The sequence below is a fragment of the Danio rerio genome, chromosome 5, assembly GCF_052040795.2.
Source record: "Danio rerio strain M-AB ecotype USA chromosome 5, GRCz13ab, whole genome shotgun sequence".
Classification (NCBI taxonomy): Eukaryota; Metazoa; Chordata; class Actinopteri; order Cypriniformes; family Danionidae; genus Danio; species Danio rerio.
Genome location: NC_141025.1, coordinates 63,819,463 through 63,926,141, shown reverse-complemented (window position 1 = coordinate 63,926,141; position 106,679 = coordinate 63,819,463). Strand labels below are relative to the sequence as shown.

General features: G+C 34.9%; 3 protein-coding genes across 11 annotated transcripts; 1 reads left to right on the top strand and 2 right to left on the bottom strand.

The window, feature by feature from the left end:
- Positions 1 to 3,501: 3,501 nt before the first annotated feature.
- On the bottom strand, positions 3,502 to 26,446 carry wu:fi75a02. 4 transcript variants are annotated; one of them, XM_087254256.1, is made up of 9 exons: positions 26,120 to 26,446; positions 17,186 to 17,380; positions 15,332 to 15,643; positions 9,552 to 11,325; positions 9,380 to 9,436; positions 6,296 to 6,494; positions 6,077 to 6,210; positions 4,695 to 4,766; positions 3,502 to 4,610 (listed from the first exon to the last, which is right to left on the bottom strand). In XM_087254256.1, exons 2-9 carry the CDS (start codon positions 17,367 to 17,369, stop codon positions 4,340 to 4,342), a joined length of 3,003 nt encoding a protein of 1,000 aa, XP_087110382.1. In that variant the 5' UTR covers positions 17,370 to 17,380; positions 26,120 to 26,446; the 3' UTR covers positions 3,502 to 4,339. The 4 variants fall into 4 exon arrangements, with proteins under 4 accessions (XP_087110382.1, XP_087110384.1, XP_087110383.1 ...); XM_087254258.1 differs by having other exon boundaries at positions 17,186 to 17,350; XM_087254257.1 differs by lacking the exon at positions 9,380 to 9,436.
- Positions 26,447 to 33,845: 7,399 nt separating this feature from the next.
- LOC101882464 (uncharacterized) lies at positions 33,846 to 37,479 on the bottom strand. Its single transcript, XM_087254269.1, has 2 exons — positions 37,039 to 37,479; positions 33,846 to 35,826 (listed from the first exon to the last, which is right to left on the bottom strand). The coding sequence occupies exons 1-2, from the start codon at positions 37,463 to 37,465 to the stop codon at positions 34,808 to 34,810; spliced, it is 1,446 nt and encodes a 481-aa protein (XP_087110395.1). The 5' UTR covers positions 37,466 to 37,479; the 3' UTR covers positions 33,846 to 34,807.
- Positions 37,480 to 48,407: 10,928 nt separating this feature from the next.
- pisd (phosphatidylserine decarboxylase) lies at positions 48,408 to 104,189 on the top strand. Of its 6 annotated transcripts, none has more exons than XM_087251934.2 (10): positions 48,408 to 48,475; positions 48,955 to 49,013; positions 52,099 to 52,253; positions 66,498 to 66,767; positions 78,995 to 79,160; positions 86,658 to 86,894; positions 88,353 to 88,491; positions 93,322 to 93,471; positions 93,673 to 93,833; positions 102,889 to 104,189. In XM_087251934.2, exons 4-10 carry the CDS (start codon positions 66,706 to 66,708, stop codon positions 103,111 to 103,113), a joined length of 1,140 nt encoding a protein of 379 aa, XP_087108060.1. In that variant the 5' UTR covers positions 48,408 to 48,475; positions 48,955 to 49,013; positions 52,099 to 52,253; positions 66,498 to 66,705; the 3' UTR covers positions 103,114 to 104,189. The 6 variants fall into 6 exon arrangements, with proteins under 6 accessions (XP_087108060.1, XP_087108058.1, XP_087108059.1 ...); XM_087251932.2 differs by having other exon boundaries at positions 66,498 to 66,967; XM_087251933.2 differs by lacking the exon at positions 66,498 to 66,767.
- The last annotated feature ends 2,490 nt before the right edge of the window (positions 104,190 to 106,679 follow it).

The following is a 106,679-nucleotide window of genomic DNA, read 5'->3' as shown; positions in this document are numbered from 1 at the left end:
TTGGTTTTCCGTATTGGAAAGAGGTCAGATTTGTCATTTGTATTATTGATCATCAGTTGGCAGTGTTAACCCTTAATATAAGCCTGTGCAAAAAATAATAATAATAATAATAAAAAAAAACGTTTCTAGCTATATGGAGTATTACAGCAAAATATAGTGTGCATGCATAAATACACTTACTATGTTCCAAGAGCTGAGGCGCTTATTGTTTTATTTTCTCAAACATATCATGAAAAATGAACAAAGGTCCCTTACACTCTTACACACACTATAATCTATATTAAAGGTCAGCTTTTTTTTACAATAACTGATGATCAGCTATAAAAATAATAATAAAGAAAGTAAAAAAAGTAAAAACAATACAAATTGTACCTCTTTCCACAACAATAAGAATGCATGATTATATGGTGCTTTGGCTCAGAAAATGTCATTATATTGAATCCATGGGGAAAAACAGCCACAAACATAACAAATGGATGAGTGTATTTTCTGGTTAACAACTCTCTTTATTAGGACACTCCACTATTATGGCAAGTCTCGTCTCAGTAAACATTTGTTTCACCTTCACGTCCGCTCAGCTCATCTTCTTCCTTCAACCCCCACAGCCAACCACAGAACACCTCTTCCTCTCTCGCTCCCTGGGTCTCTCTATTGAACCATTTTTTATAATTGAGGGATTTCCATACAAGGACTCAAAAGGCGGGCGGTAATGTGGTTGTTAAACCTCACATTGCCACATGTTGAATGTGTAAAAAATTTCAAAGCATTTTCCCAAAATATGTCAAAATAAAATTTGTTACCAAAAATTATTCCATTTGCTAAAACGCAGAGAAATGTGTGTCCAAATTAGGCCTCAAACTCACCCCAGAGTAGTTGAAAACATCCCTAACGGCACACAAGGGTTAAAGAGTTTAAGCTGAAACTGTGGTCTATAAACATTCATAAAATCCAAGTCAATGGTTAGCAGCACTTTCAGAGTCCCCCAAAAAAATAGCCAAAACAAAAATAATACTTGTGGCTACTGACCATACCAGATCTTATGAGAACATAATCAGTCTAAGAACTACAGTGCACTGAGAAAGTATTCATAGCCCTTCCCTTTTTCCAAGTTTTATTATGTTACAGCCTTATTCCAAAATGGATTAATCTTATCTACTTCCTCATAATTCCACACACAATACCCCATAATGACAATGTGAACAAAGATTTTTTTTAATTGTTGCAAATTTATTAAAAATAAAAAAGCTGAAAAATCACATGTACATAAGAATTCATAGCCTTTGCTCAATACTTTGTTGATGCACCTTTGACAGCAATTACAGCCTCTTTTTCAATATGATGCCACAAGCTTGGCACACCTGTCTTTGGGAATTATTGCTCATTCCTCTTTGCAGTACCTCTCAAGCTCAGGTTGGATGAGAAGCGAAGGTGTACAGCCATTTTCAGATCTCTTCAGAGATGTTCAATTTGATTTAGGTCTGGGCTCTGTGACACTCAAGGACATTCACAGAGTTGTTGTGAAGCCACTTCATTGATATCTTGGCGGTGTCCTGCTGGAAGATGAACCGTCACCCCAGTCTGAGGTCAAGAGCACTCTGAAGCAGGTTTTCATTCAGGATGTCTCTGTACATTGCTGCATTCATCTTTCACGCTATCCTGACTAGTCTTCCGGTTTCTGCTGCTGAAAATCATCCCCACAGCATGCTGTCACCACCATGCTTCACTGTAGGGATGGTATTAGCCTGGTGATGAGCGCTGCCTGGTTTTCTCCAAATGTAACACCTGGCATTCACTCCAAAGCTTTCAATTTTAGTCTCATTAGACCAGAGAAGACTAGGCCTGATTGGTAAATTGCCGCACAGATGGTTGTCCTTCTGTTAGGCTCTCCTCTCTCCACAGTTGAATGCTGGAGCTCAGACAGAGTGACCATCGGGTTATTGATCACCTCCCTGACTAAGGCCCTTCTCCCCCGATGACTCAGCTTAGATGGCCGGTCAGCTCTAGGAAGAGTCCTGGTGGTTCCAAACATCTTCCACTTACGCATAATAGAGGCCACTGTGCTCACTGGAACTTTCAAAGCAGCAGAAATGTTTCGTAACCTTCCCCAACCTTGTGCCTCAAAACAGTCCTGTCTAGGAGGTCTACAGACAATTCCTTTGTCTTCATGCTTGGTTTGTGCTTCGACATGCACTGTCAAACCTGGGACCTTATATAGACAGGTGTATGCCTTTTCAAATCATGTCCAATCAACTGATTTTGCCGCAGGTGAACTTCAGTAAAGGTGCTGAAACATCTCAAGAATGATCAGTGGAAACAGGGGCTGTTTCTCAATTCCAAGAATGCAGAGAACGAACTTGCGTTCCTGTGAAGACCAGTCTTGCCAGGTGACCTCGGAAGAACGAACTCAGGAGATCACCAGGGCAGAAAATGCTTCCTGTGAGGAATGAGATGCATCGTTCTTCTCGATGGTCACATGACCTTCATGTGTTTTTAATAGAACATTATTTTAACATTGCAGCATTCATACAAGGATTTTTTGTTTTTCCCATTTTTAAAATATATACTGTGCATAAAAACAAATATACTCTGCACATTAGAAATAAAATTGATTTTTATATGAATTTCAGCAAACAAACACCCTTAATGTGTTTATTACTTTATTAAGATGTTCATGGTGATGTTTATATTCACCTTTTCATTTAGGGAAAGTCCTGAAGGAAATAAGGGAAATCTCTGAACTTTAATAATAAATCTAAATAAAACGCAGCGCTTTCCACCTCCAGTCGCAACGACTTCTGGGATTTCTAGAGCAAGTTCGGTGCTCAAGTCTCCATCAGTGCGTCCTCGATATCAAGAACACATCTGGGAAGTTTCATACGTCCTCTGTTCTTGCTGTCTTGAGTATTTGAACTGAACTTTGGCAGCTGATGATGACGACATTACAAGAGAACACGCAAGACCGCTGAAGAACGCATATTGAGAAACAGCCAGAATGTACCTGAGCTCAATTTAGAGCCCCACGGCAAAGGCTGTGAGTACTTCTGTACATGTGATTTTCAGCTTTTTTATTTTTAATAAATTTGCAACCATTTAAAAAAAAAAAATTCACATTGTCATTATCGTGTATTGTGAGTAGAATTTTGAGGAAATAAATTAATTTAATCCACCTTGGAATAAGGCTCTAACATAAAAAAAAAATGTGGAAAAAGTGAAGTACTATGAATACTTTCCGGATGCACTGTATGTTCAATTTCATGCACAAACCACCTCGTCAGAGCCACATTTAAGAATTTAGTGGAAACTAGTGTTCTTCTTTAGTGTTCAACTGAAGAAAAAAAAATGTGATAAAGCTATTTAACGTCCAAGTAATTTCTATTGTCAAACAGCTAAAGAAAAGGAAGAAATTTTCAACTTAACAGTCTAGCAACTACAAGAAAGAACGTTGAGGGAAAGCCAGTATTAAAACTACCTTATTCATGACGGGTCTGCAAGAACAACAAATGCAGAAACCAACTTTAATGTTTCTATAATGAAATACACATAGAAAAGACTTTTAAAAAGACTTCACAAGAATATAATTATCAAACACTGCACTATGCATAAAAGATTCCTTTAAATCAAAATAAAAACGTACAAATACTCTAGTCTGTCCTGTAAGGTTTTTGGCAGCAAATCCCTTTAGAGAAAGCTGTAGATCCATTTACTAGTTCAGATGGGCAAAATGGGTCTGTAAAAATATCCAAGCTGCCAATTTCACAGGTCATAAGTAGTCTAGGGTGAGCAAAAGACTAACCGTGATTATCCCACACTCATTTCTTTTGCCAGAAAATGATAATTAGAAATATGTTGGTTAAGAATTAGGTTGCAGCAGTCACATTTAAAGGAAAGGGAAAGTGCTTAGGTGAACGTCTACTATAATGTGCTTGCATTAATTGTACACGCGAGCACACAGACACACACACACTCACTCACTCACTCACTCACTCACACATACAGTCACTCACTCACTCACACACACACTCTCTCACACTCACTCTCACTCACACACACACACACACACACACACACACACACACACACACACACACACACACACACACACACACACACACACTCTTCAAATGTCTTTTGGGTCAGTGGACTTCAAACATTTGAAGTCTGTAAATGCTACATGATAAAGTGTTCTTTTTCTTCTATTGCTAATTACTCTGTGGACAGTGATGTGTACAGTTGAAGTTCTTCTCATGTTCAGGAAATAATATTAAACCAATATTTTTGGTAATTTGTTCATGAGAAGTGAAAAAAAAAACTTTTTTTTTTTTTTTTTTTAAATCAGGGCTTAAACCTCCAGGCCTTGGCTTGTAAAGTAGTCTTCCAGTTCTGTAAGCCTCTCGATAAGCATTATGTCCAAGTCAGCATCATCCTGTCTCCCTCTACGAGGTCTTCCTCGTGGCCCCTTCACACGCAGAGGGCCCAGGTTAGTTTTGGCCTTGCGTTTCCGAGGTTGTGTGAAATCTGGAAAGTCTAGTACTCGCTTCCGTTTCTGATGCCCGATGCACACCAGAGAGCCGTTCTTCTCTTTTGGTTCTTCAAATATGGTCTCCAAGCTTCTGTATAAATGCAAGTAAGACTGTTGTCTCCAGGAAAACACAGAACTAATTCATTATTGAATTTAAAAAAATGCAAAAACAAACCTGTTAGGGATTGGTGACTTGTAATTCTTGTTGGTATAAATCTCCTCCAAACTGAACTCCTTTTTCTTCAGCCTAACAAAATAAGGAGATTGACAATATTTAGTGTGTGTGTGTGTGTGTGTGTGTGTGTGTGTGTGTGTGTGTGTATATATATCTTCAAAATAAGATATTTGGGATGCCTGGTGGTCAATTCTTTCAATTTTAAAAAAAACAAACAAACAAAAAAAACTTTTAACTGGCAAACTAGCTTTCCAGTTTCATGGTCATTACAAGATGGTAGCTGAGTCCTAAATAAAATACTTAATGCACTATTCTACACCATTTTGTAGTATAAATAGTGTAAGTAGTGCGTTTACACTGAAAACTCTAAAAATACTAAGTTCACTTTAATTACCCAGATGATGCACTTATTCAACCGGTAAAATAAAGTGTGTAATGATGGATACTTTACGCACTCATTGACCGCAGGTTTGCTCATGCAGTGGAAGGGGCGGAGCTATCGGGGGCACATGTTGGGTAACCATTTATTTTGGTTGGTGAAAGCAAAATTCTCTTACAAGACTGATTATAGCGCCTTCCGATGTTGAATGTGGTTATACTTATGGCAGGTATTATTTGATAGTTTGGTCAAATTGGTTCTAAAATGGCTGAAACCCTCAAGAAGCATGCTGTCTACAGAAATTCAAAGAGCTTAGAATCACCAAGAGGTGACACTCAATAAAACATTCCATTGCAACAGCAGCGCCCAGGAACACCCCGTGATTCCACCATTTTGGAGTGAAAGCGATCGGCCGTTGATTGAATGTTATTGCTGTCGCGATGGCAAGCTTCACGGAACCGCAGAAGGCCATGGCGAGACCGCAGTAAAAACTTGCACGTCTTCTTCAACTTCAGCCAACATTCCAACATAAGCGCGCATGCTCTAACCAAATGAAAATGAAAGACGCGTCTCTAAAGCAACCTCTCGCGACACAACCTCTCCAATGCAGCGCCTCGCGATATTTGCAAACAAGTTATATGAATCATATTTACTATCATTTCACAGCAATAGAGGAACGCCGCCAAACGTAGCGAAGAGTAATGATTTTCTCCAATAGTTTACTTGAGTAAAAGTACACATTTTTAAATGTACTCAAAAAGTACAAGCTACCCAACATTTTTACTCAAGTCAATGTAATTAGTTTCTACCCATCACTGTGCGCAAGATGTAACTTAGTGTCCCTTTAAGTCACAAAAAGGATACATTTTAACTTGCGCACTGCTGGTGCAACTGACCCTGGATATCAAATAAGATGCCTTTTGCTAAACCCACATAAAATAATATAGCATTGCATATGTTCAAAAAAACTATTTATTCGTAAAAACTTGAGCAGTTGACTTACCTCTTTGGTTTGGGGAGTCCCATTGGAGTAAGGTTGTTATCTGGTTTGGGAACCGTCTTACGAATACGGATTTGGGAGACCCTTTTTGAACGCTGACCTCCTTGAGCTTCAGCATTAGCTTCGTAAAGTTCCACCTAGAAGCAAGATGATATCCGCGTCTAAATAAATTCATCAACTGCATTCGAATCATTTGCACACATGGTTGTTAAGTTAAAATACCTGGTTCATTTCTCTGGATACCCCCCTATTGTGCAAACCAGGGTATTTGACATTTGCACTGACGATAGCAAAAGTAGGCACGGATTCAGTGGAGGATACATCCAATCGTGCTGACTTGGGGCTGATGCTGTGTCGTGAGGGATGATCCAGAATCCTTTCTGGCGTGAGATGAATTTTTGACAGAAGACACACTGCCTTCCTACACAGTGCAGTAAAGAAGTAAAGCTTTCAGAAAGCAGCAGGTGATTGCAAATAGGACACTAGTCAACATCAACATGATTAGATGATCATGCTTAGAAGGGTAGATTACTGTGGTTTGTAAATACTGGATTGGCTTCATGCTTAAAATTGTAATGCTGGTGATTGAATGAACTCATTTGAATAGGCAGATTTGTTTTATTGGAAAATTTGTATTTGTCTATGATGATTTCTTTGTTGGCATAATACATAGGGCCTGTTTACACGTGGTCACTTAATGTTTTTTTTTTTTTTTTTAAATCGGATAGCTATCTGATTTGTGAAAAGAGTTCCATTTACTGTACATCTGACCACATAAATGCGTCTGCACTAAAACGAATATGATTCTGATCTTCAAATCCCACCGTAAATGCTAACTTATTTAGGTTACATTGACTAAAGCATGACATACACATGCTGTTTTATACGTGCATGTAATTATTCACATTTGTAAATGGTTTACATTGATTTACAGTGCATCTGGAAAGTTTTTATAGCGCTTCACTTTTTCCACACTTTATGTTAGAGTCTTATTCCAAAATGGATTGAATGAATTTATTTTCTTTTAATTCTACACACAATACCCCATAATGACAATGTGAAAAAATACTTTTTTAAAACTGTAGCAAATTTATTACAAATAAAAAACCTAAAAAAATTTTTTTAAAAATTAAAAAGATCACATGTACAGAAGTATTCACAGCCTTTGCCGTGAAGCTCTTAATTGAGCTCAGGTACATTCTGTTTCCACTGATCATTCTTGAGATGTTTCAGCGGCTTAATTGGAGTTCACCTGTGGTAAATTCAGTTGATTGGACATGATTTGAAAAGGCATACACCAGCCTATATAAGGTCCCAGAGTTGACAGTGGATGTCAAAGCACAAATCAAGCAAGAAGACAAAGGAATTGTCTGTAGACCTCCAAGACAGGATTGTCTCGAGGCACAAGGAAGGGCAAGGTTAAAAATTATGCTGCTCTGAAAGTTCCAGTGAGCACGGTGACCACCAGAACTCTTCCCAGAGCTGGCCGGCCATCTAAACTGAGTGATCGGGAGAAAATGGCCTTAGTCAGGGAGGTGATCAATAACCCGATGGTCACTCTGAGCTCCAGCGTTCTTCTGTGGAGAGAGGAGAACCTTACAGAAGGACAACCATCTGTGCAGCAATCCACCAATCAGGCCTGTATAGTAGATTGGCAAGACTGAAGCCACTTCCTGTCTAGAATTTGCCAAAGGCAATTCAGACCATAAGAAACAAAACTTCCTGGTCTGATTAGACTGAAATGAAACTCTTTGGAGTGAATGCCAGGTGTTACATTTGGAGAAAATCAGGCACCGCTCATTACCAGGTTAATACCATCCCTACAGTGAAGCATTGTGGTGCTGTGGGGATGATTTTCCAGGAACTAGAAGATTAGTCAGAATGGAGAGAAAGGTTTTCATTCAGGATGTCTTTGTACATTGCTGCAGAGTGCTCTTGACACACCGCCAGAATATCAATGGAGTGGCTTCACAACAACTTGGTGAATGTTCTTGAGTGGCACAGAGCCCAGACCTAAATCCTATTAAACATCTCTGAAGAGATCTGAAAATGGCTATACACTATCACTTTCCAACCAATCTGATAGAGCTTGAGAGATACTGCAAATAGAAATGGGAAATGGAAAATGGAAATGGAAAATTCCCAAAGACAGGTTTGCCAAACTTGTAGCATGATATCAAAAAGACTTAAGGCTGTAATTGCTGCCAAAGGTGCATCAACAAAGTACTGAGCAAAGGCTGTGAATACTTATGTACATGTGATTTTTCAGCTTTTTATTTTTAATAAATTAACAACAATTTCAAAAACTCTTTTTTCATATTGTCATCATGGGGTATTGTGTGTAGAATTAAGGAAATAAATTAATTTAATCCATTTTGGAATAAGGCTGTAAAAAAAGTGGAAAAAGTGAAGGGCTATGAATACTTTACGGATGCATTGTATGTATAACCTACTTTTTTTTTAAAAACCTGCAGTGCTTTTGTAAATAAACGAAACACTTTATTTTTCTATTATTTTTCCTCTATTTTCACAGAAATAGGCTACAGGTGTGCTGCTTCTCTGTTGTTAATGCTGCCATTTGATACTATTTTAACATTTTAGTTTATAATTTCAAGTCCAAAACTAAAATGAAACAAAAAAACAAAAATAAAAGAAAACGAAGATCTCAAATGGTCATCTGTGGAATTTCTGTTCTTCTAAGCTGTGGATAATGTCTTACTGGTCCATCTCTAAACAACTTACACTTGAATCTGCACAGCACTACAGGATTGTTGATTATCTTTACATAGTCTTTACTGTCCAGATAGTTTTAATGCCAAAAATAATTGAAAAATTCTTGCAATTTACAACAGGGTGGAATTTTAAGCATGGATCCCTTAAAATGTTTAGTGATCAGATAGCTTAAAGAAACAGTTCACACCAAAAAGTAAATCCACTCAATTTACTCACCCTCAAGTGGAACATGCAAACTCCACACAGAAATACCAACTGACCAAGCCAGGACTCAAACCAGCGACCTTCTTGCTGTGATGCAACAGTGCAAACCACTGAGCCACCATAACACTTTTTTTTTTTTTACATATGTAATTATTGACTTCCACAGTACAAAAATCAAATACTATGGAACTGAATGGCCGGAGGTTTCCAGCAATCTTTAAAATATTTTCTTTTGTGTTCAACGTAATGACAATCAAGCATGGGATGGTGAGTTCCAGTTCAAGTGGATGGTGAGTAAATAAATGACAATTTTCATTTTTGGGTGAACTATCACTTTCAATAACAAGAGATGCAGGGGGATATGCCCACCGTGCTGAAGCTCTTTTCCTGTTGCGTGTGACTTCTTGACTGGACCGTCGAGTATAGCTATCAATGAAAAAATTTAGATCAATACAAGTTGAATTAAGAAAGCAAATCATTTCTGATTATGTAAAATCAAACTTCATGCAAAACATTTGTAACTTCAAAAAGTTCAACTTACTGGTGGTCATTGTCTATGCCTGGTGGTGCTGTAAAGTCAACCAGAGGTCGAAAAGGATGACACCTGCACCGGCCCAAAATCTGACTCACAACCATGTGGATACCAGAATGAGACAGCTGCGTCAGAGGGAAGTTGAGCCGCCTGTGCCGAAACCACTTTCTGAAGGATGTTGGAGAAGATAAAGCTAGGACGGTACTAACACCTGCACCAGAAAAGCTCCATTTGCTCAGAGCAGACAAAGGAGGAGTGGTGGGTCGAAAAAGTTGAGATAAGCTAGGACAACACGCAGAGCCTTTATCCAGGTTAACAGGTAAATCATTTGAAGGACATGCTAGCATACCAGTTAACTGTGGCGAGAGAGGAAGTATGAAGTCATCAATAATTGGCTGGCGATGGTTAAATATCTCTGCTCCCTGCTCAAGAAATGACAGAGTTTCTCCAGCTTTAAGAGTGGGAAATCCAGAAAGGTGTTGTTTCTTTCCACCACAGTGTTTGAGCTTAGATCCAGCTCTGCTGTAACCAGTCCACCTGTTCAAGTCATTAGAAGTACAGCTACCCACCAAGCGAAGGGCAGTGTCCGAGAGTTGAGTTAACAGTTTGTTGGTACTGCTGTCTAAAACTGATTTGGAGGACCCATTTCTAGGGGCTGAGAGATGGGAACTGGTGCACGCTTGAAATGTTAGAAGAGAGCCAAAAGATTTTCTTTCACCTACATCTTTTACCAAATGGTTTGATAAGGTAAGTTCACAGTATGGCTGTACTGACATGTCAGACTCTTGACTAGGGGATTTTAATGGACGGTCCTTTGTGCTTGAAAACTGACAATCAATGCGCTGAGCCTTACGATCCAGCTTTGTGCTCTCTTCTGAAGCTCCAGCATTGGTTCCTGTTAGTTCATTCCTGCCCTGTTGTGACATTGGGACGTGATCAAAGTCTGAAGTACTCAGAGAGGTAGTAGTGGAGTGAAAACTGCCATTTATTTTGAACTTGTCCCAAATCTCTCCTTCTTTCTTACTGTGATTCTGAAAGGGATCTGAAGAAAGCTTGGGTTCATCATGGTTGGATTGTGCGACAAGCGGCTTAATGGGGAAAGAAAAACTAATTTCACTTAAAGATTGTTGTTGAATATGTTCGTCTTTGACTTTCGTCGAATTTCCCAATGTCACAGTCTTCCCAGATGTCGCTGAATTTTTTGGCTTGGACAAAAAATAAAGGGGATCTGAGTTTGACTTAGGAGGTGAAAGTTTCAGAATCTTAACGTAAGGCAACTTAAGCGGTTTCTGAACATGTAAACGTTGATTAATCAAAGTGTCTTCCTCTACCGGACTAGATTCCTCATTCTCCGCATCAGAGGACAGCACTTCCTGCTTACAAGAAGGTCCCTGGCTGTCATTGTCATCTGAGCTGCTAATCACAGTATCAACCAATAATGCAACTCTGTCCTTCTCAGCATCTACTTCCATCTCCAGGTCCTCAAAATCTGAAACGGGGGAGTATTTCCCCTGCAAACTATTGTCAGTTTGTCTTAAAGGGGACGTTTTTAGGATTTCACAAGATAATGAGCCACTGGCATTGAACTTTTGACCTTCACAGCTTAAGTCTTCAGGCTTGCGGGTAGGACTTTGGCTAGACCGAGAAGGAGTTGACATTGTCCATGAACAAATAGGGTCCTTTTTAGGTTCACATGACAGAGATCTATAAAGAGACTGTGGCCTAGACAGGCAGACATTTGAGAGTATGTCTTTGTTGTCTTTTGCCACTTCCCCATTCGATCCTGCAAGAACACAATAAAAAGTAAAGTTAAAATGTAATCCACAAACAACTCATTTTTGTTGACGTTTTAGCAAAATACTCCACATTTAGCCACCTGTGGTGCTTTTTTAGGTGCTAGTTGTTGTAAATTTGATTTGATTTGATTTCCTCATGCTATGGCAACAATTCTGCGACAGCTCTTACAAATGACCTGTTTTTGTTTGGTGTCTGACTTTAAAAGCAAAATATTCCCACATAACCGACTGCTGTTTTTCTTTGATATAAATTAGTCTGTGAATGCTTCTGAAGTGGCAGACGCCATCATCCCATTTGTCCGTTCTTTCCTGTTTGTTTGTTTTTTTGTGGGCATTCCGCATAGTTTGATTGCACAATTCTGATTGGACAGAACAAAAGTGTGCTCGCTCAATTAACTAGTAAGACTGTCACACATAGACGGCAGTCATGGATTTGCTCTGGGTGGGGGAAATTACATAATCTATATACATAATCTATATACATTTCATAATCGCAACCTCTTGCGATTCGATTTAGATTAATCGCACAGCCCTATTTGTGATCACTTACTAATGAGCACTTTCACATTTATCTCTTGAAAGGATTTCTCTTTCAGAATGATGGGCCAATCCACACATCAATAATTGTTCTCATTCACTAAACATGCATACGAACACATTTTTGTGTGAAATTTGCATACATTTTTTTTACAAATAAAGTTTCATCAAACATTTGGCTACACTTTATTTTAGGTGACGTAGGTACAATTTAACTAACTACTGAGTATCATTAATTACATGCACTTAATATATGGTTAGGGGAAGACTGTTGTTGATTGGATTTAGGGTTAGTTACATGTAATTATGCATAACTCCTTCTAATTACAATAGTAAGTGTATAGAACATGTTTAAATTTGTAAATTTAAGTGTTACCAAACATTTGTACAAATATGTATTCTAAATGTACAAGCAAATAACCAGTGCTCAAACTGAGGTTGGACATGAAAAAAAAGACAAAAAGCATCCCCTTAGTAAAATCGCCATCACCTTAAATTTAACAACAGTGTGCGTAAAGTAAAAACTGCTTATGCAAATTAAACATAAAAATGTTCTATTTATGGTAATTTATGACTTCTAAACAACGATTTACCAATTAAAAATTATTATAATGAGGCACCACGCACAAGCGCAATACAGTTAATTGAATCATTTTTCATGATTTTCAAAATGTCTAAGAGAGCTGCATTCTTTAAGAAGAGAACAGAAGGTATGATATTTAGTTGTTTAATATGTATGCTGTACCTGCCATGCATAACTGCACTTCAGAACAGTTTATGATGCGAGTTTAACTTAAGCTGTTCTATATTTACTGTAAAACACAGTTAACAGGGCTTGCTAACATTCAAGCTGTGGTCACACTAGACTTTTCTCCCCATAGACTTATATTCATACGCACACAAATGCGACAGACTGGATACGGAAACTCATGTGACACGTTTTGCAGTTCGCTGCATTGGGAAGTTCAAGCTTGGTGAACTCTGACCTGTGAAATCGCATCATGTAATTGCGTGAGATCAAGCGAAGATTAAAACATGACCTCTCTGGACAGAAATTTAAAACATGGACCAATCACTTGCTTTTTTTAATGCCTGAGGATCTTGTTTAATCCCGCCCCTTTTCACAGCGCCGTACGACAGAATTTCGCACGCACAAACTCTGTCTATGTATTTAGACCTATTTTGTTATCATTGTGTGTGTGTGTGTGTGTGTTGCTTCAGGACAACACTCATTCCATGATTAGAGGTAAGAGCTGCACGATTAATCGCAAAAATCGCAAAAAGATCCAATCCAGATCGCAACCTCAATTCCACCCCCTAGACCAGGGATCCCCAAACATGTTCCTGGAGTTCCTGTGTCCTGCAGATTTCAGCTTTAACCCTAATCAAACACACCTGAACAAGCTAATCAAGGTCTTACTACGTATACTTGAAACACCAAGGCAGGTGTATTGAGGTAAATTGGAGCTAAACCCTGCAGGGCACCGGACCTCCAGGAATGAGATTGGTGACCCCTGCCATAGACCACAAGTGTCAAATCAAGTTCCTGGAGAGCCGCAGCTCTGCACAGTTTAGTTCCAACCCTGCTTCAACACACTTGCCTGTAGGTTTCAAACAACACAGAATGACTCAATTAGTTTAATAAGGCGCGTTTAATTAGGATTGGAACTAAACTGTGTAGAGCTGCGGCCCTCCAGGAACTGGATATGACACCTGTGCCCTAGATGATCTTAATCCAGCATTTCTACGATTCTGCCAATCATATTTTCAAGGTCAGGAGAGAAGCAAAGACGGCTGCACAAGTTTTCACGTTGTTTTACATACATTGCTCAGTAACGTGGACACCTCTAAAAAGTGTCATTTACTGTATTTATATGGTATAATTCACCTAAAAATGTCATTTCTGTCTTCATGTAATGATGTATTTGCGGCTGCGAAATCACACGTGATGTAAGCTGACCATTATATCGCATTTTAGAGATATGATTGCAACAAGCGTTTTAATGTTTTTCTTTCATAGCCAATACACGGTGTTGTGCACTAGATAAGTGTTTAACAGTGTCAGTATAACTACTTTAGCCTATATAATGTTGAATATCATGCAAGAGGGAATCTGATAATGACAAACGTCTGATTTTACCAGTGGAAAAAAAATGGTTCAATAAAGTTGTCAATGACAGATTGCAAGCATATGTCGCAAACATAATAATTCTAATTAAGTCTATTCAAAATTGAGCATTTTAACTAACTCAATAGCCCACTCAATAATCTTTATTTTACATCTATAGAATCGAGAGAAAATCATGATCTTTATTTTAAGCAAAAAAAATGTGGTTCTCGTTTAGCCAGCAGCTCTATTAGTGGTCCGAACAATCACCTGATCTATCCTTATACAAGTGGGGGTTATTCTGTCTCACCTTGTGTTTGAAGACATGGCACACTTGGTACTGCTAGAAGACATTGCAGTGCATACTCTAAAGCACATCAAGAACTCTAAAGCACAGTCAAATTAGGGTCCTTTAGTTCCAACCCTAATTAAACACACCTGATCAAACTAATGGAGTCCTTCAGTTTTGTTTAAACCTACAGGTAAAGCTGCGGTCACACAGAGCTTTTCTTCCCATAGACTTTCATTTATGCGCATGCAAATGCGTCAGACCGGAAACGTGGGGTCATGCGTCAAGTTTTGCAGGGTCCTGCGGTGCAAAGTTCAAGCTTAGTGAACTCTGACCTGCGAAATCGCATCACTTGACAGCGTGAGACCAATCGAGGATCAAAACATGACCTCTCTGGACAGAAATTCAAAACATGGAGCAATTGCTCGCTTTTTTAAATGTCTAATAAGCTTGTTTACTCCCGTCCCTTTTCGCAGCGCCACACGACAGAATATCGCATTTTCAAACTGTAGTGTGACCGCAGCTTAAGTGTGTCGACGCAGGGTTAGAACTAGACTGTGCAGAGCTGCGGCCCTCCAGGAACTGACTTTGACACCTGTGCTCTAAAGAGAGAGTGCGTCTTTACAGAGCAAACAGTTATGTTTGCTTAAAGTGACTTGTCACTCTTGACATAAAGCCTTTATATGGAGCTGGTTTGGGCTTGTATTATGCAAATTACTAAAATTGTGCACAGAGATGCTCATTTAGAAGAGTCCAAATACACTAACAGAAGAACCAGTTTAAGAACAAGCTCATGTGTGTACAACTAGGCAAGTTTTCATGAGAAGTCCAAATGTGCGTATAAATGGGAAAAATGTATGAGACCATGACTAGAATTAGCAAGTAGGAAATCATGGTTTGATGTTGTAGCATACACTAACCGCCACTGGCTACATATCCCACATCAACTATGCTCATCACAGCATTTCTACCTCATAGGCCTTTAAAATATATGCAAAACTAAACCCAAATTTTAGAATATTTAAATTTAAGCAGCTATATGAATTATGTAAACATTTACCAAAACTGCAAGCTGATGAAACACTTGGAGTATTTGGACATCCAAAGGAGATGTCTCTACCCAATTGGCCAACTTTACTGTGCAGCTGGGCTAAACTGCGTGTGTGTGCGCTGCTTTGTGAACACAACTGGTCCATCCTCTTCTCCATAGCCTCCAGACGCTGAGCCAGAGGTCCGAAGGTATCAGTCAGCAGACGTTTCATGTCATTGTGATGGGAGACAAGAAATCGCTCCAAAACTCCAAGCTGCTCTCCTGATGGTCCAGCTGAAGGAGATAGAGGAGATGTCCATCGTGGATCTCTGAGCTTGCCCTCTGCAAAGGGATATTGATCAAAAACAGTGCTTTATAAGAGCGGCATCCTGACTAACAGACAACAGCAAACTTTGCAATAATTTTTTATAACCGCTTCTTTCACACCATATACACTCACAGGTCACTTTATTAGGTACACTTTACTAGTACCAGGTTGGACCTCCTTTTGCATTCAGAACTGCCTTAATCCTTTGTGGCACAGATTCAACAAGGTACTGGAAATATTCCTCAGTGATTTTGGTCCACATTTACATGATAGCATCATGCAGTTGCTGCAGACTTGTTGGATGTACATCCATTATGTGAATCTCCTGTTCCACCACATCCCAAAAGTGCTCTATTGGATTGAGAGCTGGTGACAGTGGAGGCCATTTGAGTAAAGTAAACTCATTAACATGTTAAAAAAAAAACAGTCTGGGATATTTTTTGCTTTAGGACACAGTGCCTTATCCTGCTGGAAGTAGTATCAGTATCAGAATATGGATAGTACACTGTGGTTATAATTAAATGGACATGGTCAGCAACAATACTCAGGTAGGCTGTGGCGTTGACACAATGCTTAATTGATGTTCACAGTACTGCCACTATCTGGATAATTTCGCTTTTTCAGACAATTCTTTGTAAAACCCTAGAGTTGTGAGAGTCGTGCGTGAAAATCCCAGTAGATCATCAGTTCCTGAAATACTCAGACCAGCCTGTTTGGCACCAAATACATGCCATGATCATAGTTCAAAGATTGGCTGATTAGAAATTTGCATTAACAAGCAGTTGGACAAGTGTACCTAATAAAGTGGCCGGTGAGTGTGCATTTGTGCACATTTGTCTGCAGTGCACACTTGTGCAGATTTTCAAAAACGATCACATGGATGTTACTGACAGCTAGATATTACATGAAATAAAGGAAGAAAAACTATGCAATTATTCCTTTTCTACTTGGTTATTCTGTTTTATATTGTATTCTGTCTCTTGTTATTACAAAATATTCTCTTCCTGTTAATATATAAAGCATTCTATAGAAGTCTTTTCCCACTACAAAAAAAATTTATATTATATAATATATATATTGGGACTTTTTCGTGCAATTGCAAGTTTCCATAAATCAATTCTGACTTTACTTCTCAGAATTGTAAGTTTATATCGCACAATTTTGACTTACCTCACATTTTCGAGTTTACATTTCACAATTCTAAGAAAGGTCAGAATTTCACATTTATATCACACAATTCTGAGACAGTCACAATAAACTCTTTATTTTTTATTCAGTGGCTGAAACAGGCTTCCATAGAATTTAATATATTTCAAGTAACTGTTTTTTTCCAGCAAGGATAAATTAATATGCTAAAATGTGAACATTTTTTACAATAAACTTGTATTTGAAATAAATTTTAGAATTCAAACAAATATTCAGTTGTTTTAACATAAATTAATGTCATACAGTTTCAAAAATCCTTATTCACATAGAAATATGTTAAGCACTATTCAACACTGATATTAAAAGATCCACCAAATCAGTATCTTTGAATTAATTCCAGATCATTGTACCTTTCCCAAAGTCTGAGGATTGTGGCTTGTCCCCAGACTCAAACTCCTCCCTGTGGGTTTCTTTGCATCCTATGGCCAGCTGTTCCTGGTACAGTGGAGAGTGAGGAGCAGGATGACACGGACCGGCTGCAGAGGCAGGAGCCTGCTCTGTCCCCTTTTGCTCAGCTGAAGGATTGGACAACATCTTTTAAGAGACTGATGGGAACAGAAATGAGATCAGTAATTATGTCAGATTAAATTGCATTAAAACATTAAAATTAGCATTACTACCGAGTCCGACCATTGATCATACCATATTCATGCAAAGTATCAAACGGACACTTTGGCAGTAAATGATTTGCATCTTTATGTACAAGGGTTTTACAATACCATATTACTTTGATATATATCATAGTACTAAAAGATTCTATTATTATTTAAGCAATTGCTCATTGATTAATGCTGGATATAATTTTTTATTTAATTTCCTCTTAATTAATGAAATATCATTTCCCATTCAAAGTTATAAAAAAAAAAGAAATTTTGGAATACAGTGTCTTGACTTAGGCCAGACTAGACTTTGCTGACCTAAACCCGAATAAAAATGTCATTATAAATAATTTATATCCCTATACATTCTTAAACAATAAAGTGCAAGTGAAATCAAAAATTTGCAATGTTTATTTTTCAGGTCATGGTGTTATACTTAAAATGAACTACTCATCCATGGAAGTTAATCCACTGGAAACAAAGTTTGTTTTGTAAACCCTCAATCAAACTCTGACAGTGGCTTCAACGTTCGGATTGTCGGTCCTTCTGTTGACGGCTTCCATTGAAACTGTATATCAATATTCTTAACCATGCCCCTCCTAGCAAAGTGATGCATAAAAGAATGCCCTGCTCACTACTCAATAATTCATTTAAGTTGGAAGTACCTCAACATACTGACATAAAGGTCTTAGCAACTTCTGGTGGACGCTGACTTTAAGAGGAACATTACAAATATTCATATTTCTTGGTAGGTTGTACTGCTTCAAAAACCCAGAAGAAGAAATAAGTTAAATAAAAATACTGAGCAGGCAATTTATTAAAAAGCTGAATTGAAAGTTTGTCAGCTGATCAAAGGTTTCAGACTGCAGCCTTAAAAAAAAACGTTACAAAAAATACGGCTTCCGTGTCATTGTACTTTAGGCAGCGTGGTGCAGTTGTTGCTGGAAGGGATACTGCTGCAGCCAGTAGTTAATGACAATTGTTAACATTATTTATTAAATTATGCATAAATGTTATTTTTTGCAAACATCTGCCCAAACCCCAACCCTCAAAGTAATGTAAAAACAGTAATTACACTGAGTATTATCTATATTATTTATTAAATTACCCATTAAATTGTTTTATTAGCGTCTACCCAACCCCAAACCTCAACCTACCCCTCACAGTAATGTAAAAAGATTACTGCTGTAAAGCTTCACAAAAATTATGCAATATCGATGCAAGTATCCGCAGCTTTATACCATCTAGACTTAACCGTGCCGCACACTACCCAGTGCTAGATTAGCATTGCCTTGAAAACCAGCTAATCAGCACATCCCACCTGCACCTCGTCAGCAGTAGGCATGGGCCGGTATAAGATTCTGACAGTATGATAACCTTGGATAAAAATATCATGGTTTCACGGGATTGTGATTATCTTTTTAAATGTCTGGGTAAAAAACAACATTATTTTTAGAAACATTTTAAATATTTTGGAACAATAAACATGTCAGGCTAAATAAATAAAATTAATCACAGATTTCTTTCCAATTTACAACGGCATCTTTGGATGTCTTTTCTGCTGGAGACACTGTTGTCCTCCAAAACAAACAAACAAAAAAAAAAACATAAAACTTAAAACTTACATATACTGTAGGAACAGTATAGCAAACAATTTTAAAACCTTGACTTTTCCAAGTCGCGATATTCCTTGAAAAAATTTTTTTATCCAATGCCTAGTCAGCACTTAAGGCCATTTACCAAGGCTGTATTCAAACAGGAAACAGGAAAAAGACTAGTTAAAGACTTGATCTACTGTGAAATTAGTAAAATCTGTTCTTCTTTAACCCAGATACCAACGTCTGATGACCGGCATCATAAGAGCATTGGTCCAATGTTTTTATAGATATTGAAAACAATCAAAAAGTAAAAACTCACTTTTAAATAATTTTTGTTTACTAAAAAAATAAAAACAAGTGTTTAAAAAAAAACTAGAAATGTATTGAAAATTAGAAAATTATCTAGGATCTAGAAAATTATCTAGAAAATCTAGAAAATTATAGCAAAAACATAGTTTTTAAAAACATCTTCATCTTTCTAAATGTATTTAATACTTAAGCCTACTTCATGTCTTTTAGAAGTAAATCTATTTACTTTGCGCTGCCAGGGGTTTGACCCATACGGTACTTTAGAGTCTGTGATGCCATTGCTTCGGTTCTCCTGCAGTCAGTCCTCGCTGATGCTCCCGCAATAAAAAAAAAAAAAAAAAATGGACATGACAGCAGCAGAGTGACAGCATTAAATACAGAGACTACAATGTTTTAATTTAACACATTTGTGCCCGGTATTGGGTTTTATTTCCCTATTAGTGATCACAATCGTGAACGGATTGTTCTTTTTTACACTATCTTCTAAGTGAACCGGTTGCAGTAGTTCACCTGATCAAACTGAATCATTTGAAATGATTCACATTTCCAATAAGCACTCTTATCCACAAACTACAGTTACAGTTATCAGAACAGTACTCTGAGATCAGATTTGAGAAGCGGTGAATCGATACTGCTGCGCATAGGTGATTCTGTGAACTGAACACAAACAGTTGAACAACTGCAGCACGGGTAATGTTGGTGATGTTTTAACTGACTAAAATTATGATTGCTGACTACATATTTTTGGTATGTTTAGTCCTAACATGAGGATTGTCACTAAAGATCCGGTTCGCGTTAAAGATCATAACTTCATCACTACTGTGCATCTAACTTCAGAAACAGGCTTGCAAACATATTTTACTTAAGGATGCTATCTTGTGGGCTGTTGTATTTAAATTTGAGGATGGGTAGATGGTAGTGGTAGATGATAGTGTTCATGTGTCCTAAATACGTTTAAAATAATTATTTTTGTTTGAGTTTATATTATACAATATTTGTTCTGATGATCTTGAATCTTGCAGCTAACAAATATCCTTATTTAGAAAAAACTAAAATACTGAAACTAATAATAACTAAACTAAAACTAAGCAATTTCAAAATATGGAAACTAATAAAAACTAGTAAATTTACCTCTAAAAACGAATTAAAACTAACTGAATTTGATTCAGTAAAAAGTCAAAATGAAATAAAATGAAAAATCCAAAACTATTATAACCTTGCACTGGTCTTGACTCATCTCTTTGTACAGAGAACCACCAGTGCATATCTAAAGTTCAACAGCACTCCTTTAGTAAACAGTATTCATTCACCTTTTTGCACTGTCCACCCACTGGGGATTATTGTTAGCACCTTTACCATCTTGTGTCCATATTTTCACTCTCTATGCAACAGCAGAGACACTGTCAGGATGGCAAAGGCAAAAAGGCTAGAACGTGGCAGGACTGTTGAGTTGCACTAGCAAGGCCTGTCACAATGCACCATCAATTGGAGTAAGACTGTCTTTTTAAGTTTTTTATGGGACAATAAAAAAACTATTTATAAACTGTACATCAGACACAGGATGATGCAGACTGCAGCTCAATAACCATAAGATGGCATCTGCTGAAGAAGGGCTTAAAGGGTAAGGGATAGTTCACCAAAAAGAAAATTTTCTCACCCTCAAGTGGTTTCAAACCTTTAGCGTTTTTTTATTCTCTTAAGCACGAAAGATATTTAGAAAAATGTTGGGATACTTCCACAGAAAAAAGAAACACTATGGAAGTCAATGGTTACAATGGTTTCTAGTGTTTTTTTTTAAATATTGTCTTTTTGTTTCACAGAAAAAAAAATTCAAAGGTTTGTGAGAAGTAAAGAGTGAATAAATTAATTTTTATTTGCTTTTTTTGGTGAACTACCTCTATAAAAAGTTTAAATTTACTCAGCCTCAAGTGGTTCCAAATCTTTATGGGTTTCTTCTGTTGGACAGAAGATATGTGGACGAAAGACGAAAACCTGTATCCATTGGCTTACATAGTAGAAAAATAACAAATATTAAAACTCAAAATTCCTTCTTTTGTGTTTAACAGAGGAAAGAAAATGTTTTTAAAACTTCACGTCTCCTCCCACACCTTCCTGTTTGGGATTTGCAAGGGTGCACCAAACATGACACTGAACACTGGTAGAAAGTTTTAATCTCATCTTGATGGCTTTCTACAAGGGCTGAACAATAATAAAAAAACTGACACTACAATATTTTGATCATATATTGCGTAAATTATACAAAATTGCTTATAACTCTATTTGGAAGGAATTTAAAATTCTACATTGACGTGGATTATTTAGATTTTCTTTCATGTTTTTTTCAGAGGTTGCCACAGTGGAACGAACTGCAAACTATTTCAGCATAAGTTTTACACAGTGGATGCCCTTCAAGATGCAACCCAGTACAGGGGAACAACCATACACACTCATTCACACATACTCATACACTGCAGCCAATTTAGTTTATTCAATTCACCTATACTGCTTGTCTTTAAACTGTGAAAAAAACCAGGGCACCTGGAGGAAACCCACGCAAACATGGGGAGAACATGCAAACTCTACACAGAAATGCCAACTGGCCCAGCCGAGGCTCAAACCAGCGGCCTACTTACTGTAATGAAGTACAGCAATTTACTTCAGCTTTACTTTATCAGCACAGCCACGTGTCAGAACAATTATAAAGGAAGACGCTTCAATCCCGGTTTGTGGACGTTAAATCGGGTATATTTTGTACATAAACATAACGGATATCCACACAGCAGTGGAGATTAAACGGTATCCTGTCACATATGCATGCAAAAACAGTGCAAAGCTAAGCGCGCTCTGTCTGTGTGTGTGTGTGTGTGTGTGTGTGTGTGTGTGTGTGTGTGTGTGTGTGTGTGTGTGTGTGTGTTCGTGAACCTTGTAATGATATTGTGTGACTCATCAATGCAACTCCACAACAAATACTCAATGGTAAAGTTCTTCCTGTAGTATTTCTCAAACGCTATACGTGAGATCTTCTTCCTTTAAGTCTGTCTGTTGTCTGACGCAGCCGAGGGAGAAGATTAAGGCACGCAGAAAGGCACGTAGAAACGGTAGGCGGGGAGGAATGGCTTTAAAGGCGCAGTACGACAAAACAGCCCCCTGGTGGAAAAATTTATAGAATATGATCTTGTAAAAGGTACACTGAAAAATCTGATGGGTGTTTTGAGCTGAAACTTTACATAAACATTCTAGAGACGCAAAATACTTATTAAACACATAGAGTAAATCTGGAAAAAAGGGCTAACCTAGGTGCCCTTTAAATCTCCGGTCCTTCAGGATTTGAATTAACCATTTTCTCTTTGGTGCACTGATTTTTTTTTTTAATTCAGAACATGAAACTAGAGTGTCATAGATTTCAAATGATGCCTTGTTTTTGATAAATGGTTGAATATTTGCAATAATATAAAGATAATAAATTCTACAGCCATGACCAGACAACCTGAATACAGGCCATTGCCAGTTAAGTGGTTCAACATATCTCAATGAAAACCTTTTACTATTTCTGACAAAATTTGAACTGTGGTATGTATTATTAGAATCCTAACTCGACGTTGCAGATCCTGCGATATGACTATTGCAGATTCGCACATTCCCATATTGATCCTGAAACTATATATTGTGCAGCCCTACTTCCAACGTTACTGGCAGGACAAGGAGATCAAACTAGAGATGTTTTCTGCACAGCACAGTGGAGAACTTATTCATCATTTCCCGGACATGCTGCTCTTAACTTTGGGCTCTCGTCTGTGTTGTAATTGACTTGGTCTTTCAACAGGACAATGCTGTAGTTCACAAAACCAGACTGACAAAGGACTTCTTCCAGGAGAATAATGTCACACTTTTGGACCATCCAGTGTTTTCCCATGATCTAAATCTAATTGAGGATGTTTGGGGATGGAGGACAAGAGATGTTTACAGAAACAGTTCTAGACCATGGATGCCCTTTGTGAAGCCATTTCACCAGTAGCATCAAACATGCCGGAACAATGTAAAACAGTAGCATCGAGCATGCCGGGACAAATGTTTGATGAACAAGAATGGTGGGGCTACTCACTATTCCTTTTTTAACCCATTTAAGCCCACCAGCAACTATAGTTACTGAAGTTCATAGTTGCCATTTTCCTTTAATAAGTCATTTTCAACATGTTAACCATGTCTTATTTCTCAATGACATGCAAGCAAACAACCAAATAAAAGATTTCAAGAAAGAAGAAAAGGACTTGATTCACTTTCTTTTACATGAAGCCTTCAACTTCCTACTCCTAATATCAGGATACAAAATAGTTGCAAACCCTTCCAAATAAAGCCCATTTTCATGACACAAAAAATATTTTTTTGTTCACAAATTATATATATAAACATAGTCATGAAGGTCTTCTAGATTCATCCAAACCAAACAAATCTTTCAAGAGATCTATAGTTTTTTTTGTGTACTTTGTCAAATGTTCAAGCGCAACTATATATATATATATATATATATATATATATATATATATATATATATACTTTACTTTTTGACTCTTGACTGTTTTTGTTATTTTTTCTTTGACTGCTGTAACTGCTGACTGCTGTAGTGTGGGACCCAATTGTCTCTACCATTGAGATTTGTGTAAAAAGACATTTAAACTGTTGAAATGTTTTTATATATTAATATTTGTATTAACTGCTATTTAAAATTAATTATTGCAATATTTGTCTTTTTGCCACACTGTCTGTTGGGGAAACTAGTGTGTGTTTAATCACTTCAAGACAAATGGATTATTTCATTGTGTTTTTATTTCATTAAATTATATGATAGATCATTTCTGGAGGGGGGGGGGGGTCCATATCAAACGGTTTTCTAATTTTTAATCATTATAAAGGTGTTTATGAAAATTAATTTATCTTTTGAAAGCAGTTGTTTTAAGTTAGAACGCCTAATGTTCTCCTCCTATACACCTAATCTCCTATTTTACATTGAAGGTTTCTTGCCATATATTTGCCCACCAGCAAATACAATTTCTTGAAAAAAAATCAAAAACCTGGAGAAACTAAATGCAAAACATGTTCCAATATTACACTATTAACAAGGTTTGTGTTGTTGTTGTTGTTTTGGTTTTCGCCTGTGATCTTTAAAATTTGATCAGCTGCTTGACTTTAAATTCAGTTGTCAATAAATTTATTTTTTTTGTCTCTTGCTCTTTTTTTTATTATTATTTTGCAGCAGTATTTAAAAAATGGTTATGACCCACCAGCAAAAAATGTGAATACTTTGTTGTAATGTTTGCCCCTGGTCTTAAAGCAACAGTTCCATTTTTTTTTTTAATTCTTCCATCATTTCCTCACCCTTAACTTGTCACAAACTTGTTTGAGTTTCTTTCTTCTGTTGGACACAAAAGATGATATTTTGAAAAAAGTTAGAAACCTAAAGCCATTAGAATCCATAATAGGAAAAACAACATAATAGGAGTTTCAAAGTTTCTTCTTTTTCTGTTTAAGGTTTGTGACAAGTGAAAGATGAGTAAATGATGACAACAGTTGGGTGATCTGTCCCATTGTACTGCTTCTCAGCTATACAATACGTGCTACTAACATCTTAAAATGTGTTTTGGAGTAAGAGCGAATATGAATATGTTTCCCTGTGTACTGTAAATAAAATTAATTCTTGATCATTAATGCATTTACGCGTTACATCAATGTACAGTTGCAATCAGGATTATGAAACCCCTTTGATTTTTTTTCTTTTTTAAATATTTCTCAAAAGATATATAACAGAGCAAAGAAATTTTCACTGTATGTCTGATCATATTTTTTCTTCTGGAGAAAGTCTTTTGTTTTACTTCGGCTAGAATGAAAGCAGTTTCTAATTTTTAAAAAAACATTTTAAGGTCAAAATTATTAGCCCCTTAACGCTTTATTTTTTTCGATAATCTACAGGACATACCATCATTATACAATAATGATGCCTAATTACCCTTACCTGCCTAGTTAACCTAAATACCCTAGTTTAACCTGTCACTTTAAGCTATATAGAAGTGTCTTGAAAAATATCTAGTCAAATAGTGTTTACTGCCATCATGGCACAGATAAAATAAATCAGTAAATAGGAGTTATTAAAACTATTATGTTTAAAAATGTGCTGACAAAATCTTCTCTTTGTTAAACAGAAATTGGAGGACGAAAAATACAGGGGGGCTAATAATTCTGATTGCAACTGTATATATTCATGTATTTACAATGTACAAATTATCTTAACAGTACAATTTTCGTACGTTGACACTGTTATATCACATGTTAATACGAGTATATTTTCAGTTTTCTGTGAATTTAGGAACCTGTCAGACGCCCATGTCAGCTGTTTCAGGCTACTGTAGTAATTCGCAACACGTGACTTTCATTCTGTCCGAAAAATTCGTTTGTAACGTTACTAAATACTACACACGTCACTTCACACACCTATATTGTTTCACTAAAAAACAGCGCAATACGAAAACACTCACATTAATGAAATTGAGCAGTATTCTTAGCAAACATAATACCAATAGCGTTAACCACGCGTTATTAGACCAGCGTTCGCGTTCAATTCACGAGAGGTAATTCGTGATCACTTTAAAGTACTTTTCATTTAACTTGTGAATAATGCGCAATGATGTTCATGAAAAGGCTTCTTATGCAGCTCAGGCTTCAGGAGGCCCTCAAAACGAATGCAAATTAATAAATAAAAAGTCAAACATGTTCAATAACACAGTACCTGTTCGCGGGTTTCAGTTTAGATTGATCAGTCCCAGCAAAACAACGTCTCCGGCGGTGAAAGTGTGCTGTTAAATCACTAATATTCCTCGATCCATCCTCATGATGATGCACAGGTCGGATGTGATTTCTTTAAGCCAGTAAAAGTCATTTCCGGCGACCCCACAGACCCATATTCAGATTAACAGAGAGATTTTCATTACAAACTGACCGCACAATAACCCAGTTTTTTGAAGACAACCTCCCCGCTTAACTATGCCATTAATTTAAGGCAGAGAGCGAACAAAATACACAATCGCCAGAATATTTGCTATTGAAAAGCAATGACGACTTCCGCCATGCGTGCTGCCGTAAAGCCTGTCGCGATTGGCTACTGCAAGAACTCAGGCTCATTTCTATTGGACTGTGTTTTGGCAACACTTTCATGATATTTGAAAGGCACATTAGACATTACATCTGTTTGTTTTGGACGGATCCTTAAATTTGGATGTTAGTCAGGTAAATAAACAATTGTTTAAAAATTAAAAGGATTAAGCAGTTATCTTAACTAGTCAAGAGGTAAATCAGAGATGAGCAGTAAAAACATCTAGATGTTGAACCATGTAGGCTATTTTTATAAGCAGTCTTTGCTGGCTTGGCAGTTGGTCTATAAACATTATTTTACACCCTATCTGTATTTTCTGTGTAATAATAGAGATGTCTTGTACAAAGGGAAGTCGTAATCATGGTATGACAATGGAATCTACAGTCAGTTAATTATTTCATGAACATGGATACCTTTTGTCATACTCGAAATTCCTTAAAAAATGTAAAGTTCCTGTAAAACCAAAAGACTATGCTGTTATTTTTGATCCAATACCAAGTAAAGTTGTATTAATAATAATAATAATAATAATAATAATAATACATTTTATTTGTAATGCGCTTTTCTTAAACTCAAAGCGCTAGAAGGCAAATTACTAACAATACAAGGCAAAAACAGCACAACGATAAAAAGATGCAATAAAACAATACAAGTATGAACCATAAGATAGAATAAAAAGTTTACAAATTGATCATCCTAAGTTAAAAGCAATGCTAAAAAGGTGAGTCTTAAGAAGTTTCTTAAAACAGCCCAGAGAGGCAGCATTCCTTATGCTGATGAGTAGTGCATTCCACAGCATAGAAGTACTGTATGAGCAATTACTGAGTGTGTAAGTCTGTATATTATCTGGACCAACAACAGCCTAAGAAAAGTGATGATGTTTTTTTATTGGTGATATTATAATTGTTAAAGATAAAAAGAAAGATAATAGTAATAGTTAGAAATGTATTAAAAAGGAATCATATACCATCTTCAAAAGTCTTCTGGTCTTCAAAATTTGGAAACATTGAGTGGAGGAAAGTATGGTTACTAACAAATACATTTTTTATAAGTAATGAAGACAGGAATCTTTTAAAATTTTACACGGAAAAAAGAGTTATTTGAACGGTTTGAAGTGAATAGAGTAAACCCTTGCGATTTTTGTGGTATTGTTAAAAAATCTGTTACTCATCTGTTTTTTTCAATGTGTATACTGAGGACTATTTTGGATTGATGTTTCTAACTAAATTTCAAAGACATTGTGTACACTAATACAAATTGGATTATATGATGTCATGTTTGCTTTAGTAGAAGATGGAATTGATTCATAAAGTACAACATATTTTATACAACTAATAATATTACTTGGAAAATACCATATTCATATCAAAAAATGGGCCAAAGCTAAGCCAATTTTTAAACATTTTATAAAGGAGATTAAACAATATGCTACGACACTATGTAACATTAGAAAAAGAAAAGCTAAAAAAAACATGAAGCATTATGTAAATTTCATTTTATTAAATAATTTTTATTATTATCTTACCTATTTTTTATGATATTTTCTGTTTTTGTAGGGTTCAGCCATTTGATAGTAAAAAGTTGCTTCCCTCTGAGTTTTATCTATATATTAAATATTATTAATTAAAAAATGTATGGTATTAATATACATGGGGTGTGACAGTGGGTATAGCACTGTCGCCTTACAGCAAGAGGATCGCTGGTTCGAGTCCCGACTGGGTTAGTTGGCATATCTGTGTGGAGTTCATTCATGTTCTCCCCATGTTCATGTGGGTTTCCTCCAGGTGCTCCGGTTTCCCCCACAAGTCCAAAGACATGCGCTTTAGTTGAATTGGGTAAATTTAATTGTCCGTAGTGTGTGTGTGTGTGTGTAAAGCTGCAGTCACACTAGAGTTTCTGTTGTGCGGCGCTGCGAAAAGGGGTGGGAATAAACAAAATTATTAGTCATTAAAAAAGTGAGCAATTGCTCCATGTTTTAAATTTCTGTCCAGAGAGGTCATGCTTTGATCCTCGGTTGGTCTCAAGTCAAGTGATGCGATTTCGCAGGTCAGAGTTCACCAAGCTTGAACTTTGAACCGCAACACCCTGCGAAACTTAACACATGACCCTGCGTTTCCGGTCTGACGCATTCGCAAGCGTATGAATACAAGTCTATGGGAGGAAAGGCCCAGTGTGACCGCAGCTTTACTGAGAGTGAATGGTTGTTTCTCGGTGATGGGTTGCAGCTGGAAGCACATCCGCATGTAAAACATATGTTGGATAAGTTGGCGGTTCATTCCACCAACTTATGGTATAACTGTTTTGGGGGATGAAATGTATAATATTTCATTCATTTATTTTATTTTCGGCTCAGTCCCTTTATTAATCAGGGGTCGCCACAGTAGAATGAACTGCTCAACTGGGAAACACTGCTTACTCTTGTTACCGGCGACAACAGCGATGGAAGGCTGTTATAATAGTTATTTTAAGGTTATAACAATGTAGTTATAACATTATAACAACGTAATTACATTGTTATAACATTATAAATATTATGTTAAAACATTGTAAGTACATTGTTTTAAAATATTCATTATAATATTATAACAATGTAATTATAATGGTATGGCATATAAAGTATATTGTTATAAATATAATGTTATAACAATAAAAATATAATGTAATAGCAAAATAATTACATTGTTACAACATTATAATGTCAAAACCATGTACTTACACTGTTAAAACATTGTAAGTACATTGTTTGAACATTGTAAGTACAATGTTATTACAAAGTAATTGTATTGTTATAACAATATTATAACAATTTAATTATAATGTTAAAACAGTATTGACAATATTGAAACAGTAATTATATTATAATGTTGTAATTACATTGTTATAACGTTGCAAGTAATAACATAGTATGTAGATTGTTATAACATAGTTATTATAATGTTATAACAATGCATTTATAACATCACAAAGTAATTACATTGCTATATTATTATAATTACTACATTAAAACATTGTAAGTACATTGTTATAACATTATATAATTGCATTACAACAATGCAAAGCAGTGTTAAAACAGTGTAATTACAATGTTATAACATAGTAAGTACGTTTCAACAATTTAATTACAATTTTACAACAGTAAATATAGTGTTATAACAATGTACTTATTTTGTTAAAAGTGTAGTTATGTTAAAACAGTAATAATGTTATAACATTGTAAGTACATTGTTAAAACATAGTAAGTATATTGTTATAACAGTAATTTTTAATTATAAGTATATTTACGTATAAATGCACAAATACTGTGCATGAAATATACAAAGAAACATTTACATTAATAAATTACATTAAAAAACATTGTAATTACATTGTTAAAACACCGTAATTATAATGTTATAGCAATCCAATTATAATAATATTGCAATGAAATTACAATGTACTTGCAATGTTAAAACCGTAATTAAAATGGTTAAAATACATTGTTAAAACATAGTAAGAAAAATTTTATTACATATTAATCATAATGTTATAACAATGTACTTACAATGTTAAAACCTTAATGATAATGTTAAAACATAATAAATATGTTATAACATTGTAATAACATTGGTAAAACGTAGTAAGTACATTGCTACTACAATTTAAGTACATTGTTAAAACAACGTAATTACAAAGTTATAACAATGTAATTACAATGTTATAACAAAGTAATTATAATGTAGTGACAGTGTAATTACATCCAAACTAAAAGTTTGTTATAACAAATTTACTGTGTATATTTACGCATAAATACACAAATACTGTACATAAAATTGTACATTGAAACATTTAGATTTATAACAACTATATTGGATGTAATGTAGTTACAATGTAATGACATAGTAAATACAATGTATCACAATTGCAATGTTATAACAGTAAATATAATGCTATAACAATGTATTTACAATGATAAAGCATAATTATAACGTTATAACATAGTAAAATACATTGTTATTACATAGTAATTATAATATTATAATGTAATTAGAACGGTTTAACAAAATTTTAGATTGTTATAAAATTGTTATAACATAACAATTATATTGTAATGACAATGCAATGAAATCTAAACATATCTACAAATTTGCTGCATAGTTACATATATATGCACAAATACTGTACACGAAATACACAAAGAAACATTTATAAAGTAAAACAAAAAAATTATTGTAATTACATTGTTATAACCCAGTTTTAACGTTATATTAATGTAATTACAATGTCATTACAATGTTATAACATTATAATTACTATGTTATAACATCGTAATTACATTATTGTTACATTAAACTTTTGGTCTGTATTGTATATTACTTAAAAAAAATCCTAATAAGAAAATACTTTCTAAACCTTTATTTAATGTTTAAAATGCAAATCCAATTAGATTTACTATATTTGGTAAACAAAGCAAGCCTCTCATATATCTACTAAAAGACAGAAGTATTACTTTACAAACTGCATTGTACATAAATCAGATGGTCATATGTCAAAAATGTTACTGTATGTAAAAACTGAATAAATATAGATGAACAAAGATTTACTCAAGTAAATAAACAGAATAAATAATGGGCTAAAAATTTGCTGAAAATCTGCGATTCCATGTGGGCCTACCTATTCCTTAGTTACAGCTGGATGTACAAATGCTTTGCGAAGATTTATTTCTCCTAGAGCTCAAATAGTACACATTAGATCAGATAATGGGACAAACTTCAACAGAGTGCCAACAGAGAATTAAAAAAGAGGCCATATCTGCATGGATTGACAAGCAAATTGGAATGGAGTTACTTCAAGTAGGGGTTCAAAAATAATCTAAAAAATAGCAATTATAACTATAACATAGTAAGTACATTGTTATAACATAGCTATTATATTGTTATGACAATGTAATTATAATATTATAGCAAAGTAAATACATTGTTATAACATTATAAATAGTTAAAACAACAGACTTGCATTTTTATAGCATTATGTTAGTACAGTGTTAAAACATAGTAAGTACAATGTTATTACAAAGTATATTGTTATAACAGTGTTATAACAATTTAATTATAATCCTATAACAATGTACTTACAATGTTAAAGCAGTAATTGTATTATAATGTTGTAATTACATTGCAAGTAAACTGTTATATAATAGTAAGTTTATTGTTATAACAATGTAATTATCACGTTATAACAAAGCAATTACATTGTTATAGCATTATAATTACTACATTAAAACATGTTGATTACAATGTTAACACTACAACAATGTAATGACAATGTTATAACATAGTAAGTACAATGTTATAACAACTTGACTACAATTTAACTTTAGTAAAAATGTTATAACAATGTACTTATATTTTTTTAAACTGTAGTTATGCTAAAACATAGTAATAAAGTTATAACATTGTAAGTACATTGTTAAAACATAGTAAGTACATTATTATAACATAGTAATTTGTAATTATAAGTATATTAACATATACATCCACAAATACTGTATATCAAATATACTAAGAAACATTTGCATTAATAAATTACAACATTAAAAACATTGCAATTACATTATTAAAACACAGTCATTATAATGGTATAGCAATGTATTTACAATGTTATAACAATGTATTTACAATGTTAAAACATTACAATTACACTGTTATGACATAGTAATTATAATGTTATAATATTAGAAGTACACTGTTATAACATAGTAAGTACATTGTTAAAACATGCTAGCTATGATATAACAATGTAATTACAATTTTAAAATGGTAATTAAGATGTTAAAACAGTAATTGTTAAAACATTGAAAGTACATTGTTATGACATAGCAAGTGCATTGTTATTTTTTATTATTATAAAAAATTTTGTTTTTTTTTTACAAAAAATCAAAACAGGTCGCACTACAACCATTATCTGCAGTCGCCTATATTATGAGGTCGCATATATTAATTTTCGGGCGCATATGCAATTTCACTAAATGCGGTGAAAATCCTACACGAGGTAAAAGTTTGGTTGTGGTGCTAACATGTTTACGCTCGGTGCTATAGTTAACTTAGTTCAATACGAACAAACTGAATAAACAAAGAGCACTGGACGCTCACTTACCAAATCTGTAGAGACAGGACAATCACCAGCAACTAGAGCCGCGTCGAAGACTACAAGCGAATCCGGATCTCAGCGTTTGCAGATGAGAACAGCTCTCAGGTAAACAATAATCCTCCTTAGACACGCAAGTTATTGTTGTTGAGCGTCGCGTACACTGTTAATCCACACGAGACTCTAAGCTCTCACAGAGAGAAAATGAAAACGAAACTTAACTGCAGCAAACTATAAAAGCAACACTTCACGCTTGTTTTGCCAACACAACGTGGCGTCTCTGTCGTCTAAACACGTTGACACTAATGAATATTAATGAAGTTGCACAATAGAGCGCGCTGATTGGTTTGAACCAAGCCTTACTCATGCATTAATGCATCATACTGTAAGACGTAATAAGACTCACTCTGGCACAGACGTCCAGTCTACACGCTGGAATACAAGCTATTATGTCATGACCGTGACGCAGCTTCAAAAATTCGTTTCAAACCGGAAGTATGAATTTGCTAGAAATAACGCAAAAACAACCAATTTACACTTTTTAGTGAAATATAGGTGTCCTAATAGTGTTTTTAGCAGTGTGGGACACATATACGACTGTCAACAGCTCAAAAAATGTGTTTTGGTGTTTCGTGACCCTTTAACGTTATAGACACACAGCTTTCTGATGCTACCTACTGAGTGCATCTAAGTTACAGAGAAATGCAAAGTTTTTTTTTCTTCTTCCATTCGTAGTGCCGTATCATACATTCCATTAAAGCTACACTGTTCCAGCAGTTCCTCGTATGCAATTTCTCGTTTTTCACAGGGGGCATGCATGAAATGTTCCTGACTGAAAGTGCCAAACGTCTATTTGTTTTGCCTCTATGAAAATCAGCGTGTGCCCAAACCTAAACTCACATTTTCATACAAAATCTTGCCTCCTTCCCTCCCCTGACCACTTTATCAGAGCTGGACACACCCACTTTCCTGACTTTTTCCAAACTAGAGGTGTGAAAACACCCTGCTAAAACAGGGTGGTTTTGTGGCCCTTTAACATTTTTTTTTACATTTAATAAATTCCACCTCGATGAACAGAATTTTCTTTAAAAAAAAAAAGTTTTTTATTAAAAAAAAAAACTGACCCCAACTGAACGGTAGCGTGTGTATATAGGGATGGGCAAAAATACATTGAAATGCATATTAACATACCAAATACCTCAATTTTACATGTATCAAAATAAACTACAGCAGCCATAAATGTATCAAAATAAAATGCTGTATTTTGAAAATACCACAAAATACTTTACAAGAGGGCAAGAAATTTATTCACAAAACCTTCCATCAATAGGCCTATTGGATCAATTCCTTCGCCATTAATCTGACTCAGTCAAGTAAACGTTTGACAGCAACAGCATTTCTCTGAGCAAGTTTAAGTCAGCTTTTCTGCCAACTTATTCACCTCTACTGTACATGAGGAGGTATTCATGAACCTGTATCTCTTTGATTTTAGTATAAATTTTGTACAAATATTATATAGAAAGTCCTGTCTGTTGGAGGTGCTGGAGGCCGATGTTACTGGCTGGTGAGCAGAAGGAGGTGTTGGCGGTTGATATTACTGATGCTGCATCCCAATTCGCATACTATCCGTCCTAAATAGTATTTGAACATAGAATTAGTATTAGTCCCAAATCTTAGTATGTTGAAGAGTAAGCCAAAATTTTCTAGAAGGTTTACTACTTCGGGTAAAAATTTAAGTGTAGAATCGTTCATACTTTAACCGCTGATGTTGTGCACTGGATGTGAATTTGATTGGAACTACAAACGTGGTTGAAAAGTGTAAATTAACTACAAACATGGTGGATGCGAGAGACCAAAAAATGGGTAGAGAAGCTTCGGTAAAGATGTTTGTATGACTGTTAATTAATATCTAGTGGTGAAAATATTTAAATTCCAAATATTTTAATGGCTGCTTCTCCAATAAGGTAGGAAATTAAATGTGAAAGAAATGTGGATGATGTGTGGATGATTGACACAGGGCTCATAACTAAGCAAAACCACGATCTGTTAACGAGGTAGTAGTATATCCCAAAGCTCGCATTTTATTCTGTTACACACTCAAAATTATATATTTTTCCTTCACACAAAAAAGTACATACTTTTACGGCGTAGTAGAAGTCTGCGAATTGGGATGAAGCAATCGTTTTCGCTCTTTCCAATATTTTATCTTTCCAATATTTTAAGATCTAAAGGTCCCTGATAATTTGCCATCATGCAACAACAAGACCACATCTGATTGACAGTGTCTGCTAAAGTGAGTGGAACAGGGGAATCCCAAATGTGGTACTCTTTAACTCGTCTGATTGCACGTTCAACAAGTATGCTGAGGCTGGCAATGGCCTGGATTCTCTCAGTTTCTGCACTGCTAAACTGATCACAGTGCTTGAAAGGGGGGATGATTAATTTTGCCTTAACATCCTCCAACAACTTCTGAATGAGGAAACCTTTATCTGCAATCACCTCGTCACCTGGTTCCAGTAAGCCCAAGATTCCTGACTGCTTTGTCAACTCCTTGTTTGAAATGGAGCTAGCGAACAGCTTTGATATAAATGTGATTGCACCACAGGGTGCCACCCCAATTAAACCCTTGAAGGTGGTATGGGGCTTGTAGGCTGAGAATGTTTCAGAGTGGAGGGTAATTGCCTCTGGGCACTCACATCTTAATTCTGTGCAGTCAATAATGACCCTCACATTTGGGCAGTCCCGCTGAAATTTCACAGGCATTGTCCATCGCACCTGCTCTTTAGTCATCCAGATTTGAATTGATCCCAACACAAAGGATAAATAGTTTGACCATGTTATTACAATGCGATTCACTGTAGAAGTGCTCACTTGAAATATCTCAGCCAAAACTCTCTCTTTAAGACCAACAGCAACACACAGACAAAACATGAAAAACTCATCAATGAGCTGCATCTTGCGCTTAGGGCTTGGTATCACAACCTCCTTCTCTGCAGTTGAATTTCCAATCTTTTCGGCTTTGGACCAGTACTCAATATTGGATGCAGATGGCTCAACAGATCTCCAAAAAACAAAAAAGATGTTTTTGTTTGGAAACCTCGTGAAGTACTTGAAGTCTTCATCAGACACGCACCATCTATCTAGCAGCGCTCGAGAAATGGTAAGGCTTGCGACCAGTTCCTCCAGCTCCTTTATTTTCTCCAGTGCCTCATCAAGAGCACCTAATTAAAAGAGAAAAAAAGTGTATTGTAAAACAGAAAATATTTATTATTGGAAGCTTGGTAGATTACCATTACGGTTTTGTGCAATTAAACAAATCACAACATCACTTTAAATTCTTAATTCAATAATTGTATTGAAACTGTTTATTGCACAACTTAATAACTAATTATCTTTGCTTTCCCCCATCAGTGTACATGAATATTCCATAACATTCAGCAAATTTTGCATGTCTCCTTAAATCAGCTGTCCACACCAATTTGGCAATTCTGTCATAATTTACTAATTTACATAATTTAATCTGTTACCCTCAAGCTGTTTCAAGCCTGTAATCATTTATTTATTCGTCTGTTCACTTCAAAAGAGTTGGGTCATTTGAATGTCAGCAGGTTAAACAAATAGACACAGAACACAAATTTACTACTAAACTTGATGAAATACTGACATTCTTTCAAAAATGCCTTTGTGAACAAACTGGGTCTGAGTAAATAATGACAACTCTAATTTTGTACTGTCCCTTTAAACAAAAATAACATTAAATGATTCAGGTAGTTAAATCATAAGAGAATAGTGTTTTGGAAAAAATGCCAGAAATGGGGAATTTTGGGTAGTTTAAACCAGAACTGATGATAATAATTAAGTTATAAGTGGGAATAAAATGTACTGTTCGTATGAACAGTATTTTATGCCACTGGCCAGTCCTCTGGATCAGAGAGTACTATCGAGCACCTCTGTAGATGTTACTCTCTGGTTTAGGAAAGGCTTTCCTCTCCACATCAGCCATCAGTCCCCAGTGTAAGAGTTTTCTCATCAGCAGGCGACATTGTAAACATGCAAAGACCTTAACTTGTCCCAGGAAGTTTTTAAAAAAGCAATTTACTTCTGGCAAAAAAATATTTTATAGTACATTTCATTTATTTATTTTTTGCAAAAGTATCAACAAAAATGAGCAGCATTTAGGGAAAAAATAAAAGGGCACTTTATCTTAAATATGTTTCATAAAACTTTGATAACAAGTCGTGACTAAATCGTGAGATTAGAATCGGGTCCAATCGTGAGTTGTTAACTTGCATTCCGAGTACACAACATAACTATGCTCGTACTTGCATATAGCTAACATATATACTTTGTTTAATTAACAGTTAATTGCAGTGATATCTTTGTTGACAGTGGTCTCTTTTATTTATTGTACTGTATTTACGTGCTGCACTCACCCGGAGGAGGGCGGCTGTTGTAATCGTGCTCCTGCCCAGGCAGCGCCACATCAACACACTCCATTTCAACGGGTTCCTCCTCCTGCTTATAACAGACTGTACTTTCTGCCGTCCTGGTCTGGTGTGATTTAACTTCTCCCCAGTTGTTCCATGAAAACCGGGAAGGCACCGCCTGTGGTGTAAGAAATTTACGGCCGGACTGTGGATGGACGCGAACTTCATCCTCCGTGAAATGCATCGCGCACACAAAACTGCTGCCCTTCCTCACAGTAAATTCCACCCCCTCATCTCTCCGAATAGCGCAAAGCCAACGCCTCTTAATACTTTCATCGCTTGGAAAGCTATGAAACGACAAATACGGCTGTTTCTTTTTCGAATTAGAACAAAAAGGTACACTGCAAGACTGGCTGCTCTTTGTCTCCGCCATTGCACTTTGCTTCTAACGGAACAAAGTTTTCCCTACTTCCGGTATTGGTCGCCATTTTGTAAAATACCCGTATAGCCGTAGATATATACACTAGATAGGGACCCTGAGCATACGTCAATGGCGCCGCCACATTGGTACAGTGCTCCCAAGACAAATATCAGTCAACCGCACCACTAGTCAAGACATGTGTTACTACGTGAAGATGCTGGATTATAGCGCTGTCCAGTAACGAGCAAACAAAGAAAACAAAGCACAAAGGAAGAACATTTCATTGGTAAGATTTAGTTTTTAATGTTTTTGTATGTCACGAACTTTAGTGCTCAACAGGTAACGTTATTGATATACAGTCAATTACTGCATTCACCATAAGGCAGAGCAGAAACTCGCACTAAACACTCGGCTTATGCTAGTTTTGTTGAACAAAATCAGCAAACAATGCAAAAGAAATATGACAACAAGGTGCTGCAGTGCCAGAATGAGCACTTCTTCAGTCAGCTTATGAAGAAGTCCTTCATAACGGAGATTCATTCACAAACGAATCGCTCCCTCCGTCAGTATAAGAAGTAAAAGCAGGAGAGGAGGTGTGTTTCAGGACATGATTAGATCAGATTTAACAGGGAGGGTGGATATTACATTTAAATACACACAAACTCAAGCTTTTTGTCAGGAATGTAAAATTAACGTTATAATTTTCGTAATTAAAAATAATTGCACCCTGACATCTGGAAAAACCCCCGATCGTAGATATATGTGTATATGTGTATGTCTCTAGCTCTGGATGACCACAGTCCTCCACTGCAGCTTGGTCCCGCATTCATTTCAAAGGTGCGCTACCCTGTACTAAAACGGCGGCTCTATTGACGCATTCCTTCCATTAGACAACAACAGGGTAGGCGCCATCTAATGTAAATATATCTATGCCGTATAGCGAACTCAACATGCATAATTAACTTAAATAATTGTAAAAAAAAATGTGAAAATCAATTATTTTTATGAACGTTATCTTAATAAATGGTGCAGAAAAAAGACTAAGGAATACAGGAACTTTGGTAATAGGTTGTTTGCAGTCACGTGGTTCTGGTGACGCGCAACATTCAGATGGGGGCAGGAAGTAAACTGAATGGGAGACTGTTGTCTGATAGTGAAAAGGTTGAATTTACCCATTATCAAAATAAATTAGATGAAATCTATCAGAAAAAAACAGAGGGAGCATTTATTAGATCACGGAAAAGATGGTTGGAAGAAGGTGAGCAGAATTCTTCTCATTTTTTTAGATTGGAAAAGCAACAACAGCAAAAAAATCTAATTGAAAAACTTATAATTAATAAATCAATATGTGAAGATCAGAAGACTATTGCTAATTTTTGTACTAAGTTTTATAATGATTTGTACACCTCTAAATTTAATAAACAAAATGCTTTAGATTTTTTCGAAACATTATCTTGTGTAAAAAAATTGGAGAATGCTGATCAGGCTTTTTCTGAGGCTCCAATCACATTAACAGAAGTTGAAGAAGCAATTAAATCATTAAAACGGAATAAATCTCCTGACACTGATGGTTTCATTTCAGAATTTTACCATATGTTTAGTAAAAATATTGCTCCCTTCTTGTTAAGTGTTTATAAGGAAAGTACAGATAACTCTTTTCTCCCACCCACTTTATGCCAAGGTTTGATTACGCTAATCCCCAAACCACATAAAGATCGACATTTATTAGATAATTGGCGTCCAATAACTTTGTTGAACAACGACTACAAAATAATTGCTATAGTTTTAGCTAAAAGATTAAAAGTCATTTTACCTTCTATTATTGATGAAACTCAGTCAGGCTTTATGCCAAATAGACATATATCTAATAACATAAGATTAATTTGAGATATCCTAGACTATTCTGATATGATTGATGGAGACAGTTTCATATTTTTTTTGGATTATTATAAAGCCTTTGACACTTTAGAACATGGTTTTTTATTTCAAGCGCTTAAAGAAATTGGGTTTGGTGTTACTTTTTGTAAAATGATTAAAATGTTATATAAAAACATTAGTAGCTCTATTAAATTAAGCAGTGGTACTTTTCCAAGATTTTTTTTACATCGTGGAGTAAGGCAGGGATGCCCAGTATCACCTTATTTGTTTTTAATTGCAGTACAGTTTCTTAATTTACATATCAAAAGGAGTAATTTAAAAGGAATTACTATTGGAAGTACAGAGTTGATTATAAGTCAACTAGCAGATGACACAACATTGTTTTTAAAAGATTCATCTCAAGTGGCGGCTGCATTAAATACTCTACAAACATTTTCCAATGCATCTGGTTTAAATCTTAATTTAAATAAATGTGAATTACTTCCCATTAAAAATTGTGGTGTTTCCTCAATTTGTGGAGTAGCTGTTAAAAACTCAGTATCTTACCTTGGCATAAATATAACTAACGATAAAGATAGATGTGATGCTAACTTTAATCCAGTTGTTGCAAAAACTAAAAGAAAATTGAATAGTTGGCTTCAAAGAGATCTGTCTATTAAAGGAAGAATTTTGCTCACCAAAGCAGAGGGCCTGTCTCGTCTTTCTTATGCAGCTCAATCTCTGTACGTAGATAAGCCTACATGCAAACTAATTGATAAAACTTTAACAGACTTTGTCTGGAAAAATAAATGCCACTATATGAAAAAGACTGTTATAATAAATTCGTATAATAAAGGAGGTCTTAACTGTATTGATTTCTGCTCTTCAAATTATACTTTCAAAATTAATTGGCTTAACCAGTATCTACATAAAGAAGACTCAATTTGGAATATTTTCCCAAAACAGGTATTTTCTGTTGTTGGAGGCATTAAGTTCTTATTGATGTGTAATTATAATATAACCAAAATTCCTGTGAAACTTTCAAATTTCCATCAACAAGTACTTCTGGCCTGGACTTTAATTTATAAACATAATTTTACTCCACACACATTTTCTATTTGGAATAACCAAAATATTTTATATAAAAATAAATCTTTGTTTTTCAGTGATTGGTTTAACAATGGTTTGCTTTTAGTTAGTCAGTTATTTAACAACAGAGGTTTTTTAATGAATTACTTTGAATTTATTTCCGCGTATAACATACCAGTAAGTCCAAAAAATTTCGCCATTGTTATGGGAGCTATAACATCAGGAATTACTATGCTCTTTAGAAGTAGCATTCATCTCACTCCTAAAAAAGTGTCCCTTTCTGATCCGACAGAAACATTTGTGGGTAAAATTTGTTTTTCAAACAAAAAAGATAGAAATTACAAAATTAGATCTCTTTTTATTGAAAAAGTTGCTACATTGTCCCCTGTAATCTCTTATTGGAATAATATCTATAGAGATTTGATATGGGAAAAATTAGGGTCTTTGCAACAAAAATATTTTCTCACCAACAAAGTCAAAGAGGTGTCTTTTAAATTGATCAACAAATTTTATCCTATAAAACAATTTTTGAAAAAGTTTAATTCTAATATTGATGTAAAATGTTCATTTTGTCAATTTCATACTGAAACTGTTTTTCATTTATTTTGGGAGTGTAATTATGCTGTACAATTTTGGAAACATATTGGATTATTTATTAATTATAATATACAACAAGATGTTTCTGTTACTTTTAAAGAATTTTTTTTTTTTTGGTTTTTATGAATCTGCCCCTACTAAGAGAAATGCTTGTTTTGTTATAAATTTAATTTATTTTCTTTGTAAATTCCATATCCACAAATGCAAATTTACTAATACTAAACCATATTTTCCTGTGTTTTTGCAAGAATTTAGTCATTATATACAATTAATTTAATTATCTAAAAATAAGAAAGCAAACAGAACTTTTTCATTTTGTAATGACTTTAATTTATGTACTGTTGTTGATTCTTAAATGTCTTACCCTCAAGTTTATATCATGTTCTTTATTCTTTTTTTTCTGTCTTTCTCTCTCGTATCTCTTTTTCATTGACAATGTAATTCATATTCTGCATTGTAAACAAATATTGCTACAAACTTGTCAACTGTTTTTTTGCAAAAAAAAAAAAAAAATAAATAAATAAATAAATAAATAAATAAATAAACTGAATGGGACACAGGGGAAGTCCGTATTTTTGCTATTTATACCACATTTCAAAGGATACACACACACACACACACACACACACTAGACTATAGATAATTGCAATAAAAGTGTAGTAGTAATTATATTGCTACTTTAGTACAACACAACTGTAGTGATAAACAAATTATTCAATAGGCTTCAGTTTTCTTCGCTATAATTCTTCGCCAAGCTGGCCTAGTTCCTAGTGAACTGGCCTAGTTCCTTATTTATAAGGGGTCACCTTAGCGGAATTAACTGCCAACTATTTGGCAAATGTTTCACGCAGCAGATAGCCCTCCAGCCTCAACTCAATACTGGGAAACACCAATACTCTTTTTCATTCATGGACACACTCATAGACACTCATACACTATGCAAACTTCTCTTATTAATGTTTTTAGTGGTTCATTAGCGCCATCTACTGGCAGAGAATGATTTAGCATTTATCAGTTTGTAAGACTTTCTTATAATGTAAGACTTTTATAAGAGTTTTTCCAGAAGAAAATATATTATCAGACATACTGTAAAAATGTCCTTGATCTGTTTAACATCATTTGGGAAAGATCTAAAAAAAAAAAAATCAAAAAAGGAAAAAAAAGTCTAATCAAAGGGGGACTATATATATATATATATATATATATATATATATATATATATATATATATATATATATATCACACACACGCACAGTAGAAGTCAGAATAATTGCCCCCTGTTTATTTTTTATTTTCTTAAATTTTTGTTTACGGAGAGATTTTTTTTTCCAGCACATTTCTAAAAATAAAAGTTTTAAAAACTCATCTCTATTAATTGATTTATTTTATCTTTGTCATGATGACAGTAAATAATATTTGACTAGATATTTTTCAAGACACTTCTGTACAGCTTAAATTGACATTTAAAGGCTTAACTAGGTTAATTAGGTTAACCAGGCAGAATTAGGCAAGTTATTGTATAAAGATGGTTTGTTCTGTAAGCTATTGAAAAAAAAAATAATTTAAATAAAATAAAAAAAAATAAAAAAAAAAAAAAATATATATATATATATATATATATATATATATATATATATATATATATATTTTTTATATATATATATATATATATATATATATATATATATATATATATATATATATATATATATATATATATATATATATATCCTAAAGGGGCTAATAATATTGACCTTAAAATGGCTTTTAAAAAAATAAAAAAACTGACTTTCAAAGAAAAAATATTATCAGACATACTGTGAAAATTTCCTTGCTCTGTTAAACATTATTTGGAAAATATTTTAAAAAGAAAAAAACACAAATTGTATTCATTTATTGTATTTTAAAAATTCTATTTAACAACTGGGTTAAATTATGTATATAATATTTATATATTTCATGGTTAAAATTTTAAGCACTTATTGTCTAAGCTTCAGCAAAATCCGTGTTATGACCAGCAGAGGGCCCTCTTCTTCTTTAAAATAATTGTCTAAATTAAATGATTCACATTTAAATGTAGAATTAATCTAAAATCACAGAAAGTTCTATCAGTATTGAATATTGTCTTTGAAACCAGTCAACAGTGAGTTTCTATATGAAAGTCTAATTCACAGTGTAAGTAATGATAAATATACTGTTTTGATTTTATTAGCTCAATGATACAGTCCCTGACAAAAGTCTTGTTGCTTATCTATTTTGTAGAAACACCTGCTATTAACCGGACTTTTAATTGATCAATTGGTGTTAGAAAGAGCTCATATGAAAAGCTAAAACCCTCCCAAATTATGTTTAATGCATTGAAATAAATTAGTTTAACTGAAACAAGATTTATCATTTAAACAAAACAGAAAAGTCAAATTTTGGCAAGACAAAAGTTCTGTCGCCTATACGAAAATTAAACAAATTTACTGCAAATACAAAAATATGTCAGCAAATTAGGTAGTGGTGCTGTGAGATCTACATTTGATATCTTGTATGACTTCCATGAGTTTGAAGAACTGAATCCATGCGGTTAGGCAAGGATTCATACAATTTATTGATGAAGTCATCAGGAATAGCAAAGAAAGCAGTCTTGCATGCCTCCCAGAGTTCATCACTATTCTTTGGTTTCGTGTTCCATGCTTCCTCTTTCATCCTACCCCACATATGCTCAATGATATTCATGTCTGGTGACTGGGCTGGCCAATCCTGGAGCATCTTGATCTTCTTCGCCTTGAGGTACTTTGATGTGGAGATGGAAGTATGTGATGGAGCACCATCCTGCTGCAGAATTTGGCCTTTTTTATGGTTGGGAATATAAGAGGTAGCTAAGATTTCTTGGTATTTTAGACTATTGATGTGGCCTTCCACCCTGCAGATCTCTCGCACACCCCCATACTGGATGTAACCCCAGATCATGATTTTTCCACCACCAAACTTCACTGTTTTCTGGGTGAATCTTGGATCCATGCGGGTTCCAGTAGGTCTCCTGCAATATTTGCGGCGACTGTGGTGTAATTCAACAGAAGATTTATGTGAAAAATCCACCTTCTGCCACTTTTCCATTGTCGATCCATTTAGCCGGCAGTGAGCCTTGGCAAATGTCACAGTTTTTCAATTGTCTTTTGTTTAGTGCTGGTTTCTGGGCACTGATTCGGCCATGGAGGCCATTTCGAGACAGAATCCGACAAACTGTTCTGGTTGACACAGGGACTTCAGGTGACCAGGTCTCGTGGAGCTGTGCGGCAGTGGAAAATGGGCTGGCCTTGGATTTTCGAGCCAACAAACGGTCCCCTCGAGCAGTCGTCTTGCGGGGTCTGCCTGACCTGGGCTTGTCAAAAACATCTCCAGTCTCTTCAAGTCTTTTTTTTATCCTCTGTGCTTGGAACTGAGACACTTCAAAGGTGTCTGCCACATCAGCAGTGGATCTGGTTTTCAGCCTCTTGATAATCAAGACTTTAGTCTCAGGGTGAATCTCAGGCATGTTTGCAGAGGTCATGTTGCAGTTGATGTGAAGGTCTAGTGTACTGGGGTTCTTTTTATACACACCTGAGACCTAATTGATTCATTATTAGTCACAGGTGAAGCTCATATGACAAGGCGACAACACTTATGTCTTCGCAAAAATGGACTCAGTGGGCTTTACAAAGCTGGGAATATTAGAATACTTTTTGACAGTTTCGTTTTGCACTGAAACATTATTACAAAAGCTGTTGGGATTAAAATGTGCCATTTTTTGTAAAGAAATCTTGATTAGAAATATATTGCAGTGACACTTCAAGTCAATTTGTACACAAGCGACAAGACTTTTGTCAGGGACTGTACACATTTCTTAAAGAAACTGTTTTGTTTTACAGCATTAAGAAAACCATAATTGACCAAATAGGCAACCCAAATAGTGCAAATATTTCTATGGCATACATTTGAACTTTATCAAATGAAATGAGTGTAGTGAACTCAAAATTTACTGAACGCTAATTCTACTCATTTGAAAAGAGTTTTGAACTCAGTGTTGAAGGTAATAAGGTAATTAAATAAATACCAATAGAGTAAGTTTACAGTACTCATATAGGTTAGTTTTTTACTCAAATGGTTTGTAGTAATTGGTTTCCACAAGCAGTTTGAGTTGTCATAACTTATCTGGTTTTACAGTACTCAGTTGGTTTGAGTTCTCTTCATTTATTGGCTTTTACTGTGCTCAAATTACTTTATTTACGCAAGCGGAGTAAGTTCCCAGTACTCATTAGGATTAGTTTTTTAACTTAAATGGTTTGTTCCAATCGGTTTCCTTAAATGGTTTGAGTTACCTGAACTTATTTGGTTTTACAGTGTACCATCTTTACTCTAGACATGTCAACCATAACGGTTGGAGAAGCACTTTTTAAAACCTTAAAATAGTTTTTACCCAAAAATAAAAATGTACTCCTTTTTTCATTTAACAAAAAGAAGATATTTAAAAAAAATGGTTTGAAAATGAAAAACTGGTTATTATCGACTTTTATTTATTTGTTATACCTAAAGATGTCAGTGTTTACTAGTTTCCAACATTCATAAGTATATCTTCTTTTGTGTTCAACAAAAGAAAGAATCTCAAAAAGGTTTACAACCACTTGATGAAGAATGCATGGTGTATACATTTAAAATTTTTTTTGTAAACAGTCCCTTTAAGATAGCAAGCTTCATTATTTCTTAATAATTTGTCCTTTTTTTTAGTTGTTGTTGTTGCTAATGTTCTATTTATTTGTTTGTTTGTTTGTTTATTTATTTATTTATTTATTGCCATTACATTGTTTTACAATGTTCTAAACCAGACAAACACTGATAATAATGCAATAAAAGAGTTTATTAATGAACTGTAAATACTGAATAGTGAATAATAAATAATAATAATAATAAATACGCAATAGTAAATAATGAATACTGTAAACGTATAATAAAAGACAAAATAACAGCACCATTTTAACAAACAGCCTCTTTATAGCACAGTTTTTTGTTAAACTTTTAAAAGTTTTATGCCAACATGACATAAATTGGACATAAGTTGCTGAAGGGCACAATGGTAAAACAGAATGACTTTTTTTATTATTATGACATGTTCGCTATGGACGTTCTTCTTCTGGGACAACCTTGGTCTCAGTAGTTCTCCAGGTGGGATGAATAAATCTCCAGGTTCTGCTGACGTCTGTGTTTTTCGCAGGAGCTGTAAAGTCTAAAGTTGCATACTGTGCGTTTTCTTTGCCGGCCACATTTTCAGACTGCAGAACGTAATGTACACCATCCTCGTTCTGTTTTTGTTTTTATTGACCTGTCACACTCATACACATGAACATCATCAGCATGGGCCTGCTGTGGGAAAGAAGATGTAGTCACAAAAATATTTACATACTGTATGTTTAAATAAAAGCAAAACGTTGTTGTGTCCTGTTCATTTAACAAAGCTGATTGGAAGGAACTGCAGGTGGAGCTGCAATAAAGACGTACATTGTTAAATGAAAATCAACATCACAGCAGTTGGATAATTAATGTACCCTTTTATCTATTAATTATAGTCTTCAGCCAGATAGTACGTTTAGACACTGATGGTAAATGTTACTTAGACTTTTTTTTTAATATGGGTATCTAATTATTAGCAATAAATAAATCTAACTTATGAAGTAATCTAATCTTTTGAAGAAATAGTGTGTAATAAATGCTCATTTCTATGTATCTCACATATGAACTGTCTATAATAATAATGACTAGGGCCATTTTTTGCTATTTCTGCTGAGAATTTTGTTTAAAAAAATGGTCAAATCCGGAATTATTTTGTTAGTATTGTAACTAAAAACGTAATATATGAAATAAAAATATATAATTTTTTAAACTTTTATTTAATGTTTACGATGCAAATTCATCTAGAGCCACTTGCTTTGTCTCTCATATAATTTATCTACTAAAAGACAGAAAATATTTATTTACAAACTATATTGTAAATGAAACATATGAACACTTTCATATTAGTCAGTATTATTATGAATGTAATATTAGTCGTAATTAATTAGAAAATATAAATATATAAATATAAATTTACACAAATAGATAAATAGACTCAATTATGGGCCAAAAATCAGGAGATTTCTGTGCACACAGATTCTGTGTGGGCCTAAAAATGACTAGTTTTTGTCAATAAAGTACTGTACTACATTCAATTCCCACAGACATCTACAGGGATATTCTTTTCATAATTGCAGCCTGATTTTGTGACCAATTTTGTGCAATATTTAAGGGTGGTCTACTACGATATCATATTTAAAATTTTAGTTGATGTGTAATGTAGCTGTGTGAACATAAACAAGACGCTCAGAGTTCAATGCAAAGAGAGACATTGGCTTTTACACAGTTAGTTTAGCAAAAAAAATAAAAAATAAAAATACATCCGGGTAATTCGTGTCATAAACCCTTCAGCATAGCTGTGAAACAAAAATCAAAGTAAATGTTAAGAAAATGTTAATGAGATTTGACAACTTAATAAAAATTTTTATAATAGCTATTAATTTTAATAAGGGTTTGCTATGTAAGTTTTTGCTAATGTATTGGCTGGTAATGTGTACTATTTATTTTTTCCTTTTTTGGGGGGTGGGGGGGTAACCCTTATTAGTGTAGGCATATCCATAATGTTTTCACATCCCAATGTTGACAGGTGCTTCAGGTTACATACATTTACCCTGCTGAAGGAAGTGGCGTAGCCAGAGGAGTTGTAATGTTATAACAGAGATGCGACACGGAGCTGATATGAACATTTATGTTAGTTGACCAATCAGAATTTCTTGTGGGTGGGTCTTCAGAGGAACCGAGAAATATGACAGTCCTTTTTATGTTACCTAAGTAGCTGTATATAATCAAAGTAGGATATATAAAAAAATTACGTGATTTTCTACTAATAAAGCATGAGCACACACTGTTTTGCATCTTATAAACACAACCAAAAAATACACTATGGACCACCCCTTTAAATTCTTGTGTTTTTACTTTGAAAACACACAAATAAAGTAAATAATTTAAAAAAATACATAAATAAAAGTGTAGGTGTGCTTACTTTTCTTTTTACATTTATTTTTTTTAATACATTTAATAAGCTGCAATCTTACAAGCAGATCTCTCTGAAATATATAATACTGGACAGTCAGTCTCTCTGTAGACAAACATATGCAACATAAAAACATTAAAATATGACAGATGTTAAATAAATAAACTGTAAGTAATGAATATCAATTTACATTTTTTATTTATTTATTTTCAGCAAATATGTGGCTGTGATCAGGAATCCTCCCTTCCTTTAGGAGGCGTCAGTGTGTCCGTGAGAACGAGAACGCAGAAGAAACTCTTGCCGCATATAAGCAACATGGCAGCGCTCGTACGCAGAGTGTTAATCGCCCACCTGGCAGCGACGAGAAACACCAGGTAAATCTGGCATATTAGTTCGAGATTTTGTGAAAGAATCTAACGATGCATTACACCCGACCTTTGTCGATAAGTCTACATGAGTTGGCTTTATAATGGCAAGCCCATTAAGACAGACCCATCTGATCTCAGAGCTGGCACAAGTACAAGTGACCTTACAGACCGTAATGCCAGCAGTAACAAATACACAGGATCTTTTGAAAAACGACCCTTATAAATTCCTCAAACTTTTACATCTAGATCCATAAATAAAAAATATGATATTTATTACTCGCACACAAGTAACAATTTATGTTAGCTGGCCGAATTATTAATATTCACTCTCCTGTTGTCTTTCTGTTAACATTACTACAGCCTTCTGAATAGTTTTTGATTTTTTAATTTTTTAAACGAGACCCTCAGAAGTGCAAATGTTTGTTATGTAACAGTTCTCCAGCATTTGAGTGATGTAAGCGTGTCTTATATGGTTTTGTGTGCAGTTTTCTGCAGAATGGCGGCTGTGGTATTAGATGGAGCCAACGAAGGTTCTTCTCAAAAGGTCAGTCACACTTTTATAAGTTTATCCTAAAGAGTCAATGTTACGCTTCTCTCAACAAATTTGCATTTTCGCTTGTTTAGGCACGAATTTTGTGTCAGACTGAAACTGCAGTTCGTCATGTGAACCATAAGGTGGCGCAGTTACTTAACGATGTTTAGAGATGTTTTAAATGTCTTACTTTGTCAAATTGAGGTAAAGCTGATCATATACAGGCCCATAGCCAGCCTGGTGTAAGGCAGGGGTGTAGCAGACTTACTTTGAGAGACAGACCATTTAGAGGTGACTAAGAATGTAAACTTTTGGATTTCATACAGCTGTCCCCCCACTTTTAAAATGTCCACGACACCCTCATTGTAAGGGGTGATTCTTTTTCTCAAAATGTAGACCTTTTTGCAGTAATTTGCCTCATTTTCTATTTATTCAGGACTTAATTTTAGTGACATTTGAAGCACTATTTTAGTTGCATTAGGGGAGAGCGGGGCACAAAATAACACTTTTTGGTTTTGGCCAAATAATAAACAAAGTAATGGGGTTAGACAAACCATATGTTTTTTTTTTTACCAGCAACGCACAAACCTCTCCTACAAATGAGCACTGAAGGTATGACAGTTGGACCTATGGTTTCTGTGCTGTATTGGCATAAGTGCCAGGAGTAAAAAGTGTTACTATTTACCCTACCTGGGGGGCAAATTGTAACAGACAGAGGGTTAGTTGTGACACATGCTTAAAAAGTCAGATTTCACACATTTAATTTAAATTAGTTTTACTTCAAATAGTAGCTATATTTCCTCTACTTATTGTTTTTACTCTACATGGCACAGCATGTTTACTTTATTTAGTTATCTATTGGATGAACACAATTATCCATTATTATTGTTATCCATTATTATACAACACATTTATTTGCAGTCGTAGCAATTAAAATACTTCTACAAAAATATTTTCTCTTAAAAAACTATTTTTATTTAAAAAGTGCTCAACATTACACTCAAAATTCAACAATTATTTGTTGGTTTTAATTGGTGTGCTACAGTGTGTGGTTTATTTTAACACCCTGTTACAACTAACCCCACTCTATCATGTTTTCCTCAAAACGTGCTAGCAGTCACTGTGTTTTTTTATATATATCTTTCAAAATGGTGCCTTTTTTTAGCCTAGAAGTCTGTAATCACAACAATATAATATTTTACGTACATCCACAGATTAAAAAAAAAAGAATTGAGTATAATAGAAATACTTTTATGCTGCAAAAATGGTTTCTCCTGTGTTTCTCATCCAAATTTTGCAGAACTTTTTCAATAATTGGCAGGAAGACATCTGCCGACACTGGTGAAAACCTCGGAAGCATGCCATGGTTAACCCTGAGCAAATACCTTAAATCTCTGTGTTACATTTTACCCCGTGTTACTTTATGCCCCGCTCTCCCCTAGCTTGTCGGATGGTCATCATAACCACACTTTACAATGTACAAAAATATTTCCTAAAGATTTACAATAAAGAAAAATTAATAAATACTTTTTTCAAAAATATAAATTTATTACATCATATATCACTAGAAAAAAATGGTAATCTTAAAAAAGTTAAAAACAGTAGCTGATTGTCATTTATTAGGAAAATAACAATTAACTGTCCAGCACATTCAACTTTCCTCATTTAAAATTTGAAGTACATGATTTTTTTGGCCTCTCTTGTAAAAAAGTACATTTGATTGGGAATTCACGGAAAACCACAATAGCCAAATTAGTTTTGATACTAGTATTAGTTATTAGTAAATTATTTTTAATGTGGACTGCTTTTGGTGCTTCGCAGCTTTTTATTGCTCATTTTTTGTTTCAAGAATAAAGTCTGACATATTGATCAAAAGTTACTTGTAAAATTTTTTCTCTATTTATTTACAATACAGTACTACAGTAATCACCCAGGTTACCACTCGGTCTCCTTTTCTACATTTAATCTTAATGCAACATAATAACATGTAAAGCATCTTGCGACATCTTGGAAAAACCTTTAAAATGATTTGTTTTCTGAAAATGAATTCACAACCAAAACTAATACTTGAACTATTTCATTTTGAAACTAAATCTTTAGTGATTTGACTGCTGGACTAGTACATGATTGCAGGTGGGGAACACTTTTGCGCAGATGTAATAATTAAATTGAAATAAAAATGTTAGACCATCACCATACAAAATACGGTAACAATTTATTTTGATGGTCCAATTGAGTATTAGTAGACTGTCTGCTTAATATCTACTGATATTGCTCCTTCAGTTTTCTTAAATGAATTCATAATTTTCTGCTTATAATATAATTTCAGCAAAGTATTCTTTACAAATTTTAAATAGGGAAACCATGTTTGCAGCTAATGACTATCAACATACTACATTGTTCATGTTGAGTCAAATAAATGATGCTAATGTTGTTTTGAAGTCATACTTTCAATGTCATTCATTGCTAACAATAGTTTATATATAAGAATATCATGTACTTTACAGAATAAGTTTGTTTAATTTTCATTTTAATAAAATTTTAAATTTTGTTTTCCATATTGAAAGTGATAGTTCACCCAAAAATGGAAATTATCATTTACTCACCCTTTAGTTGTTTCAAACCTTGAGTTTCTTTTATCTGCACAAAAGAAGAAACCGGTTTTTAAAGAAACCTGTAACCATTGACATCTATAGTATTTGTTTTCCCTACTATGGAAGTTAATGGGTATAGGTTTTCACTTTTAGCTTCCTTCAAAGTATCTTTTTTTGTGTTCAACAGAAGTAAGTAACTCTTAAAGGTTTTGAATCACTTGTGGAAGAGTAAATAGTGAGTTAATCTTCAGTTTTGGGTGAAATATAACTTTAATTTCACATTTTTTAACAATAAAGTTTGCATTTAACTTGAAATTTTAAAAAAATCCTAGAAAAAGACTGCAGACCCTAAATTAAACTGTATTATTTAAACCCAGTTAGACAGCTCTCTGGCCATTCATTTTTCAGTTTAAACAATGATTTTTTTTTAATCTATAAACACTTTATTTAAGTTGTTTTAGATGTATGTATAAAAATGATGTGTATTTGTTACTCATTTACAGGTTTTCCTGGACTGCAGGCACGTGTTCGGCCTCTTACTCTTCTCATAGCTACAGGCGGTGGTTATGTTGGATATGACCAGTATGGCCGATACAAAGATCGGCAGCTGGAGAAGCTTGGCATTGAAGTGCCACCACACATTGCCAATGAAGTTCAGGTAAGGTCAAAGCCAGATCAAAATATTATTTTTGTACAATTTTCCAGACAAACTGTCTACTGCTAGGGCATGTTGCAAAACATTGCCATTGCAAATGTCCTGTGGCCATTTCCACAACCTTTTACCTAAATATCAGTTTTAGCACTGATGGTTGTGTGCTGTGAAATAAGCAAGGGCTTTCAAGTGTGTTAAAACTATTATTTATTGCTTTATTCAGCTGTTTTTCAGCCCTTTTCAGTTTTTCTGAGTTGATGATAAACACTGATGGATTGACTGGTATGTTCTTTTCAATGACTCTGGATACTGAGATCATGTTCAAAAGTGTTGTGTGTGTGCATGTGTGTGTGTGTGTGTGTGTGTGTGTGTGTGTGTGTGTGTGTGTGTGTGTGTGTGTGTGTGTGTGTGTGCGTGCGTGCGTGCGTGCGTGTGTGTGTGTGTGTGTGTGTGTGTGTGTGTGTGTGTGTTCTTGAATGGTTTGTGAGGGGACACGTGTATAATGACATGGTTGTTACATCATAAACAAGATTTGTTAAGACACTTCCTGTGTTTTCAAAAACCATATATGGTAAAAAAAAAAAAAAAAAAAAACATGCTTAAAGACTTAAAGTCTTTGCCTGTGTTTTTTTTTTTAAATGGCAGATGTTTTCAGTGAACTTGGGTAATGTTTAAAAGAAAACATTATTACATAGGCTGTACTGTGTGTGTTTTTGTACAGAGTTATTACAAGGATTTGGAATAATTTTGTTGTCAATTTGATAACATTTTGATGCCACCATTTTTTCACATGTTCTCTTGCTTTTTTGGCTGTGTTTGTAGTTCTTTGAATGATAAACATAAAGGAAATACTACAGTCTTTTACTCTTGATGGACAAAAAACTTTATTAAATTGATCAAACGTATTCATTATTTATTATTACAGGAAATGGCTTTATTTTCAAATTTTCCATTCTTCAAATGATCCTGAAAGTTTATATAGCTTACTTAAAAACATACAGCAGTAGCACAAACATTTTTGCGCATTGATAAGAAAAGACACTAGACCTCTGAGTCAGTATTTTTTATTATTATTTTTTTTTTTAATTATTCCTAAAAGATCACTAGAGTAGTGACGGACATATTGACCGTATACTAAAATGCCTGTTTTCGCGATTGTTTTAGAACTTACGATTCGCCTATGGGAGAAATGACTAGGAATAATAAACGGCAGAAAACGGTAAAACTACTTGCTCTACAAACTAATGTTTGCATTACTATACAGACCAAGTAGAATAATATAATAAGAAAATTTCAGTTTGCAACATTAAACAGCGAAACGAGCAGTTTTTAGCGTCTAAAATTTAATGGATGTGAATGAGACCGGTAGTCTCCAGCCAAAAAGATTCAAATGGCTGCCCCTGCTCGTACGCAAAGAATAAGGTGAATATAGGTACATGTGTCTGTGTATGAAGTTATGTATAAAATATAGTGAACAAAGCCCATCCCACTAGTACAGGAGCCAATCATCGATCGCTATATGGCGAACAAAGCCCGCCTTCTAATACAGGAGTCAATTATCGATTGCTATAGATTTATGATACTCCGGGGGAGGGGCTCAGACCCGACGTGAGTTTCTGCAGATTTTGTGTGATTCAAAGGTTTTGAAATTAAACTAAAGAAACAGTCGTTGCTTGATTTTATTGTTGATTCTTAATTAGAAATACAATCGTAAGCTTGGCAACCAGGAGAATTTGATGTTTCCCTATTCAGACATTCTGTTTGAGAGGTTTTTCAAAGATGGCCGCCAAGTGAAATGATTTGCCTTAAAGAGACTTTGATATGATATAAAGGCATGTAGCCTCAGACTTTATTTGATGAAGGGTAATTGGTCCCTTTGGTTGGAGCAGTTTCTATACAATTCCTATACAATCAAGTTTGAAGGATTCCTTTAACTATATAAATGTCTCCACAAAACTGGACTTCAGCTAGAGTTTTGATCTCTGCCAACTTAGAAAGCTTTATTATGTAAAATAAATTGAGAAAAAAAATCTATTTCATTGACTTTTCCGTGGTAACATCACATTTTCATTACACAAGTAATAAAAATTTGTTCAAACTTAACAAGTAAACTAAAAATCGATTCTTACTAAATACATTCAAATATAAATGGGAGCAGTCAAAATCTAGCTTAAAAAATTGTCATTCACTACTCTGTCAATTGGGGGTGTCGCTTTGATAAATAAAGGATGTGCAAACATTTCAACCTGAACATGTCAGTGTGACACTACTGGAGATGTCAAGCTGTTTCAAGATCAAGATTTTGGCAATTAGTTAGGTCAAATTCCCACATTAAAATAGACCATTTTGAGGGATATTTCCTGTTTTACATTTTTTTTACTAGAGCTTCCGAGAATCCAAAAAGAGCTGCATATTGATAAATAATGTAATGATGTTTAATGGTATGATGTCATGTTTTAACATGATATTATGATTGAATTGCCTCTTGCTATAGTTATGAAATAGTTTGAAAAAAAGAAGGAAATGGCCTTTAATATGATCAGGCTGTATTTGTGTATAAATCACCTGAGCATCTGTTGTAATTCTGATTGGCTGGTTTAGTTTGAAGGCTTTCCTAGAGTGTTGTGTTTTTACCTGCTTCATGTAGCAAATAAACGTCCGACGTGGAACTTCTGTTTGGCGGTCACACTTCATGACCCTTTAACGACCAGGCTTTTTGGGCAACAGATATTTGTACACAAAGCTGTTATAATGGACTTGTCAGTTGGCGCAACCTCTAAAAATGTTATCTTTGTGACATTAGACATGACATAAGAACTTTTTGTTTAGTGCACGACAACAACAAACAGCAGATTGCAGAACTTAACACTGCAATTCTTTTTGGGCTGAACGAAAGTTTGTTCACTCAATTGGCTAGTAAGACTGTCACACAAAGGCGGCAGTCACGCATTCGCTCTATGTGGGGGAAATTAAATTGTACATATTTTATCTGTAAATATAAAAATCTAAACGTTTCAAATCGATTTTGATTTTGATTAATCGCACAGCCCTATTTCTAATACACTAGAATGGCCCATCATCTTGCAAATTGAAACTGAAAAGTTAGACTGACAGATATAAAAAAGGGCCATTTACGCTAGTGTTTTTTGTTTTAAAATGGTTTTATAATGAAAACACTCCTCGCCCAGACGAGTGTGTTTTGGGAAAAAGCCCACTCCATACAGTCTAAAATGCATGATTTATGACCACTCAAGCTCACTGGGCATTTGCCTATTTTTCTAGCATCTATACTTGCATCTTTATTTGCAATGTAGTGCAGAAGACTAGTGAGAGAGTGATTCATTTTCAAAACTTTTTCTCTCAGTCTGTATTAAAAGCCCCAGCATTTCCAAACTAAAACGGGGTCTTGAGCACTTTCAGAATACTTGTAGTAGTGTGGACGCCAGATAAATTCATAATAAACCAGTTTTAAAATGTAAACCGCATCTCAGATAATTAAGGAATTAGCTATCAAAATAACACCAAAAACTGAGGTTCTCTAATTTAGTAAGTGTTGTTTTTTTTTCAAATATCTACTGTATTTTTTGTATTGCATGCTTCAGAATAAATGTAACTAAATAAGATTACAGATAGCATTTTTATTTACCTTTTTTTTAGTCCTTTTTTTTGGACTAGGCCAGGGGTCGGCAACCCGCGACTCTAGAGCCGCATGCGGCTCTTTAGCGCTGCCCCAGTGGCTCCCTGGAGCTTTTTCAAAAAATGTTTGAAAACGGAAAAAGATGGGGGAGGTAAATATATTTTTGTTTTAATATGGTTTCTATAGGAGGACAAACAATCTTAACGTTTTCCAATGCTGTAAAAGTGTGTAGAATATTTAATTTCAACATTTCTGTCAACGAAGATTTGCGTCATAGCCTGTGACACACAGAATAGGCAGGTGGCTGTTGTAAACAATCCGGCGGCTGTGTGATGCGCCATGGAGCGTAAGCTGTCTTTGCCAAAGATGTACAGTGGGGCACGCTTTCTCATTTTCCCTCCCTGAGAGAATTCAAAGAAGCCCATCCCGATCACTCACTCAACGGTGATTATTTACAAGGTGCGATCGTTGATATGCAAACTGCATTTGGGAGCAGATTTTGCGAGTGGCGAAAGGAAAAAACGAGACTGTCTTTCCTTGTCACACACCCCTTAAGAGATTGACCCTTCCTTGTTGAGCACATTTCCAGGAAGGGGCACGTTATGCACGTTCATTTTGATGTTGTTTTTTGGAATTCTCAAAATAAAAAAACATCAAAAATCTGATTTCTTTACTGCATTTCTTTAATTTCATCAAAGCAAAACATGATGCATTAATATTGTAATGAAGTTAAACTTGAACATTAAACATAATTCATTGATATTGTAATGAAGTTAAACTTTAACATTAAACATAATTCATTAATATTGTAATGAAGTTAAACTCGAACATTAAACATAATGCATTAATATTGTAATTAAGTTAAACTTGAGACGGCATCGTACAACAGAGTAGTCACGTGGTGCGTCATTCTCTACAGGATGCACTGCAGGGAAAAAAAAAAAACATTTAATCATGAAGGCTCAGTATGTATTTGTAGCCAACTAAATCATTTTTATAGTAGGCTAATATAGCTAATATAAATACATACAGCATGTGTTGCCTTCATTATAAGGCTTATATAAGGCTTTTAATTTTTTGCCTTAATTTAGGAAATTGTTGGTTGTTCTTTAGTTCTTTAGCTCTCCACTGTATATTTATTGAAGCGTTACACTGGACATTTAGCCCTGGCGTTAACTGAGTGCTGGTTTTCAAGGCTATTCAGCACCATGGCAGACTTGTACCTCCCAAACAATAGCAAGATTTCTTTTAGGAAAGGGGGTTGGGTGGCAAAGCTACAAGGACTGTTTATACTGTGTCTGAACAAGCAAAAAATGCTCTAAAATGCTATTTTAACCTGCACTGCATTATTGTGATTTTCAGTTTTTGTTCCAGCAATCCAACAATAGCAAGTTCAGTTATTTTCTGACATGTTAATCTAGCTATATATCTTTATCACGTGTAATGTTTTGGATGCTGTTTTCAGACCATTGAAAGACTCAGGGCTGTTTGGTGTATAATCTGTGTTCACAGATTGTCAGTCAAACTCTTTGCTGATGTTGCGCATGAAACACTCGAACAGATTTCAGTTCAGTGGGTTTAGATGTACAGATAAGGCACAGTGCAGCAAAAAAGAGATAACGGCATGCTCTTTGTGTAGGTGTGCCCATTTTTCCAGAACCTTCTCAGATACACACAATGGCTTTTGTTATATTTTCTGCCGAGAGGTGTAGGAAGATAAATCAGTAAAGCACAGTCTACTGATACTCTTTTGTCACGATCCCAAATGTAAACTAAACTAAATCCTGATATCTAGTAAATGCATTATTACAATTTAAAATAATTGGCAATAACTTTTTTCCAGTCTTCAGTATTATTTAGAAATCATTCAGATTTGCTGCTCGAGAAAATGTTTATTATCATATTAAAAAAAGTGTTTGTGCTTTTACTTTTTTTGTAAACTCATTTGTAAAATAAAAAAAAATCACATTTTAGTAATTTAATTATCCTTATTGACTAAAAATTATTATAAAACACTAGAAACTCCCAAAACTTTTTAGATTTTATTATTATAATGAATTGAATCAGATGTCAACAAATGTTGTAAAATTTAAAAATATTAGCAATTTCTAAACTGTGCTTCTGGGAAGTATTCATAGCGCTTCACTTTTTCCACTTTTTTTTTACAGTTCTTTTCAATGATGGATTAAATGCATTTATTTCCTCTTAATTCTTCACACAATACCCCATAATGACAATGTTAAAAAAGATTTGTTTTAATGGTTGCAAATTTATTAAAAATAAAAAAGCTATAAAATCACATGTACATAAGAATTCACAGCCTTTGCTCAGTACTTTGTTGATGCACCTTTGGTAGCAATTACAGCCTCAAGTCTTTTTGAATATGATGCCGCAAGCTTGGCGCACCTGTCTTTGGGAATTTTTGCCTATTCCTCTTTGCAGTACCTCTCAAGCTTTATCAGTTTGGATGGGAAGCGAAGGTGTACAGCCATTTTCAGATCTTTCCAGAGATAGAATAGAATTTAGGTCTGGGCTCTGGCTGGGCCACTCAAGGACATTCACAGAGTTGTTGTGAAGCCACTTCATTGATATCTTGGCAGTGTGCTTTGGGTCAGTGTCCTGCTCGAAGATGAACTGTCACCCCAGGCTGAGGTCAAGAACACTCTGAAGCAGGTTTCATTCAGGATGTCTCTGTACATTGCTGCATTCATCTTGCCCTCTATCTTGACTAGTCTTACAGTTACTGCTGCTGAAATCCATCCCCACAGCAAAATGCTTCCACCACCATGCTTCACTGTAGGGATTGTATTAGCCTGGTGATGAGGGATGCCTGGTTTTATCCCATGGCACTTCTCGTAAAGAGTTGGGGTGTAACCCTGGTGTCCTGGCCAAAGGCCCTCAATTGGCCCTTACCCATCATGGCCTCCTAATCATCCCCATCCACCTAATTAGCTCTATCACTGTCTCTTTACTTCACCAATAGCTGGTGTGTGGTGAATGCACTGGCGCCATTGTCCTGTGGCTGCCGTCATCCAAGTGAATGCTGCACATTGGTGGTGGTGTGAAGAGACTCCCCTTATGATTGTGAAGTGAATTGGATGTATGGCCATACGCGATAAATGCGATACATAAATACACATTACATTACCTTATATAACACCTAGCATTCACTCCAAAGAGTTAAATTTTCATCTCATTAGACCAGATAATTTTGTTTCTTATGGTCTTCAGATGCCTTTTGACCTTCTAGCCACTAGAGGTGGGAGGTACACCAGTGTCATAGTCATCCTTAGCCATGTTTCCACTATCGCGCCTAAACCGAGCGAGCCAGGGTGAGCCAAGGCCAGTCGCGTTTCCACTGTCACTTCCGGGGCCTAATCGGGCCAAATCGGGGCTTTCTTGGGGCCAGCGGCTGGCCTTTTTCGGCCTGCCAAAGAGGGCCAGGCAGAGCTTCGGGGCGGAGTGAAAGGAGAGGCGGGCAGTTTTCCGATCTCACACGAGTACATGCGCCAAACAAATAAAGATAAAAACAAATAAAGGGCAAGAACCATGTGGAACAAATTATAGGCTGGGGTCTTTTTGCATATGATCGCCCTTATGTTTCTCTTTTAAATGTAAGGCTGTTACATAAAATAATAAAGTAGTTTTAATTTATAAGTGACTTTTCTTTGCTGCATCCTCCTTGATGTTTCAATAACGCATAATAATCTTTACACCATATTAAAGACACAGGAGACAGGAAAGGTTTTCGAGAGTTTTGTCAAGTTTAAAAGGTGTGTTTGTGCACGTTTAGATGCCTGTATGTGTGTGTGAGACAGAGGAAAAAAGCGCTCCCTTCATAGCTCTGTTAATGTCGCGAGCGGCTTTTTTCTTTTCTTTTTTTATTGTTTTTATTTATTTTGGAGATAATACACAATATGAATACAACAGAAAGACATTAAACTTAACAAATTTCGTGTCCACTCTTGTAGGCTCAAAACAATAGTGTCATATAGATAAAATAGCCTAAGCTATATTGAAACAATTTAAAGAATTACAAATATCAGATATAATAAAATCACATTAAATAAATGAACCAATATAAAACTAACAAAAGCTAGCTATAACAATTGGGTACTATATCAAACAGTTTTAACGCCATATAACTTTCATTTTTCAAAAGCCTCTCTGAAAAAAAAAGATTTTAGATATTTCCTAAAAACAATAAACACCGGAGAATGTTTTAAATATTATTTATAAAGTATTTGGATACGATGATATTAATCAAATCATACAAACAGAGCATTTTCAGGGTGAGTGAAAGCAGAAACTAGGCACCCTTTTTTTCTGTCTTCCTTTTTTTACAGACGCATCAGGGAAAACTGCAAGTTCAAAATGTGTTCTGTGTTCTCAAACAAGTGTGTATGGTTTTATATGACGTGGTAAAATAAAAAAGGAAATTTTAAATACATGAAGAGCTTTATTAGTGCATAGCTGCTGAGCGCAACAAAATAGAGGCTATATTTTATTAACGGGCTGCTCTTATGTGCTGAAACACTGAACACTTTCCATTACTTAAGATATAATAAGCAACATCTTTAAATAAAGAGAATCACCTATTAAGTGTCATAAAGCCTATAGGGAAAAGTTCATGTTTCAGTTCTCTCCGGAGCATTTGGGATGAATGTTGGACAGCATCTGTCTAACTGAGGATGTTATAAAAATACATTTTATATTGAGTTATTAACGGAGAATTTTATATATGTGGTGTTATATTATGGATGTGTGCGCTCGCTGCGCTGGGTCCTTCCGTTAGTGGCAATACCACTGGATTTTGATGCCAACAGTCGGTCGGCAAGTAAATGAATATGATGAATGAGAGCAAAAAGGTATGTGCGTATAGACATACATTGTACTGCTGTACAGTAACGTGTCATTTGTTTGTTTTGGTTATCCTAATTTTAATAGTTTCGTGATGATGTGGTGTGCTTTATCTGCCTGATTCCCACTGAAGTGGGCGGACTGAGTGACGTTCAATTCGGGGGATGTTCTGGGGTCGGGGTTTGCGTGACTTGCTGCGAGCTACTAGCCCGACAGTGGAAACGCGTCATGATTTCGGCCTCATAGTTCGAAATCATTTCGGCCTCATAGATTTCATATCATAGTCCGGTGTGACATTGCGCCACGACATGGATTTTCTAATACTGTCAATACCGTAATAAATCAATTATATACATTAAACGGCTGCATTTATATCAATATTAGCTGATTCTAAATAATAAGGCATTAAATTTTCTTAAAACATTCAGTTGTGCTCTGAATACATTTCCTTATACTACAGGGCTTGAAATTGTGACCATTTTGGTCGCATATGCGCCCACAATTTAATTTATGCATAATATATTTGGGAGCATTTGTGTGACTGCATATAATGGTTGTATTGCAACCTGTTTTGATTTTTTTCTAAAAACGTACTGAATCACTATTCTCTGCCGCTATATTGGTTAATATTAGCTGTCAATCACTGAAGGCTTTCCACTGTCAGATGACAGAAAGCTTTTGTGACCGCAGGAAATGCAAACGGCTGAAGAGTGAAAAGTTCACAGGTTTGCAAACCCCACCTAAAGTTATAATAATAATAGTAAGGCAGAATGAGGTGAATGTTGATACGCTAGCTGAGATCGAGTGTTTTCGGAGAAAGTGCCCGAATTTCGATGCGCTGTAAATGTAAAATCTAATACTGTACACATCATCGCCAAAGAAGCTCGCCTTTACTAAGTTTACATTGAAACGGCGGCTCATAACATAGTGCGATATTGCGCTGTTGGTCATCGCGAAAATCCTATTCTACCTGCATATAAATTAGGTCAATAATTAGGCCTGCTTTCCACAAACACAGAAAAATGAAGATCAGCTCATAATGAGACTGAACATTTAAAATTACACAAACCCAAACCAAAACCTTAAAAGAGTGGCAGAAGTCAGACTTTACTTTTTTTGTCATTCTTTCTTGAGATGTATAATACTTTTCTATTTAGTTACTGATGACTGCTTTGCAGCTCTCAGCTTTGAATTGAATGATTTATTGTAGTTTTTTGTTTCTTTTGTTGCCGAAAAATTATTTATTAATACAATAGCGCAAAATAAATATTTCTTACCGCAATGCTTCATTTTTGTTTGACACAAACCATAAATTTATTTTCCATAAAGTAACAGACTTTTTATAGCAGATAACTTACATTCAAGCACACTTAGGGCAGTAATTTATTGCTACTATTATTGTCATTTTCATCATTATTAATATTCTATAATTATTACACATTTCATTTTGGAATTATTGCACACAAATATCAATAAGTAATCACAGTATTAGTTAGATAGTTGTTTCTGGTTTTTCTGATGCTCCTAAATTATTTTTGCTGCTCCTAAATATTTGAAGTTGGGAGCACTGGTACAACCAAGTAAAAAAGTTCATTTCGAGCCCTGTATATATCTTGTTGTAAATAAAAAAGTAAAACATATTCGTATCAGCTTTGCAGATGGTAGGTAAAAGGGGAGTGGCCATTAAATGACTAGCGAAACATCATGATGAAATGTCGGGCCTGTAGCCTATACTATCTGAAAAGAGATGAGTGGAGTGTCAGAACCAGACGGAGAGACCGAGGCCACTGTAGATGAAACTGCAGCAGGTCATTGACAGTGACTCTGATCCAATGGAGTGGTGGCATCTCCAATGTTCCCACTTCCCGTGCATTAGCCGTCTGGCAAAAAATACTTCTGCATCTTAGCCACAAGCTCACCCTCCGATTTGCATTTAGCACAGGGGGCAATACTGTAACAAGCTCCAGGGCATCACTGAAGCCAGAAAATGTTGACAGGCTGGTGTTCCAGGCAAAGAACTTGAATGTCTAGTTTTATCAGAGTTCTGATGAAGAGAGAGTTAGTTTTTGTAAAAAGTTCACATTATTACATTGCTCTTGCGGTATTACACTGCTAATTTTTGTTTTGTTGTACACTGTTAAGTAAGATCTTGAGGTTTTTTGCTAAATAAATATGTTGAGAATGCATAATACTCTCCCATGTCTCTTTTTGATAAGGATACCTACCATTTACTTATTATATTTTCAACTTTATTCACATACTAAAGGGACAGGAAAGGCTACACCTCCTAAAATGTACCAAAAAAAAGGGGAAAAAAAGCTTATTATATCGTGATATTATACCGTCACCGTTCAAAAGAGGACAAATACCGTGATATTAATTTTAGGTCATATCGCCCACCCCTGCCGGCCGCTCTACCATTCAGGCCTGATTGGTAAATTGCTGCACAGATGGTTGTCCTTCTGTAAGGTTCACCTCTCTCCACAGAAGAACGCTGGAGCTTAGACAGAGTGATCATTGGGTTATTGATCACCTCCCTGACTAAGGCTATTCTCCCCTGATCACTCAGCTTAGATTGCCAGCCAGCTCTAGGAAGTCCTGGCGGTTCCAAATATCTTCCCCTTACGGATAATGAAGGCCACTGTGCTCTTTAGAACTTTCAGAGCAGCAGAAATGTTTCTGTAACCTTCCCCAGGTTTGTGCCTTTAGACAATCCTGTCTCAGAGGTCTACAGACAATTCCTTTGTCTTTATGCTTGGTTTGTGCTTTGACATGCACTGTCAATCCTAAGACCTTATATAGGCTGGTGTATGCCTTTTCAAATCATGTCCAATCAACTGAATTTACCACAGGTGAACTTCAATTAAGCTGCTGAAACATCTCAAAAATGATCAGTGGAAACAGAATGTACCTGAGCTCAATTTAGAGGTTCACAGCAAAGGCTGTGAATGCTTCTGTACATGCGTTTTTTCAGGTTTTCTATTTTTAACAAATTTGCAACAATTAAAAAAAAAAAAAATTACATTGTCATTATGTTGTATTGTGTGAAGAATTTTAAGAAAATTAATGAATTTAATCCATTTTGGAATAAGGCTGTAACATAAAAAAAATGTGGAAAATGAAGCGCTATGAATACTTTCCGGATGCACTGTATTACACTCTTTCATTGTTGTGCTGAATGAATGTGCTATCACTAAAATATTTTAAGACAATTGCATTTAATACTGCTTTGTCTGTATAAAATATATATAACATGTTAATGTTCTTTGCTTTTAATCTTGTAAAGTTGTAATGAAAAAAATGTTCCGATTATAAAATCCATTTTGATACATCATCCAGTTCGGCATGTTACACCCTTACAGACCGATTCTCCAAAGTAATATAAAGTCTGAGCAATCCAAGAAAAGTAAAAAAATAAATCTACGAGTCACAGACAGTGTGTTGCAATAGTTGTTGCAAAGCATAAAAGCATCCGCTCTATTCATACACTGTTGTGACAAGTGTAATGATGACTCAAATGGTTTCCCTAATGAATTTAACCACAAGCACAAAGTCCTTTTTTTAGTTTCTAATTTCATTGTTGAAAATGTCTACAGCTAATGTGTGTGTTTATGGAGTGGGATGGGCTTTTTGACAGTCATGAAATAGGAAGTAAGCTGTTATATCCATTGGTCTGGTTAATAGTTAGTGATGACATCACAGCACACACATGCCATATCTGAGCGGATCCCACTAAAGAGACAGTGAGAGGAGTGTAAACCTTTGAGAAGAACGACAGACCTCCTATTGTGTAACTCGGTCTAAAGATTTCCAATGTAAGTCATTGTTTCTTTTAAAAGTTTAGTAATGGTTTTGTACTTTTAATGTGGGTTTAAATTAAAATTGTATCTTTAGGTTGTAGAGTGGGTAGAATAGGCTAGGAAAAAAATAATTTTTATGGCTTAAGTTTTAGGTACAGGAATACACATTGGTACAGAATCATAAGATGCGTAGAAACAGGAAGATTTGCTTCCTGCTTAATAGGAAGTTGTGAGTTCATGTGATTTGCACACAGTGAAGTGTGCTAACTTCTGGTGTTTCTCTAAAGATCATTTGAACTCGGCATCAGAAGTTTGTGTTATTTGATAACGTATTAAAATTTGCTCTGCATATATATCGTTCTTGATTGTGACCGAAATTATCATTTTAACATCAAAATAAAATAATGTTGCAAATAGATTGAGAATGAAATGTTAATTTGTTAAAGTAAATATTAATAAAGTTTATATTCACTCGACATAACATATTATATCTTATAAATGAGACAACATTATTCTAGCATAAATCTAATTATATTCGATTACACTTTATTTTGATGGTCCATTTGAGCATTAGTAGACTGTTAAATTAAAAATTAAAAAAACTAATTAAAGACTACTAGACAAGGATTTTAAAATTAGACTATTTTAATGAATTAAAAAAAAAAACTCTCCAGGAAATATTTTAAGTTATTTATCATCTATTAAAGTATGAAATTATAATGTTTTTAATTGGACTGATTTGGACTGAGCATCACTTAATAATTTATAAAGTGTTTGTTGTTATTATTATGTAATATGTTTTAATCAATATTGATCTTTCTGTGAAATAAACCTTAGCTGTTGATGTGGCAATTAAAATGATATATATACGTATACACACACACACACACACACACACACACACACACACACACACACATATATATATGTATATATATATATATATATATATACACACAGTTGAAGTCAGAATTATTAGCCCCCTGTTTATTTTGACCCCCAATTTCTGTTTAACAGGGAGATATCTTCAACACATTTCTAAACATAATAATTTTAATAACTAATTTCTAATAACTGATTTATTTTACCATGATATTTAAAGGCTTAACTAGGTTAATTAGGTAGATTAGGGTAATTAGGCAAGTTATTGTATAGCGATGGTTTGTTCTGTAGACAGTCTAAAAAATAACTTAAAGTGGCTAATCATTTTGACTTTAAAATGTTTCTTAAAAATAAAAAACTGCTTTTATTTTTTGCCAAAATAAAACAAATAAGACTTTTTCCAGAAGAAAAAAATATTATCTGACATACTGTGAAAATTTCCTTGCTCTGTTAAACATCATTTGAGGAAAAAAATTTCAAAGGGCGGGCTAATCTGATTTTAACTGTAAATATGCTGAGCACTATATCAAAGTGAAATTGTAATGTTTTTAATGTAAATCTGGACAGATTTTGTCATTGCTTATTGATTAAGGCTGTTATTATTATTATTATTATTATTATTATTATTGTGTAATATGATTTAATCTATATTGATCTTTCCATGAAATAATCCTAAGCTTTTGACATGGTAATAAAGAAATAAACAAACAATAGTAAAACGTAGTGTTTCAAATGATAGTGGCAGAGTAGAAATGTTTAAAGTTACATTTGTATTTATTATATGTATCATGTACAACGTGTTTATATATCCTTGTGGATGTATATATACATTATACATGAATCCTATATATTTTGTTTGTTGATTAATTGAGTTGCAAGTTATTTTGATATCAGAAAATATTGATCCCAAAAATGGTGAGCTGGTTTCTCTTTATCCTTTAGTTTAGAAACAGATGATATAGAGGGGGGATGGGGTCAAATATAGAATTCAGGATCTAGTGAGCACATGTTGACAGGATTGTCAAACCCCTCCCTCTCCCCCTCCTTTTCATATCGCCGCCTTCCCACCAGCATTAGGCCGTGAATTCAGCAGAGGCTTGAAGGAGGAGGTGGACCCATTTACCAGCCCGCCAATCACAGCTCTGCATCCCACTGGCAACGAGCAAAGAGGGGACGGTCTTTAAGCTTTGCAGCGGAGTACCACGGGGCCAAACGAACAGAGGGAGCACGAGAGAGAGGGCTAAAGCCTGCGATACACAATAATCCCTCCACAGTGATCATGTGTCAGCGGAGCCTAAAGCAGCAGCAGAAGGGGCCGGTGCGGAGTGCTGCGGGGAAATGGTGAGATGCTGCAGGTCTTTGCACAGCTCTCCTTCTTGCTACAATCTCCACAGGGTCAGGGTTGATGTGCGGCGTTTCCGCCAACTGGGCTCCTCGGCAGGAGCAACAGGGGAGCCCGCAAACGGCGCCCACAACGCCGGCTCGGGAGGCCCTGGAGCCCCGGGGGGCCCGTCTCAGCTCAGCCACCGGAGCCGATTCAGGTACCGGCGAGGAGTGCGTGAGATGCTAGGCAGTAGTTTAGCTTGATCGTGCGTATGTGTGTGGATGATGTGGGTGAATTGAATGTAGGGCGACGGTGTGACTCGGAGTGAGAGAGGACAGCTGAATGATCAGTGGGGCTGGAAACTGGGCGAGCAAGCGAGAGGGGATTACAGAGATATTTGCACAAACTCGGCCACCCTGTAGAGGGACAGTCAGTGTGCACTGGGAGTTTTTCTGATTTGTTTGATATCCCCTCTTCCCCGCTTTGGCCTAATTTCGACGTAGTGTCGGGGTGTTGTCGCTAACCCTCTCTGTCTGATTCCAATCGCACAGTTTGCAGAGCTCCACTCAGAGCAGATGCTGTTCTCCGTGAGCGAGCGAAAGATGCGAAGAGCCGAGGGAGGCTCATATTCAGCCAGTGATTGGTCAACGTGTGCCTGCAATGGAGAAACAAGGGGGGCTCTGTAAAAGAGAACCAGTCTGACTCTGAAGACTTTAAATTGTCTTTACTGGCTGCGGTCATCACCTCTCAAATGTCCTCTGCAGTTTGTGTGATGCACTTTAAATAGCGAGGTTTTTTTTTCAAGGCTATTCATCTACGCTGTACAGGTTGGGGGAGGGTAGAGGCGCTCGAAATTCAATTGAATGATAACCTGATAACTGAGCGCTCTCGTTAAAAAACCCAGCAGTCATTGTTTTGAGCTCTTGGGTGCACTAGGATGCAGCACACACTGTGGCATATTAACTGGATTTGCGAAACAGTAGAAGAGGTTGCATAATGTGTAGGAAAGGTTAGACTGGCCACTTGAACAGTTCTTTTGCAAATGGACTTATAGGATGGAAACAATATTTGCATGGAGGAGGTGCTAAATGCTGGGTATTAGGTTCTTTGTTGGGTTATGCAAGGATTGTTTTTGGCCTATTGTTGCCTGTCAGGGAAAAAAAATCTTGAAAAGCAAGATGAGTTAAGATAGTGTTTTGTACAAATACTTTGTTGTATTAGTTTCAAGTAGACAGGTATTAGAGACTAAGGTTGTCACGATACCATTAATTAATCTTACGATACAATACCAGCTAAAGTGTCAAGATACCAAGTAGTATTGCGATACTGTAATTCATAACTCAATTAATAAGGATAATAGTCAGAAATACTATATTTTATATTATAATAGGCCTACTTTAATTTAATTCATAATTCCCTTAAGGCCAAAAGGTATTATTTGCACATCCCTTCACCTAAAATATATTCATTCTTTGTGTTTATTTTGTAGATAACTGACCAACAAAAAATACATTAAAATAAAGAGACAAATTATACCAAATGAAATTTGTAACAAAAAGAGCATTTCTCCAACAATATTAGGCTATATGAAGTGGTCAAAAATTGTTTTAATGTTTTCTGTTGCTATTTTGGGTTTTACATTTATTGTTTTTTTAGTCTTACCAGATAACAATCCAAATTAATGCAACATTTTTGTGAGTTGTTCTTTTAAAGAGACTGTCGGGATCGCTAATAAATCATATTGACAGGAACAGAAATGAACCGATGCAGAACTGAAGCGTAAGAAAACATGCAATAGGCTACTATAAAAGGCGTGATGCAGACTACAACAGGGCTTCACTGACTATTCAAATACAATGGTCTATTGCTGCACAAACATGTCAGCATTTTAGTGACTTTTCCACATGCAACATTATCTTTTGTAGAGAAACCATTAATGATGATTCTACCGTCTACAAGCTACAGTGGCACCAGCAGTATTATGAAGCCATAGTATCGCGATACTACCATATACTGGTAAGCCGTGCAACCCTATTAGAGACAGTCCAGTTATAAGGTTTAATACGAATAGTGTCGTCACGCCATGTGGTTATAAGAACTTATCAATTGCCACTTGTTTACATTTGAATGGACATGAGAATTAGTAAATCATTCAGAAATGTCTTTTTTAAAATGTATATGAATTAAGCTAAATAATCACAATTTGATTGAACATAGTTTTATGTGCATTATTTTAGGTTAAAAACCACAACATACTATATCAATATTATAATCTCAAACTGAATAGGAATACAAAATAAATTGTTACTTCAGTGCTTCCCACACATAGACTTTACTTCGGTTTGCTGCCATGGTATATTAACTGCCGCCAAAGTTTTTAGTGATAACACATGAATAATAATATAAATTTCAACCATGTTTTACTTTTTTCTATCCATCCAAGAAAGCCAAACATTCGCCATCGATTAACCAGTGGAAAAATCTTCTCTTGCTCAGCAGGTTTGCAGGGTGTCAGCAGGGTCTTAAAGTATTAAATGTTGATAAATCAATTATGAGAAAAATAAGGGCTTTAAAAGGTATTAAAAATTCTTAATCAAATTTTTACGAGCTCTTAAATTTTCTTCAAGCCTTGTCCTAAATATTTGACTCCAAAAAAAGCATAAATATAGCATAAAATATATATTTTCCTCCTAATATTAACAATGGCGATGTTGTGTAATTTGCGACAAATGCGGGAAGGTGATGTTATGATCTACATGTAGTGAAACAGATGGGAAAATGTAAGCTTGCGTACTCATGGTTGCTCATGTCGCTAAAAACAACAGCATAATTTGTTTTTTCAAGCTTTGTTTTTTCCAAGCTTATCTGAGTTCTTTTGTATAGTTGTGCTCCATTGATTTATTTAACAACAACTGTTTATTAACAACTGTTTATTAAATTAAAGGTTTGATACTGATTAGAACTTGAAGTGGCGATGAGGTCTTAAAACTTTCTCAGAAGGTCTTTGAAAAGCTTTTGAAATTATCTTTAGAGTTCCTGCATATACACTGGTTTGGTACGTCTGGTTCTGTGTATGCAAGAAGCATCATCACACAGACAATCACACGTGCTCTGTAGACCCACAGAGATGTGCCTTTTGCGCCAAAATAGGTCCGGTCGTAGTTTTTGAATCTCTTAAAATGTCTGGGATTTGTTTTTTTTTTTCGCTTTCTAAAGTTGCCGTTATTTGTATGCGTTTTTGCGTCAACTTTTAGCAGCTGACTGCTCACGCACAGCTGCAAGAGAAACATTCAATGATTAATCGTTTAATAAAGGACTCTGATAAATTTTACCATATACTCAAAGAAAACTAAATTTACTGGCTGCAAAATATTTGAACACCATAAGAAATTGCTAATCAACTGATTTGCCTTATTTAAATAATCTACACTTTTTATATTAGTCCTTATTATAATTTCTATTTTAATATATGCAATTATTATTTTATATATATTTTATTAATTTAATTATGTTAATATATTACTTAACTATATATCTAATATGCTTTGGCAATACTGTAGATGTCATGCCAATAAAGCAACTAATGGACCATTTATGTGCTGTAGGTAAAAGGTGTGTTTCAATCCGGCTACCTCCGCGAGTATATTTCAAACCTGCGGGAAGCACTGAATTTATAGCAGCTTTTGTGTTGCTAAACAGGTCCAAAACCCTGTTCAGTTTGTTCTGTAGCAGATGAGTGTGATTCTGGCACTGTTTGTTAAAGCATCATATGAAAGCATCATGTGTTGGTGGTTGTACACTTAATGCTCAAATGTGTTTGAAAATAACACACCACCTACACACAACTCAACCTAACAGATAGTGTTAACCAAAGCAGACATCATACAAAAACATTTGCTGATCCAACCATGCCATTTTAGTTTGCATCTCCTAGTCTTTGAGGTCATTTATCATATAATTTGCGTTAACAAAAAACTCCAACCTTGCACAGCAAGTTCAATGGCATTGATTGTACTTATTACTGTGATGGCATTGATTGTACTTATTACTGTGATGTGGTACCTAAAAAGGGTAGATTCAGACCAGGGTTGTTCTCGAGAAAAGATTTAATTGGTCAACTAGTAGTCCTTCATTTTAACCATTAGTTGACTGATCACATTTTATTAGGGAACTATTTAAATTATATGAGCCTTTACTTGGCTATGTAGCCTAATAAGCACACAAGAGCATGTATAAAGACATTTTGCTTTTTATGTACAGTATTTATCCTTAATGAAAGTAATCACAGTTTTTTTATGCACTTTAAAAAAGACCTTTGGTTCTCAAAGACCTAGACTGTATACAGTTTGCCTTATTATTCTGCAAAAGCACAATGTTTTGTTTTTATTGCACACAACTGAACATGAAGTTAGCAAGTAATAGAGGTTTTTAATGTCTCAGTATCAGTTGGTACCAAGTTGATACGTTTAACAACCCTAATTTAAAGTCAATGAATGATAGGCGAGCATTTACATGTCATGCCTGACGTACTGTTACCGCATAAACTAGCTCTCAATGATTACATTATAGAAATTATTTCAATTTAAATAAAATTATGTGTAATAAATCTGACTAATAAATGTTGGTGACCAAAACTCTTCTAGCCCTAATCTAGACTTGCTAACTTAGAGAATCAGCACTAACCACCGTTAGGTCATTACTATTGTCCTGAATCGTACTGTACTGCAACCGTAAACAAATTATTGACAGACAGTGCCAGAATGTTCTGTTTTTCACTTTTGAGATGCACAGGAGTTGTGCTTTACTGGATATTTGTTGGACAGTTGGTAATGTTATCAAGATTGCCGCCAAGTGATGACTTATCACTATTTACATTGGCTCAAACCCGAGTTGTGACTGGACTGGTCTGCAGTGCAGAGTATGGTCTGATGTCTGTTTATAGTAACAGCAATAAAAATTTACACCTCTTTATGGGACAGGCCCACACATCGGATGCTGTTACGATGACGCACGACAGGTCAATGTACTTAAAGATTGTGAAGGCCCAAGCGCCAAAAGGTTGTCCACTGAGCCTGTACTGACCTTGTATGGGCTAGCGTTGCCATAGTTTTTATCGTCGGTACACTGAGGAGAATTACGGTTTGATTACTCATCCTGACCACAGTGCAAGTGTTGATCTCTCAAACAGATTATTGAATGTTTTAAAAGGGTCCCTTGTAAGGCCTTGTGAATATTCTTGACAAAGTCAGGTGATTCATTGAGTTTGTTTTAGGCCATGTATGGCTAAGTCTCCTCTGCCCACAGGTCAGAACAGGGTTTCATCCTGATTAAGGTGGACATAGTATTATATTCTATAGATAGCCCTTGTAGCTGCAGCTCTGCACGGCCCGCTGTCAACCCCGCTGGTGCTGTGTCATCACTTTCAGGCCAAGTATGACCCACTTTACTGACATACTAATGCTAATCTCACTTTAGCCAGAAGCAGTTAGCTCTTAGTGTCATTCTCAGTAGAAAAAAAAGCGAGCAGTTATGGCACAACAAGACGATGTGCTCATTTGGTCATCCAAGGACCCAGGGTAGAGGTGAAACCTTTTTTTTTTTTGCATGCTCTGTTCCAGTCGGTGAACAGCTGTGTTGATCTTAAATGTTATCCGCCTGCACAGGTGCTAAAAATAGCGCTGTGGTCACAAAAAATAAAATAAAAAAAGATTACTGCCGGTTATCCCTCATGGCTTCGGTAGTTCTGTGGAAACATCCCGCTCGGCGTAACCTACAAAATTCATGTTTGTTTGAGTTAAGTAGGTTTATGTTGATTAAAATGCTCCAGTTTTGGTGACAGCGTGCAGAAAGAAAATTGCCCTTTATTTGCTCACCCTAATCTTGATGCTGCTCATCTCGACTTCTAGATATTAAGGAAAAAAATGTTCACCATAACATTAAATTGAAGTCAAGAATTTTTGGAATAGAAGGATTAGTGGTCTTTCTTTTTTGGCTCAGTTATCTCACTTAGATTATAATGTAGGCTTATTCAGGTCTCTGGATATTTTTGTAAAAGAAAACTGAGAATAAAACTATTGGTCAAAAAACGTATTGATCAACTAAAATAAATTTAAAAAGTCACATTAAATTAAAAGCTTTTTTAGTAAAAATATTCATTGTCAGAATTAATAAGTACTACTTTTTGTTGTCAGAGGTCATAAGCACTTAAGTGCAAAAAATCTGATCTGTGGCTGTTGGGAAGTGCTTTAGATTGCGCCTTTACAGACAAACTTTAAAGTTCTTAAATTTTAGGGGGGAAAAAAAACCTCAAACTAGGTATCGCTGTAAATCAAATCAAGGTAAACTTAATGGTTTTTACAAATATAAGTAGATTGAACATAAAACAATTGTTGTCTTTAAAAAAAAATTCAAGAATTGTCATGTTTCCAATCATTTTTAATAAGCAATTTGAAAAAACATCAAAAATAAGTAATGTTTAACTACGTACAAAAACATTAATGGTGGTGTATGTAAGTTTTTGACTCTTCAAATGCAGCGTTCACACCAGACCCATATGAAGCATCAAGCGTGGGTGATTTACATGTTAAGTCAACGTAAAGACAAAAATAGACATCCTGTGGTATGAAACGCGTGAATGAAGCAGCGCAAGTTGAGCGTTTTGTGTGATTTGAGGAATCTGCTCGATTTGGAAAATCAGTACTTAGCGGCCATAATAACCAATCATGAGCTTTGTCTTGTAGGGGCGTGATCATGACGTAGCGCTAGGCATGGGACGATAACCATTTTCAAGGTATACTGCAGTTTGGAAAAGTCAAGGTTTTAAAAAGTTTTTTATATGTTTTTTAGGACAACAGTATCTTCAGCAGAAAAATATATCAAAAGATGCCATTTTAAATTGTAAAAAAAAAAAAATTAAAATCTGTTTTTGAAATAAAAGAAAAGAGTAGAAGTCAATGATTTATTTGAATTATTTAGCCTGACATGTTTACTGTTTCAAAATATTAAAAAAGTTTCTCAAAATAAAATGTATTGGGTTCAAAGGGGAAAAAGTTTTTACCTTGATCAGAAAGGATCGAGTGGACTCAGACAAGGTTCTAAATGAATTGATGCTGTTTTTTAGCCTTCATAAAGCACATAAACACAGTTATTCTCTTAATAAAGTCCATGTTAGCCATTTAGCATCAAATCTAAAGTCACTGGGCAGACAGGAGCCCGGCCCATGATGCAAATCCGCGTCTTTTGTGAAGTGAATGTGACACTTGAATGAAGCGAGTAAACTCAAAATGTTCACGCATTTATTTTTGCACAAATAGCATGATTTATCCGCACATGCAGTGTCTGGTGTGAACACAGCATTAAGCATAAAAATACCATAATATGTTTGCAGATATTTAAGAAACATTGCAAGTAAACATTCTTGTTTATTTGAAAAACAAAGCTAAAGTCAGATATTCTGCTTTGAAAATGTACGTTATGTGCCAAAACGGTTGTCTTTGATTTAATTGTCTTTGTTTTAACGGCCCACTGCCACTTTAGCCAATTATATTTGCCAATTAATTGCCTTGATGGGAAAACAGTGTATTTCATTCATTCAGTCAGAAAGGCTCTGTGCATCCGCGTCTGAAATGCGACCTCCGGTGGACAGTAGCAGACTCAGATGAGTCTCAAATGAGACACAGATTCAGAGTTTCACATGAGGTAAATATTAATTTGCAAAAAATCTAAATATTCTGAATGTAAACATTAGGTGAGCAGGTTACATTGTAACCCCATGTCCTAACAACACACTACATCATAAGATTTGCAGTGATAAGCAATTTGGCTGTTTGCACCAGACGAAACACAACAGAAATTTAAATACAGCCATTCAGAAGCACAGAATAGTGCACTTACTGCACTCCAACAAAATGTTAAGGTTTATAATGTAATTAATACATATGAAACCTTTTTAACATTATTAAATGTAGATGCTGAATCACTGATGTGTGTTGGCTTGCACTGAGTCACAGTTGTAAAGTTCAATATCAAATGGTTTATTTTATTTTTAAGATCTGAGGTGAACTATCTGCTGCTGCTTTCAGTAGTATGACAATAAATATAATGTAAAATGGCATTTAAACTCACATTGTTACCATTTAACACTGAATAAAGCACATGAGGTGTCCCTGAGCTGATCATTGTCAGTTTATCTTGTTGTTTAGCTGCAAGAAATACAAGTCATTTCTAAAATATCAATTTCAGGTGCTGGTTAGAACAAAATCTTTTGATATTGAGAATGTTCCTATTACGTGCCATTGCTTTTATTTAGAACACTGATTAAATCAGCCTCAAATCAGCTCTAGGCACACTTCTGTTGTTGTCATCATTCTGGCAACCTGCGTTTGCTTGTGTTTTGAACCAGGCGCGCAATACCTAGTTCAACCACTGGGTGTGAAACGTACATACCGCACCTTTAACATGAAAAACTTTCTTTATTCCTAGTTTAGTGTCTGTGCAAATGATTGATTTATTTTATCACTACAAGGTTTGCACATGTGTTAAAGTAAGCAGTGAAAACATTAGCCTTTGCTTTGGGCTAAATTGGACGTGTCATGTTAACTCTGTTTAACTTGAATGACTAAAACTGAATATAAATAGAATTTTTTTATTAAATACACAAAATAAAAACTAAACTGAAATTTACAGCAAATTAAATTGTACAAAAACTCCTTTAAAAATGCAAAACTTGAATTTCCTTGCTCCCGTCAAGTATTCCTCATCATGTATCGTTTCTAGAGCAAGTGTAGCAGGAAGGTGATGATAAACCCTAAATGAGACTAAAGGTGTTAAGCAGATGAAAGCAGCCTTTGCTTAGACTGATGTAAGTGGAATTGAGCTGAAAGCAGTACTGTGTGTGTTCAGTGTATTCGAGAGCCTGAGTAACTGTGAGCCACCATTAGGTTAAGTTTGCAGTGGAGAATTGCTGTTTCTGTCTCTTTTTCTGTCTCGAGTATCTTTTCTAGCATTTATCTTCTGCTGTTTATTGTCTTCTGTATGTGCGGCTTTGTGTTTGGTCTTTGGCATGTGTGAGTGGGCTGGTGTGTGTATGTTTCTGCATGTATTAAAAATATTTCTTTCCTCCTTTCTACCATCTTGATAGAGCAGCTCGATTCTGATTTTATAGGGCAAATCTCAAGAAAACATGTTCATTTCACCCTAAAAATCATAAAGAAAAATAAAAAAACACAACATTGTTCAATTCAATATTATTAGGTAATGCATTAGCTTATATTAACAAACTTTTAATATATTTCGCATTGTGCGTTAGAGTTTTTTTAATGTTAGCTAATAAAAATATGACAGTTGATTGTTCGTTAGCGCAGGTTAGTTGAATATAATATTAAACAAAAACAGATGCAACTTTTAATTTCAGTCATTTCAATGTCTAAAATGTTGACATTATTTAAACTAAGATGAATAGATGCTTTAGTAGTGTAGTAGCTAGCTATTATTACCTAAAGATGACTTAATATTTAGAGCTACCAATCTTTTTTTCTGGGACCATTATGGTTATATGCATTGACATTTTCATTAAAATTAAGCACATTTCGTCCAAATTGATCTATTTACAGACATTTTATTATTTTAAGTTCTATTTGATAATTATATCTACAAATATTTATTTATTATTCTTAGTGGTGTTATAATTGATGATTTTGATTTATTTATTTTCGAACAGAAATATTATAATCCTTTAACATAAATACATTTCAACATAGTCGAAATGGAGCGGGATGAAACACAAGCTTATTATTTTTCCACCCCATTACCACACATATAATTCATCTATTACTTAAAGTTTTTTCTTCTTTTACTTATCTCTTCTTTTTACATGGGACATAAAAGCTTTGTATGAGACCTATTTGATCCTTTGACATATTATATGTTTGATTCCATTTGTTCATTTACATTTTATAATATAGACCAAAAAAATACATTGTACTGCAAACAGCAATGTATTGAAATTTCATCATACCTTTTCATTTGAACCTTTTTAAATATTTTCTATTCATCTTTATATTTCTTTAATAATATATATTTCTACATTTTTAAAAATAGTTTAATATCCTGACATTGTTTGAGATCTGTTCTAGATTTCCATTATTTTACACCACATACAGACATTCACATACTTTTAAAAGTTGTCCTTGTTTTCAACCTCCTAAAATTTTGTTCTTCTCTCAGATTATATCCCCTTGTCTTTTGTATGCACTTCGGAAGTAATTTATTCCTAGCTTTAAACATAAATTGTGCTGTTTTAAATGTAATCAAATCATTGGACTTAAGTATCTTCTATATAAAAACATTTGAATGCTCCAAATACCCCACATTTTCCATCAGTCTAATTATTTTTTTGTACATTGTACACAAGGATCGTAAATTAGATTTATATGCATTCCCCCAAATTTCAACACAATTCATTTTTGTGCTATTTAATTTAATAATTTGTGTATATAATATTGCATTGAGATAATAGCAGTTGACAAAAGATATGCTCCTTAAGAGAATGTTAAAAAAAGAGTGAAAGTGTGTACTTCATTTAATGTCAGTAAATCTATACAATCTAATTTGTTTCCACATTATAAAATCTCACCATTGTCTTTCTTAAGAATTTTAGGGTGAAATACAATCAGGGCTTGTTTTTGAAAGATTCACTCTGTAACATTAGGACTCAATCCTGTTCCTGTGGGCCTACCTTTAACGTCTAATGCCAAGCCTATTCAATTACACCTAAACCAATTACTTAAGACCTTCAGGAAAGTTTGATGATTACAAACACGTTGGAAAAGGATCTGAACTCTACAGGAAGAGAGAGGGATCCAGGAACAGGATTGGGACCTCTGCTCTACAACAGTTGCATCATCTGGATATACTGTACTGGTCAAAACTCTTAGTCCAGTAGTAGTTTCACCAACAAAAGTGGTTTTAAGTCAGTTATTTCTTGCATTTGGTTTTGCAGTAATGCACAAAGAAACAGAACTATCTGAGACACTGTGGCAAACATCTTAAAAACTATATTAAAGTGCACCTAGGACAAAGCGCAAAGGGCGGTTATACCAAATGCTGATTTAAGTTAGTTGACGGAAAATTAGTTAATTAGTCAATTTATTGTGTATTAATGGCACTTTTTTCTCACTTTGCAACATGTTTTAAAGTGCCTAAAAGTTTTTACAGTAGCTTGTGTTTTGGTTATGTTTTTGCACAAAAATCTTACTGGATTGTGACAATTAATAGTACAAAAATAATGTTTGGAACGGCTATACAATTAATCGAAATGAAATTGCAGTCATGATTATTCAAAAGCTGTAACTCATGCACTTGTTGTCTGGGAAGCACAGTAGTGTGAAATCATCGTCAAAAGCCAGAGGGCACTCTTGTGTGGAAAAAATTTATGAAGAAACCCACGGAAATCCCCATATTGATTGTTGAATTTTCATTCATTTAACATGAATAATCTGAAAGAAGGATTTATTTAACTCAACTGAAGCTATGAAGTGAATAAAATTGTGTTATTAAATGTAATATTGATGTCATTATCGCCTGATTAAATCTTCTGTGACTATAAATCCAATTTTGTGTAGCTTGTCAGTGATATACAACCAAGTAGTAAATGCTGCTCCATCTGAAAGCACGTTCTGGAGATTTCCTGCTGATTACAGAACCAGCTTTCCTGACAAATGTTAAGAAATAATCTTCGATTAATTGAGCAGCCTTGTAAACTGCAGTCTTGTAAACTGATATTTTTTACTGGCACACTACAAAAAATGATGGAAATAACTGACATAAAGCCATTTTTTGTTGGTGGTGAAAATACTATTGGTCTTAATCTGTGGTCACACTACACTTTTAGCTCCATAGACTTCTATTGATACGTATGCGAATGCGCCCGACTGGAAACGTTAGCTCATGTGACAAGTTTCACATGTTTCTGAAGTTCAAGCTTTGTGAACTCTGACCTTCGAATTCACATGACATGAATGTGTAAGGCCAAAAGAAGATCGTAGATAGATTTTTTTTTTTGTCAGTGTTGCATCATCTTGTTAAATCTCGCCCCTTTTCGCAGCACCATCCGACAGAATTTCGCTTACTCAAACTCTAGTGTGACTGTGGCTTTAGACTTTTGAAAAGTACTGTCTATCTTTTATTCTCTCAATGTCTCTGTTGGGTATGTTGTGCACTTTGGCATCATGGATGTGTTGTGCAGGTTGCAGTTTCCCCAGCTGGCCCTACGGCGGCGTCTAGGCCAGTTGAGCTGCATGTCCCGGCCTACTGCTCGCCTTCGCTCATGGCCTCTGTCCTTCCTCTACTACATCCTGCCCTTCGGAGCTCTTAAACCTCTCGCCAAAGTAGGCTGGAGGCCCACAAGCAGAGTAAGTACAGGTGGAAATGGTGAACAAACTCATGTTGTGTGTGTGTGTGTGTAGTGTGTAAAATCTCACTATCCAGAAGCATCCATCAGTGTTTAATCGTTTAATTTGCGTAATGGTCATATGGGATGTTATTGTGTTTGGGATATTTACCAGCAGGTGTTAACGTGTTTGATGCCATCTATGATTATGCCAAGCATGGTACTTTTAAGGAATATCGCCTACATCTGGGATCAGTTTTCTCTATTCACAACCCGAAGAAAGGAAGCTCCAAAACTGATGTGAGGTCAGCAGAAAGCGCTGTTGCTATCAGCAGATGGCCGCTTGCATATGGACCCGCTGAGCTCTGAAGCCCCATTGGGACTTGAGTGAAAAGAGCCATTGTCCTATGGTGCAGCTCTGAACTGAGGAACACTTTGTCTCTAGGCTCGGCTGAGGGCACCGTGCCATGGTGGATCTGACATCGCTATTGTTCAGTTCCCACGAAAAAATTGCCAGTCAGCCCATGCTGATGCCCAGGAGCAGATACCGTATCTCCAGTGGCAGACAGGAAGTTACAGAGAAAGAGAAAAATGTTTTGTTTGTTAACGTAAATCTGTATTTCTTCAGTGACGTACAGGACTTTTAACTTGACAATAAATTATACAAATGGACTCTATGCGCAGCTTGAGTTTTAAAGCCAATTATAAACATGGTGAAAGCTTAATGTGACTATTTTTAATTTCACAAAGTTGTTTTTACAGCATTAATGTTGTAATGTAATAGCGTTAATTACGTTGTTCAAGCGTAAAACGAGATGAAAGACCGTTGTAACCACTAGCGCCGTTAGTAGCAACAAGCTAGTAAACATTGAAAATACTGGGGTAAAATAAACTGTCATATTTAAGACATGGCGGGGGGAAATGGAATTTAATGCAGTGCTTCTTGTCCGATCTGAGACCCACTTCATATTGTATATCTAACAGGCAATGAAGATTGCAGATTTTTAAAGAAATCAGATCTTAAACGTGACAATTTTGTAATGGAAAGACAGTTCATCGGAAGCCCTTGGGCTGCCTGGCTGAAAATTAAAAGTCTGTGTGTATATAGCCCATTATGACATTTGGTATTGGAGTTAACCATGCATGTACAGTAATTATGGCATTAATAGTCAGTTACGGATACTTTTATCTACTGCTAATTAGTAATTTAATAACATTTAATTTGTAGTAGCTCCTGAATAAAAAAAAAGCTTATTCTAATATGTCCTGATAAAACCTAGTTATTAAATTATAAAGATTTAGGATGACATTAAAAATCATTCATTTTGGAGCTGCATAGTGATTCTAAAACACGTCGTTTGAGTCTTCTAATGATTTTTTATATGCCTTACAAGAATTAATATAATGTACATTATTGTTGCACTGAACTATATTTTCATGGGTGTTTTCTGTAAAACATGGTAAAAATTATGATTATTATAATTTTCTTGGCAAGAAAAAATTATGCAATACATTTTCAGGATAAAAGGTTTAGGCTTTTACTGTTTTTAAACTTAAAAATATGTTTTTGTCTTTGACCCACATATTTTACATTTGCGTTTAGCCTACTAGCTTTAATGCTTTACAAATGAGTAACTTTACGAGCTAATTAATAGGAGGCAACAATATTTTTTACATAGTAATAATAATAGATTTAATTACCATAGGTGTATGTATAATATATAGATTTAAACATATAGGATATATTTATTTGCCATTTGTACAATTTAGTTTTCAGTTTGTTAATTTAAGCTGCAAGCAGCGATGATAGAGACCTTGCACTTGGACTCACTGCCGCTCGGTGGTCTTAGGATGACAGAGAACAGTGGGCAATAATAATTTAAGCTGATATATTTAAAAAAAAAACTCAGAAAATCACCAGTTTACGCCTCCTGCCAGCAGGTGGTGCTGTGACTCAACATTAGCATGTAGATGTCATTAGGAGAGGAATCTCATCGAACGTCTTTCAGGTAGACCATTGTTTGGCTGAGTTATAAGTACTTTCTTTTCAATAGCGAAACACTGAACTTTGTCAATCCGTCATGGACACGCCCTTTGGCAAAAACTCGAACTGCCGGCCCACAGGCCACTTGCGGCCCTCCTCTCCTCCTCCCTACGGCTCACAACTGACTTAAAAGCATAACGAGATTTGGCCCAACAAAACATATTTTTGAATCAAATTTATATATTTGAATAGTTTTGATCCCCACCTACTGGACGTTTAAAGTACTGTACTATATATTCAGGAAACTTTCGGTTTCTCTCAGTGTGCGGTTGAGAGTAACACACATGCAGATTATCTCTGGGGCTGATTTAAACATTCAAATATATGTCCGTAAGTGCACTATTTTAACTGAAGCTCTATTTTTGTAGATATTTAAGGGCCATTTGATTATAATCAGTTTTATACCACCTGTATTTTGTACCTCTTCATGGCCTACATGTTATGCTGGTGGTGTAAATATAATCATTTTGCTCAAAAGGTCAAATTATTAAATTTTTCTAATATAGATTTTAAGATTTGTATAAAAAATGTGCATTAGTAAGGGTTTACTGGTGGCTAAATTGAACATGTTAAAGTAAATGTGAATACCTTTCTCCTCTTTGTTGTGGTTTTACAAAAAAAAAAATGATATTGAAACAATTGCCAGTAAAGTTACCCAATCTGCTTTCTCCTGTCTTATCTGTTAAACGTTTGGTTAAGCAACAATTGATTGGGACATAATAATTATTATTAATATCTACCCTATTATATAATAATACCCTATTATTAAATTGTAGTATTTTCATAGCAATTTAAACAACCCCTTCAATATGTGCAACTAACAAAAAGGAGCTTTGATACTCTGGGGAAGAATGCCTGAGTTCATCAATTACATCAGGTTTCCACTTTTTTGTGTGCTAGAATGTTAAAACCACCCTCTGATGAATTGTCAGTCACTGTTAGGGCCCCCCGCCAGTTTGAGGATGACACTTCTGCTCTAGATCTTTACAATTTCACACCAAAAAGGGTGTTGCATTATACTGACAAAACTTGGGATGCGATCTGATAAAATTCAGAGGAGGCTTTTGTAACATGTAACTTCCTGTTGCTAGTAGGTGGCACTATAACTGTAACTGGATGTTCACATGTAAACGTGTTTAGGTCAGGACAGAACAGCATTCAGGTATGTAATAATACTCAAAAAAATTTTGCATCCCAGTCAAACAATCCTTATATTCCAGATATATTTTAAAATTGTACATTTACACTGTACAATGCAAAGCAGAGCAGGAACTACACTGGTGTTGGATTAAATCCTTAAAATAAATGTACATAAATATATTTTTACAGATAGTAAGGAATATTATTACAGGACGATCAGAAAATATTGCAGTATTAGGGGCCGATCAAACTGAACGTGCTTTTACATTCCAAAAGCGCGAGGCTGACAACAAAAACACTGCTGCACGTTTTCCGCTCAGAGGGGACTTTTTCAATTGCGAGAGCTCCGCGTGGAACGGTAAAAACACGAGGCACAGCAGCAGGCGGTTAAAACGCGAGGTGCACAGGATACATGAGCAGCGTGCAAAACGCTCACGGCAGTTAGTAAATCATTCAAAAAAGGCGATCCTCAACACAAAAAGCGCGTTCGATGTGATCGGCCCCATGTAAAACATTATTTTGAGATTTAATTTTAAAAGCAATTAATCGTTTTTTTTTTTTACACTTTAGGACTCGTATACAGCAACTAACATCAAATAATCCATTATATTTTTTGTATTTATTAATCCTAATTAATAATTGTTAATTTCCAGGTTTGTTATTTCTCAATGTAATAATGTTATACGATGCAACTTTTGACCTTAACATATTAGTAAATGTAAAATAATAAATGCTTTTAGTTAATTAGTTAGATGTTAGTTAAATCTTAATGTAAACTGTGTGTGTATTTATTTGCTGTATTAAAATTAGATAAATTAGCGTTTAAATGTATTTAATTACTGTTTGAAAATGAGCGAAAGTGACACACTTTTTCTTTCTTGAAGAGCCTTTTTCTGGGTCACACGGCTTTAGACATAATTCACTTCCTGCTCGTTAAACCCATAACTATCATGTACAACCCACTACCCAGTAAGACTCTGAGAGTGTCCACATTTAGCCTCCTGTCTGTCAGCTGGGATTGAAGCTAACTACAGTAATCCACTTACACTGAGCTCCTGTCATGCATCAGCCTCCACAATCTGTAGCACTGATCTAGGATCAGTCCTTGCCAACATCAATAATGATCAGCAAGCTACACTGATCTAAGAATCAAAAAACACTGGGACACATGGCACACGGTGGCTGATTTAAAACTACATACGGGTGTTTGACTTAATGGAGTAGCTTTTAAGGTGACATATCATGAAAATCTGACTTTTTCAATGTTTAAGTGCTGTAATAGTGTCCCTGGTGCATCTACAAACCCAGTAAACATGAAAAAGCAAAGCCTAGCAACTCTGATTTGGTAAGCGTTTTTCTGCAACCATACCTAAAAGCATGCTGTTCTGATTTAACCACCCCTTAACCTGCACATTTACACCCGTGGGTGCCACTGCTTTAAGGGTCAGTTCAATGCTGTTTCTAAAGGATGGGTCAAACAGCCGTTTGTGTTCTGGTTGTCACTTCATATATTGAAAATGTTTACAAAGATCAGAGCCACTGTTAGATTTATCCCAAAAACAGTCACTATTAGGGTAATAATTCATAAACGCATTTATCATGCACTGTATAGTCTGACTGTTTACATTTTTTGAGAAGACAAGTTGGGCTGGACAATAATTCAATATCAATACATATCGTGGTAGAATTTTTTTTCAATAACGGTGATATGAGTTTCAAACCCATTTGCGGTATTACGATAAAAATATGCGTCCAAAATATAATCTATGTGACCTCATAATATATTTGGGAGCTTTTGTGCGACTGCATATAATGGATACTACTATATTGGATACCTGCTGCTATAATGGTTCATATCAGCTGTCAATCCCTCAAGGCTTTCCGCTGTCTGATGACAGAGCTTTTGTGACCGTGGGAAATGCAAACGGCTGAAGCGTGAAAAGCACACAGGTCTGCAAACCCCACATAAACTTACAAATAAAAGCACAGATGGCAGCGATCATGACATGTGGTGAATGTTGATACGCCAGCTGAGATCAATCGAGTGTTTTTGGAGAAGGTACCGAATCTCCATGAGTTGCATTCACTGAGTGTTTAGTGCAAATGTCCGCTATCAAGGTAAAATCTAGTACTGTACACATCATCGCCAAAGAAGCTTGCCTTTATTAAATTTATACTGAAACTGCGGCTTATAACAAAGAGCGGTATTGCACCGGTGGTCATCGCAAGAATCCTGCTGTGCCTGCTCATATATTGGTACGGCTGACTCACCTGCTTTATTCCACAAACACAGAGAAATGAAAATCAGCTCATAACGAAACTGAGCATTTAAAATGACACAACCGAAATCAAAACTTTTAAAGGGCGATAGAAGTGACACTTTACTCTCTTTTGTCCTTTCCTTCTTGAGATGTATATTATTTTTCTTTTTAGTTACTGATGACTGTTTTGCAGCTTTGAGCATTGAATTGAATGATTTTTTATCTTTCATTTGTTTTGTAGCAGAAATATTATTCATCAATTGACATGCATGTAAAACAACAGTGCAAAAGAAATATTTCTTACTGCAATGCTTCATTTTTGTTTGATGCACACCATTGATGTATTTTCATAAAGTAACAGACTTTTTATAGCAGATAACTTAAATTCAAGCACATTCAAAGCATAATGAGAAATATAATTCATGGTAACACTTATTGTCATTTTCATCATCATTAATGCTCTATAATTATTAGACATTCATTTTGGAATTATAGCTTATATATAAGCTGAGTCTGATAGTTTTATTTATTCGATAGTTTATTTCACATTTCTTGTTTGTAAAGGCTAAATGCAAATAAAAAGTAAACATTCATTTTTTTGTACTGTTTTTTTATAAAATTATAAAAAAAGTTATAAGAGCCTGGATGTTATTATAGACTTTGCAAATTAGGTTTGTAGACATTTGTGGGTACAGACATCCATTGTGTGCGGTCATGCCAGTTTTTTTCTGGCTTTTTAATATTGTCCATATCGATATCGAAATTATATCGTACCAACCCAAATTAAGAAATAAATGGTGATATAATTTTTTTGCCATATCGTCCAGCCCTAATGACAAGTAAACTTAAATGTTTATTTGTAAAAGCCAGCACATTAGAACAGTGCAGTTAAAATTAGAACAGTAAAATGCTAGTCGATGTGTTCAATCAACTTTATTCCACAACAGACACATAAATGTATCACTAACCACTCAGAAAAGCCTGGTTCAGTCTAGAAATAGTAACCGTTCCTGTCCATCATTGTCTGACTGCCATTTGAATATGTATTTCTGTGTTTACACCAGATGTAAAGCATCGGTTCACTCACTAGATTGTTTGCTGGTTTTCTGCCTAAAATTGAATTCGAACTTTCACTTTGAGAGATGCATTTATGCTTGTCACGATAATTAATGTAAAGACTTGTTGCACAACACATGGACATGACCTCAATCATTTTTGGTGAATCAATATATTTATCACCCATACATAAAAAAAACAATTCTAGCAACATTTTAGCTGATTGTGCAACATCTCTATCTCCATTGGAGGTGTCAGTGTCAGTATGGTTAAAAACACTATAGTATTTACCATTAATTACTATAGTATATATTTTTGTGAGTGTCTGACAACTGAAAACAGATCTGGCAGCAGATATCGCAGCCTTACTTTTTTACAGTGCACTTTTTTCTTAACATTTATTATTATTTATTTTGGATATACGCTTTTACACCCTGATTCCAATCATATTATTAAATTGTTAAAATGACTAATTAAATGAAATATTTTTATTCTAAAATTCTAAAATATTGTGTGTTCTTTGGAAGAGTGTACTTGCATTCTGAGTGTCTCAGAAAAATATATGGTTCATTTAGGGTGTTAACTATGGTGTTAAGGTAAACTAGTCATAGTAAAGTACATGATTTTATATATTACAATTCTAGTGACGCTGTTTCATTTCCTTAATGACCTGTTATAGCTGTGTGTGTATATGAAATAGATACTGGCTTGCTAAAATGGCTTGATGGGACAATTTAATTTAATTTTAGTATTTGAGTCAGTGTTTTCAGCTCTTTAAAACGGAAAACAATATTTTAGTCATATTTTGTTATGCTGCTTTACTGTTTTGTGTTTGGCTTTGGGTATTGAACATTTTGCTTTTTTTTCTTTTTCTTTTTTTGCATTTGCATTTTAAGCATTTCAAAGTTGCAGTGCTAGTACCATTTGGTTTGCAAATTATTTATTGAATGTTTCATTTCAAACATTTGCTATTTATAATAGATACTTGAGCTTGACATCTCTATTCTCTTGGTTGTAGGTTACAATCTACAAGACTATACCAACACGACTGCTGTCCAGAGCCTGGGGGCGCTTGAACCGGGTGGACTTGCCCAATTGGTTGAGGAAACCTATCTACAATTTGTATATATGGACATTTGGAGTCAACATGAAAGAAGCGGCTGTGGAGGATCTACAGCACTATAGAAACCTGGGCGAGTTTTTTAGGCGCAAACTCAAGCCTCAGGTTCGGCCAGTTTGCGACTCGCATTGTGTGGTGAGTTTGGGTTTGTAACTAAGAATTGTTTAGGTTTAGAGAGCAAGTCTTATTTGTTTGATTTTGGCTGGAATAAAATAAATTTAAATTTTTTTAAAAACCATATTAATGTCAATATTATTAGCCTCCTTCAGCAATATTTTTCCCCCATTGTCTACAGAATAGATAAAGGAAGTCAGTTATTAAAACTTCATTGTTTAGAAATGTGTTGAAAAATATCTTCTTTCCCTTAACAGAATAATTCAGAAGTCCTAATAATTCTGATTGCGACTGTATGTTACATGTGGATGGTCTTAAATAATTCAGTGTCCACGGGGTCTTAAAAGTATTAAAAGTTGATAAATCAATTATGAGAAAATTAAGGCTCTTAAAAGGTTTTTAAAGTCTTAGTATTAAAGTCTTAGTCGTGTTTTTATGAGGTCTTAAATTTTGTTTAAGCCTTGTCCAAAGTGTTTGACTCCAAAAAAGCATAAATATATTTATTTTCCTCCTAATATTAACAACGGCAAACCTGATCCATATTATTGGTTTGGCCGGGGTGCATCCGGCCAAGCTCCTCGATTCGAATTTTCAACAAACGCGGAAAGGTGCTGTGATGCTCTCCACATGTAACGAAACAGGCGACAAAATGGTAAAATGTAAGTTCGCATACTCTTGGTTGGAGAAAGCCTGTCGCTGACAACAGCCGCATAATTTATTGTTTCAAGCTTTGTTTCTTACAAAGTCTGCAGAGTGAGTTTGCTCCTACGCGTCTATCATGTAGCCAGAGCGCCAGAGCGTTAGAGCCAATCGCAGCCCTTTACGTTGAGCGTGTGACCAATCAGAGGGTTGTTAGAACTCACTAGACATTGCTCAGAAAGCGAGAAGGATATTTACATTTGTTTATTTGCTTTAAATGCTCATTTTGTTCTGTGCATGTACTTAAGTTTTTAAAGGTGCAGTTCATATATCTGACTGCTTGTTTTAAAGGCAAAAATTGTGTCACAAATAATAAAAAATTTTTTAATACATTTTAAGTCAAGAATTCTTGTGCTGTGAAGTAAAATATAAAATTGTGTATGGTAAGCATCATCAGTGCACCGTGATATTGTATTGAACCAAATCGATGGCATGATAATCATAACCGAACCATAAGACCAGTGTAGGTTTACACCTCTATTAACAACTGCTTATTAACAACCGTTTACGAACAACTGTTTATTAACTTAAGGTTTGATACTGATTAGAACATAGTGGTGATGAGGTCTTAAAATATTCTCAGATGGTCTTTAAAAAGTCTTAAAAAGGTATTAAAATGACCTTTAGGATTCCTACACATACCCTGTAGTTGTGTTCTTAATCTACTGTTTATTTTGACTTGATGATTTTAGAGGTTTGAACTGCCCATAACAGTATGCAGAAAACATGTTGAATATATAATATATCAACATAGAATCTTGTGACTCATTCACTCCACAGATCAGTCCAGCTGATGGAAAGATCCTTCATTTCGGTCGTGTGAAGAACTGTGAGGTGGAGCAGGTGAAAGGAGTCACCTACTCTCTGGAAACCTTCCTCGGCCCACGCACTTGGTCTGAGAGTTTAACAGCCAACAGAAGTAAGTCTGGCTGAAATTATGCCATATGACCTAAATGCTTTGATGCTGAAATGTGTCATTTATTTTAAGGATTTCAGAAATAAATTACCGAAGCCAGTAAAAATTGCATCACTATTTATGCCATGCAGTTACACTCTGACATTGACCGTTTCACAAAGAAGCTTTTTAAAGTTTTTGCACTGTGCTCTGCTGCAAGGTTGGCACTGTTTTTTGCAGTGTTAACTCTGCATTGCAGTGGCAGATTTGTGCAGTATGAAGCAATGCTGTGTTGGAACGTTATGGCTGAATGCTTAGCCAATGACAGATAATTGCAGATAGTCTTATTGGTGTGCTGTGTACAATCACAGAAGCAGTGCATGTTGTATAAATGGTTGTTTCAGCCATTAAAAAGTGACCGCAAATTGTTGGAGAAACCTTTTCATTCTCATTTTATTTTTTAAGGAAAAGCATTCAGCAAAAAAAGCTTGCTAGTTTCTTTAACAGTAGCTTTTTATAATATGAGGATATTATGATGGTAAAAGATAATTTTACTGCAAAATGGAAACAAGCCACAAAATGATGGGATTTAAAAAGCAAATATAAGATTAAAACACAACTGAATTGCCACAAAGTGATAAAATCAAGCCACAATATACGTGAAATGCTCCCAACCCATAAGGGCAGTAGATTAGGATTGCTCAAACTTTTTTTGCGGGCGAACTGCATGCTTTATTGAAGCAAACAAAAAATTAAAATTTGTTTAATTGTGGTGCTGTTACACAATTATTCGTCCCGTAAGCGAGTGACTGCTCATTTCCACAAAACAACAAATTTTGTTCTGTGGAAAACAACTAGTTTTCAGGAGTGATTCCATTCTGTTTTGGTAAATCTGTTGTGTTATAAAATTCAAATATTTTTTTATATTCGGCTTCAATTTGAAGCTTGAATTTGAATGATTCTGTTGTGTTTTGACTTGTTTTGTCCTGTTTCATTTTTGTTGTGGCTTGTTTTCGTTTTGTTGAGCATTTATGTTTGCTTTTTATAAAATGATATCGTGCTGTGCACTGCTTGAATTCATCACAGTTATGCTTGAGGCCTACAATGACACAGACACTGAAAATAAAGGAGTAAAGATATTGGGGTTTAGTATTGCATAGTGTGATACATCAGCTTATGAATGGCCATGATTTAATTTTATCATAAGCTCAAATATGAGCAGGGAGAAATGTAAAACAAGAAAGCCTAGGATTCTGTCAACCAGGGATTAGGAACACCGTAGTGGAACCCAATAATAACATTATTGACATTTTCTTCAATCAAAAAAAATAAAAAAATAAAAAATTGATCTTTTAATAATTTCCCCGAATCATCATAAACATTAAAATTGTTATTGTTTGGTCTTGTACTTGAGATATGAATTGAGATTGATATGACTATTATCTGTTCTTCATCTCAAACTGAATGCTTAACAAAAAAATAAATAGGCATACAGATGATCATGACATAAGGTCAATGTAGCCAATTGATACTAGCATTTGCTAAAATAAGGTATTAAGTATTTAATTAGAAGTATTTAATGCTCAAATGAAAAAGGTGGTAAAGATGAGGTCAACAAAGCCACTAGTTTGCAAGTTGTGCCCACAAGAGAGCTGACACCATGCTACAAACTGCTTTAATCAGCTTTTGTGATTAAAAAACATGCTGGAAACTAAAAAAAAAAATTATTATAGGAATAATAGTATGAGCAATATCTATGTTGCAGTTAGGTATCATAAATTAAAACTATTTGATGTGCCAAGCATTTGAGTGTTCAGGGTTCTTACCGGTGCTGGAAATCCTGGAAAATGCTTGATTTTTAATACTGTGTTTTCAAGGCTAGGAAAGTACTTGAATTTTGGACAAAGTGCTTGAACCTGCTTGAATTTGAAATTGCAGGGCTCGAAATTGCGATAGTTTTAGTTGCATATGTGTCAGAAATCTTATCTATACAAGCTCAAAATATATTTTTGGTGTAAATATTCATTCTGCGTAATCGTCTCCTAAATACGCACAAGCAGTGAACATTTTGCAATGAAAACTGGTCACATGGCAACAATTTTATGCACTCTCACAAATGCAGCCCTTAGAAATTTAAATGCATCGCTAAGAAATAGTTTAAAACAGTTGACTTATAACTTATTTGCATACGTCATCTTAATAGCAGTAAGGTTCTTTTCATGAGCTGCAATATTAGCTCAATCTTAGTGAATGCAAGCCCTTTTGCGATGGTGAACGCGCTGCAGTTGCACGACTGACAACATTGTGACGATTAAATGAAGGATTAAGTAGAACATCTTATGATTAAATTGTGTGGCAAACGCTGTTACCTGCAAACTCCATCCCTCAGGCTTAATAGTGAATGGCTCGGACCCATAATGATTTCATTTGTTACATGAATTTTGAATAGCAAGGCACATGAAATCTCATGAACGACTGGTCATGAAAGTTTGGTACTACACCTAAACACGATCTGACTGTAAGAAAGAGGCCAAAACTTAAAAAGATACTTCACCCATCGTTTTTGGTGAACTATCCCAATAAATCCATGCTCCAAAGTATTCAAGAATTTAAGTTAAAATGTCATATTGTGTTTTTTAAAACAGCACAATGGACTTAAATGTGAAAAAGTACATACAGCATATATAAACATAATTTACTGTGGTTGTTAGGTGCTTGAAAAGTATAAAAATGCACCTTGAAAGTGCTTGAAAAATGCAGGAATTTGAAGTTGGAAAAGGTGTAAGAACCCTGAGTGTTGCATGTATAGGTTGTTGTTTTTTCTTCCAAATTTTACCTATCATGTTGCCTTGATACTAGGGGTACAATGGTTCAGTATACTCACGGTTCGGTATGCATAGCGGTTTTAGGGTCACGGGTACAGTACGGGTTGTGCTATGCTTAGAAAAAATCTGCCTACAGAACAATTCGAAGGACAATAAATTATAAATAATAATATTTATTAGTTAACAAACACCTGACAATGACTGTAGATTTGCATGATCTAACATAATTAAATAAAAGTAGGACAGTTTGAAAAATGTATGTTCAAATTAAATGGCTTAAGAAAATAAGCTTCTACTTAACAGTGTCAACTGATTATGAATACAATAATTGTCAACACATCTTAATAATTGAGCACTTTTAAAGTATGGATTACTTCTGTTTACATTATGCTTCGCCATATCATGGCAACAACGCATTTTTAATGATTTTTATATAATTTTATTCATATTCCAGAGAGCTCCATATATCAGCACCATCGTAGTGAATGAAACTTAAGCAAAATAAGAGCATTTGGCTCTTCTCTCTCAAATCAGCGGGAACAGTCAGTCGAGAAGAAAACTGTTCTTAGCAAACAGCGGGTAAACAGAGAGAATAGCGAGAGTGAACAGGTGCAGAAGAACACCCAGCAGAAGCGGGACTGAAGTAACAAACCTGCTGTATGTTCGCATCCATTTGGGATGCTTCTGGGTCCAGACATAGACCTCGATCCACCTTTTAGTGACCACTGAGCTAGGCTATCTTTGCAACCACAACAAAAAAGACATTCATTATGTTTTTGTGTCTGTTGAAACACTGATGGCAATTCTCTATGATTTTGGCCTCACATGCACATTTGCGCTGTGTCTCCTTTACTTGCCACACTGAAACACACAGAAACTCCACACACACACACACACACACACACACACACACACACACACACACACACACACACACACACACACACACACACACACACACACACACACACACACAAGGAAACGTGATGTCAACAACAGATTTTCATACGAGGTGATTGGAAAGGTCTTTGCTCGTGAAAAGGTAATCAGAAGTGTACAAAAGCGGAACTGCTTTGTTGAGGTTGTTTTTATAAACAAACCAATATTAATAATGCATATTCTGAAGCTCGGATCACAGGGCGCACCAGACCATAGGAGGACACGTTTTTTTTTTTGTTTTTTTTAACAGAGAACAGTTGCATCCCTACTTGATATAGAATCCTATAGAATCAATAGAAGGTGCTAATATATTATAGGCTAGAGTGGTCCAAATGTGAGTCTAGTGACTCAAAGCAGATTATAAAAAATAAATACTAATGGTGGGAGTAGAAAAAATAACAGTAGTGGTTTAATAAGAATAAAAACATTTGCCAAGGTTTTCAGTCACTTATAGTGTTTAAAGTCTGAATGTTTGCACCTTCACAGCTTTTTTTTTAGCCAAATTTAGATTTTAATTGTCTAATTATTTTACAGCAGGTAAAATAAGTATTGAACACGTCACAATTTTCTCATAATCTATAATTCTCTATAATACAGAATCTCATAATTGTAAATGTGCTACAGACTTGAACTTTTCACTAGATGTCAGTAACAACCAAAGTAATCCATACATCCTAAGAAAACAAACTAATTAGTTTAGAAATTAAGCTGTGTAATAAAATTAAATTACATCCGGAAAGATTATTGAACACATGAAGAAAGGGAGGTGTAAAAAGGCATGAAAGGCCCAGTCAGTAGCTAAAAAAAATAATTGTTGGTTTATTTGTATGTATGATTTTACCATCGTCTAGTAGAATTTTATGTCTGCTGCATCTTTAAAAATATAAATTGTGACTTTTTTTTACCCGCTGTACTAGTTTGACTATTACATAAATAAATGAATTTAAAAAGGGCTAATAAATGCGCATTTGTCCTGGAGAAATGTATTGCAAGAAATATCATCACAGCACTCAAAAATAACATCACATTTTTTTAGGTTGTGTAGGTCATAATGATTATTGAAAATCTTCTTTTTTTATGTGCTCTTCAGATGAGGATGACCCTGGAACATTCCAGGACGCCCTAGTCACTAAAGAGGGCAATGAATTGTTTCACTGTGTGATTTATCTGGCTCCGGGTGATTACCACTGCTTCCACTCGCCTACAGACTGGAGGGTTGCACACAGACGCCACTTCCCAGGTCAGCGCCATTTTATGTTCTTTCTCAGTTTTGCTGTGGTTTCTGAAAACATGAATCGTTGTTAAAAAAAGATTTATCAGCAGGGCCTTGGGTCTTATAGGCTTCAGTTATAAGCAGCTTTTCTAATCTGATGGCCATACTATCAGTGAATGCCTGCATAACTGAAGCACGCCATGTGGTTGCGTATGTGTTTTATTACAGGTGCTCTGATGTCAGTGAACCCAGGAGTCGCGCGCTGGATCAAGGAACTTTTTTGCCATAATGAGCGGGTGGTCTTGAGTGGGGAGTGGACGCATGGCTTCTTTTCACTCACAGCTGTAGGAGCGACAAATGTGGGATCTATACGCATCTATTTTGACAAGGTTAGAACTCGGCAGGCTTTTTTTTTAACAAGCTTGTTGCTGAGCTATAATGCTCATGTTGCTGTTGTCTTTGAATTAATGTTTAAAATAAGTTCCTCCAGTGTTTACTCCATAAAGCTTGACATATGAGCAATTCCAGCATTATGGATATGACATTTGCAGTAAAAATTTAGAACAATTACACAGAGCAAGTATATGTTATTATTGACATTATATTCAAACATTTTTTTTTCCCAAAACAACTAACCAAAGAGTTATAGGATCAGAAAATATCAACCTGTAAACATTTTTAATATTTTATATGAGAAAAAAATGAATTGTGGATGTGACTAAAAATGTATTTGAGTAATTTGTAGAAATTCAGTCATTTAAACTGCACAACCCAAAAGAACTAATGCTAATCAAAAGGATAAGAGTTGGCTCACTACAGAATGAAAAATTATTGATTTTATTTTATTTTCCATCTTTGCATTTATGTAGAAGCTTCTTTATAGATGCATTTGTGTGACTTTGGTGAAAACTTTTCATGACAAGGTTGACAATTGCAAAAAAATTGCTCATGAATAATAGAATAATAACAATAACATTTTATTGTTGTTTTTTTGCATGAAACAGTTATTCGATCCTTTTTTTCTATTTAAATGCTGAGTTGTTTAAACAAGTCTTTGTAGTTTTTATTTTAGTGGGACACAAGCATTTAATGCAGTGCCATTAGAAAGATAAATTTCATAACTGCAACATCCTCAAAAGTAACCCAACGTCCTTATTTGTACACCATTTACCCTTTGAGTTTTAACATAATTTAACATGAATCATGATTTTCCCATCATTTTTTGTTTATCCAACATTTTAAAATAATTTACCTTTCTATTATATTTACCAACTATTAAGTTGATATTTAGACTTATGTCTAAGCTGCCCTTTTTTCCCTTTTTTATTAGATTTACTTTAGCATTGATGGTATGTTGTGCTAATGAAAAGATATAGATTTATTACCAGGTAGAAAATGAAAAAGATGTTCATAAAAATAAAAAAAAGAATTCCAAAGGACACAATACTTCCCCATCAATATTTTTTCTGGCTTTTTTCTTTCCTTCTTTCTTTTTACCAAAATTTTTCCCAAAAATGATCTGCTTCATAACTGTTGTTGTTGTTTACTCATTTTTAAACAGTATGTTAATTGAAACTGCATGAATTCCAATCTCTCATAGCACTTTAGCAGTTTTAATTGATTTAATCAATATTTTAATCATTTATAATCAGCTGCAAGCTAAATCTTTAACAAATATGGAATTTTCAAACTTCAAAATCTTTGCATTTGTAAAGAAAAAGCTTTGCCATAGATGTGAAATCTCTTCGTTATGAACAGATGTGATTTTGGACATGTGTGACTTTGGTGAAAACATTTTCATGGAATCGCTCATACGAATAATATTTGCAAAAATCGTCTTTATGTTGCCTGATAGTTACTTACCCCATTATCATTCTTTATTGTCTAAATAATATTTAAATTCTCAGTTGTTTGATCAAATCTTTGTAGTATTTATAGTGGCAAACATTTAATGCAGTGGCATTTGAAAGATAAATCTCAACTGTAACGTCCTCAAAAGCCTTAATTGCACTATGTTTACAATACGAACAATATGTTAATCAAAACTGCATGGAAACCCAATCTCCCAAAGTGCCTTAGCAGTTTTAATGGATTTAATCAATATTTTCATGATTTTTAATCAGCTTCAGGCTAAGTCTTTGACAAGTATGGAATATTTTAAACTAAAGATTTTTTTTTCTTTCAAAATTTACTTTTAAATGTAATTTTTGTGTTGATTAAAAAACATTTACATAATGGCTATAATTTATATAACTATTTCATATTATATAAAAGATTCTTAAGACCAAAAAAGTTTTGTTAATATAATCTAAAATGCTGCATGTGGGGATTAACCTACGTGAGGGTTAATAACTAGTCGTGGGTGGCTTAAACCTCTATTCAGTTTTAAATCTGTACAATTCAGCTTTGTGGTTAAATGTGGGTGTTGGAAATTTACGGGTGACAAAATTGCCTTTTTGATATATGCTAATTACCTAAATAACTGTTGTCTTGATTTTGACGGCAAAATTATGCTCTTCTGCGTATCTTGAGGCTACTAGGCTGATCCTCCCGCTCCAAAAAAAGTTACTAGCTGTTGGATTAGAAATATTGTGCTTGTGCAAGATCTAGTTCATAGCATCCAGCTGTTTGTTGAGCCATTTTTATACTGCAGCTATTTTTAAAACGGGCATCTGGTGGCTTTGACAAGCTCATGGGAGCAAGTAGCACACCATGAAGAATCAACAGCCGACTGTTCTTTAAACTCTGCACAACACCTTAGACTGACTGAAAACAGGAACGTTGCTCACAGCAGACGACTTGTCCAGCAGGGCCGAAATGTACTTTTAAATGTCAGGGTATTTGAAGACGTGCGCTGTTTGAATGCTGTAGGTTTGGAGCTTTAAAGGAATCTTTTCAGCTTGTTATTTTTGATTCAACTCTCTTTTTGTATTATTCTTTGAAAGAAATAACTGGGTTTATGATATCTACAGAATCACAAATCACATTTGTAAAAAGGCTGTCCTTAACGATGGCCTTCAGTCACAGGATATTTATTTACTGACTGTTCCTAAAGTGCGGACTGAGAAGGGGGAAAAAGGGTTTTAAATACGCAGCACCTTTTGCATGGAATAATCTACAAACAAAGTTGCAGTTTAAAGAATTGATTCCAATAAATGCTTTTAAAAAGAGTATAAATGATTTAGAAATTGAAACGCAGGCTTGTAGATGTTTTGAATAGTTTGTCTGTCAATGTGTGATTCATGTTAACTGTCAATTGTTTTTTGTCAATTGTCTGTTAGACCCATGTGACATGTTTACTGCCTAATCTTGGCCAGGACACTCTTGGAAAAGTGATTTTTAATCTCAATGTGTTTTCCTGCTAAAATTAAATGTTATAATAATAATAATAATAACTGGCTGAAATTGAAACGTAATCCTATAAAAAAAAAAATTTATAATTATTTTTTAGGGGTTTTCACCTGTATTGATAGGACAGTGGAGATATAGAGACAGGAAATTGTGGGGAGCAGAGATAGTGGAAGGATCAAGGGACCTCGAGACGGGAATCGAACTTGTGTCGCTGCGAGCACCTCGGTGCTATGTGTCAACGCACTAACCACTAGGCTATTGGCACCGACAATCCTATAAAAAATTTTATATCATGATCATACTTATCAAAATTGTCATGTTTATCGGTATTATCGTGGGTTTGTTAAAATTATCTAAAAATGTTAAAAAAAAAAAGTCTCACACACCCATTTGCTTCAACAGCAACTGAAATTGGCAGCTTTATACAATTTTGTAACAAATGACATAAAAATGGGCGACATGTAGGTAGCGCTGTCGCTTCACAGCAAGAAGGTCGCTGGTTCGAGCGTTTCTCTATAGAGTTTGCCTGTTCTCCCCATGCATATGCAGGAAATGGGAAACGTGCTCCGGTTTCCCCCACAGTCTAAAGACATGTGGTACAGGTGAATAGGGGAGGCTAAATTGTCTGTAGTGTATGAGAATGTATGGATGATTCCCACCGAGATGGGTTGCAGCTGGAAGGGCATGCGCTGTGTAAAAACATATGCTGGATAAGTTGTCGGTTCATTCTGCTGTGGTGACTCCAGATTAATAAAGGTACTAAGCCAAAAAGAAAATGAATGAATGAACGACGTAAAAATAAATCCCTGTGTGTTAGGTTTGTTTACGTATGTCTGTATTATTCCTTGCATGTGTTTTTTGTTGTTGTTGTTGTTGTTGTTTTTTTTTGTATTGTTGTTAAACCTATATTAGAAAAAATATTTTACAGAGATCCATGTTTAGTTTTTCATAATGTTGCAGAAAGCTGCTTTATATTATATGATTGTCTATATATACATGCTTTCACATTACAGTATTTTGTGATTAGCTAATTACAGTGTTGCAAGTTATCAAAATTGGGATAATTAATCACTCTTTTATCGCTAATGAAAATTTGAACGTTGCAATAACGTTGTTTTAGTAGCTAAGTGGAGTTGTGATGTGTCTGGCAAGATAGTCACTTTAAAATATAATTACAATTAAAACAATTTGTCTATCCTCACACTAGGGCTGCACAATATTTTAAAGAATTATCAATGTTACAATAATTCTATGCATATTAACTGCATCAAGAAGTGTGATTTAAATTAAATTTATGTGCCAAGGATCAGTGTTGCATGCATAGGTTGTTTATGCTGATTTGACCAATTAGACTGGGCCTTATCAACTTTATATGCGCCTCCCCAATAAGGGATTTTCTGCTATTAGCTAGAATGACCCAAAGGTGAACATAGAGCTAATTTAAAAATGAATGGAGGGTGTAGAAACAAGAAAAGATAATTATAACAGCCAACTTCAGAATATCTGCTGAGGTTTTCACTCGTTCATAGTCTGATTGTTTTAACTAGGAGTTTTTATAAAATCCTGAATTAAATGTAATATGATAAGAAAATATTACTTGTTTATTTTAGTATGATCATTACTTTAATAGATGGTTTTACAAATAGTTGATGAAAATAGCATTTCTCCAGGGAAATATCATTATTGAATGCTCAGCTGAACAACAATATTGTATATTTTCCTTTTAATTTGCAGCCTTATCCTCACACAAAGTGTTTGCATGGCTTCTGAAGACTTGGTATATATATTCTACATTGTCTTAAAATTACTTGTTATGCCTAAAGAGATTCACCAAAATTTAAAAATTGTCGTTATCTACCCTTTTTTAATGTTCCAAACCTGTTTGATTTTCTTTTATCTTTTGAACACAAAAGATGGAAACCTCTAAGCATCGACTACACTCTTTGATTTTCCTATATGGATGTTAATGGTTAAAGCTTTTCAGCTTTCTTTAAAACATCTTTTTTTGTGTGTGTTCAACAAAATAAAGAAATTCAAAGATTTGAAACAACCTGAGGATGAGTAAATAGTGAGTAAATTTACATTTTTGTGTGAATTATCAATTTAAGAAAAATGACACCTACTATTGTAGACCAATAGGTGTTGATGACTGCTTGTGTTTGTGGAATAATAGGGATCAGCGACTCTGTTAAATACACATAAAGGCATTTTAATGGTCACAGCATCTAAAGATGCACAGATGCCAGACAAGGATGAAACTTTATAGTGCACAAGTGTTGACCTTCTTACTAAACTTTTGAAAGGCTATGCATTTTGCTGTTTTCCTCTAGTCAGCATTTGGCAAGCAATTTCACACTTCATAAACTACAGATTCTTTTTTTTAGGCATTTTAACACTGCACTTAATCTTTTGATGTAATTGTTCTAAAAAAATATATCTGCGTTTGTGGGCTTAACACATCATTGCATTGTTCGCTGCGCAATGTGAAACACTGAGTTTTTAGATGTTACTGCTAGATACTTAGCAACAAACAGCTAATGGTGTGTCCTATCTTGACATGCTTTGAACAAAAGTGTTTATTCTGGGTTTAAAGTAAAAATAGTACCATTAATGTGTTTACACTGAAAATTCAAACAAGAAAAGTGCACTTTAAAGGCCTTATTGCACTTATTTAACCAAAATAAATGCAGAATGTCTTTAATTTCACATTTCCAATGTGCCTATAGCCTATAAAGTTCTTACTCTACATGGCTGAGGGCATTAATCCATTTAGACTGTAGTATAATGAGCTTCGTTTGGAAAACAACTTATAAACAGTCATTTTAGTGTCAAATAGGTACAGAAAATGTGTCTATTGGAGTTAAGACCTTTATAGTGAGGAAAGTAAATTCTATAACATGAGGATTATAGGAAGTGTTTATATATACAATTACTCTGTATAATCACACTTAATGACACCTCAAATATGCAAAAAAAATACTTTTAACCCATGGTTTGACAGTGTTGAAAATCAGTACATGAATACCAAAGTTAATTTATAACCTGGGTAAACGAGGACTAGTATGATGAAAGGTGAATTTGACCTCTCATTTCGTTTACTGTACCTGGGGATTAGAATGACCTAGGTTAACTAGTTCCAAATGACATCATATCAGTTTCTTTTTCAAGCGTGATTTGATCATAGGTCGTACAACTGCAGAATAACCACAGAATTACTCTTATAATATATTTTCTGCCATTTGTGGGTGTTCAGCATTAGTAGAATATTGAGCTATTCTGCTAAGGGTGAATTTGGCCTCATTTCTAACGGGTCACAATTGTGGACCACTAGACTCTAGCAGGCTTGTGTAACAATGTGGGTTAATGGGTGAAATAAGTGTTTGAGAGTAGATGATTGTGTCACCTGTTGTATTCTGACATTATTTCAGTGACAGGATGTGACCTCACTGAGTGTTGACCCTGCTTATTTGATAATAATGCATATCTTAAAAGGCATGCTTTCTCTACAATCTAATGGATTTGGATTTTATTCATATTAAATGAATGGAGATTTTCCCCATCTGTTCTAAGGATCAGATTTAGGGGAATAGTTTAGGATTTTAAGGCTTTGTTTGCACCTGCCGTTAAGATGCATTTTTTCAATCCAGTCACAAGTAGGCCGTGCAAAATACCAGTGTAAATGAGGTTTAAAATATTTTGCAAAAAAAAAATAATAAAATCTGTAAATGCTTCTGGGGTAAAATGTTTTTAAACAGCTACAATAAACCAGTGGTTCTCAATCCTGGTCCCCAACTTTGCACATTTGTTAGGCTTCACTTACCGCTTCAGGTTTTTTTAAGATTCCAGTTCGAAAGAAACATGCTTAATTCAAAGAGTGTTAAACTATGCAAGATGTAGCTTTATGCACATTTCATGATTGCGGCTGAATAACCCTTAACGCTACTGTAATCATTTTCCTCTGAAGACGCTGCAGTGTAGTGCAGATTTGAATGTATTGAAATATTGAAACAATATCTTTAAAATAATATCAGTAAACACTATGTAGGGAGCATAAGCAACTAAAATGTCATGTGATTTTGTTTTAAGAGATCACGTGATAACAAAAAGGCCTGCAACAGGATAGCTTTAATGGAAAAACTAGTGGACCAAACACATTGAAAAAATGAAATGTTGTTTTGGTCATTCTAAAATCCCTTAGCTTAATTCTTGAGTGGCTGAGCTCCAAAGATCAGTCTTGCGCCTCCAAAAGCCACCACACAATCATTGCATTTTATTTTTATCTGAGACACAAGTCATTTATTATAAAAGAAAAAACTGCACACAGTGGCTTCTCCTACTGCAGCGACTTTCATTTTTCTTTTTAATAATTGCCACCAGTTTATCAGGAAGTCACGATATTGTTCTCTTTGGCTCGTTGGATGGAAACAGTGCTTGATTCACAAATGTTTCATGTGGTATTGTGTGCAAGTCTAAATTTGCGTATTTGATGGAAACATATAGCTGCCATTAGCGCTGTTCACACAATCATGGATGATAAGTATTGTGAACAACTTCGACAAAAACATATGGAGGAACACTTTTGCATGTCGAGATTTACAAAATATGTGTGCTACTGGCGCTCACTGGCTGCTTCACGTGCACACGCGTCAAGCAACTGAAGCAGAGCTATGATAAACGACGGTTTATCATAAGCACTTTATCAATCATTTTTTACAGTTGGCATTCAGAAGGAACATAGAAACGTCATCTGACTCGCATCTAGCAGCTAACTGTGTCTGGAAAAATAAAGGCATTTATTTTCATAAAGCGCATGGATATGAATGCTTCTGAGTGTTCTGATTGGCTGGAGTAGACATCTCACTTCAGTGCGTTCTAAGCGTTAACACCTTTTCCGGCAATTTTCCTTCTCCGTTTACACAGCGCAGCAATCCGGCAAATTACCAAAAATATTACAACTTCTCTTTCTGGAAAATTGCCGTAACAAATTTACCGGTATTTTCAAATTCACACGTAATTTTACGGAAAGGTCTTTGTGTGAAAGTGGCTTAAGTCTTCATTTTATTCGCTTGTTTTTTCACCCCCTGATAAACTGTGTAACATTGTTTTGTTCAATAAATTCACCTAACTGCACTGAGCACTTCTGTGAAAGTGATACAGCACATACCAATATAAAAGAAAAGGTCTCTCAGCCAAATATGATGAGAGCTTGCATGTTGCAGAGAACTACTTTGTAGTGCAGCATATTCCCCAACCATCATTTTTTCTAAAATTTTCAAGATCCTCAACTTTGGATTCATTTGTAAGCTGCAAGGATGTTATCCGCCATCTTGCTACTTAATGACAGACTTGTTCATGTTAAACTTGAGTCTGTTGTTTTTGCCATCGTAGAACATTTTGATTCAGAATTATGAAGGTGTGTGTTTTCAAAAATAGAAAAAATGTTACAGACATTTGATGCACTGGTAAAATGGGGTGTATTCTGAAAAAAAAAAAACTACTTATAATAATACAGTGTGTAGACAAAGTGTCTCAACTAGGGCCGCACAATATTGGAGAAATCCAGCATTAAAATATTTATTTTCTGCGATATGTATTGTGAGATGAATATAATTTCACCAGATGAACCGAATAGCTCTATTTGGAAAGATTTTGTTTATTTAGATATATATTAAGATGATCAAGTCAGTTTGTATCCAGTGCATTTGCATAAATCATGATATATTACAAGCATATATAAGTACAGCAGAGCAAAGATAAAAGTGATATAAACAGTGCTTTGTTTTTTTTTTTTGGAGGGTCAAGCAATATTTAGGAATAGAAATTGAATCAAATATAAAATAACATCGTCATCATTTGTAAAAATGTTAAAGATTTTAAAAATAATATCTTTATCCTTTAATCTTTAATAAAACTTGAATCCTGCGATGTGACTATTGCGAATACATGCATTGCTGTATTGATGCTCATACGATATACTGTTCAGCCCTAGTCTGAATGCATGGAAGTTTCTTGAATGCATGTTATTACCAGGTAGACATAAGCAGCATAAAAGGTTTTTCCTAATTTGTTTTAACAAATGTTTTTATTTTCTAGGAGCTTCGCACCAACAACCCCCGTTATAACAAAGGCACCTACAATGACTTCAGCTACGTAACAAACAACAATCAAGAAGGCATAAGCATGAGGAAAGGAGAGCACTTGGGCGAGTTCAACTTGGGCTCCACTATAGTACTGTTATTCGAAGCTCCACGGGATTTTACTTTTAACTTGCAAGCGGGCCAGAAGATCCGTTTCGGAGAGGCGCTTGGGACAATGTAACACCGACAAGGAAACGGAGTCTAATGGTGGACACGCTGCGTGCTAATGCATTCAGGATCTCAAAAACTAATACACTCATATTTGCAGAGAATGTACTCTGTTTAAACTGAGATACATGTGTGTTCATGTGTACTCACTCAAACACCACTGTTGCATTATTGCTATTGGGTTGTTAAGGGGGTTTGATGTAAAATATGTTTAAGGTGAAACTTAGACCTCGGAATGCCATCCATTTTGTTGGTTTTTTGTTTTTTTTTGGGCTCTAAATTATTTTTATATTTTATTTTGGTAAAACGGTTTTGTTTTTTTGTATTTTGCCCATTTTGCCTTGGCTGGAGTCAACCGTGTTGCAGGGTTTGAAGAGTTCAGGATTTTTGCAGCTAACTTTGCAAGCATGGGAATGTATAAAAGACGATTGCTGTTTGGTTCCTTCATATTCACCAAACGCTTATCTTATTTACCATCTCTCCGTCCAACTTTTGATCTATATAAAGGTGCAAGCCATTTCGACAGTAAATTTGTGGCCACTTTACATTCTGAGGAAGAGCTTCAGAAAAGACAGGCAACATATATCACTGCCGTTGTTCTCTGGCGTATCTATGCCTTTGCTTGTTGGTCTAGCGATTAGTTGGGGTGATTAATGTTAACTATTATGCTGTCTCAACTTGATTAGTGCCAAAAATCAAGATATATTTTTACTAACTCACTTTTGTTTTTGGCCCTTTTGATATGAATCAGTGTTGTTGTGATCTTATGGCTCACGTTTTACATTCTTGGACTTTTTTCTTTGATTAACCAGCACCTGGCAAGTTCAACAGACTCTACATCCTGAGCTTGTGAAGACCCTTCAGACTCCCCTGATCTAGACCACACGTATGAAGAAAAGGGGAATGACTCTGGAAACGTTTTGAATGTGTTAAAAACCAAACACTGGGCTTTTCTGTTGCACCATGCCACACTCTTGTGGGAATTCTTTTGAAGAAAAGTCTTATTAATTCAATTTATGTAACATAGACAATAATTACTAGTATAAAGAGCAAGAAACATGTCTAATAAATTTTGAAGTTTATTTAAAATGTGTTGTATTAATTGTGGTATTGGTTTGACAATTTGACATCATTTGTTATTGTTATTTATTTTTGTTAAGGGCTGAATCCTCTTGACTAGGAAAGATAATTCATAGTGGCTTCATATTAGCTTACCTTTTCGTACACAACTCTGTTGAAAGAAAGCTCAAGCAAAAAGGTGGACTGTTAATATACACAGCTTGTAGTGAATTATAATGCGATTCTCTGGAAAGTTGTAGCCCATCTATACATGAGGAATAATGAGAAATCTGACCGTGGTATTTAAGGAAAGTCATTCGGCATTACATAAGGCTGATTAATAATGAACAAAATCTCAACGGAATACGGATTAAAAATGCCTGAGCTGCTTTGAAAACGTTCTATCAGAAGCCAAATGAAGCAGTCATGTTGTACTTGATCTATTTAAAACACGTTTTTCAGAAGGCATTGTTTTATTAAGGCCTATTTTAAAAATGTCATCCGAGTGACTATGAGAAAATAGTTGCTGCTAAAAAGTCATCACCGGGTTTTTCCTGGCTCAAAATGAGGGTGTCCTCATGAAAATCTTGATATTGAAGCAATCACATCTTGCATGATTCTTGTAAGGCTGACATTAAATCTAGTTAAATACATGAGTTTGAGCAGCATTACTCGGCTTTTGTTGGTCATGGCTGCCTACATTTTAGTCAAAAGGAGGTGGCCCTCTTTGTTGGTAATTCTCTATGCAGGAAATAACCCTACGGTGGCTGCTTAGTTGGTCATTCTCTATACCCGAAAAAAACCTGTATAATAAATCAATTAGCCTACCTACTACTTCATTTCAAGTCAGGACATCTTGTAAACTTACAACTCAAGCGCACCCTCCTGTTCTCTTCTAGAAGTTTCCCGGTTCTTAAAAATCATTAAGACTCCTTTGTGGGCTGTAATCAGCTGCAACCCTTTCATGAGTCCAACATCCAGTGCAAGAGAAAACACAATCTCACGTAAATGAAGTCATCTTTCGCCACTGTATTGTTTTTAAATGGAGAAAACCTTTTTCTTGAAACAAAAATTACCAATAAAAAGGTGTGACACACTAAAAAACGGCCCAAATAAAAATCAATTTTAAAGTTGGCTATTGCAATTATCCATGAATTTTCAAATGTACTTTTTACAAGAGAGCTAAGGCAAGGCTCTACATTACTATTATCATTATTATTATCGTTTACATTTTTTTTTTATTATTATTCAACTGACCAGTCTGTTATTTGCCAAATAAATGACACAAGGCTACTAAAAAAAAAACTTTAACAGAGTCCTGTTTTTTAAATAAAATAATAAAATACGCATTTATCCTTATTTCTTTATTCTAAATCTTACATCAAGAAGTGTAGTTATGATGACCATCCGACAAGCTAATTTAGCTAAAATAGTGCTTAAAATGTCATTAAAATGCAGTATTTTAATCTCACATTTAAATAGAAAATATAACCGCAAGCAGGTCTACTTTTTGAAAAAAATAAATAAAAAGAACTACCCCATTCACCAGGCTGGCTACGGGCCTAACATCAATAATTCTCTTGTGAAAGTGAAACTTTTCTTTCACTCCTACAATTAGGTTTCTGAAGCAGAAGCGCACTCCCCCTATTGGCGCTACAGTGTGTAGTAGCCTATTTGCTATTTCTGAGTAGGTTATCCCGTTCTTAAGAACATCCTTTTCCTAAGTTTGTCCTAGTTAAGACCAACATTTTCCCATAATATGAATAAAGTCAGATATTTACATTATATTTTTTATATTTATTATATTATATTATATTTATGACTGTGTAGATTTACTGATATTTTAGTCGTATAATTGGCTAATGATAACCTGCCTTACCCAAACTGCAGCTATTGCCCTCATTTTAAATCAGTATAACAATGATAGTAGTTACTATTGCATACACTCACACAAAAGAAATAAATTAGACAAAAGCTTCTGAAATGAACTTGAATGAAATACCATATTAAAATACTTTTACATGAAGTTAAAGTGTTTCATCTAAATCCACCATCAGCCATTTAGATTTTAAATGCTAAGATACTCATGCTATGCCTTTTTAAACATTTGGCAGATATCACATTTTACATAACTCTGGCAAGATTCTTTAAAAATAATTACTATTCACCACAATTTAATTTCTTTGAGATTTTTTTAGTCTCATATACTTATAATAATTTAAATAAGCTATTTGTTACACAATCTGTGAATAACATTTGAAATAGTCATTTATTCCTGTCATTTGGAAATGACTTCTTTTAAGCATCATTACTCCAGTGTTTTGTGTCACATGATCCCTCTAAATTCATCCGCAGAGGTTGATCCTTCTCAAGAAACATGTTGAAAACAGTTACTGTGCACTGGAAAGCAAGATAGTACAGTTCAAGTAGCATTAAAAAAAAATATATGAATTAATCAAAGCTACATAAAATTGATCGAAAATGACAAAGACATTTATAAAGTTAACTATAATTGTACTT

Bases quoted from the DNA above. Each gene is read 5' to 3' on its own strand.
- wu:fi75a02 (XM_087254256.1), bottom strand. From the start codon at position 17,369: ATGTTGTCCAATCCTTCAGCTGAGCAAAAGGGGACAGAGCAGGCTCCT. The intron at 6,211-6,295 runs GTATTTTAACTT...TCTTGCTTCTAG, and splicing joins TATCCAGAGAAATGAACCAG to GTGGAACTTTACGAAGCTAA. The intron at 4,611-4,694 runs GTTTGTTTTTGC...GCATTTATACAG, and splicing joins AAGTCACCAATCCCTAACAG to AAGCTTGGAGACCATATTTG.
- LOC101882464 (XM_087254269.1), bottom strand. From the start codon at position 37,465: ATGGCGGAGACAAAGAGCAGCCAGTCTTGCAGTGTACCTTTTTGTTCT. The intron at 35,827-37,038 runs GTGAGTGCAGCA...TCTTTTAATTAG, and splicing joins CAACAGCCGCCCTCCTCCGG to GTGCTCTTGATGAGGCACTG.
- pisd (XM_087251932.2), top strand. From the start codon at position 66,765: ATGGTGAGATGCTGCAGGTCTTTGCACAGCTCTCCTTCTTGCTACAAT. The intron at 66,968-78,994 runs GTACCGGCGAGG...TGTGTTGTGCAG, and splicing joins AGCCACCGGAGCCGATTCAG to GTTGCAGTTTCCCCAGCTGG. The intron at 93,472-93,672 runs GTCAGCGCCATT...GTTTTATTACAG, and splicing joins ACACAGACGCCACTTCCCAG to GTGCTCTGATGTCAGTGAAC.